Source organism: Budorcas taxicolor, chromosome 4 (genome assembly GCF_023091745.1).
Source record: "Budorcas taxicolor isolate Tak-1 chromosome 4, Takin1.1, whole genome shotgun sequence".
NCBI lineage: Eukaryota > Metazoa > Chordata > Mammalia > Artiodactyla > Bovidae > Budorcas > Budorcas taxicolor.
Window position 1 is genome coordinate 95,299,846 of NC_068913.1, and position 144,179 is coordinate 95,444,024.

The 144,179-nt window shown below is 43.8% G+C and overlaps 1 protein-coding gene across 2 annotated transcripts; it reads left to right on the top strand.

Annotated features, from left to right (window-relative positions):
* The first annotated feature begins 19,883 nt into the window (after positions 1-19,883).
* On the top strand, positions 19,884-107,366 carry NRF1 (nuclear respiratory factor 1). 2 transcript variants are annotated; one of them, XM_052638573.1, is made up of 11 exons: positions 19,884-19,984; positions 28,371-28,602; positions 36,224-36,338; positions 42,356-42,482; positions 54,443-54,583; positions 66,715-66,873; positions 67,905-68,102; positions 69,814-69,915; positions 75,227-75,384; positions 82,316-82,440; positions 106,914-107,366. In XM_052638573.1, exons 2-11 carry the CDS (start codon positions 28,380-28,382, stop codon positions 107,075-107,077), a joined length of 1,512 nt encoding a protein of 503 aa, XP_052494533.1. In that variant the 5' UTR covers positions 19,884-19,984; positions 28,371-28,379; the 3' UTR covers positions 107,078-107,366. The 2 variants fall into 2 exon arrangements, with proteins under 2 accessions (XP_052494533.1, XP_052494534.1); XM_052638574.1 differs by lacking the exons at positions 19,884-19,984; positions 28,371-28,602 and adding an exon at positions 32,011-32,070.
* Positions 107,367-144,179: the final 36,813 nt, after the last annotated feature.

Genomic DNA, 144,179 nt, shown 5'->3' on the forward strand with positions numbered 1-144,179 from the left:
ATTTAACAGTAAGAGAGGATTCAGCTAGTACAGGGGTGAGTTACTATTTGAGAGTCATTTATGTGTTCTTCTTGTCATAAGTGCCGTGTCCTGGTAAGAAACCATTTAAAATCACCAAACTGGAAACTACCAGTCACCTTTTAAGGCTGTCATAAAAATAAGATTAACTTTGTTTTATGACGTCCTTAAAAGACCAAATTCTGTTTTAAAACTAACCAAAGTAAAAAGTCTGTTTTCAGAGTTGTACGTGGAAATATAAAATAAAGTCAAATTAAAAGTAATCCATGTATTACAAATTAAAGGTAATTTATGTATTACATTTCCTGAACAGATTTAATTTTGAGCTCTGTGTGCAAGGCACCAGTGGGAATGGTTGCTAGAGATCTTTTATGGAATACAGGTTTCAGATTGTTACTTGCTTGTAAATAAACACATGAAAACCTACTTTCAGGACTCCTACTTTAAATTTTCCAGAGAATTTTCTCACTGATAAAAGATACATTTGTAACTATTATTCCTGTAGTACCATATCCCAGTTAAGTAGTTTGCAATGAAGGTTAAGTACTGCTTACTACTTTGATATGACTTCTGTAGCTACCACCTTTAAATTTTTTAAAATACTAAAGGCATAAATAAGGATGTAGAACAATATAATGAATACCATATATCTTCTATCCAGCTTAAAAAATAAAATACCTCAGATAATATTGAAGCCTCCTGGCCATTCTTTCCCCATCCTTTCCCTTTCCATCTGTGACCATTATTCTGAATTTGATGTTTATCATTCCCCTTCATTAAAAAAAAAAACAACTTTATGTGTTTTATCCATAGGAAAGATAATACTGTTTTGTATGTTTTTAAACTTACATGAGATTAATGCATGTAGTTATAGTTTACTCATTTTACATGCTGTATATTTGTTTCAGTGAAGTATAAAAGTAGTACATAATCTTTGTAAAGAGAATTTTGAATATAAAATATAAAGATGAAAATTTTGTAGCCCTGTCATCCAGAGATACCGCAGTTCCCTTTGATTACCCTGCTTCCCGCTTACAATTATGCATTTTCTGGGTACATTTTAATATGAATGGGATACAGTTTAATGGATTACATAAAACTGCAAAATAGCCACATAAGGGCTATAATCCTTTTTTAGTTGAAAAAGAAAATGAGCTTTCCATATTAGATATTCCACATAGACCAGGTGTTCCACATATACCTAGTAACTTTGCTTTCTATGTCAATTATTGATGGTATTTCTTAGTGTGGAAACACTGTATAAGTGGCATCTGGGAAGAGTTAGATAGTATTAACATCTCAAAATTTAAAACTCTGAAATTTTTGTAGTAAACTTAGCAGATAAATGACGCCTCTTTAAATATTAAGTAGTTTTCTGGTTTTATTGATTAAAATGAAAAAAAGTATTTAGGTATGCGTCTAATATATGTTCAAGATCTGTATGAGGGAAACTACAAAGCTCTAATGAAAGAAGAGCTAAAATAGATATTAATGGATAGGAAGACTCAATAGTGTTAAGATGTCAGTTCTTCCCCCCTTAATCTGTAGATTCAGTGCAGTCCCAATTAAAATCCCACCAAGTTACTTTATGGATATCAACAGACTGATTCTAAAGTTTATATGGAGAGGCAAAAGACCCAGAATAGCTAATACATTATTAAAGAAGAACCAAGTTAGAGGACCAACACTGCTTGATTTCAAGGCCCACTACGCTGCTGTTGCTGCTGCTAAGTTGCTTCAGTCGTGTCCGACTCTGTGCGACCCTATAGACGGCAGCCCACCAGGCTCCCCTGTCCCTGGGATTCTCCAGGCAAGAACACTGGAGTGGGTTGCCATTTCCTTCTCCAGTGCATGAAAGTGAAAAGTGAAAGTGAAGTCGCTCAGTTGTGTCCGACTCCTAGCGACCCCATGGACTACAGCCTACCAGGCTCCTCTGTCCATGGGATTTTCCAGGCAAGAGTACTGGGGTGGGGTGTCATTGCCATCTCCGAAGACCGACTATAAACTATAGTAATCAAGGCTATGCAGAATTGGTGAAAGAACAGACAAATAGATGGTGATACAGAATAGAGGGCCCCAAAATAGATTCCTATAAATATAGTCAACTGATCTTTGACAAAGGAGCAAAGGCAATACGATGGAGGAAAGATTGTCTCTTCAACAAATGGTGCTGGAACACCTGGATATATACCAGCCAAAAAATGAATGTAGACACAGACTTCATACTCTTTATACAAATTAACTCAGAATGCATCATAGACCTAAGTGTGAAACACAAAACTATGAAACTCATGGAAGATAACATCAGAGAAAATTTAGATGACCTTGAGTATGGTGACTTTTTACATACACCAAAGGCACAACCCATGAAAGAAAGAATTGATGACGGGTACCTCCACGCAGTTGGATATTATTTAGCACTAAGAAGAAATGAGTTAAAGCCAAGAAGAACATACGTGTGTGCTAAGTCGCTTCAGTCATGTCCGACTCTGCGACCTTATGGACTGTAGCCCGCCAGGTTCCTCTTCTGTCCATGGGATTTTCTAGGCAAAAATACTGGAATGGGTTGCCATGCCTTCCTACAGAGGATCTTCCTACCTAGGGACCCAACCCTAGTCTCTTGCATTGCAGGCAGATTCTTTACCTGCTGAACCACCAGGGAAGCCTCACTGTTAAAGTTCTTAAAGAGGACCAGACTTCTAGTTAAAGATCTATATAATCGATATAATTCTGTTTGTGTGTGCATTTGTACATGCCCCAAACTGCAGCAGAATTGTGTATCAATAGGACTATATCAGATATTATCTGGGTATGTATCCAGTTCACCTGAGACAGTCTTCCTAATACACATTTTGGACCTCATGGTTGAAAATCTTCTGGTGCAGAATCTTGGAGTTGTTTTGTTTTCCTCCTTACTTTCTGCATGCTAGTTTGTTAGGATAGGTGCAAACCCACCTCTCCAGTGCCCCCCAGTGGTTGTCTTTGCTTTGCAGGAGGATGCCTATTGATGGGAAAGCTTATTGCTTCCTAGCAACAACCAGCTCTGTCTTCACACCCCTATTAGAAGAATGATCTGTTTGCAGGAATTCTGCCTTGCCTACGTTAACTTCTTGCCTATTTGTTCTTATTGAGGTTACGTAATATTTATAATTCCTTTTAATAATTCTTTAATATTAAATGAGAGGTCACTTTCGGTAAAGCCGTTTCTTCTCTAGGTTTAGACATCTCCATTTTTTTCAACTATTCCTTATAATAATTGACTTTTTCACAGTCCCAATGTACTTTTAATTTTTAACATCTTTAAAAAGTAAAGTGCTCACAGTACAATGACAACCGGAAATGTCCAGTTATGAAATTTGGTCTTGAGGTGATAAAAATGCTTCCAAAATGACAATTTAAAAACATAATCCACCCCTCAAAAAATACGATTCCTGACTTTAGAGACAGTTGTGAATATTGAGTGGTAAGGGAAGGGAGGGTGACTTGCAGGTAGAATATCCTTTCACACCTACCTTAAAATTACTGTCCATTTTCTTCTAATCAAAGTATAAGAATAAAAATAGGTTTTCCTAAAAAAAAAGTGCCCAGCACTAAATACAAGTGTGATCAAGCTGATGCAGAAAGCACCTTTCATTATCCACAGTCTGCATATGATGCTTGTCATGATTCTTATTTCCATACTAAATTTAGTGTGAATCAGCACTCCCTTGAGTTTTTTGTTTTGTTTTTTCTATGATGATGACACAAGTCTTCATCATCCTGTGTTCTTCTGCAATGGGGTTTTTTAAGCCAAAGTTCAGAATATTATGTTTATGCTTGTTAAAATTTATCCTGTGAGATTTTACTCATTCATTTAGGCTGTTTGAGTTTTTTGGAATTTGATTTTACCCTTCAAGTGCAGACTTTCCTATTTCTTGCGTCTCTAGTTATCCACCTATTTGATTAACATATCTTTTCTGTTTCTTTTCAGTTTCCAAAACAATTGTTGCCTTTTTTTCCCCACTTGTCTTTCTCAGTGGCAGATGCCATCTTGTGTTTCTTTGATGAATCTGTATAGCTAAACATGCACCTCAAACAATAGAAAGACATACATTTGCAGAGCCCCTAGGAAACCGTAGTGTGCCTGAATCATGTTGAACATTAAGAAGCTTTATAGCTATTTTTCTTTGACATTTATTAATTTTGATTATTCATTCTTTTGGTGTTTTGAAGCCAATTCTTCTGTGTTTTCATTTTTCTCTAAACTTTTCTGTGTGCGTTTGAAAAGCTTGCAAGTCCCAAGGACTGTGGCCATCGTGCCTAGTATATAACATGACCCTGGGGCCAATCTCTAAGGCAGAGGTCTTAACAGGAGGCTGATTCTTGGGTCTTAGTTTCCCAACTGCATGATGGGAGATTTGAATAATCAGGGAGCTTTCACTTGTCCTCTGTGGAGTCCTAAGGAGCTTCAGATGGTACTGCAGGAGGTGAGGGGGATGAATACCTATGCTGTCAGCATTCCCCAGCTCCTTCTCAATAGGAAGTGTTCTACTTTTGTCTTACATTTTGAAGTTCTACTTTGGATTCTGTTTAAAGAAAGTTCTCAGAGGACATTGGGTAGTTTTGATGGTCTATATATGAGTCTCTCTGATTCCATGAGCTTAGAGGTCACCCTCAGATTTTTCATTCACTGAAGGGGGCGAGGGGCTTATCATGCTGTTTGTCTTTTCTGTCCCAGATCTGGGATTAACCCCCCACTCATCATCCCCCCATTGTAAAAGTAACCACATAAAAGGAGGAAAAAATCTGTAAAAAGTCTTCATGATTTCATTGTGCACAGCAGAAAAGCATTCTTGACAGCTTCAATGTACCTTTCTAGATTCTTTTGTTTTTCCATAATCATATCTGTAACTTTTGTTTTTCTAATGAGACTACATTCACTCTAGCAGATTTTTTACCCTGGTTTTTTGTTTTTGTTGTCCGTTTGTTTTGTTTATTTGTTTTTCCAGTTAACAGCAGTATGTTGTGGACATTTTTCTATGTCAGTGCCTATCAGTCTACTTCATCCTTTAATACTTCTGTAGTATTTCTCTGACCAGTGATCTGTAACTAAACAGTCAGAGGAATATTCCTTGTTGCACACACAACATGTGGACTCTGTTCTAAAGTATGAACCTACTTTTATTTATATCTTATTACTGGTATACTCATTTGTTTCAGCAGTTTACTCTTTATTAACTCTTTTTGGGGGTTGTGATATTTATTTTTTTCCAGCTGCTTCTCTTTCCTCGGGTTAGATTATACATCACAGCCTCAGAAGTATTATCCCAGTGAAGCTATAGATACAGATAACCCTTTTGTTTTAGGCAATAGCTTTAATTTGGTGTCCCCTTTAATAGTTACAAGACTGTTCTTAAGAACAAAATCTTGGCAGACAGAATTATACTTTTATTCCATTATATTACTACTGATGAGAAAAGCAGTTAGTTGACTTGTTTTGACCCAAGTGAGCTTAGTTCTAAGCGCCTAGGAAGGTGGGTGACAAGCAGCTTTTGGTGGTTTGACAGGCAGCTGCGGGGTGTCTATTGTGGCCAGGACTAAGCGGCTGCTACTAAATGTATATGGTAAATTACATTTGATGGTCCCTTTCCCCCTTTTGTTTCTTAGAATTTTATCAAAGATCACGTTGAGAAACTGGTAGGGAAAAATATTTATTTTTTTATTCTTATAGGATGGTTATTACTTTTTTTGTACAGCGTTCTGTCATTTTTCAAGTAACTTCTAAACAGATGCAACATTTCTGTAGTCATGGAAAAATTCTGGTGATTTTTTTTGAGCAGGAAATATAGTGTAAATGTTTTTTAAGTAGCTTATATTTCTTTAGAGACTTAGGAGAGCATTTCTCCCTCGTCTTTTAACTTTAGGCATCTCTTGTACAGGTTAAACAAATTCTAAAATGGAAATGTTATTCCCAGTTTGAAGTGGAGTCATTTTAATTTTATATTCAACCACTTTGCAAATTTTATTCTTGAAACATATGTGCTTTTTTACTTTTCTCTAACTTTATTTCCTTATCTAGGATTCTAAGATTTTAAAACTTTGATTATATGCTATTCTAGTTTTAATTTTGGAAGGAATTCAATATATAATTTGTTTTAATGGATTATGTAAATATGGAGATTTTTATTTTTGAATAGGTACTATTCACATTTAGATGTCTGACACTGAAGTGTTTATGGTAGGGACCATTATTTTGCTATTTAAAAAGGTTTGTTTATTGTTATTTATACAAAATCTCTTGAGTATTCTTCATCTTTGTCTTAAAATGTATATTATATGTTATTGTCCAATTTAGGAGGTTCTGATTTCTCATTCATTCAGTAAACAAATTTGAGTGATTATTGGGAGCCTTGAACAGTTCTAGATGCTGGGGATAACACTGAATAAAACAGAAAAATGTTTGCCCCCATGAGTTTACTTTCTAATGGGTTGAATGAAAAGATAAATATTCCAAGGGGAAAATTATGTCAGCTTAAGATTGTCCCCATATCTTTCAGACAGTTAATCCTCAAACATACCAAGGCTGCAGTGGAAACCTGGGCTGGATATATAACGGACTTTTGACTGACTATAATCATTGATTGCAATTTGACTCAACCACTAGTGGTCATATTTACTGTCTGTTCCCTTTTTTACCACTTTCATTTTCACAATTGTGTTAATTCTTAGTGAGGATCTATTTATTGTTGCTTAAAAATGATACCTTCCCTAGTGTTTTACAGTTAAAAAATATTTTCACATTTCATTTTTTAAAGTGGCTATAGCATAATAATTTTGGTTGAACCATATGAAATTGCTGAAGTTTCGGATCTTTAAAAAGCAGTTTCACATTGTTCAGTCTAATGCTGTGTTGTGTGTGTGCTTAGTCGTGTCTGACTTTGTAACCCCATGGACTGTAGCCTGGCAGCCATGTTCCTCTGTCCATGGAATTTTCCAGGCAGGAACACTGGAGTGGGTTGCCATTCCCTTCTTCAGGGGAATCTTCCTGACCCAAGATCAAACTAGCGTCTCCTGCCTCTCCTGCATTGCAGGTGGATTCTTTATCGCTGAGCCACTGGCAAAGCCCAATACTGTGTTGTACCTACCTTTAAAAACAAGATATGAACATGTTTTAGTAATCGTAAAGCACTGTTATGCACACCGACAGACTTTGAGTTTTGTTTCTATCATTTACTATTTGCTTTAGAACAATTATTTAACCTCATTGTGCCTCACTTCATCATGACAGTGATCCTAGAGCCATGAGGATTACATAATACATTATAATGTCATTATATATGTAAAAGTCCTTAGAAAAGCACCTAGCATGTAGTTAAGGGTCAATAAGTGTTAGCTGTTGTTACCATTACTACCCTATGAGGTAGGCATCATCCTTGTCAGTTTTGCAGATGATCAAACAGAAGCTCATAGAGATTTTATGATTTTATTCCAAGGTTATGCAACTAGAAATCAAAACCAGGCATTACTGATTCCGAGTTCTGGCTTCTTTTTGCCTACACTACAGCTATCAGGGAAAGAAAGAAAAGAAAAAAAAATAAGAAAGACTAGTCACATAGTAATTTGTAGAGTATATCCGTGAATCTCTCCAGCATTGTTACTTATCCTGTTTTCATAGACTGTTTTGACATCCATAAAGAAAAATATTTGACAGGAATCTGATACGATAAGTAATTGTGACCTAGTGTTATGTTGTTACCTTAGAAAGGGTAATAGTGGCACTTTTATAGCCGATTTGTCCAGAAATGAATGAACCCAAATAATAAATATTTATCTCAGTATTTTTAAGAACGCAAGTGCAGTTCTTAATTATATTCTTCCAAAAAGGAGCAAAAATAAATGTTTAAGAACATTTAAAAGCACCTAAAAGCAGTTTAAAAATAGCCTCCAGTTCACAACATGCCACTCCACAGTTTCCTGTGGGTATATAATGGACATCTCAGTTGTTCCTCTGACATTCATTCCCATCCCAGTAAATAGCTATTAAGTTCTTCTGGCTGCTCAAACCAAAAACCTTGGAATCATTTTTAGACTACTTTTACTGTACCCTGCATCCCAATTGTCAGGAAATCCTGACAGCTGTATCCTCAAAACATGCAGAATCTAACTACTTCTTATCACCTCTGATGCTGCTATCCTGGTCCAAGCCATGCTCATCTTGCAGAAACCTTATAATTGGTCTTCCTGGTTCCACCCTTTCCTCCCTTCAGTCTACTCTCAAATACCAGCCCAGAAAATCAGTTTACATCTTCACCCTTGCTCAAAACCTTCCAAAGATTTTCCATCTCATTCAGAGTAAAATCCAAAGATCTTATGTAGCCTTCAAGGTCCCACAGGCCTGAGCCTGGCTAATCTCACTGCTTCTTCTCCCCTAGCTTAGGGTGCTTCAGGTTTATGGGCCAGTTTGCTGTTCCTTGATCACACCAAACATGCTCCTGTCTCACCATCTTTGCATTTGCTGTTCTTGCTGCCTTGTATACTCTTCCCCCACGTGTTTCATGTTGTCTCCTTCACTTCCTACAGATCTGCGCTCAGATATGGTCAGAAAGGCATTTCTTGGCCTGCAGCCTCTCTCGTCCCCACCTCTCTACTCCCTAAAATATTGTGTATATATTTGTTTAGTTTATCTCCTTCTGGTAGGATGTAAAACGCAAGAAGGGGAGTACTTTTTAAAAAATTCATTGCTTTTTCCTCTGTGTCTGCATCAGTGCTTGACATGCGGTAGGTGATTTTTATGCATATGTTGATTGAATGATTTTAACTTCTTGGCAAGTCATCTCAGTTTTTCTTCCACTGCATTTGATGTTATTGACTTCTCTCACTTGCCCTCCATGACACTTGCTATCTCCTGATTCTGATTTTTTCCTTCCAGCTTCTTACTTGTCTTCACTTGTTGTTTTTTTCCTTCCTCAATATGTTCCTTTGAATAGTCTCCTTTGCTTCTTTTATCACCTAGTTTACATTAATTATTCCTGGCCAGTTTTATTCATGCTCTGTGCTTTCATTACCATCTCATTTTTGATAAGTCTCAAATGACACCTGCATCAGAGGCATCCGTGCATCACAGCTCCAGATCTGGGTATCTCTTTGGACAGTTCCTGTAAATATTGTCATGCGCTGTCTTCCCCTGCAAATCTGCTCTTTTACTCTTCTACCTTGGTTAATAAGCCACTCTTGAACCCAGGCCAGAACACTGGCGTCATCCTGGATTTAGCTTTTCTTCGCTGTTCTCATCAAGTTGTTCACTAAATCCTTTCCATTTTCACCCCCTAAGTATTTCACACATGCTCTCCATCTCCATTTTCTTAATTCAGGGCCCCACTAACCCTGCCTGATGGGCCATTGAATTAGTTACCTGACCGGTTGGACTGCCTCTAGCCTCTGCCTCTCCAGGTGATTCTTCACACGCCTGGAGGACTGTTTGCTCCTTGCCACCTTTAGTAATGCTTCATCCTGCAGTCTAGAGCCCTAAGGGTGACCAGGAGTTACTGCAGTGGGCCTTAGTGCCTTGTGGTTATTCCTAGACTGAACCGACAAATACTGTCTCTCTCAAAAGGATTTCTTAAACTTGCGTTTTCAAATAAACGACGTGATTTATGGGTTTCCCTTTGGCTCAGCTGGTAAAGAAGCCGCCTGCAATGCAGTAGATCTGGGTTTGATCCCTGGGTTGGGAAGATCCTCTGGAGAAGGGAAAGGCTACCCACTCCAGTATTCTAGCCTGGAGAATTCCATGAACTGATAGTCCATGGGGTCGCAAAGACTTGGACGTGACTGAGCGACTTCCACTTTCAAGTGATTTATAGTATACTCTTTTCATAGAAAATTTGTTCCCCCCACCCCACTCCCTGCTTCCCTCCCAGACCATCCCTCCCTTTCTTCCTTTGGTTGTTATAAATGGATCTTCGGTAATATTGAGTACCACTGAGCTATAAGATGAAGTACAAATTATTTTGCGCAGTAGATAAGGCCCCAGGCATCTGGCTTCCCCCCAGCTGAACCTCTGGTGTAAGTTCCTTGGTCCTGCTCCATATGTTACACTGTTTCCTCTGCTCTGAATACTTCCACCACAGCCTCCTTCCTGCTCCCAGTGACACTTCTCAAATAGCTACTTCTGTAACATCTTTCCTGATGGGAATAAAATCCAAACTCCTTTCCGAGGCCTATAAAGGCCTTACTTGATTTTTTCCAATCTTATCTCCCTCTGCTGTTTCCCTTTTCACCAGACTCTTCCTCTGACTGCCTCCTTACCCATTCAGGTCACAAATCAAATGTGCCTCATCAGAGACCACCCCCCTCCGCAGCCATTTTCTTATCGTATTGCCTTACTTTATCCTCTGCATAGCAGAAATTCTTATTTTTTCCTTTATGTCTTTATTGTCATGGCTCCTTCCTCTGGAATGTAAGTTCTTTGAGATGAGACTCTGCCTTCTTGCTTATCACTGTGTCTCTTTCCTAGAACCTGGTTCCCAGTAAATTAAAAAAAAATATTTTTTTTGGAGTATAGTTGATTTACAATGTTGTGTTAGTTTCAGATGTATTGCAAAGTAAACCAGTTATATATATACACATATATCCACTCTTTGTCTTTTCCCATATAGGTTGAGAAATGGAGTATTCCTGCCATATCAGTAAACAAGGATGTCACAGTCATCAGCAATTTCGACCCTCCAAATGTGAATTTCTGAGCCCTAAGGGGAACCAGGAAGCAAAATAATACCTGTGATCTGGCAGCCATGAGGCTGCAGCCACTCCCTACAGTGAGCACTGAGGAAAAACATGGGATATTGGCCCAAATAGCTGAGATGCATACGAAAGGAATGATTTCAGTGAGCCCAGACTCTTGCCTCTTCCCATACATAGAAAAGGGAAAAGTGCCAAATACCCGGTTTTCTTTACTTCACAAAAATACTTTTTGATGTTCAGACCGCCTGCCCTTTGTTTCAAACGTCTGTGTAACCTGACTCTCTGCGCCCCCCACCTGCCCCCACCTCCTTGGAGCAGTTCTCTCAGGGTTATTTGAGATGCTGTCTCCTGGGCTTGAAGTCCTAAAAATTTCCACTGAATAAAACATACCTCTCAACTTTAAGATTGTGACTGTTTTCTAAGTCGACAGGCTCATTATTGAGTAGAGTCCCCTGTGCTGTGCAGTAGATCCTTATTTATTATTTTATGTATAGAAGTGTGTGTATGTCAATCCCAGTCTCCCAGTTTATTCTCCCCCCTTACCCCTTGGTAATCATAAGTTTGTTGCCTACATCTGTAACTGTTTCTGTTTTGTAGATAAGTTCATTTGTACCCCTTTTTGTTGTTCAGTCTCTAAACTGTGTCCAACTCTTTGCGACAGGATACTGGCCCCGATAGCTGAGATACATATGAAAGGAATGATTTCAGTGAGCCCAGACTGCATGGACTGCAGCATGCCAGGCTTCCCTGCCCTCCACTGTCTCCTGGAATTGGCTCAAATTCATGTCCATTGAGTCAGTTATGCCACCCAACCATCTCATCCTCTGTCGCCCCCTTCTCCTCCTGCCCTCAGTCTTTCCCAGCATCAGGGTCTATTTCAATGAATTGGCTCTTTGCATCAGGTGGCCACAGTATGGAGCTTCAGCTTCAGCATCAGTCCTTGCAATATTCAGGGTTGATTTCTTTTAGGATTTACTGCTTTGGTCTCCTTGCTGTCCAAGGGACTCTGAAGAGTCTTCTCCAGCATCTCCTTTTTGGTTTCCACATATCAGCAATAGAGTATGATGTTTGTCTTTCTCTGCCTGACTTGCTTCTCTCAGTATGAGATTCTCTAGGTCCATCCATGCTGCTGCATGCAGCATTGTTTTATTCTTTTTTTATGGCTGAATAATATTCTGTTGCATAGATGCACCACATCTTCTTTGTCCATTTGTCTGTCGATGGGCATTTAGGTTGCTTCCATGTCCTGGGTATTGTAAATAGTGCCGCAGTGAACATTGGGGTGCATTTATCTTTTAAATTATGGTTTCCTCTAGATGTATGCCCAGGAGTGGGATTAATGGATCATATGGTAGCTCTATTTTTAATTTTTTGAGGAACCTCTATACCGGTCTCCATTCTACATTTCCACCAACAGTATAGGAGAGTTCCCTTTTTCCCATACCCTCTCTGGCATTTATTATTTGTAGGTTTTTTTTCAATGATTACCATTCTGATCGGTGTGAAGTGATACCTCATTGTAGTTTTGATTTGCACTTCTCTGATGCTTAGGGATGTTGAACACATTTTCATGTGCTTTTTAGCCGTCTATATGTCTTCTTAAATATATGTTGATTGATTGGATTATCTACCCTCTCCTTTTTATACATTGCGTTGTTGAGTCTTTGTTGCTATTAGAATTTGCAATCTCCAGTGCTGGAACGAGCGGGCATTGTAAATGGTCAAGGCAGTCCAGGAGTGGACATCTTGAAGAGATCTTGTTGGTAAGAGCATGTTCTTCTCCCTCCACTTAGTCAGTTGTTGCCAGTTTGAAATGATAATAAAAATGAGCATTTAATGGAGGTGGGGGCATTCTACCGAGTCCTTAATTATTTCATTTCATTTAATCCTGACATTAACACTATGAGGAAGGTATTAATACATTATTACCAGTTTATAAATAGAGTAACTGCTGTACATGGAGAGGCTAAGTGTAACTGCTCTAGCAAATGACAGAACTGACTCTCCAGCCCAAGCTTTAACACAGTACTGCTTACTGGCTTACGCAGATTGTACTGATTTTTTAGGAAAAGTCAGAAATCTGGAATTTTTATTCTCTCTATTTTAAAATGTTGGCAATTTGTTCACACTAAAAAAACAAAAAACAGTGCAAACCAAACAAAACAGGTATGAGGGGCTGCTTTGGTTTATATGGTTTCTCTCTGAATAGACCTGGAACTGCTTATGATCCTACCCTTACGATCCTGGTACTCCAGTGCTGGGTGGATGGTTGTAGGGACAGATGGCAACAGTCATTTCCGATTCTGCTTCATTTTCTTACTCCACGGTAAAATAAAGCAAAATAATGCCTTATGTTTCTGTAGCATATTGCAGTTACAAGGTGTTTTCATATACATTGTTTGACTTTTTAAATTTCAATTGATGCTGCCACCATCAGACTGTATGTATGTGTCCCTTAGCCTTCAGTTTCACAGTGGATCAGAGGAAGTAAAATGCAGGAAGTAAACCAGGAAGTGATGAGTGTTAGGCTCACTGCTTAGCCTGCTTTTCAGTATTAATCAGTATTGCTGTTGCCCCATTGATCTCATTATGTGTAACTCCATGTGTGAGAAAGCATGCTTTAAGTGTTATTTATTTTAAACTAATGAGATAATACAGTATCCATAAATTATATACAGTTTATGTAAAATGCATTCAGTATTGGGGTTTTGGTTTTTAGATTTTGACCCTTCTGCAAATACTGAATTTCTAGTGACTAATCTGGTTCCCATTTTTACATGTTTTTAAAAAAAAATTTCTAAATTTATATAAATAATAATTATGCAAATAATTTATATAAATAGTAGGGACTTTCATACCATTTAAAATTAAATTTAAAATATTTTTTATAAAATGGTATAATGATTACAGGCATTAAAATGTGAGCTCAGTTCTTCATTTTTTACCCCAAGAAGTAGGTCCCTTGTCCTCTTTTTTAAAACAAAACAAAACAGCAACCATTTTGTTCTCTTTCCACCTTTTGGAGGTAGGAGTGGGTAGTTAGCTAAATAAGTCATTTACTACAAATGAAGAAAAACATGAAACCAACTGACCACCCTGGTGTTGACGGAAGACAGTGGCTTTGAAAGACATTGCTTTGGCAGCTTATGAGTTACATTCATTCCTGTGGCAGGGAAGAATGCTGTCAGGCCTTCCAGTTTGTAGAAACTATTCTTTCACTAGTGGTAAAGAACCTGCCTGCCAGTGCAGGAGACATAGAGATGTGGGTTGGATCCCTGGGTTGAGAAGATCCCAGATCCGGAAGTGGGGCACAGCAGCCCACTCCAGTATTCTTGCCTGGAGAATTTCGTGGACAGAAGAGTCTGGCTTGCTACAGTCCATAGGGCTGCAAAATGTGGGACATGACTGAAGCAGCTGAGCATGCACACTAAGGCAGAGATGGTGGGCGTTGAAGGATGAGGGGACTGGAAAACCTGTTAGAGGGACTGGGATGAGTGACTGCAGATGCAGTTTGAAAAATCAATTCGATGTGCATATTTTATAATGCAAATTCACTGGCCTGTCAGTTCAGTTCAGTTCAGTTGCTCAGTCCTGTCCAACTTTTGCGACCCCATTGACTGCAGCATGCCAGGCCTCCCCTGTCCGTGACCAACTTCCAGAGTTTACTCAAACTCGTGTCCATTGATGATGCCATCCAGCCATCTCATCCTCTGTCATCCCCTTCTCCTCCCACCTTCAATCTTTCCCTGCATCAGGGTCTTTTCTAGTGAGTCAGTTATCATCAGGTGGCCAAAGTATTGGAGTTTCAGCTTCAGCATCAGTCCATCCAGTGAATATTCAGGACTGATTTCCTTTAGGATGAACTGGTTGGATCTCCTTGCAGTTCAGGGGACTCTCAAGAGTCTTCTCCAATACCACGGTTTAAAAGCATCAATTCTTTGGTGCTCAGCTTTCTTTATAGTCAAAACCATAGTTTTGACTAGATGGATCTTTGTTGGCAAAGTAATGTCTCTGCTTTTTAATATGCTGTCTAGGTTGGTCATAACTTTTCTTCCAGGGGCAACTGTCTTTTAATTTCATGGCTGCAGTCACCTGCTGCAGTTTGAAACCCCCCAAAATAAAGTCTGTCACTGTTTCCATTGTTTCCCCATCTGTTTGCCATGAAGTCATAGGACCAGATGCCATGATTTTAGTTTTCTGAATGTTGAGTTTTAAGCCAACTTTTTTTACTCTTCTCTTTGACTTTTCATCAAGAGCCTCTTTAGTTCTTCACTTTCTGCCATAAGGGTGGTGTCATCTTCATATCTGAGGTTATTGGTATTTCTCCTGGCAATCTTGATTCCAGCTTATACTTCATCCAGCCCAGCGTTTCTCATGACGTACTCTGCATATAAGTTAAATAAGCAGGGTGACAATATCCAGCCTTGACGTGCTCCTTTCCTAATGTGGAACCAGTCTGTTGTTCTATGTCCGGTTCTAACTGTTGTTTCATGACCTGCATACAGATTTCTTAGGAGGCGGGTCAGGTGGTCTGGTATTCCCATCTCTTTAGGAGTTTTCCAGTTTGTTGTAATCCACAGTCAACGGCTTTGGCATAGTCAATAAAGAAGAAGTAGATGTTTTTCTGGAACTCTCTTCCTTTTTCCATGATCTAACGGCTATTGGCAATTTGATCTCTGATTCCTCAGCCTTTTCTAAGTCCAGCTTGAACATCTGGAAGTTCACGGTTTGCGTACTGTTGAAGCCTGGCTTGGAGAATTTTGAGCATTACTTTGCTAGTGTGTGAGATGAGTGCAATTGTGCAGTCGTTTGTGCATTCTTTGGCATTGCCTTTCTTTGGGACTGGAATGAAAACTGACCTTTTCCAGTCCTGTGGCCACTGCGGAGTTTTCCAAATTTGCTGGCATCTTGAGTGCAACACTTTCACAGCATCATCTTTCAGGATTTGAAATAGCTCAACTGGAATTCCATCACCTCTACCAGCTTTGTTCATAGTGATGCTTCCTAAGGCCCACTTGACTTGTCATTCCAGGATGTCTGGCTCTAGGTGAGTGATCACACCATCGTGATTATCTGGGTCATGAAGATGTTCTTTGTGCAGTTCTTCTGTGTATGCTTGCCACCTCTTCTTAGTATCTTCTGCTTCTGTTAGGTCCATACCATTTCTGTCCTTTATTAAGCCCATCTTTGCATGAAATGTTCCCTTGGTATCTCTAAATTTCTTGAAGAGATCTCTAGTCTCATTTTCCTCAATTTTTTTGCATTGATCACTGAGGAAGGCTTTCTTGTCTCTCCTTGATATTCTTTGGAACTCTGCATTCAAATGGGTATATCTTTCCTTTTCTCCTTTGCTTTTTGCTTTCTTCTTTTCACAGCTTTTTATAAGGGCTCCTCAGGCAACCATTTTGCCTTTTTGCATTTTTTCTTGGGGATGGTCTTGATCTCTTGACTCCTGTACAATGTCACAAACCTCCATCCTTAGTTCTTCAGGTACTCTGTCAGATCTAAACCCTTGAATCTATTTCTCATTTCCACTGTATAATCATAAGGGATTTGATTTAGGTCATACCTGAATGGTCTAGTGGTTTTCCCTACTTTCTTCAATTTCAGTCTGAATTTGGCAATAAGGAGTTCATGATCTGAGCCACAGTCAGCTCCCAGTCTTGTTTTTACTGACTGTATAGAACTTCTCCATCTTTGGCTACAAAGAATATAAATCTGATATCAGTATTGACCATCTGCTAATGTCCATGTGTGGAGTCTTCTCTTGTGTTGTTGGAAGAGGGTGTTTGCTATGACCAGTGCCTTTTCTTGGCAAGACTCTATTAGCCTTTGCCCTGCTTCCTTCTGTACTCCAAGGCCAAATTTGCCTGTTACTCCAGGTATTTCTTGACTTCCTACTTTTGCATTCCAGTTCCCTATAATGAAAAGGACATCTTTTTTGGGTGTTCTAGAAAGTCTTATAGGTCTTCATAGAACTGTTCAACTTCAGCTTCTTCAACTGTTCAACTTCAGCATTACTGGTTGGGGCATAAACTTGGATTACTGTGATATTGAATGGTTTGCCTTAGAAATGAACGGAGAGCATTCTGTCGTTTTTGCGATTGCATCCAAGTACTGCATTTCGGACTCTTTTTTCGACCATGATGGCTACTCCATTTCTTCTGAGGGATTCTTGCCCACAGTTGTAGATATAATGGTCATCTGAATTAAATTCACCCATTCCAGTCCATCTTAGTTCACTGATTCCTAAAAGGTCGATGTTCACTCTTGCCATCTGTTGTTTGACCACTTCCAATTTGCCTTGATTCATGGACCTAACATTCAAGGTTCCTATGCAGTACTACTCTTTACCAGATTGGTCTTTACTTCCATCACCAGTCACATCCACAACTGGGTGTTGTTTTTTCTTTGGCTCCATCTCTTCATTCTTTCTGGAGTTATTTCTCCACTGATCTCCAGTAGCATATTGGGCACTTACTGACCTGAGGAGTTCATCTTTCAGTGTCTGATCTTTTTGCCTTTGCATACTGTTCATGGGGTTCTCCAGGCAAGAATAAGAAGTGGTTTGCCATTCCCTTCTCCAGTGGACCACGTTTTGTCAGAACTCTCCACCATGACCTGTCTGTCTTGAGTGGCCCTACACGGCATGGCTCATAGTTTCAATGAGTTAGACAAGGCTGTGGTCCATGTGATCAGATTGGTTAGTTTTCTGACCAATTGGTAAGATCCAAATCTTGGGTTGAAGATACACACAGAATAGTGTGGGATAGAGTTAACATGCCCAAGCATGTTATGGTCAGAGACTCTGCTCTGGGACAAAGTAGGGAGGTTTGAGGAACACTTGATTAGAAGGCTGGAGATGTGGGTTCAAGTTTTGATTTTGCTGCGAAGTAGAGCTGTGACTTTGGGTCTCAGCCTTTCTGCATCTCAGTCTGTAAAATGAGAATATCAGACTAGTTGGCCTCCAAGGTCTTAGGCATCTGGCTAAAAATAACTCTTTGTGAGCATCTAGGTCTGACTGGTTGTCAACATAAGAAGACATATATAGTTAGGGGATCCAAAGTGAATAATTACAGGTTTTCAGCCAATTATAATTAGGGTATTCTTCGTACTTCCTAACAAATTAAATAGCAGAGGAAAATTTATGATTGGGAAAAAAAAACATGAGTCTCCTGCCTTTTCTCTCCTTCCCACCCCATAGCCCTATGGTGCAGAGACAACCTTTAAAAATGATTTCACCGTTTGTTTTTAGCTTCTCTTAGAATTACTTCCATGAGGCTTAATAATATGTGTAAACTTCTGTTTCTTGAATTACCAACTTTAGACCATATCTGTGGACTTTTTTAGTATGAAAAATAAGAATTTAAATTACTTTTTCTATTTCCTCCTTTCTCCATCCCCCATTTTTTGATATTTATACTTTTGAAAGTATTTTATTAATTATCTTTATAGTTTCAAATTGATAGACTTATTTTTTGATCCATCAACTTTCAGTCCACCAACTCCCTGTTTTGTAGAATCGCGTTATAAGTGCCCCATGCACTAACCCTCTTTCCAGTGTTCTAGGCTCTGGGAGCCATGCTTGACTGTACATCGTTGTGGTTAGTATTTTTAGTTTGTCTGCCATCCCCAAGTATTATGCGCTTATCTTTATGTTTAGGTTACTCTTTTTACCACATTACATTTCTTGGCCTTCTTTAATAGCCATGTCCAGAATCATAACTGTATGAATACTCAAAAGTTTTATGTCTCTTAAGAGCTAAGGAAGTAATTGGGTATGTACTTAAAGACTTAACTTAGTAAACCATTCATCTACACATTTATTCAATGGATATTTATTGAATATCAGACTTGTCATCACAATTGAATTTACAATAGTGAAAAACTGGAAACAACTTCAGGGAGTTAGTAAAATCCCTGCTGTGCATTTTCATAGAGAATGCTCTTTAAACATTAAAAAAAAATGATGTTAAATGTTAATAACATAAAAAATTCTGTTCTGTAGTAAATTTTAAAATATTTCTAAAACAATATATACACTATAGCCTCACTTTTGTCTAAAAAAAAAAAAAAAAGAGCAACCATGTAAGAAATTCAGGGGAAGATGCTAGAAGCATGAATTGTTGTTCAGTCGTTTGGTGATATCTGACAATTAGGACTCATGGACTGTAGCCCGGCTGGCTCCTCTGTCTGTGGGATTTCTCAGACAAGAATACTGGCATGGGTAGCCATTTCCTTCTCTAGGGGATCTTCCCAATCCAGGGACTGAACCTGTACATCCTGCACTGGCGAGTGGATTCTTCACCCCTAAACCACCAGGGAAGCCCAGAAGCATGCATGCCAAATTGTTAATTTGGTAATGTGGCATCTCAGGTGGTGTTGATTTCTGTTTCTTTCTTTTTTTTTCTGACTTGTGTTTTTTCAGTTACCCAAAAAGAACATGTGTCACTTTCATGATAATTTTTTAAGCTAAAGATTAAAAAATTAGAGTTGCCGGTTTTTCTTGAAATAGTGTATTAAAATAATCTAGGAGTACCTGATAAGGTTCAGTAAATATTTGTGAAGTGGATGAGAGAATGGTTGATTCCAGAGGTTTCTGGATCTATAGTATTGACACTTATACATTCACAGTTTTATCCAGAAGCAAGTCCTAGTTATCTCAAAAGAAAAATCATGCATTGAAAAATCTAAGAAATGGCTTTAACTGAATGTTGGTTGTGTAATGGCAAATCCAGCAGACTCGAGGCCCACTACAGAAGCAGCCAGGCAACAATGCTATATTTCACAGTAAGCAGGATCTGAATAAAAGTGTCCTTTGTGCTTGTGAGACTGAGGGGTGGGACTTGGGGCAATTCATGTTATTTCTCTTTAATGGAAATTGAGTCAGCCTCTAATCCTGCTGTCACGTGACAGCTACTTATTTGATTTTTTGGCAATTTGGGGAGCAGCTGTGGACACATGATTTTTCTGCAAAAAGAGCCAGCTGCGTACTTACCCATTTGAAAATGCCTGAGTATACTAAGCTTCCTATCCACCATGTTTCTGACCCAGCGGTAACTTCAGCAACTCACCTCCTTTTAATTGATATTTGTAGCTGTTAATAAGCATCTGAATATTTGAGAATGCATTTTCTAATCCTTTTTATCATTGTCATCAACATTCATTAGGTACCTTCTCACTCAGGGCACTGTGACAGACACAGGGTTGTAAGCTGTAATGTGGAGACGACTTTCCTCTTTGACAGGTGGGTCAGCATTATCCTTAGAATCATTTTGTTTTCAGCAGGTTAAATTACAGTGTAAAGAAAGAATCTGGTGAAGGCAGCTGAAAGCTGTGTACCTTTGGTCCCCAGACTCCTGAGTCTGCCATCTGGGTATTCATTCCCATCCTCTTGCTTTGCCACGTGCCTTCACAAGCCGTTGCCTCAGCCTGCAGCCAGCCCCCTTCTTTCATTCTGGCACCTGACAGACTCCTGACTGAAGACTCAGTCCCGCCTTCACGATACCTACTCAGTGTCCTTGTAGTCCTCTCTTCTCAGTGCTCCCTTAGCCTTTGGTGATGATTATCACTAGAATATGATTTTTTCTTTTTTAAGGAAAAAGTTTTCATTTATTAAAAAAATATCTTTTGGGGAGCAGCCTGTGGGATCTTAGTTCCCTAACCAGGGTTTGAACGTGTGTTCCCTGCATTGGAAGCACAGAGTCTTAACCACCAGACCTCTAGGGAGGTCCTGGAAAAGTCTTTTTTAAAGGCAAAAAGCCTTCTAAGTTAATTTTATCAATTTGTACTAATTTTTTTAAGCTCTTTTAACCAAGGGTCCAAGAAATACAGTCAGGGAATTGGGTAGGCAAAATTTCTATAATGAGTAAAAGAAAGTTTTGCTTTTGATTGTGAACACCTTTAGGGTGAGGGAGCGACACAGACAGTCGCTTTTCCTGTCTTTGCAGCGTTGAATTATCACAAGGGATGGATTTGCTGGAACTATTGTATGAACCTATTTTATTAGAAAATTCTTTAACAATGATTAGAAGCAAGTCATTTCAAAACTTAAAAATAGAATGTAGAAGAATTGTACCGTTCATTGTGGCAGTCACAGCCAGTTGTAGCTATTTATATTAAAAATATTTAAAACTAATTGTCACGTTTCATGTGGTCAGTAGGCACATGTGGTTAGCTAACCACATGTGGTTGGTGACTGTTATTATTTTGGACAGTGTAAATTGAGAACATTTCCATCATTGCAGAAATTCCTGTTGGACAATACATCAGCTCTTCTATAGGTTCTAAAGCAGTACTGTCTAAGAACCTATAGAAGAATTGATGTATTTTGAAGCATTTGGTGGAGTAGATTCTCCTACTTAATACAGAAGGATGTTTATTCCAGTCGAATTTTAATTTCAAGCACAGCTTGAAATTCCCTGTGCTCTCCTTACGTTTTTCCTTGGTTGTGGCACCCTCTAGTGTTTCAGCTTTGTTTAGATCACAAACTCCCAATTTTCTCCCAATGTGAAAATAAATCCTCTAACTTTCCCTTTGAGGTTTCTATGCTTTATCTGTCTTTATGTGGAATAGTAATACTAGTCATAATAGGTTACACTTAACTGCTAAGTCGCTTCAGTCATGTCCGACTCTGTGTGACCCCATAGATGGCAGCCCACCAGGCTCCGCCATCACTGGGAATTGCCAGGCAAGAACACGAGTGGGTTGCCATTTCCTTCTCCAATGCATGAAAGTGAAAAGTGAAAGTGAAGTCGCTCAGTCGTGTCCAACTCTTAGCGACCCCATGGACTGCAGCCCACCAGGCTCCTCTGTTCATGGGATTTTCCAGGCAAGAGTACTGGAGTGGGGTGCCATTGCCTTCTCCTACACTTAACTAGCACTTATTATATACCATGTTCTATTTTAAGCCCTTTTATAAAAGTTGGTCCAAAAAACTCGTTTGGTCCTTACAATAATTCTATGAAGTAGTTTCTATTAATCTCCCCAACTGAAAGACTAAAACTACGGTGTAGAAGTCAAGTGGAACTTGTCTAAGGTGGTAGAGAGTGGCAGAGCAAGGACTTGAACTCAGTTCTCTGGCTCCAGAGTTTGTAATCTTAACCACCCTGCTGTGGAAGTGAGGATGAGCTTTCAAGCAGGAATGGGGTAGAATGGAGAGGACACTTTGCATACCCTTGGCATGCTCTTGTACTAAATTCCTTGGGCCTAGTTGTATAACAAGAAAACAAAACTCTCAATCTCTGCAAGCCACACTGGAAATTATAGTTAGTCCCTCCTATTGATTTTCGGCAAATACACATGGATCTGCCTGTGTAGTCAGCCTGCCCAGGAAGTTAGAGTGGTAGATGACGGTCACAGCTGCCACTGCTACCACATTTCCTTTTGTTTGCCCAGACTCTGGACCCAGTGTATTTACTGAATAATATAACAGATCTTTTTGTGATTGTCACTATTATTTCCATATATGCCATAAAAAGGCATTTATTATTGTGATGTTGATTTTGAGGTTTACTGGAATGTTAGACTTACTAAGTACTTTATTAAAAGAGCAGGTAAGATAGACTCATAAACAGATAAAAGTTTGTGTGTTTGTATAACTCCTCCTTCTCATCCTGTCTGTACCCCCTTCTCGCTTCTATGTCCCCTTTTTCTCTTCCTGAGGCATTTTATACTCTTAACTTAGCCTCTTTTTAGTGATTAATCAAACTCAAGATTTTGTATTCAACTTCCATCGGCATATGGAAACAAACCATAGTGGTGTCCTTATAAAAATGTCCTTCAAATCACTTCATTGATAGTATTAAAATGTCAATACATTTTATTGTATTGACTTAAATCAATATAAAATTTTGCTACTTATTGACACTTTTGAGTAATTTTCACAAAGTTACATATTTTCTTCCCTTTGTATCAGTCAGGACCTGTAAACCATGTGAGGTATTTCAGTGAATTTAATACTGGAATTGGTTACACAGGTGTTGGAAGACTAGAAGAGCAAAAGCAGACACTGAGTTAATCCAGGTAACACGGGAAGCAGGTACCCCTGCTCCCCTTGGCCTGGGGGAACAGAAGAGAAGAACCTAAGAGTTCAGAGGGGCCCCCACACAGCTGGTGATCTCACTTCCGAGTGGGATGTCACGCAGCTGGTGCTCAACCAACAGGCAGAGAGGGGCACAGCTGGAGTTGGGAGATGAGGCTATCCTTGGTCATTAGAGCAACTCGATTAGGAATGAAAACTGCAAGGCAGTCCCTTCTCTCCACTTCTTCCCATCTTAACCTGTTGTCTGTCCTTGGTAGAATCTAATATGAAGCTGATAAATAAAGTTGGCTCGAGAGCATTTCAGTACAGGAATAGAATAGAGGGCTTGGAAGTTGAGAGAAGAGATGAGTGGCTAGCAGAGTACTATAGAAGAATTAATGGAAACTGTAATTGCCTGGGTCTAGCTTTACTAATTATAATGTGCAACCAATTACCCAGAAGCATTTATTAGGATGGCTGCTATTCATAGAGACTTTAGTACCCAGGCCCTGCCTTCCATGAACTTATAATATTGGTTTCACAAAACCCTCCACTCACCCTGAAGTCATTATGAAGTTGTGTGTTAAAGCTTGTTTTTTCACATATGTATAAAAGCAGTATGTGGACTCTGGTTGTTACTAATGAATATTTACAAATTTTATCCACATTGGAATGAAAAATATTATGTGATTCCAGTCATAAATTAGGCAGTTAGCCTTACTCAAGGTAAGACAATTTCTAAACTTGAACTGTGCTGTTCTCTTGATCTGAGCATGAGAAAGGGACTTGATTTTTCTAGTGATGGTTTGGTCTAGCATGTTGAATTTTTAAAGTTTCAAAATGATCAGTTTGGAAGGCTGTATTGTGGTTATTTGGTTTTAAGGTTCATTTTTCAAAGTTATACATTCCTATGAGAAAAGTTCAAATAGAAGGATTTATAATAAAAAAAAAATCAATGGCCTTTTGCCACACTCTTTACCTGCACCTAGTCCCACTGTTCAGAGACAAGTTACTTTAACTGTTTCTGTTTATAGTTTTAACTATTTTGTTTATAGTATTATCAAACAGTATTACCTCCATAACTTTAGAAAATATACCTTTACTACTTTTTCTTGATTTATCAAGCTTGGGGCATTTTACCTCGCTGTACTTCCTTCCTCTGTTTCTGAGTAGCATTGTGATACTGAGATCTCTGCTCTTGGTCTGATTCCCTCACTGTGTAAAGATAGGATGTTCCTCTCCCAGCCATTCCCCAACCTCTCTACTCTCTCCTACCTCCTTACCTCTCTCAGCCTGATCTTTGCCTTTACATTGCCAGCGTTCATAACTTTTACATTCTACTTTGTGCTACATTTAATCTGCTGGATGTTCTAAGTATGGTTGGAGTCTGAGAATGGAAATCAAGGAGCTGCATCATGACTGCGGCTTGCTCTTTTGTTTTGTAGACCTCAGTGATGTGAGGATTGTGTGTGTGTGTGTGTGTTTTCTTCTTCCTCTGCAAGTCCTATACCACCCTTGGGCTGTTTGAAAGAGAATATCCCTAGGAAGGTCAAATGGATTCCTTTTTTCTTAAGCTCCATTTATTACTCAGAATTAAACCACATGGTACCTTGTTTCTATTTTCACTTTGACTCTCTTGTTGCAGTTGTTTTAAAGTTTTTCCTGCTGTGGTAAAATTTTGATCCATTACCCTGTGTCCCTCAAGAATCAAATTGTTGTCTTTGGCTTTAGACTTTTTTGGGAAAGGCTGTTTTGTTGAGTAAAATGTCTATCCTAGTCATGAAATTTAGATTCTGGACATGTCTATGAATTAAATTGAACCTCTCTGCTTTTCTGTCCCTGGTTTTGTCTGTGGACATGTCTTGCTCTGAGAATTCCCCCCAGGCTGTTCTTGTAGCTTTTCCTTTGATGTGATAATTCTATTGATGAGACTAAGGCTTTCTCTTACTTTTAGTTATACCTTGATTGGATTTCTCAGCCTGCTCTTCCAACTTTGGAGGTTTTTTGTTTTTTTTTTTTTAATACTCTACACTTAATCTCATTATGTGTGGATTAGACTAAATTTAACTGCCCTTGGACATTTCATCCAAATTCCAGTAGCTCCTTACATACTGTTGACTACAACTAACAGGATGCTTCTGAACAGAAAAATCTGTTTTTCTGAGTTCTCTTCCATTATCTTTAGTCCCATGCCTTCTGGTCCACAATGGCAAAAATAGGAACTCCTCTGTCTGAATTTACCCTTCTCCAATCCCTTATACACGTGTGCTCAGTCAGTAAGTCTGTCTGACTCTTTACAACCCCCTGGACTGTAGCCTCCCAGGCCCCTCTGTCCATGGGATTTCCCAGGCAAGATACTGGAGTGGGTTGCCATTTCTTCTCCAGGAGATCTTCCTGACCCAGGGATTGAACCCATGTGTTCTGCACAGGGAAGTTCCCCATTCCCTTATAGATTATATGTTAAAGAAGAGCCTTCAGATGAAGTATATGTTGCACCGCAGGTGATGATCTAGGCTAAGAAACAGGCTTTAATAAAATTGCTACCAAGTTGTGTTATTTTTGGGGGGAATGGTTTTTTTGAAAATGGAGTGTAACTGATCTGCTGAACATCACTGGTTCCAGGTGATAGACATGCCTTTTTATCTCGATATGATGTTTAGAATCACACTTACATGTTGTCTGTCCTTTCATCTTGCTTTTCATATCTATTCAGAGGCCTCACTGTCAGGTCCATTCTCTGTTTGGTGCATTCTCATGAAATTATGTTAGAGGTGTTGGTTCCCTATAATTTCTTTATGTTAATGTTTTGGAGTCTAGTATTTGAGTCGCTGAAGTTGATATAATAAAGTCTTTTTAGACGCTTGACTCAAAATCTTGTGCATGCAGTTAAGAAAGCCATGGGGCTTCCCTGGTGGCTCAGTGGTTAAGAATCTGCATGCAGTGCATGAGACTCGGGTTCATCCCTGGGTTGGGAAGATCCAGTGCAGGAGGGTGTGGCAACCCACTGTAGTACTCTTGCCTAGAGAATCCCATGGACAGAGGAGCCAGGCAGGCTGCAGTCCATAGGGTCGCACAAAGTCAGAAATGACTGAAGCAACAAAGCAGCAGCAGCAGCAAGAAAGCCATAGCCTCAGAGATGGATGTATAGCTTAAAGAAGAGGTAATTGAGGCCCAGTCCTTGAGAGACTAGTCAGGTAATGTGTCAAGAAGGATTGAATCATGAAGACATAGGAATTCTGGCATCATCATAATTAGTGTTGAGCTTTTATGTGTTCTTCACCATATCTGGAAAGTTTCCTTTAACCCCCTTCCTTTTGAGGAAAGGTACTACTTTTTTTTTCTTTATCATTAAAAAAAAAAAAAAAGGGTTGAAATTGAGGCTTAGAGGTTAAGTAACTTGTCCAGGAGTTCTGAATGTCTGGTAATAGCCTGTGCTATTTTTAAATTTTCATATTATCTAATGTTTTTATCTATTAGAAGTTCCTATCATTTCTGCTCTCCAGAGAATCTGACTTTTTGAGGATGGAAGCTAGAATGCCTCACTAAAAATGACTTAAGCAGGATGGGGTATGACAATTGGCTGCAGTATGTGTATGCCAGTCATATCTTGCTTTAGACAACCTGTTTTGCTTACTAAATTATGAAACCATTTAAAGCATCCTTTACAAGTATCCCACTCTGGTTCAAAGAAGTCTGAAATGGTCTTGCCTTTGCTTTTTACAGAGTGTCAGCAGACAGGTTAATGAGGCTGAAGGATGGCGTGGGGAAAGACCTAGAAAGAGATGAGGCTCTGGGTAGGAGTGACAAGCCTGTGAAACAGACATCCCTTTTGATTTATTCTGTAAACTGCTGTTCTGGAGAAAAGAACCGAAATCCATTATGCCAAGTGCATAGCGTACAAATCCTTTTGAAAAGGATTTAGATGCCTTCTAATCCCAAATCATTTAAAAACAATTTTGGAGTACCCAGAATTCTAAAATGCCCTAGGCAGTTTGTCTCAGACTAGAACAGTGAAATGGATGGAAAAATAGTATTTTAATGGTATCTTCCTTTCATATATTGTGTTTAATTGCATGACTTAAGTGGTGCATTAAATTGCATTTTTAGATATGTACAAATCTGGGGGTATCTCGAATCTTCAAAATTCTATCTAGTTTCTCACCATTAAGTATGATGTTAGCTGTAGATTATATTTTTTTATCAAGTTGAGAAAGATCCCCTCTATTCATAGTTTGCATTTCTTCCTTTTTAAGACTAACATTCCATTGTTTGTGTGTCCACTTTTTTTTAAGGTTCAAATTCATTTTATTTTTTAATTAGTTTTGTAAATTTATTTTTAATTGGAGGTTTGTCCACATTTTGTTACCCATTCATCTATTGGTGGATAGTTAGTTGCTTCCACCTTTTGGCCATTGTGAATAATGCGGCTGTGAACATCAGTGTACAAAAAGCCCTTTCAGACCCTCCTTTCAGTTCTCCCAGCATATATAGTACCCAGAAGTGTGGAATTGCTGAATCATATGGTAATTCTTCTGAAAGTTTTTTGAGAAACTAATATGCATAGTTTGATATAAAAGGATGTTTACTTCACTGATGTTTATGGTAGCAAAAATATGGAAGCTGCCTTCCTATATATCGTGGCTTCCCAGGTGGCTCAGATGGTAAAGAATCTTCCTGGGAGACCTGGATTTGATTCCTGGGTCAGGAAAATCCCCTGGAGAAGGGAATGGCAACCCACTCCAGTGTTCTTGCTTGGAGAATCCCATGGACAGAGGAGCCTGGCGGGTTAGTCCATGGGTCGCAAAGAGCCAGATACAACTGGGTGATTAATGCTTTCACTTTCCTATATATCAGTAGGTGATTGATTGCATAATTATGGCACATCAATACAGTGAAGTATTCTTCAGCTATATAGAAAGGTCTATGTCTATTTTGACATGTCAAAATGTCCAGATATCTTGTCACAGAATAGTATATGTATTGTCAACCTATTTTTATTTTAAATCATACATATGTATGTATGCTTCAAAAGATTGTTTAAGGATAGTGTACCTCTCTGTATGTTAGGGCAGGGGGAAGAGAACAGAGTGTAAGTGCTGTCTGTAGGAGAGCATACCTTAGTCCTATTACTGTGTCATTTCAGGGTATATAAGAAACACAGTGTTATAAGCAGAAAAACCATTTTGAATAATCACAGTTTGGGAAAAAAATGTTTAGCTCCTATATGTGTTTAAAATACAAAGGAACTGTTATTAAGTATTTTACTTACCGTTTTTATGTGCATGGTGTCAAATGCAAGTCACCAGGACCTTTTAAATATCTTTTTTATCATTATGGATAATACCAAAAAGATATTTATTGTTTTGTGACTTTAAATATAAAATTAGCACAGTGAATTTCCATCAGAATAGTTTCATGCAAGGAAAATGTTCTACCGTTTTTATGTCATACGGTAATGATGCTGCCCATTTCCTATGACTTGGTGTGGTGAGGTATATAGTAAAATGAAAGGCTTGTCGAAGTTCCTCTTCCCTTGAGGAAAGTACTTCTTAGTTTAAGTATTAACCTGTATTACACACTAAATCCTGTTCTTTACCTTTCCTTCCAATAGTGGATCTTCATGGAGGAACACGGAGTGACCCAAACTGAACACATGGCTACCATAGAAGCGCATGCAGTGGCCCAGCAAGTTCAGCAGGTCCACGTGGCCACCTACACCGAGCACAGCATGTTGAGTGCCGATGAAGACTCACCTTCTTCTCCTGAGGACACCTCGTATGACGATTCAGACATACTTAACTCCACAGCGGCTGATGAGGTAACAGCCCATCTGGCTGCTGCAGGTAATGTTTGGATTGGAATCTCTTCATTTTTGGCTTAACTCTGGTACTGTGCTTATCTGAAAGAGCCAAGGATACAGGCATTCAGATATCTTCATATTGTATCTTCATGATTTTTTTAAAGCCTTGCATTTTCAACTTGTACCTGTATTACACTGAGATTTAGGTTCTAGACTCATATACTGTTAGTGACATGAACTTTGGTTTTGCTTTTTCATCCATTCCAGTACTATTTACTTTTAACTCAACAGCTCAGTCATATTCAACTCTTTGTGACCCCTTGGACTGTAGCCCACCAGGCTACTCTGTCCGTGGGATTTCCCAGGCGAGAATACTAGAGTGGGTTTTCATTTCCTTCTCCGGGGGATCTTCCCCATCCAGGGATCCAACCTGGGTCTCTTGCATTGGAGGCAGATTCTTTACCATCTTAGCCACCAAGGAAGCCCTGCTTTTAACTCATTTAGTCCATTTACATTAAATGTAATCACTGATATATTTGGGTTTAAATTTATCATGTTTACTATATGCTTTCTCATTGTTCTTCTTGTCCTGTTTACTTTCCTTTCAATTTTTTTTGGAGTGATTGAAAGGTGTTTTTGTTTTTTATTTTTTCATTTTTTTTCTTGTTAGTTTAGAAGTTATATATACTTGTGCTATGATTTTTGTTTCACACATACTTAATATTAATTTTGCTTCTTATATCCAGCTTGCTTTATGTTGGTTTTTCTCTTTATGTTCTGGTTCTGTTTGGATGAATGCTGGATGTGTGTGTGTTTAGAAAACTATTTTTAGAATAATTTGGGATCTAGAATAATATTATTGTCATCTAGAGAGGATTTTTGTTTGCTTCTACCAGTGCCTGGGCACTAGCAATCCTGGATGATCTTAATCCAGTTTAAGGTTTTGAGATTTTCTGGGCCCCTAAATGACTTAAAGCTGGGTGATATTTTGTATCGTTCTCTTTACTGTTTACACTGTACATTTAGCACTATGTGGAAAGCTCCATGTAGACCATGTCTGGATGGATCTAATACTGTATAAGGAACACTGATTTTGAAGATACTTAGGAAAAGATGGACAGGAAATCAGTGATTAGAAATAGCCAAAGTACTACATTTTTTAAAAAAAGTATATGCTATATTTAAGTGAAAGAAGATAACTACAATGAAAATAAACTTTTGCTGTCTGTTGTTATCCACTGTATTTTTCTGAAATAGTGAATTTAAAAATAAGATTTAGTGGCAAAATACATAAAAAATATTTGTGAAATATATTTTGAAATTTTTATACTTCCCAGAAGAGGGCATCCTAACATAATGAATCCAAGTCAACTTCTTTCCTAGGAAGGAAGGTGTTTTTGAGACATAGTTTTGCTATAATATAGTACTGCATTGAACTTTAATCTAACCCTCTTATGTGGCAGATGTGGAAACTGAAGCCCAACTGATAAAAATGATTTAATCATTCAACAGTTATTGAGAAATTATTATATACTTTATATTAGTATATAGAGACACTATAAACAAGACTGTCAAGAACTTGCTCCTAAAGGACCTTACAGACCAATGACAGGAAGAGGGTACATATAACCAAGTTAAATAATTTTAGAAGCACCGAGTTCTCTGAGGAATATAATGAACTTTACTTTAAATGGGTGTTCTTCCCTGGTGGCTCAGAGGTTAAAGCGTCTGCCTGCAATGCGGGAGACCTGGGTTCGATCCCTGGGTCGGGAAGTTCCCCTGGAGAAGGAAATGGCAACCCACTCCAGTATTCTTTCCTGGAGAATCCCAAGGACGGATGAGCCTGGTGGGCTTCAGTTCACGGAGCAAAGAGTCGGACACGACCGAGCGACTTCACTTTCACTTTCACTTTACTTTAAATGGAGAGGGAAGGGTAGCTGGTTACCCTCTTTTTCTATTCCTGTTTCCTTCTCTCCCTCTGCTGAAGTAACCACTATTCTGAATTTGATTGTCTCTTGAATTTCTTTCATATTTTTTTGTGTGTATCAGTAAACAGTATTTAACATTGTTTTTGCATGTTTTTGGCTTCCCTTGTGGCTCAGCTGGTGAAGAATCCGCCTGCAATGTGGGAGACCTGGGTTCAATCCCTGGGTCAGGAAGATTCCCCTGGAGAAGGGATACCCACTCCAGAATTATGGCCTGGAGAATTCCATGGACTGTATGGTCCATGGGGTCACAGAGAGTCAGACAGAGTGACCTTCACTTTCACTTGGATGTTTTAAATTATATATAAATGGTATCACTCTGGTATTGTTTGTCTAAAAGTGTTTATTTCATTCAGTATTATTTTTCTGAGATTTATTTATGTTGATAATATGGCTAGATAATTTTCATTTTAACTGTTATTTAGTATCCATTTATTTTCTGAATGTGTCATATATTGGGGGAACACGTAGGTTGTCTATAATCTTTTACTATTTACAGTTGCTACAAATAAAAATTATTTTGTATATTTTCTTGTATATATTGTGAGAGCTCTTGGCTTTGGTTTTCAAACTTCTTTTGACAGTGTGCCACAATAATACATTGTGAACTAGAATAAATATGCACATATAATTGAAATAACGATTTTTCATGAAGTGATACTTAACTTCTGCAGGTAACACACTCTTTGATATGTTCTGAAATCTTTCACTTTATTCCATGTTATTAAAACAAACAAAAAACTACTCATAGTTTGAAAAATGCTGCTTGAGGGTATACTCAGGAGGGCAAAGATAGGCACATTTTTAACTTTACTGGGTATCCCAAATGTCTTTCCAAATACTTTTATTTGTTTGCATTCCCACCAGCAGTGTACTCAAGTGCCTATTGCTTCTCATCCTCGCCACATTTGGTATTGTCAGTTGTTTTTAGTTTTGCCAGTCTGGTGGGTATGAAATAGTATCTCAGTGTTAGTTTAATTTGCTTGTTTGAGCAAGAGGTTCCAGCCAGTGCAGGAAAATAAGATAGAGTATTATCTCAGAACTTTATTGACTATTCTTATTTTGCATATTTTCCTTTGTCCATTTTCCAATTTTTTTTAAGCACTAATCTTTTCTTGGTGAATATTTATTGTAATTATCTTCTTCTCTTAGTTGTCCACTCCCTGCCCAATTTTTTGTTATTTCTTTTTGTTCATAGCGGTTTGGATTTATATCATTGTGCAGTTACTGGTGTTTTATCCTTTTGGAGTTTTGTTTAAGCAGTTCTTCTTAACCCTGTGTTTGTAAATACTTTCCAGTAGTTTATTGTAGAAGTTACATAGTTCGTTGTTATTTTATTGATGTTTTTGTTTAACATTTAAGCCTTTAAGCTACCTGGAATTTATTTTCTTGTATAGTATGATGTATCGATCTACTTTCATTATTTTTGCATGCAGACAGTCAGTTGCTCCGACACCAGATCTTTAATCATCCATCCTTTTCCCACCTCTGTCTTTTGACACAGCAGGGTGTTTGTGAACTCTCGAGTAAGTTATGTTGATTTATTTGTCTATCTTTTCAGTCAGTTCTACACTGTCATAAGGGATTGTAGCCTTATAGTAACTATTGGTACTTGGTAGGGTGAGTGCCCCTGCCTCCTTTTTAAAATCTTCAGAAATTGTTTTGGCTGTTTTTAGCCCCTTGCATTTCCATTTTAAATTTAGAATTAGGTCTTCCCTGTTGGTCCAGAGGCTAAAGCTCTGCCCTCCCAATCCTGGGGACTCAGATTTGATCTCTGGTCAGGGAACTAGATCCCACATGCTACAACTAAGTTTGCATGCCACCACAACAAAGATCGAATGTGCCACAACCAGGACCTGGTGCAGATAAATAAATAAATAGGGCTTATTTCCTAGGAAAAAGGGAATAGGTTGTTCTTGATAGGATTTATTAGGTTAAACATTTCAAAATAAACATTGCATATAAAAAAGTATTTAAAAATAAAATATAGAATAAATAATATTCTTTATTTTTATATAAATATGGACATGAGTTTGAGCAAACTCTGGGAGTTGGTGATAGACAGGGAGGCCTGTCGTTCTGCAGTCCATGGGGTCACAAAGAGTCAGACATGAGTGAGCAACTGAACTGAAATAAAATTTAAAATAAATAAATAAAGTTTATTTTTTCAAGTTCCATATCAAAAAATGGGATTTTTATTTAAATTGCATTAATTAATTTAATTAAGCATCTTTATTCATAATGCCTAAAACTGGAACTTGCCAGTGTCTCTCAGACCATAAATTGTGGTCTGTTCATACTTTGGAGTATTGCTCAGCAATAAAAAGGAACAATCTACTGATACGCACACACACACACACACACACACACACACACACACACACACACAGAGTAACATGGATGAATCTTTAAAACACTATTCTAAGTGAAAGAAACCTGGCACAAAAGAGCATATACTGTATGATTCCATTTATTTTGAAGTGCTAGAATAGGCAAAACTAATGTAGGGTGAAACAAACAAGAATTGTGTCCTTATGGTGGAAAGTACAGGGAAGAACTGATGGGAAGGTACAGGAGAGAACTATTTGTAGTGATGATATTACATATCTTAGTAGGGGTTTGGGTTTCATAGTTGTATGCTTTTTAAAAAATTTATTGAATGATTTGTACATTTTGTTCTATGTAGATTTTATCTCAAAAGAAAAAACTTAAAAATATTGAACTCTAGCTAATGATACTTCTACTGAAGTATATAGTGGGATCATACTGTAGTTTACTTTGAAATGCATTTAAAAAAACCCAATATGGGTTGATGAATGGGTAGGAAGGTGGATAGATGCATATAGTAAAATATTAATAGTAAGTCTAGGTGGTAGATAGGTGAATGTTCACTATAAAATTCTTTCAACTTTGCTATATATTTTAAAGTTTTAAAAATATATATTTGAAACTTCTAATATAATAATAATAAAAATGTTGGACTCACAGAACTCAGTAACATAATAGCAGCCTGATTAAAAAATGGACAAAGGACTTGAGTAGACATCTTCCTAAAGAAGGCACACAAAGTAGTCAATAAGTGGGAAATGCAAATCAAAACCACGATAAGATACTGCCTCACACCTGTTAAGATGGCTGTTACCAGAAAATAAAAAAATAGAAGTATTGGCATGGATATGGAGAAATGGGAACCCTTATATGTTGTTGGTAGGAATGTAAAATGATACAGCCCCTATGGAAAACAGTATGAAGGTCCTCTGCCAAAATTAAAGATACAATTACCATATGATCCAGTTCTTCCTATGGATGTTTATTCAAAAGAATTGACATCAGGATCTCGTGGAGGTATTGGCACTGCTGTGTTCACTGAAGCATTATTCACAGTAGTCAAGATGTGGAAACAATCTAAATTTCCATTGACAGACAAATGTGTGTTAGTCAGTCAGTCGTGTCGGACTCTTTGTGACCCTATGGACTGTAGCCCACCAGGCTCCCCTGTCCATAGAATTCTCCAGGCAAGAACACTGGAGTGGGTTGCCATTCCCTTCTCCAGATGAATAGATAAAGAAAATGTGGTATGTATGTATGGAATATTATTTAGCTTTTTTTTGTTTTTAAAAGGAGGAAATCTTACCATATATGACAACGTGGATGAACCTTGAGGGCATTATGTTAAGTAACATATACCAGGTCAAAAGGATAGGTACTGCATGATTTACTTATATGAAGTATCATATTCAAACTCTTATTCTACTCTGCCGGAGAAGGCAGTGGCACCCCACTCCAGTATTCTTGCCTGGAACCTCCCATGGATGGAGGAGCCTGGTGGGCTGCAGTCCATGGGGTCGCTGAGGGTCGGACACAACTGAGTGACTTCACTTTCACTTTCACTTTCATGCATCGGAGAAGGAAATGGCAACCCACTCCAGTGTTCTTGCCTGGAGAATCCCAGGGACGGGGGAGCCTGGTGGGCTGCCGTCTATGGGGTCACACACAGTCAGACACAACTGAAGTGACTTAGCAGCAGCATTCTACTCTCCATACAGTAGAATGGTGTTTGCCAGGGGCTGGGGTGTGGAAATGGGGAGTTGCCATTAAAGAACATAAAGTTTCAGTCATCTTCAGTCAAGATGAATAGTTCTAGAGATCTGCTCTACAACATTGTGTCTATAGTTAACAGTACTATATTGTACACTTAAAGTTTGTTGAGATGGTCGATCTCATGTTGTGTCATTACCACAATTTAAAAACTTAAATGTTGGAAAAAAATGCATCAGTAATATTTTTTCTTCTACCAGCTGTTTATAATGGAAAGGAAGGTAAAAGGCAATACTTTATTTCTTGCTTATTTTGGGGCTCTTTGAGTTCAGTTCAGTTCAGTCGCTCAGTCGTGTCCGACTCTTTGCAACCCCATGAATTGCAGCATGCCAGGCCTCCTTGTCCATCACCAACTCCCAGAGTTCACCCAAACTCATGTCCATCGAGTCAGTGATGCCATCCAGCCATCTCATCCTCTGTCGTCCCCTTCTCCTCCTGTCCCCAATCCCTCCCAGCATCAGAGTGTTTTCCAATGAGTCAACTCTTCCCATGAGGTGGCCAAAGTATTGGAGTTTCAGCTTTAGCATCAGTCCTTCCAAAGAACACCCAGGACTGATCTCCTTTAGAATGGACTGGTTGGATCTCCTTGCAGTCCAAGGGACTCTCAAGAGTCGTCTTTACAAAGGTTTTATTTAAGTCAGACTGAGTATACTACTAAATAACATGTAGAGAGGCTCATCTAGAGTTTCAGGGAGGCCTGTTGTAATTGAGCCATTTATAGAACATATATGCCAGGATGAATGTGAGTACTTAAACCTGATTTTCATTTAAACCTTTTAGGGGGTTCACAAATAAAGATGGATTGTCTGTTTTAAAAAATAAAAGGAATGCCATTGATATGTTGAGATTGGTTAAATCAGAGACTAATAATTCCTTAAGGCCTACCCTTTGTTTTAGTCATTAGTTTCAGGGCAAACCAGACCAAATTTTATTAACATTTTTCCCTTAGAGTGGGACAGTTTTTATTCCTTTCCTTCTGGGATGCTTTCATCAACATGACCTTGTGGTTAACGGTTCCATTTAGGGCATAATTCTCAGAAATATAAGAAAAAATTTTCCACTTAAGATGGTATTCTTCTAGATATTCCTCTTATATGTGGTGGTGGTGGTAGGGTTGGGGTTCCAAATATGAGTGATTATCTCTGACTTTCTAAGTTGTCAGTGCCTTGTAACGGAAAGAGGGGCACAGGAATGGAAATGAAATTTGAAATCTGTAACTTTTTTTGTCTTGGCAAGCTGTTCGTCTCAACGGTGCTATTTCATCTAGCATTTTTGAGAATATTGCCTTAACAGTATGAGTATGGTGATAAAACAAAAAACATTATATAAAATTCAAGCTAGTATGTGGTGGGGAGGTGTAAGTCATTAACTTTTAAAAAATCTTCTTTGTAAGTTTTAATGGTAAATTAAAATATGATCCATGTTGAACAGGAGTGAAGTATATTGATGGTATCAGTAATATTCTATACTTACTGATAACATACTAGGAAATAAATGCTACTTTTTTGTACATCTAATTGTTTTCTGCTTGGTGCAGTTAACAGACTCTGCCTGGTCTCAGCACATATGTTATTGTTTCAGGTCCTGTGGGAATGGCTGCTGCTGCTGCTGTGGCAACAGGAAAGAAACGGAAACGTCCTCATGTGTTTGAATCTAATCCATCTATCCGGAAGAGACAGCAAACACGTTTGCTTAGGTGAGGGCTTCCTTACCCATACTGTTGCTGTTCCTCAAATACTTTATGGTATGGATGACAAAATATACCTTATTAGGTTCATCAGGGGATGTGCTGTGCTGTGCTTAGTCACTCAGCCATGTCCGACTCTGTGACCCCATGGACCGTAGCCCACCAGGCTCCTCTGTCCATGGGGATTCTCCAGGCATGAACACTGGAGTGGGTTGCCATGCCCTGCTCCAGGGGCTCTTCCTAACCCGGGATCAAACCCAGGTCTCTCGCATTGCAGGTGGATTCTTTACCGTCTCAGCCACCGGGGAAACCCAAGAATACTGGAAAGGACAGCCTACCCCTTCTCCAGGGGATCTTCCCGACCCAGGAATTGAACCCGGTTTCCTGCATTGCAGGCAGATTCTTCACAAGCTGAGCTACCAGGGAAACCCTTCATCAAGGGATACCAAATTAAATTCTTTCATGACAGAATTAGACTCTAAAGTACTCTAAACAAAACTAAATGAAACTATAACTATGATTAACAGATGTATGTTGTTGTTTGGTTGCTGGGTCTTATTAGCCTCTTTTGCAACTCCGTGAACTGCAGCCCACCAGGCTCCTCTGTCCATGGGATTTCCTTAGGCAGGAATACTGGAGTAGGTTGCCATTTCCTTCTCTAGCATATCTTCCTGACCGAGGAATTGAACCCACGTCTCCTGCACTGGAAGATTCTTTACCACTGAGCCGCCAGGGAAGCCCTAACTTCCCTGTATAGGTGTATAGAATTATATTATTTCATTCAGAGAAAATTTATTAATATATGCCTGCCATGTGCCAGGTATTGTTCTGGGCCTTGGGAACCTAACAGCTAACAAGATAAATTAAAGAGCTTATATTCTAGTGGAGGGAATAAGAAATATATGATACATCAGATGATGAAAAGTAAAAAAAAAAAAAAAAAGGCAAAGTAAAGAAAATAGAGGATTGGGAGGGATATGGTAGTTTTTATTTTTCTATAGAAATGATCTTTGTTAAGGCAACCTTTGAACAGAGACCTGAAGTAATTTTAAGGGAAACCATGTTGATATTTACAGGAAGAACTTTTGGGGCTGACGGGTAGTAAAAGCAAAGGTTCTGAAGTGGGAAGGCATGTCTTAGGCATGTTTGAGGAGCAGCTAGAGAAAGAGTGAGAAGAGATGTGGTCATAATAGTAGTGGAAAGCCATGCCATGGTGTCTTCTGGTCCAATCTAAGGGCTTTGACTCTTACCCTAAGTGACATAGGAAGTCAGTGAAGACTTTTGATTAAAACAATGATATAATCTAACATATTTTAAAAGTATCACTCAGGCTACTGTGTTGAGAATAGACTCTCAGGGTACAAGAATGAAAGCAAGGCTGAGGATAGAAGCACATAGGTAGCATTTGAAGCAGACTAGGGAATGAGTGATCCACACAGTCAAAGGCTTTGGCATAGTCAATAAAGCAGAAATAGGTGTTTTTCTGGAACTCTCTTGTTTTTTCCATGATCCAGTGGATGTTGGCAATTTGATCTCTGGTTCTTCTGCCTTTTCTAAAACCAGCCTGAACATCTGGAAGTTCACGGTTCACATATTGCTGAAGCCTGGCTTGGAGAATTTTAAGCATCATTTTACTAGCGTGTGAGATGAGTGTAATTGTGCGGTAGTTTGAGCATTCTTTGGCATTGCCTTTCTTTGGGATTGGAATGAAAACTGACCTTTTCCAGTCCTGTGGCCACTTCTGAGTTGCCAGATTTGCTATCATATTGAGTGCAGCCCTTTCACAGCATCATCTTTCAGGATTTGAAATAGCTCAACTGGAATTCCATCACCTCCACTAGCTTTGTTCGTAGTGATGCTTTCTAATGCCCATTTGAATTCACATTCCAGGATGTCTGGCTCTAGGTGAGTAGTCACACCATCGTGATTGTCTGGGTCGTGAAGCTCTTTTTTGTACTGTTCTTCTGAGTATTGTTGCCACCTCTTCTTAATATCTTCTGCTTCTGTTAGGTCCATACCATTTCTGTCCTTTATCGAGCCCGTCTTTGCATGAAATGTTCCCTTGGTATCTCTAATTTTCTTGAACAGATCTCTAGTCTTTCCCATTCTGTTGTTTTCCTCTACTTCTTTGCATTGATCGCTGAGGAAGGCTTTCTTACCTCTTCTTGCTATTCTTTGGAACTCTGCATTCAAATGGGAATATCTTTCCTTTTCTCTTTTGCTTTTCGCTTCTCTTCTTTTCACAGCTTTTTTAAGGCCTCCTCAGACAGCATTTTGCTTTTTTGCATTTCTTTTCCATGGGGATGGTCTTGATCCCTGTCTCCTGTACAATGTCACGAACCTCCATCCATAGTTCATCAGGCACTCTGTCTATCAGATCTAGTCCCTTAAATCTATTTCTCACTTCCACTGTATAATCATAAGGGATTTGATTTAGGTCATACCTGAATGGTCTAGCGGTTTTCCCTACTTTCTTCAATTTCAGTCCCAATTTGGCAATAAGGAGTTCATGATCTGAGCCACAGTCAGCTCCTGGTCTTGTTTTAGCTGACTGTATAGAGCTTCTCCATCTTTGGCTGCAAAGAATATAATCAGACTGATTTCGGTGTTGACCGTCTGGTGATGTCCATGTGTAGTCTTCTCTTATGTTGTTGGAAGAGGGTGTCTGCTATGACCAGTGCTTTCTCTTGGCAGAACTCTGTTAGCCTTTGCCCTGCTTCATTCCTCATTCCAAGGCCAAATTTGCCCGTTACTCCAGGTGTTTCTTGACTTCCTACTTTTGCATTCCAGTCCCCTATAATGAAAAGGACATCTTTTGGGGTGTTAGTTCTAGAAGATCTTGTAGGTCTTCATAGAACCGTTCAACTTCAGCTTCTTCAGCATTACTGGTTGGAGCATAGGCTTGGATTACTGTGATATTGAATGGTTTGACTTGGAAATGAACAGAGATCATTCTGTTGTTTTTGAGATTGCATCCAAGTACTGCATTTCAGACTCTTTTTTGTTGACCATGATGGCTACTCCATTTCTTTTAAGGGAGCCTCCTGAGAAACCTATATGCAGGTCAGGAAGCAACAGTTAGAACTGGACATGGAACAACAGACTGGTTCCAAATAGGAAAAGGAGTACGTCAACGCTGTATATTGTCACCCTGCTTATTTAACTTACATGCAGAGTATATCATGAGAAACGTTGAGCTGAAAGAAGCACAAGCTGGAATCAAGATTGCTGGGAGAAATGTCAATAACCTCAGATAGCAGGTCCCACCACCCTTATGGCAGAAAGTGAAGCGGAACTAAAAAGCCTCTTGATGAAAGTGAAAGAGGAGAGTGAAAAAGTTGGCTTAAAGCTCAACATTCAGAAAACTAAGATCATGGCATCTGGTCCCATCACTTCATGGCAAATAGATGGGGAAACAGTGGAAACAGTGTCAGACTTTATTTTTTTGGGCTCCAAAATCACTGCAGATGGTGATTGCATTACTCCTTGAAAGAAAATTTATGACCAACCTAGATAGCATATTCAAAAGCAGAGACATTACTTTGCCAACAAAGGTCCATCTAGTCAAGGCTATGGTTTTTCCAGTGGTCATGTATGGATGTGAGAGCTGGACTGTGAAGAAAGCTGAATGCCGAAGAATTGATGCTTTTGAACTGTGGTGTTGGAGAAGACTCTTGGGAGTCCCTTGGAGTGCAAGGAGGTCCAGCCAGTCCATCCTAAAGGAGATCAGTCCTGGGTGTTCATTGGAAGGACTGATGCTAAAGCTGAAACTCCAAAACTTTGGCCACCTCATGAGAAGAGTTTACTCAATGGAAAAGACCCTGATACTGGGAGGGATTGGGGGCAGGAGGAGAAGGGGACGACAGAGGATGAGATGGTTGGATGGCATCTCTGACTTGATGGACATGAGTTTGCATGAACTCCGGGAGATGGTGATGGACAGGGAAGCCTGGTGTGCTGAGATCATGGGGTTTCAAAGAGTCAGACATGACTGAGCGACTGAACTGAACTGAGGGAATGTGTGTGGACTGAAGCACTTTACCCCTTAGGGGTTAAAGAAAGGAAAGGAACTATCAAAGAGTTTAAGAAGCGACCAGTGAATCAAGTGCAAAAATTGTTTCAAGAAGGAGGACTTGTGATCAGTACTATCAGATGGTGCTGACAGGTTGACTAAGATGCAAATTGACCATTAAATTTAGCAACATTGAGATCATGATTGAACTTGATAATGTGTTTTCAGAGGAGTGGTAAGGATGAAAGGATTAAAGGGTCTTCAAGAGAGAATGGGGAGAGAGGAATTGGAGCCAGTGAATGTATTTTCTTATCATTTTTTTCAAGGAACGCCACTGGATTTCTTCTTTTGTATGTGGTCCTTTACTTGGCTTCCCTGGTGGCTCAGATGGTAAAGCGTCTGCCTGCAAACCGGGAGACCTAGGTTCAGTCTCTGGGTTGGGAAGATCCCCTGGAGGAGGAAATGGCAATCCACTCCAATACTCTTGCCTGGAAAATCCCATGGATAGAGAAGCCTGGTAGGCTACAGTCCTTGTGGTCACAAAGAGTCGGACACCACTGAGCAACTTCACTTCCACTTCTTTCACTTGTTTTTATTTCTTCTGAATAGTTTGTAGGTTGCAAAGAAAGATTATTACACATCTGTGGTACACGGAGGACTTCATATTTTGACAGGCTGCTCAACATGCATTCATGTATAAAAAAATTTAGTCTATAAAATGTTTCAGAAGTTTCTTCTTGTAATATTTTATATATACAAATTGTTAAGATGTTTATTGGAATGTTGAATCCAAATGGAGTACCAGCACTTGTAAATGATATGTGGACAAAAGTTAGAAAATATAGTCTATATTAAGAACATAAAATCATAAGAAACTGAATGGTAAATCCGGAAAATACTTAATGGTAGTTTTCAGCACAGAGGTTATACACCACTAGATGGGCAAAAAAATTTCCTTTCCTTTAATGATAAATCTTACTACCTTTAATGATAGTACAGGCAGGAGGAATTGAGTATATTATTTATAGAGCCATCTTTTCTAAAAGGGGCATAGACAGTGCTTTTGGAGAAAGATGGAAAACTTTCTTTTGATTTGTTGGCTTTGCTTCATTCGAATAGACATGACTCACCAGTCCCTTGACAGGGTAGACTGTGTTCACAGAAGAATTATGGGATGTAGAACTTTAAAATAATCTGCCATAATTTCCAGAAGGAAAGGACAGTGTTTCTGTTTAATCCAGTGCTGATATATTTGAAAATGGTCTTTTACTCCATCCTCATTTGTAAAATACTTCAGGACTAAGAATTATTGTTTATATCAAAATGAAAATCTGGAAATGACAACATGACAACATTTTGAAGTAATAAGATATAAATAGGCTTCCCGGGTGCCCAGTGGTAAAGAATCGGCCTCCTAATGCAGGAGACGCAAGAGATGCAGGTTCAGTCCCTGGGTCAGGGAGATTGCCTGAAGGAGGAAATGGTAGTCCACTCCAGTTTTCTTGCTGAGAGAATCCCGTGGACTGAGGAGCATGGCAGGCTGTAGTCCATAGGGTTGCAAGGAGTTGGACGTGACTGAGCATCAGAGCAAGACATAAACAATGTATATCAGTCAAAGAAATCAGAAGCAGTTCATTTTAGGCCCCTTCAGTAAGCATGGAGATGATATAGTAAAGTCTATAGGAGGAGATCTCAGTATTAATCTTTATGATTATAAGCAGCACACTTTTGGTGCTGAGATCAGGAAGTATGATACTGTCTGTATTCAACGTTGTGTCATGGCTGTGTCCTGAGGTAGCCTGGGGTAGACTCTTACGTCAGTGAGCTAGCTAGTCACGGGTCTTTAGGACAAAGGGATGTACATATTTCTGCTGAACAGGATATTAAACCTCACACACACCCTTTTTACAATTCAGGTAAAAGAAGACATACCTAATTAGAATAAATTGTCTCAAGTCAAAGGAAATCTTGTGTCTGTGTCACGTAATTCCTGTCTTTTCATTCTCTAATTCAGGAAACTTCGAGCCACACTAGATGAATATACTACTCGAGTGGGACAGCAAGCTATTGTCCTTTGTATCTCTCCCTCCAAACCCAACCCTGTCTTTAAAGTGTTCGGTGCAGCTCCTTTGGAGAATGTGGTAAGAAAACTGTGTGTGTTCTCAGATACCCTCTGCTTTCTGTGAGTTGTTGTTCACATTCTTTTGATCCTTTGTCTAGCACAATAGTTATTTTATCTTCCCTTCATCCAGGGGTGGGAATTGAGACTGGTTTTCAAACTCCATAATGCCAATCAAAGTAAAATGGGTCATTTCTGTTTCTCCTTTTCATAACAAGCTATTTTACCTCATCAGATGCAATGGAAAAAAATGTTGTTGTATTCCTTAAGAAACCAATGCAAGATTTTGTAGGAAAATTGCTGAAACAAAATGATATTTTCTCAAGATGTGAACTTCCTGAGGCAAACCTGGGAGCATTTTACTGATCACTGATATCTGAATTGATCTGAATTGATTATTTAAAATAATCCTTTTTATTTCTTCAAATAATTGATTTAATTCTTCAATGTTGAAATATAGTTGAATATTTTGATTATATCCCTATCTATAGCTAACTTTATAAAAATAGTATTTCACTCTTGGATACTTTTACTATGTGAACTGTTCTTTCTTTGGATAAAGTAACTTTAAATCATTAAAGTTAAACATTAAATCATTAATAGAATAATGATCTGTCCAGAATTAAATTGCATTTTATTTTTACTAGAATAAAATTTCTGAGCTTAAAATGAATTTATTAGATTTTCTCCCATATTGAACATAGATGTTTCAAGAGTTCAAAATTAATAATCAGTTGAGATTTTGTTTATTGTATTTTTTTTTTCCATACACAGATGTTGTGATCCTTTCTTAACATTTTTGAGTTTGTTTTGAGTTTTTCCTCAGATTCCTGAGTCCCTAGAACAGGATGCATATTAAGACCTTTCCTGAGAGGAGTGTGGTAGATGGCTTTCTAGTTCAAAATGATACCTGACTAACAAAGTAATGGAAGTGAGACCAGTTAATTCCGTTATAAACCAATATTATATTTATATTATTGTTAAAGATTTTATTTTAGATTGGAGCAGAAACAATCCAAATCAAAACCCAATTCTATTCAATTTATGTGACATACTTACAGTGACTCACAAATGTTTAAAGTAGCTGCAAATGTTACCGTCAAGAAAATGAAAAGATAGTCTACAGAATGGGAAATAAAAAAATATTGGCAAAATATATCTGATACAAATTTGTATCCAGAATATATAAGGAACCCTTATAACTCAGCAGTGACAAGACAGTTACTCCAGGAATGCCCTGGTGTTCAGTGGAGAGGACTTTGTGCTTCTACTGCAACAGGCATAGGTTCAGTCTCTGGTCAGGGAATGAAGACCCGGCAAGCCGCGCAGCATGGCCAAAAAAAGAAAAAGACGATTAACAGAATTTAAAATGGCAAAGAATCTGAATAAATATTTTTCTGAAGAAGATATAGAAATGACCTGCAAGCACATAAGCACTTGATAAATAACTGTTAATCATTAGAGAAATGAAAATCAGAACTACAAAGAGATACTTCATGCCCGCTATGATGAATGTAATTTAAAAGATGGACAATAATAAATGTTGATGGGGATGTGAAGAAATGGGAACCCCCATACATTGCAGTTAGAGATGTAAAATGATGCAGCTGATTTGAAAAACAGTTTGGTAATTTCTCAAAATAGCAAAAGAACAGTTACTATATGACCCAACAATTCTATTCCTACATTTACCCAAAAGAGCTAAGAATAAAGCTTATACACATAGTGTTCATAGCAACAAAACTTACACATAAAAACCAATGCACTATGTTCGTAGAAGCATTATTCATAATAGCCACAGAGTGGAAATAATCCATATGTTCATCCAGTGTAGTATTACTTAGCAATGAAAAGGAATAAAGTACTGATAAATGTTACAACATGGACGAACCTTGAAAGCATTGTGCTAAGTGGAAGAATCCGTTCCTAAGAGGCCACGTATTGTATGATTTCACTTATGGGCAGTATCTGGAGTAGTCAAATCTCAAGAGACAGAATGTAGGTTAGTGGTTAGGGGGGGATGGAGGAATGGCAAGTGACAGCTAGTGGGTTTGGAGTTTCTTTCATGGGGGATTATGATGATGCTTATGTGACTCTGCAAATATTTAAAAGAGTAAATTATACACTTCAAATGGGTGAATTGTATGATATGTATGGTGGGCTGAATAATGAATGGCCCCCAAAGATACACAGATACAAATCTTTATATGACATAAAGGATTTTGCAGGTGTGATTAAGTTAAAGATTTTTGAAATGGGGACATCACCTTGGATTATCCAGGTAGGCCCTAAATCTAATCACAGTGTCTTTATGTAAGAGGGAGCCGAAAGGAGATTGATATAGAAGGTGGAGATGTGTCAGTGGAAGCAAGAGGTTGGGTGCAAGGAACGGGTTAGAAGCAAAGCAGTATGTGCTCAACAGCAGCTAGGCAGGATGAGAAAATGGTACCTCCCCTAGAGCTTCCAGAACAACCAGCCCTGCCAACAACTTGGGCCCATGAAACTAACAGAATGAATTTCTGTTAATAGAAGCGATCAAGTTTGTAATACTTTGTGGCAGCCATAGGAAGCTAATATGTATGGCATATTAATTATATTTCAATAAAGCTGTGAAAATTTTTTTTGTTTTTTATATTACTTTCATCTTTTTTTTTTTTTAATATCAATGCATGATACCGGATGCTTGGGGCTGGTGAACTGGGATGTTAAAATTTTTAAAGCAAAACAATAAGCAAAGCAAATGTCAGACAAATCCCTACAAAAATAAATCATGGTTCACAGCATTAATATCAGACAAGGCCAAATTCTCAAGACAAATGAGTCTCAACTGAGGACCATAGGTCCTTTAGTATTGATAAGCAGTATAAATTTATAATGAACCTTTTATGTCTCAACATTAAAGCAAAGAATATAGATCAAAAATTAGTAATGGGAGGAAAAAAAATAGAAACCACAGTGGTAATAGGAGTCTTTAATATCTTTTCACTCAAGGAAGAAAAATATAAATAAGAATTTAGATATCTGAAGAATAGAATGTTAATATAAAAGGTAGATATATTAACATTGATACCATACTAAGGGAGAATATACCATATTTGAAAAATTACATGAATGGATTATAAGAATTGATTGTATGTTATTATTAGGTCCCAAAGTAAATCTTAATAAATTGTACAAGGTAGAAAATTACACAGGTTATATTTTTGATTAAAGAATAAAAAATTTAGAAGTTAATATAAGAAAGATTGATAGAAATTTTCAGCCACATGGAAATTTAAAAATACCTTTTACTGTAGTAGTTTTACAATGTTGTGTTAGTTTCTGCTATACAGCAAAGCCAATGACTTATATCTATACAAAAACACTTAAGAGAACAACTTAATCTGCAAACTATTTAAAAACAAATTTTAAATAGCCTTAAAAATTATGATCTAAACAGATGCTTAAAAAGATGTTTATTGCCTTGATTTTTTTTCTATATATACAAGAAAGAAAGAAAAGAAACTTCATCTGAGAAAGATGTACAGTAAGTAAACATGTAGAAGGAATTAATGATTTTGTAAACAATTGTTATTCAAGATATGGTACTATGAAAAAGTTCTATGAAGAAATGGTACTATGAACAGTTCTATGAAGACCTACAAGACCTTCTAGAACTAACACCCCAAAAGATGTCCTTTTCATTATAGGGGACTGGAATGCAAAAGTAGGAAGTCAAGAAACACCTGGAGTAACGGGCAAATTTGGCCTTGGAATGAGGAATGAAGCAGGGCAAAGGCTAACAGAGTTCTGCCAAGAGAAAGCACTGGTCATAGCAGACACCCTCTTCCAACAACATAAGAGAAGACTACACATGGACATCACCAGACGGTCAACACCGAAATCAGTCTGATTATATTCTTTGCAGCCAAAGATGGAGAAGCTCTATACAGTCAGCAAAAACAAGACCAGGAGCTGACTGTGGCTCAGATCATGAACTCCTTATTGCCAAATTGGGACTGAAATTGAAGAAAGTAGGGAAAACCGCTAGACCATTCAGGTATGACCTAAATCAAATCCCTTATGATTATACAGTGGAAGTGAGAAATAGATTTAAGGGACTAGATCTGATAGACAGAGTGCCTGATGAACTATGGATGGAGGTTCGTGACATTGTACAGGAGACAGGGATCAAGACCATCCCCATGGAAAAGAAATGCAAAAAAGCAAAATGCTGTCTGAGGAGGCCTTAAAAAAGCTGTGAAAAGAAGAGAAGCGAAAAGCAAAAGAGAAAAGGAAAGATATTCCCATTTGAATGCAGAGTTCCAAAGAATAGCAAGAAGAGGTAAGAAAGCCTTCCTCAGCGATCAATGCAAAGAAGTAGAGGAAAACAACAGAATGGGAAAGACTAGAGATCTGTTCAAGAAAATTAGAGATACCAAGGGAACATTTCATGCAAAGACGGGCTCGATAAAGGACAGAAATGGTATGGACCTAACAGAAGCAGAAGATATTAAGAAGAGGTGGCAACAATACTCAGAAGAACAGTACAAAAAAGAGCTTCACGACCCAGACAATCACGATGGTGTGACTACTCACCTAGAGCCAGACATCCTGGAATGTGAATTCAAATGGGCATTAGAAAGCATCACTACGAACAAAGCTAGTGGAGGTGATGGAATTCCAGTTGAGCTATTTCAAATCCTGAAAGATGATGCTGTGAAAGGGCTGCACTCAATATGATAGCAAATCTGGCAACTCAGAAGTGGCCACAGGACTGGAAAAGGTCAGTTTTCATTCCAATCCCAAAGAAAGGCAATGCCAAAGAATGCTCAAACTACCGCACAATTACACTCATCTCACACGCTAGTAAAATGATGCTTAAAATTCTCCAAGCCAGGCTTCAGCAATATGTGAACCGTGAACTTCCAGATGTTCAGGCTGGTTTTAGAAAAGGCAGAAGAACCAGAGATCAAATTGCCAACATCCACTGGATCATGGAAAAAACAAGAGAGTTCCAGAAAAACATCTATTTCTGCTTTACTGACTATGCCAAAGCCTTTGACTGTGTGGATCACAATAAACTGTGGAAAATTCTGAAAGAGATGGGAATACCAGACCACCTGACCTACCTCTTGAGAAACCTGTATGCAGGTCAGGAAGCAACAGTTAGAACTGGACATGGAACAACAGACTGGTTCCAAACAGGAAAAGGAGGACGTCAAGGCTGTATGTTGTCACCCTGCTTATTTAACTTATATGCAGAGTATATCATGAGAAATGCTGGACTGGAGGAAGCACAGGCTGGAATCAAGATTGCTGGGAGAAATATCAATAACCTCAGATATGCAGATGATACCACCCTTATGGCAGAAAGTGAAGAAGAACTAAAAGAGCCTCTTGATGAACGTGAAAGAGGAGAGCGAAAAAGTTGGTTTAGAGCTCAACATTCAGAAAACGAAGATCATGGCATCTGGTTCCATCGCTTCATGGCAAATAGATGGGGAAACAGTGGAAAAACAGCGTCAGACTTTATTTTTTTGGGCTCCAAAATCACTGCAGATGATGATTGCAGCCATGACATTAAAAGATGCTTACTCCTTGGAAGGAAAGTTATGACCAACCTAGACAGCCTATTGAAAAGCAGGCATTACTTTGTCAACAAAGGTCCATCTAGTCAAGGCTACGGTTTTTCCAGTGGTCACGTATGGATGTGAGAGTTGGACTATAAAGAAAGCTGAGCGGCAAAGAATTGATGCTTTTGAACTGTGGTGTTAGAGAAGACTCTTAAGAGTCTCTTGGACTGTAAGGAGATCCAGCTGGTCCATCCTAAAGGAGATCAGTCCTTAGTGTTCATTGGAAGGACTGATGCTGAAACTGAAACTCCAATACTTTGGCCACCTGATGCAAAGAGCTGACTCATTTGAAAAGACCCTGATGCAGGGAAAGATTGAGGGCAGGAGGAGAAGGGGACGACAGAGGATGAGATGGTTGGATGGCATCACCGACTCAATGAACATGGGTTTTGGTGGACTCCGGGAGTTGTTGATGGACATGAAGGCCTGGCATGCTGCGGTTCATGGGGTCGCAAAGAGTCAGACATGACTGAGCTACTGAACTGAACTATGAAAAATCTAATGAAGTAGATAAATGAGCATACTAATTGAGAAAAATGATGAGGAAAACAAATACACAGTCTTAGAAGTGAGATGAGTTATAGTTGCAGATAAAAAATAGATTGAACATTGTAAGGAAATGATATGCATTAATTCTCTTCTTTTAAATTAAAAACCTCAACCAAGTGGATAATTTAATTAAAAAATAACCAAAATATATCCAAACCAGTAAGACAATAAACACATACAAAATTGAAAAAGTAATTAAACCACATCTCTCAAAGGGATACTACACTCTTGATTATTTCCAGTGACTTTTGTTAAACCTTCAAAGTATAGAATATTCCTTAATCCTATATATATATTGGTATTCAGGGTGGTATTAAAGAATCAGAGCTCATATTTACTGTAATCAGTTATACAGTGTACTCTGTCTGCATAATCTCATATTAGTAACAGTAAAAAATTATTTGAGTTTTATAATAATGTCTAACATTTACTGAATTCTGTGTTCTAGGTTATAAGTTATAAGCACTTTTCATGTATTATCTCATTAAATAATATTAAAACTGTGGTATTTGCATTTTGTCCTCCTGCCTGAAGCCGTCATTAACCTTTCTTGTTGTGCTTTTTTCTGGAGGCTGCTGGGAACTGAAAGATTTAAATTCCATAGGGCTGTTCATCTTTGGAATATGGATTTCAGAGTCAAAATTAGCAGTTTTTTACAAGTTTGTCAAAGGAGAATTGAAAATTTTACTGGGCCCTCTAATAGATGGTGTTGAAGCTTTTCTTATGTTTTCCAGGTTTTCATTTATTTCTTCATATTACATCCTTGCCCACAATTAGAATGTAAGTTTTAGACAGGTTAATTGAATCATGCACATAGGTTGGTGTTAATGTATATAGCTAAAAAGTTCGCTTTGGTGAAAACTGTGTTTAAGTTTTGATTTTGTGAGTGATTTCCCACACTGATTTTTCCTTTATGTGGCTCAGTGTCCTTACGTGTAAAATAAAGATAATAGCAACCTCACTGAGGAGAAATAGAAATTAAAGTTTATTATCTTTCTCCTATATGTAGTCTTTATGAAGAACTGGCATGAAAGGAATTGAACCTTGAAATCTCAAAAGACTTGGATGAAATTCTTATCTCATACTTTGTATCTAATGGGAATTGGTAAATGGTAGATTTTAAAGTTGTTGGATCGTAAGAACACTCTCCGTATGACTTACTGCTATTTCACATACTTTAATGAGCTTTGTAGGAATAGGCCTAGGAATCACAGTCACAGAAGCAAGATGTAGCTCAGGGTTTGTCACAGCTTCCTTGAAATCATCCTTCTGCCTTCGTTTAATTCCACCTTCCCAGTAGATCAGTGTACTCTGGAGTTGGTCATGATTTCTTGTTCTAAGTCATTCACATATTTAGATAAGTTTTTAAAAGATGGCTTTAGGTTACCTGAAACGTGGAAGCATATTTAAAAAGTAATAAAGTAAGGGACTTCCCTGATGGTCCAGTGGTTAAGAATCCGAGCTCCAATGCAGAAGGCATGGGTTAGATCCTTGGTTGGGGAACTAAGATCCCATATGCCACATGACACAGGCAATAATAATAATAATAATATAAAAAGTAATAAAGTAAAAGCCCTGTTGCTTGTTTATTAAGTTATGCAACAAATGGTTAAGACTGTTAGATACAAAGTATGAGGTAAGAATTCCATCCAGGTCTTTTGAGATTTCAAGGTTGAAAACAAGGGACCCAAGGGGTTGGGGAAAAAGAGATCTGGACTGAGGCAGGAGAGGAAAGAGGCTGACATTGGGACTGGAGAGAGAAGAGGATGAAGCCAGCAGATGCCATGGGCCACAGCCTGTGGCCTGGCTCTGTGCCAGGTGTGCTTCAGGATCCCTGATCTGAAGGCAGCCCTGTGCTTGGGCATCTCTTTATTATATTCATCAGATGACAGTGTAGTTTTAATCACAGAGGAGCTCATAGGTAAAAAATAATTTTAAAAATCTTTTTTGAGACCTTCCTGAAGCTATTTCTTTTATCCAGAAATACAAGTATATAGAAGGATTTTGATATCTTATCTGAGATTATTCTTGCAACCTCAGTAAAGGCCCATTGACCTTATGGTTGTAGCAGCCAATTCCTAAATCCTCAACAAGCTCGTTCAGTGCCCAGAACTCTTTAAGTCTCCTATAAATACCCTAAACACTTTGTCGCTGGTAATTATGAGAATGTTTTATCTGTACAATGTATTATCTGTACATGTCTGAATATGTGAAATGTTTCATAATGTATGTTGAAAAAATAAACAAAAGGTCTGGTTCCTGTGCTCAGTGATGTCATAACAATGGTTGTGTGCAACATAGACCAACGTAAGTGACACATGATTATTTGAGTCTGTTGGCATTTAAAAGAGTAAAAGAATTAGGACAGGAACACTTGGGAAGTTTTCTCAGAGAAAGTGGGATTGGAGTTGGTCTTGAATAATGGATAGTATTTGGATTAGAAACAGTTAAAGACCCAGAGATAGAAAGTGTGTTAGTCGCTCAGTCGTGTCCAACTCTGCGACCCCATGTACTGAAACATGCCAGGCTCCTCTGTCCATGGGAATTCTCCAGGCAAGAATACTGGTGTGGATTGCCATTTCCTTCTCCACAGAGATAGAAAAGAACTTGTTGTATGCAAAAGTAGTGAGGAGGCTGGCTGGCTAAAGAGGAAGGATGGTGAGCAAAGTTGCCTAGTAGGACTCTGGCTTATACATGGGGAACTCAAGAGGGTGCTTATTCACATAATCTATAGAGGTGAGCATGCATGGCTGTAGTTGGTGGCCTTGGCAGAGAATATTGGGAAAGCAAGGAATGATCAGAGTGGTTGAAATGCAATCCTGTAAGAAGTGGGGCATTGTAGGACTATTTTTGAGAAAAAAAGATAAACGATCGGAAGTGGCTGAACATATAGGCTTTGGAGCTACTTAAAAATTAATTTGACTTTCTGCTGTATTCCTATATGATTTGGGAATGTTACTTAAGCCCGAGTTTTCTTATCTGCAAAATGGATATAATGGTAGTTTCTTTATAAAACTAGGTGAGAATTAACTGAATAATGTATGCAGTGCTTGACACATAGCAAGTATTCAATAAATGGTATTTGATTATAGCAATCTTTCAGAAATTTTAAATGGCAGCAGTATAAAGAATGAATTGGAGGAGGAGAGCTTGGCAGGCAGACCAACTGAATTTGTTGTTAAGTGGTTTTTAACTTGAATTGTGAAACCAGTTAGTTGGCAGTGACATATTGGTATGAAATGACAAAGGCTTTAGCTGTGGATTTTGGAATAGAAAGTAGAAGTTTCTAAAACAAACCTGTATTTCATCATATCTGTGATACCATGAGTTATAGGATGCGCCATTATTTATGTGCCACAAAGAAAGAAAAAACACTGATAAACTTTGACATAGCGCTTACTATCACTTAGAATTTTTATTTTATACTTATTGAAAGAGCTTTTTCAGGCTTACTTAGAGACAGCTTTTGATCATACTGCTTTTGTAAATATGTAAAAAGGGAAATGTAAGTGAAATTTCTGATTTCAGAAATTGTTTTTTAGCTATTCCTAAAACTTTTTCACATTCAGAGTCCAATTCCGAATTACTTCCTGTTTCAGAGTCATCATTGTCTGCAAGGTTGCGGGTAATATATTGTCTTCCTTACCATCAGGAGCATGGGTGATGCTGCATTTCTGTAAAAAGAGCTCTGCTACTGTCTCTGAGACTTTTTCTCAGCTGTGACAAATTTGATGCTGGTGCTTTTCGGTCTTACCGGGAAGATCACTGGGGACGTTATCAGACAACAGCCAAGGTTCACATTCCTTTCTGAAATGGTGCTAAATGGTTTGCTGATTGAAAAGGCCTGGGGATTGCAGTTGTGCCTCCATAACAACCGTGTTTGCATATGTGCAGGCCATGACTGCTGTGCCCCATACCACATGTCTATAGCAATTTTAAGAGGGATCCGAGTTTCCAAAGGAATGATAAATGGCGGGGGGTGGGGGGGATTATCTCAGGACTGATAAATTAGGTAGAATTGAAATGCTAGCTTTATAACTCTGTGAAAGTTAGTTAACTTTACTAAGCAAACTTAGAAATACTGTGGTCACAACCTGAAGTTGTAAATTACTCTGAAGGATGTTCTCCCAGCATTTTTTTTTAAAATCAAGATATAATGGATAAATTCAGCAAAATGCCTGGATCTGAATTTCTGAAATTCTACTGACCCATAAAACGGCTGAAATTGTTTGAAACTGGCTATTAATGTAATAATAGTAATAAGCTAATAATTTTTATCTTTGAATGCAAGATGTTTCTGCACAATAAAAGTTTTTTATACTATTTTCATTTACTCTTACTATGGGCATATATACATATAATGGTTTAACCTGATACATTAAAGTTCAAAGACTATAACCTAGGCTTACTCAGTTTTTCTGTGGATTGGTAGTGTAAAAACTCTACTTATGATGTAGAAACCTAGAAATCAAAAAATATATATCCTTAAAGATGTCATGGCAGCACAGCTATTTACAGTAAATACATTGGCAATAATTTTTGAAACTTTCTCTTTAGAAACCAGGATAAAACTGAATGTAGAGTAATAATGATTTTATAAGTTTGCACTATTTTTCTTTCATCACCTTTGTTGTTGATCTGTTGGAAATTTCTTTAAAAGTTGTACATTGTAGCCAGTAATTCTTACTTTTCCATATGTTTGAGGTGGAGTATGGGGATTTTTCTCTTCTAATCTTTATAATGAGATATTTATAGGGAACTATATGGTGACTAAGAGTTCAGTCCAGGATTATAACATTGTTATAACTTCTGGGTAAACCTCATATTCTCTTACCTTTTTTTCTATGATGATGGCCTGAGCCCTGAAAGCAAGTTAATTTTCTATCCCATCTTGTTACATTTTTATAACTCCATGGCTTCCTTTATTATTCCTAAAGTGTCCTCATCCCCGCTGGTGTATTTCTGGTAAGTAAGTGAACCCATTATTGGTGGTGGTAGAATCCAGTGAACTCTCTACATTCTATAGAAGAATGTATACGTGTGCAGCTTGCTACTGTTCTGTTTTTTTGAGAGACTTTCACTGATAGTGGAAACAATGGAGTCAGAGCAGCAGTATCTGGCTCAGACATGGCCTTGGCAGAGTTACAGAGGCCTCACGGTTTTAAAGGTTACCTCTGTCACCAGGGAGTCCCCGACAGAGAGGAAGAGCACTTGACCTGTGGTGCGCGCTCTGGCCCCAGGCCTTACTGATAGTGGCGCCTGTGACACCCAGTATACACTTCTTGTTGTTTTTCTCTGATGCCTCTTGTACAGTTGATCTCCTGTTTGGCAGTCTAGCTTTGTAGGAAAACAGCGGGCATAGCAAAGTTTCAAAGAGGGTGCTTAGAGTTTTAGAGACATAAATCCTCAGTGATCTTGGAAATGATTTTGGTAATTAACTGCCACAGCTGGGTTTTATCAGATGGCCTGGGAAATGCAGAATATGAATACCATTCCTGTTAGATCTGAAACAGGTAATGGGGCCAGCGTTACTGAGAAAATGTGATTTTTAACTGAGGATCGGTATTTCTAGAAAACTCTTTCCTCTGGCTTCTTTATCCCATTGTTACCTGTAATTTCATCATCTTTTCATTTAATTCTATACGATGTGATGTCTTTGGGGCCAGCGGGTATTTTTATCCACTAGTTGTAGACATGTTTGTTCTTAGGGCTCTGCAGTGGTTGAGGGAGTCCAGCCCCACCCACTCCCTGGTTGCTTGGCACCAACCCTCCCTGGTTGTTGGGCATTTTGTTTACTTCTGCCCTTAATTCCCTGCAGGTGCGTAAGTACAAGAGCATGATCCTGGAAGACCTGGAGTCCGCCCTGGCAGAGCACGCCCCTGCGCCACAGGAGGTTAACTCAGAGCTGCCGCCTCTCACTATCGATGGAATTCCAGTCTCTGTAGACAAAATGACCCAGGTAAGGGGCGGGGAGTGAGGAGGAGAAACAGGTGGCACAGGTGTGGGCGGGCCTCACATCACTTTGTTTAGTTTTGTCCTCAGTGATCCACCATCAGAGTAAAATGCAGGCTGGAGTCTGATAGTAGCAACCCTGGGAAAGAAAATGTAGGCCAGAAGAATGCCCCCAGCCGAGGGCATGGATGTGGTCTTCTCCTCCTGTTGGCAGTTTTTTCCTTTCAGTTGGGCCTTCGGGTTACCTTCAGCTGGAATTGGTTTGGACAGGAAACTGTCAGAACTTTGATGAATCACAATCAAATGGGGCAAGAGACCTGCAGTCTCTCTTGGGCTGAGCTGTTCCTCTTTCCATATAAATTCTGAATTCCACCACACTGATGCCACAGGGGCCTCCCCTCTCCAGGGAATAAGAATGGAAAACTCGGAAGGACACCCTCCTGGGTCATTGCTTCCCTTCTCTCCCTTTGAGAGGGAAAGTCAAAATGTGCTAATCCTGGTAAATCATAACCTCAAGGGTTTTGCTGAGACTGTTCCTTTTGTTTTTTTAGCTCTAAAAGTGATAGCTTGATCAAGAACAAATGCCTTTTTTTATAACATATCTTCCTACCTTTTTTCTTTTTGAATACTTATAGCTTTAAATCCAGTTGTGAGTTTTCTTATCTTTGTGTTTTTTTTTTTTTTGGCGTGGCACATGGCATCCAGGATCTCAGTTCCCTGACCAGGTATTGAACCTGCATCCCTTGCAGTGGAAGCACAGGCTCTCAATCACTGGACTGCCAGAAAAGTCCCTTCTTTCTTTATCTTGTTCAGACTTCAGCAGCATTTATCATACTCCTTCCTTCTCGGAACTTTCTTCTTTCAGTTTCTGTACCCCACACCGTCCTGAATATCCTCCTGCCATTCTGCGTACTCCCTCTCAGCTCTTCTGCTAGCTCCGCTTCCTCTTCTTACTTGACCAGTATTGTTGTGTCCCAGGGCTCTATCTGTAGTTTTTCCCCAAGTAATCTCATCCTGTCAGGTGGGCTTTATATCCCATCTGTATGCGGTCTATACCCCAGCTTATATCACTAGTAGATTTTCAGTACTAGACAGGCCCAAAACAGAACTTTGATTGCCTCCACTCCCCGCTCCAAATCTGCTTCTCCCCTAGTACCCTCGCATCAGCTAACGGCTGCACAGTCCATCTGGTTGCTCAAGTCCCTGCATAGGAGTAATCCTTGGTTTCCTGTTTCGCCCTCACTACTCACCAACCACATTTAGTTTTGCAGCAAGTCATGTCATTTCACCTCTGAACGTACTCTGAATCTGACCATTCATCTTGGTCCGCTTTGCCACCCTTGCCCAAACCTTTAGCTTCTTGCATGGACTCTTTCAATTGGTCAGTTCTGCTGATCTCCTTTCTGTTGCAGTCCATGCTCTACAGAGCCACCAGAAATTGTTTGAAAAACTTAAATCAAGTAATATCACTCTTGTGTCAGCCCTTTAATGGCTCTCCACTATTCCTAGAATTAAATTCAGACACTGCCAAGGCCTCTGAGGCCCTATATAACCAGGCCTCTACCTCATTTCTCATTCTCCGCCTTAGTCACTGTGTTCTGGCCATGCTCATCCTCCTCCTTTCTGTCAAACACCCCAAACTCTTTCTTTCACTTCTGCTGTGTCCCCTGCCTGAAACATTATTCTCCCAGACTGTTGCATGATTGACCTTACCTTATTCAAAGTCTAGCTTAAATATCACCTCCTGAGACAAGCCTTTCTTGATTATCCCATCCAATGAAGCTCTCTCTTCACCACCAAGTCACAGACTAATACAGCCCCATTTTACTGTCTTTGCAAGACTTATCACTACCTGAAACTGTCTTATTTGTTTAATTTATACTTGTGTATGATCTGTTTCTTCAGCTAGAATTGAGAGCAAGGGCTTAGTTTCTTTCCATTCTTCGCCATGGTCCAGTATAGCTACCTGGCATCAGATAATATCTGTATTCTAAATACGGTTGACACTGTGTATCCATGATTTCTGCATCTGTGGATTCAACTGGGAAAAAATTGCAGAAAGTTCCAAAAAGCAAAATTTGAATTTGCAGCACTGGTACCTATTTATACTAGGTATTAGTATAGGTATTACAGGTAATATAGAGACAGTTCAAAGTGTACAGCAGGATGTGTGTAGGTTATGTGCAGATCCTGTGCCAGTTTATGTAAGGGACTGGAGCATCCTCTAATTTTGGCTACCTGTGGTGGGCTTCTGCAACCAATGCCCCAAAGATACCAAGGGGCTGCTATAGTAATAGTATCTGTTCAGTAGATGACCTGAAGGTCAGAACACGAATGAGTCCAGTATCATGGGTAACTGGTTCGCGAGGCTCCCGAGGAGGCATTCATGCAGTGCAGACATTAATGCTGCAGCTCAAGGGGTGGCGCCATTTTTTTTAGTTGCTAGTCTAAACTAGCAACTTGGTCTGAAGTAATGCAGTATTTTATAAATATAAAGCTAAATTGTAATCTTTTGATTGTTGGAATCCTAGATCTTTCTGTGGATACTTGAAGCATCTCTAGATAATGGTTCAAAAAGGAAAACATTACCCAAACTTTTTTCCTGTCACTTCATACCTGCTATTATTAATACATTGGGCTATTCTGACTGGTTAAAGAAAACATAAGGTGAATTTTACCTGATTAATGTAAAGAATCTACTCTATCTCAGATTTAAAGTACATTTAAAGCTGACTAAGCTTCTGATTAAGAGGCTTAATTAATCAGAAGTAAGGAGTAATCATTAAGAAGAAGGAATGTACCATGTTTAAGAAACTCTTCTCCTGCCATGGGAGTGTTTTGCTTCTTTGTCACATTTGGTGTGTTTAGTGGAAATAATCTGAGATTTTTATTATATTAAATCATGGCTACTGATAATTAGGAAAGTTTGCTGATGATCATAGAAGTCAGAGCAGACAGTTTAATTATCATGTTGGGGGTAAAACATTTGAAACTATTTTTTCATTTTTGTGAAATATGTACTCAGGAGAGCTTGGTGCAGTGGTGCATCCAAGGGAAGCTGGTACCAAGTCATGAGTCAGTTTCAGAGGTGCTTGGTTGGAAGCTACATCTTCTTTATGGTTGTACATTCCCTCCCTACCCTTCTCACCACAGATGACAAGTGAAAAATAACACATGGCAAACAAAACGGATGGTGAGGAGGAGTGAGCAGAATGATGAAAAACCCAGCTCCCAGCTGAATGGAAATTTCTGAATATTCCAATCCTGGGGGTGCCCCTATTGATCCTAAAACTATTAAGGGTAGTAAAAGCAGAGTTTAGTTTCAAACCAAACCTAGATAGGCAAGGTAATGGGAATATAAAGCATCAGCAATAGAATATACATTGGTAAAATTTTTCCAGAGAGCAGGTTGGCAAAATTTTCAATGTGCGTGTCATGCCCTCCAAGTAAGCAAAGATATATGCTCATGGCATTGTTTACAAAACGAAAATCTGAGAATAATGTGACTGAATAAATTATAGTAGTGGTGTTTACCTGGAAAGAAGAGCAGCTTAGCCCAGAAGAGACTAGAGGTGAATATGCAGTGAAATATTAGCTACTAGAAATGATGATTATTTCTCTGTCACAGTAGACTAATACTATGGTATATTAAATTAAAAACTGATGATAAAATAGCATTTCTTTTATATATATATATATATATATATAATTTAAAGAGTTTAGGACTTTATTTCTGTTTGTTTGTTTCTACTAGGGGACCTAGATTTTTCCATTCAGGGAATACAGAATTAATTGATCTCATTTGTTTAAAACATAAACACAAAACTTGCGCGTGTGTGTGTGAAATTTTAAAGGTGTATACACCAATATTAACAGTGATTATCACTGTGTGGTGGCATTATGGGTGATTTTCATTGTCTTTGTCTAATAAGCGTGAATTACTTTTGTAACCATAGAAACCCAAAATTGAATTTTTTGAAGTGCAGGTTTTATGATGTTTCTGCTTTGTCCAATGATTTTTTTTTTTTTTTTAGTGTTCTGGTGAAGATGTCAACTGTTTTGTTTTTTGTTTTTTAATTCTCTCCTGTAGCTACTGTGTGTTGGAAGGCACAATACTAATTCTTTATAGGAGTATCTCATTTAATCCTTGCTGTCCAGTGTGAGAGTGTTTATGTATGTATATAATTTCTATTTTATAATCAAGGAAGAAGAGCTCAAATATGATCTGTAACCATAAAGGACAAAGTGGATACCAGTTTTGGATACCAAATTAAGTTTAAGTGTATACCAATTCTAGAGACCATGATTTCCTTGAAGTGATAAAATTCCAGATTTGTAAAAGTGCACTAGAATAGAGATGGACTTGGGTTAACCAGACAGCTCAACTAATCTTCTCTGCACTGAGTGCTATGGAGATGACTACTTTAGAAATATAATTCGATATACAACCAAAAATGAGTTCTGAATCATCCAAAGAGAGTAAATTGCATTCAGTATTGTTTCGATGTTATATGTTCCTTTATTTTGATTCTTTAAAAATTAGAAAGTTAGCATAGTTAGTTAAAGTCAGAAGATTAGTCTTTAAGTCCCAGCTCTGCTGCACAGTAGCCCTGGTTCCTAGTTTCATCTAATGAAAGTGAGAAAACATATGCATTCCATCCTTAGGGAACTGGAGGTAGAAAAAATGAGATGTTATATTGAAAAGTACTTCAGAAACTAAGGAATCACACAAAGTATTACTACTAATTAGAAATGCTAGATATATATGTTACCTATATTGAATAATCTAAACATAACATTTCTCACTCATTTTTCACTTAGAGAAACTTAATGAACCTAGAATTTTGATTTTGCTCAGCAGTGAAGTACAACAGTACAGTTCACAGGGTATTAAAGAATTGAGGCAGAAAGAGAGGAAACAACTTAGGGACTGAAGCAAGCTAGTGACAAACGAATAGAACTTAGGCTGGAGTCCATACTGCCAGTGCTTGCTTCTCCCTCTCTGTCTCTCCCCCGACTCCTGTCACTCTCTCTCTCTGTTTTTGTGTAAAACTATATTGTGATCACCACTCAGATTGAGCGTTTCAGGTCATCTACACTGAACAGTTACTGTTACAAAACAATTTCTTGATTTTCTCTGACAGTCATCAAAATTGCCTTCTACAACAGATTGAAATTAAGATACTAATAACATAGTATTTTAAATTCTGTGTGAACTGAATGCCCTGATTCTTTTAGGAATTAGCTTATTAGTTTTGGTTTTTGTTGTGTTTTGCTTATCTTTGGTAAAAGTATAATTCTGTATGAACAAATAGATTGTTTACCTGAAAAGCTTCTGTTTTTACTGTTATAAATCTATCTTGATTCTGATATTTTTGTGTTTATCCAGCAAAAACCACACAGCTCTGTAGTATTTTTAGTGAAAAAATGAAAACGTGAATTTCTAGACTCCTTTAAGAACAGTAGCTAGACTTTATCCCATTTCTGTCTGCCTCTTTGCATAAGAATTGAAGGAGGTTGAGAAAAGGCTTAGGAGAAGAAATCATTAATTTAATATAGATTCTGCAACCTCTAATTAAATCATCTTTTTCAGAGGTTTTGAAAGCCAGTTTAGCAAAATTTTCTAGGATACTTCAGATCAGAGACCAGAGGATGGCCTGATTGTGCTTTTCAAACTTCAGTGTACAAAGAAATCACCTGAGAGTCTTGTTTGTTTAAATGTGGATTATGAATCAGGGCTGGAGTGGGACCTGCGATTCTGCTTTCTACCTTCTAAGTGATGCCAGTGCTGCTGGCTCTCAGACTGTACTTTGAGTTTAAGGACTTAAATCATTTCTTACAGAGTCTTTAAGTAATAATTACGATTTTGCTGGTAGAAAATCAGTTATGTTCTTTACCACATTAGAGTTCTATAGGAGTCTTCTTGTTCTTGGGAGGTTGTTAATCTTTTTGGAATTTGTGTTAGAAAATATCTAGGCAAAGAATTATAGAATAAATACCTCTGGAGAGAACAGGCTGGAATTATTGGTTAAAATCCACTCCTTCTCACCTCTCCCTTTCTTCTCCTTCCTTGAACTTATTGCCCTCCCCTTACTCTCACTGGGGCAGTCTTTGTTGCTTTAATATCCCCTTGGAGTAATGATGCAACAGGATAGTAATTCTTCACCAGTTTTCAGGGGAATCTTCAGAAACATTCAGCACCATGTGATTACTTCTTTGAAAGAAATTATTCACAGGGATTAATAGGTTTTACTCAGAAAACATTCATCAGTTATCAAGTTAGGTTTTTTTGAGTATTATTTTGCTTTGTTTTAAAAAAGCATATATTTTCCCTTTTCTCCTCAAAGGCTAGGAAATTATGCTATGTGAAATATGCCAAACACGAAGGACAAATATTGTGTGATTCCACTTACATGAGGTATCTAGAATGGGCAAATACATAAAGATGGAAAGTAGAATAGAGGTTACCAGGGTTTGGGGGAATAGAAATGGGGAGTTATTGTTTAATAGATAGAGAGTTTCTGTTTCATGGTGAATGGGCTCTGGAAATAGCGGTGATGATTGTACAACATTGCAAATGTACTTAGTGCCACTAAACTGTATATTTTTAAATGATAAATCTCATGTATATTTTACTACAATTAAAAAAAATTTTAAATAAGAAGGGTTGGATAAGAAGTAATTAGTTCAGTGGTCCTCAAACTTGGCTGCACAGTAGAACCACCAGGGGAACTTAAAATCCTAGTGCCCAGGTCATGCCCTAGACCAATGAGACCAGAATATTTGGGGATGAGATTTAGGCTTCTGCAGTATTTAAACTCCCCAGACAGTTCCATTGTGCAGTGAACTTTGAGAACCACCGTTACGGATCACAGGTCCTAACTGCTTCTCCTACTGTCATGTCAGAGTCTGTGTGCAGAGCAGGCTTTTCTTACTGTCTAAAATGATCAAAAAGTACCAATGTGTCTGATGCTATTCCACATCTTGTAGATGTTAGGTAGGCAGGATGCGATCAAGAGAAAAGAAAAATAACAAAAACATTGGCTGTGTTCTTAAATAGAGCACAGCCTGTTTTGAGTAGAGTAAAATAATTCAGGGTATATTCAGGAATACTAAGGGAAGGGAACATGCATTTATATTCCATATTCAGGACAGAACTAGATTAGAGAAAAATAATTGTGTACTGTATGGCAAAGAATATCTAGAACAGATGACTATTTCTTTCAAATTAGTGAAAAGATAATTAGAAAAATAAAGTCTTATGAATTGTAAAGAAAAACAATCAATACACATATAAGTCTCAGCCTCACTAGTAATGATAATTAAAATAAATCATTTCTCCCATATCCAATGAGCCAAAATAAAAAAGAATAATTAAAAAATGTGAAGGCAGCTCAGGAGGCTACATGTGAACACCCCGTGCACCCCACACTCTTGAGGCAGCTGGCGGGCAAGAGCCAGGACCTGTCTCGGCCCAGCGGCTTTGGACAGTGCACAGGTGCTGGAGCTATGCTCTTCTTCCCTTTTGGAAGCAAAACAAAGGAAAAATGTGAAAAGTGAAGGGAGGTTTTGAAATAATGGGTTTTGTTCTGCCCATTTGGTGGGAATAAGATTGACAAAATCTTTTAGGAATATAGTTATGCAGTATCTGTGAAAATGTTAAATGCATACTCACAGGTGTGCTCAAAGAAGCATGTCCAAGCACTGTGTTAGTGTTACTCGCTCAGTCGTGCCCGACTCTTTGCAACTCCATGGACTACAGCCCACCAGGCTCCTCTGTCCATGAGATTTTCCAGGCAAGGATACTGGAGTGGGTTGCCGTTTCCTTCTCCAGGGGATCTTCCCAACCCAGGGATTGAACCCGCGTCTCCTGCACTGCAGGCAGATTCTTTACCAACTGAGCTACAACCTAAATGGTTATCAGTAGGAGAATGGTTAAATAAATTGGAAAAATCTGTCCTGTGGATACTAGGCAACTACTTTTTTTTTTTTAATGAGATTATTCTAGCTGTACTACCATGAGCAGATCTCTATGGCAAAATGTTGAGTAGAAAAAGTGAATTATACTAAAATATGTAAATATGTGTGTTTTTTCCATCACATAAAACTGTGCCTTTCCAGCATATATCTGTGCAAATGCATAGAATTTGACCTATAAGAAAGGATGTTCATCAAATTAATGTCTCTGGACAGGTAACTAGATTAGGGAAGGATGGATCAAAAAGGGTTTTGACCTTATCTGTGTTATTTAGATTTAGATACAGAAGAGCACAGTTAGGATAAGGTAACAGAAACTGACCAGTCTGAGACTCCTTCAAAGAGAAGGTAGAATTTTAAGAACGTTTTGATTAATGGGAGAGAGACAGTGTAATGGATTGATGTTGTATGGAGACAGAGGCAGAAGTGTTGGCTTGAGAGAGGAATGTCTTCATTGGCTGTCCCTTGAATTCTGCGATTTTATCTTTCCTTCCAAACTTGTTTTTCCTGTGTTTCCATGAAAGTGTGTTTTATGGGAAAATGAGATTAAGAGAAACCAGTGTTTCTGCTGGCCCTCCTGGGGAATGTGGGGACATAGGATTGGTGTTTCTAGTAAGGAAAAGTCACTTTCATTACCTCTATGAACAGAGGTTAGGGATACAAATAATTCCCGATAATGAGCAAGAAAATAATTTTGTTTTTATTTTCTAATGCCCTTTAAATATCCATCTGAGTATGATAGGGACTATCAACTGGAAGTTCATAATGTTAAATTAAAATAATGAAGCCACACTCTGAAAGTTCTTCGGTTTTCCTTCTCTGCTCTGTTGCTGTTTTCCTGTGGGATGTAGAAAACATTGTCTTTTAATGTGGCTTGATTTTAAGCTGTTATGTCTTTAAATATGTTGCATATTCTCCAAACTCTTCAGTAGATATGGGGTTGGCAAACATTTTATTTTGAAAGGCCTTTTCTTGGTAACTGAACCTAAGTGGACACCTGAAGCCTCAAAATTCCTCATCTCGATTACATGCAGAGCGAAGAGAGAGGGAATGAGAAGAGTAGTTGGGAATATATAAGGGTAATGTATTGTTGGACCACAAAGAAGTGTCTGAATTTACAAGTGGAAAATTTACAGCATAATAAGAAGTATTGTTTCATTTTGGCCAGATTAAAACTTTAAGAGTTAGAAAAATCTTCTTTTTAAAAACTATCTGTGGTTTCTGTATAATATTTATTTTTGATTGCCACTGGCACGATGTAACATATTTTTTCTTTGCTGAATGTGCCCTGGAAGGAGTGGTGTTTTCTATTCTCTGCTGATTTGAGGTGGGCGTACTAACCAAGCTGGACACTCGAAGCCGGTCTTGAGCCTTAAATTAGAATGAGAGGTCAGAAAAGCTTGTTGCAGCCCAATTAAAGGACAGCCAGAGAGGACAGGCTTTACCTTTGCTCATCCTGTTGATTGTCTCCCCTGCGGATTAAAGACAAACCTTCCTTAACAAGCACATTGAGTAGCTTGGGTTTCCAAAACTCTCCAGGACCAGTAATTAATCCAACTGGTAATGAGAGCACAGTGTTGAATTCTGGAAAGAAATCATTTAACTCTTTCTTTACTAGATAGCTCATTTCCGTTTATTAATATCCCTTTGTGAACACTCATTATTTGGAACAGTATAAAAATAGTGTAGTGGAAAATTGCCTTTATCACGTTATCTCTGTGCACTTAAATGCAGAAATTGTCCTTCATCCCTAAACTGTACGTACTTGAAAAGTTAACTTTTCTGGTAGGAAGTGCTTTTTGCTTTTTATTTTGATATAGAGGCAAATTTTGTACAGTTGATAGTACTTTTAAAAGTTAAGATCTGACTCTGTATTGAAATTTGTTAATTTCACTCTGGGTCCATTTTTTAACTTAATGGGATTTTTTTTTTTTTTTTTTTTTTTGGTCTGTGGAAGTCACTTTCCTTTGTGCTGCTTCTGTTTCTGCTGCCTCTCATTAGCCCCTACTGTCTTCTTCCTAGGGCTTTGAAATATTTCCCATCTAGAAATTCTAGCAAATCTTTTCAGACTTTTACGAAAACTTTCATTTTTTTTTTTGTTAATTTAGAGATATTTGGCCTTCTTGTTTCATTATCTCTTCATTCTATGGATGTAAAGAACTCTCCTTTTGAAGACTCTTAATAGAATAAAAGAAAGGGGAGACGTAAAAATCTGTGATACAAGTTTATTTTGTTTACACATCTGAGAAAGCTATTGTTTCTTTATATGAAGAAATGTAAATATTGTGAGGATTGAACCTTTTCCTTCTCTATATAACTGAGGCTAGAGAAAGACACACTCCCAGGAAGCCAGGATAAAGGGAAAAATGACTTTGAGATGCATTTTCTTAAAATAACTGAAGAAGTGACCTCATGAGCCAGCTGATAGCCTGGGTCTGCAAATGGATACATTTCTATTAGCCTGCTGCTTGATGCCACAGAGCCAAATATATAACAGAGTGTATTATATCATATCCTGCAGGCAGGAGACTGTCTGGGAGACAAGGGAGACTTAGAAAGAGAGGTGAAATAGCAGGCTTGGGACACAAATGAGCAATGTAAATACTGTCAACCAAAACTTTTTATTAGGTGAACATTACCGATTTGGGTTTGTGATTCCATATTATCTGCTAATTTCTATCATCTTTCAATTAAATAATATTTAAATGAGAAAGCTTGATGTTTAAGTAGGTTCTTCAATACAGGGTTGCTATACTCATTCTCTCATTAATACTTAAGTATTCCCATTTCTGTTTTTTTTCTTTCTCTACAAGCTATAAGTCCATGTCCTTGGGTCTGACTCATGCTAAAATTGTTCTCATTTTGGTCATAAGAGGCAATATAAGTGTGTCCTTAGATGTTGCTTATGTCTGGAGTACTATAGACCATCAGGTTCAGAAGAAAGCAGTAGGTCTGAGGGGGAAGACTATAACTTGATAAACTGATTCTCTTGCCAAAAATCATTGTTAGCAATTAAGAATATTCACAAAGTAGCCTCCCCTTCTCCCGCAGCATACACACACATTGTGGTAACCATGCCAGAAGACAAAGAATGGTAGTTGTCTCTGTGGTTTAACATCTGTTTGGTCTGGATTTGATTTGTAAAATAATCTGGATTAAATCTATAATATGTTTAAGGTCAACACATGTGCCATTATGTTACTATATGTCAGACTCACAGACATTGGACTACCTTACTAAAAACTTTGTAGAAGAGTTTTAGAGTTATTTTCCCTTTTTATTAAGTAAATCCCATTTATTTTCATATATTTTCATATAGTCAGTCGTGTTACTGAATTCTCTTATTGTTTATAGTGGTTTTTCATTTTATTCTCTAGGGAGATACACAGTCATTCTATTTACAAATAACAGTGATTTTCATCTGTTCCTCACCTCTTATTTCTCTCATTTTATTGTTCTGATTACTATCTCCAAAACAACACTTTTTTTTTTTTTTTTTTTTCTAAAAACATGTTGACTTTGTTTGACACCTTATATGCATAGATGTTCTAGAAGGGAGATGAGCTATAGCATCAATAGAACCTTAGGGGTAGAAATCAAACACAAGACTAAATATTCTTGATCTTATAGGAACAAGTGTATGACATGCAGCTTAAGGTGCACTTTATCAACATATGTATAATTCTCCATCACTCATGGAGCTCTAGTAACCTATGGGAAGCAGTCAGTTCTAACATCACAATTTGGAATTCTCTAGGACCCTCCAGGTGGAGAAGGCAATGGCACCCCACTCCAGTACTCTTGCCTGGAAAATCCCATGGACAGAGGAGCCTGGTAGGCTACAGTCCATGGCGTCGCTAAGAGTCGGACACGACCGAGCAACTTCACTTTGACTTTTCACTTTCATGCATTGGAAAAGGACATGTCAACCCACTCCAGTATTCTTGCCTAGAGAATCCCAGGGATGGGGAGCCTGGTGGGCTGGCGTCTATGGGGTCGCGCAGAGTCGGACATGACTGAAGTGACTTAGCAGCAGCAGCAGCAGCAGCAGCAGCAGGACCCTCTAGGAAGGCTATTTTATAATCTTAGAATTTGTTGGGAGACACAAACATATCCCAGATGTATTTCATGACTACTGATAACTATGCTCTTGTTTTCCAGGCCCAGCTTCGGGCATTTATCCCAGAGATGCTGAAGTACTCTACAGGTCGGGGGAAACCAGGCTGGGGCAAAGAAAGCTGCAAGCCCATCTGGTGGCCTGAAGATATCCCATGGGCAAACGTTCGGAGTGATGTGCGCACGGAAGAGCAGAAGCAGAGGGTGAGGTTTCTCTAGCCTGAGTTTCCTATTGCTTTTTCATTCTGAGTCAACCAGCTCATTTTTGTTGTTCTACTTCTTAGGCTATAAAAAATCTAAAAACGTGTGTAGTAGTCAAACCTGTCCTCGAAAAGAAGTTTAATATCCATTGATTCCCATTTATCAGTCCATCACCATAAAGACTTGGGATAGGTCTATGAATTTATATTTCTTTCTGCAGTTGCCTTTTGGACTATTGTAATTTTATAAGGTGCTTGGAAAATTAAAGAAACTCGAAGTAAAAGTATTAATCACTTTGCTTATTAAGTCACTTCAGTTGTGTCCAACTCTTTGTGACCTTATGGATGGAGCCCTCCAGGCTCTTCTGTCCATGGGATTCTCCAGGCAAGAATACTGGAGTGGGTTGCCATGCCCTCCTCCAGGGGATCTTCCCGACCCAGGGATCGAACCCATGTCTCTTAAGTCTCCTGCATTGTCAGGCAGCTTCTTTGCCACTAGTGCCACCTGGAAAGCCCCATTAATCACTTTGAAGACTCAGAAATGTCCTTATTTCTGGTTAGCAAGAATCACTGTTGAAAATACATATAGAGAGATGTGAAACTAGTCAAGTCTGATGATAATGAAACATTTTAAAAAAGAAGAAAGACTAAACCAGGTATCCTCCCTTACTTGTTCTGCATATTTGTTTTTTGGTTAGCTTTTAAATTTTACTAAGAATCTTAAATAAAATTCTTGACAAAAGAGTAACCTTCTTTTATGAGAGGTTTACAAGTTGACCTCAGGTTAGAGTAGGGTATAAAACCCAAAAGCTAATCCAGACCTTGATCAGGAAGGAAACCAGTGTGAAATCTCTGGTACTTGGTGCTGAATTTCCTTGTGTTCAGATGGGTCTGTGAGAAGTAATCCTGAAGAGAGTTACCCATCCCAGTTTGATTTGGTTTGTTTGATAGCTAACCAGCTGCTTATTCCCCAGTGGAACTAAATAACCAGCATTCTTTGTGACTTTATGTGCTTTTCTGGTCTTTTGATGACAGGTTTCATGGACCCAAGCACTACGGACCATAGTTAAAAACTGTTATAAACAGCATGGGCGGGAGGACCTTCTCTATGCTTTTGAAGATCAACAAACACAAACACAGGCCACAACCACACACAGTATAGCCCACCTGGTACCATCGCAGACCGTAGTCCAGACTTTCAGTAACCCTGATGGCACTGTCTCGCTTATCCAGGTGAGTAAACCTTACGGTGAGTAAACCAGATTGTGATTTCTGAAGCAGGGCAGGAGTTTTATCCTTTATCTCTCTTTATGTAGAGAGTTTTATCTACATAAATTCTTATATGAACTTTATATAGCGCCCTAAGATCTTACTACCTGAACTTGATTTTTTAAATAATATTTTAAATTGCATGTATTTTGCTAAATACAGAGCTATAGATAGCTTTTCTGTATATTTCCAAATCAAAGCTCTGTTCAAAAAAGGTTTTCATTTTTTGTTATTTTACTCTGTTAGTGGCCAGGAAGTAGTCCTTCTGAATTACCTCTTCTGAGGTAAAACACAATTTGTTGGTAGATGATTTCAGTTCAGTCGCTCAGTTGTGTCCGACTATGCGACCCCATGAACCACAGCTCTCCAGCCCTCCCTGTCTATTACCAACTCCCGGAGTTCACTGAAACCCACGTCCATTGAGTCGGTGATGCCATCCAACCATCTCATCCTCTGTCGTCCCCTTCTCCTCCTGCCCTCAATCTTTCCCAGCGTCAGGGTCTTTTCAAATGAGTCAGCTTTTCACATCAGATGACCAAAGTTGGAGTTTCAGCTTCAACATCAGTCCTTCCAATGAATATTCAGGACTGATTTCCTTTAGGATGGACTGGTTGGATCTCCTTGCAGTCCAAGGGACTCTTCAAGAGTCTTCTCCAACACCATCAGCATCAATTCTTTGGCACTCAGCTTTCTTTATAGTCCAACTCTCACATCCATACATGACCACAGGAAAAACCATAGCCTTGACTAGACGGATCTTTGTTGACAAAGTAATGTCTCTGCTTTTCAATAGGCTGTCTAGGTTGGTCATAACTTTCCTTCCAAGGAGTAAGTATCTTTTAATTTCATGGCTGCAATCACCATCTGCAGTGATTTTGGAGCCCCAAAAAATAAAGTCTGACACTGTTTCCCCATCTATTTGCCATGAAGTGATGGGACCAGATGCCATGATCTTCGTTTTCTGAATGTTGAGCTTTAAGCCAACTTTTTCACTCTCCTCTTTTACCTTCATCAAGAGGCTCTTTAGTTCTTCTTCACTTTCTGCCATGAGGGTGGTATCATCTGCATATCTGAGGTTATTGATATTTCTCCCGGCAGTCCTGATCCCAGCCTGTGCTTCCTCCAGCCCAGCGTTTCTCATGAAGTATTCTGCATAATAAGTTAAATAAGCAGGGTGACAACATATAGCCTTGACGTACCCCTTTTCCTATTTGGAACCAGTCTGTTGTTCCATGTCCAGTTCTAAGTGTTGCTTCCTGATCTGCATACAGGTTTCTCAAGAGGTGGGTCAGGTGGTCTGGTATTCCCATCTCTTTCAGAATTTTCCACAGTTTATTGTGATCCACACAGTCAAAGGCTTTGGCATAGTCAATAAAGCAGAAATAGACAGGGAATCTCTAAAATTCAGATTGGGGTGAGAAGAGAAAGTTGGTTAGCTGACATAAGGCACCAGTGATGAAATATGATGGCTTCTAATATTGACTTATTTGGTTGAAGTAAAACTCTGAAGCTCATGTAGTGTCTGATGTATTATTTTAGTCATTGATTTCATATTTCATTGCATATTAATCATTACCTCTGCTGAATTTGGGATTGAATGAGTCTTCACTTCTAAGCAAAGGAGAGGTTGAAGAAACCATTCATCGACACTTACTACTTCAATGTTTTTGTTTAGGTTGGTACAGGGGCAACAGTAGCCACATTGGCTGATGCTTCAGAATTGCCGACCACAGTCACTGTTGCCCAAGTGAATTATTCGGCGGTTGCTGATGGAGAGGTAAGAAAGAGGATTCGGTCTGTTTTCACTTGATGCTTGAATGTATAGGTGGAAAGAAGGGAGGGGCCAGAATATGAAGAGACTGTAAGTAGCCTAGACATCTATAGCATTGTCTTATGTAAACCTTCTAAAAATATCATTCCATGCCAGTTTTGCAAATAGCATACTCTGTGTATAACAATTGAAATTAATGGATCTTTATGATTCAGACATAACTGTCAGGAACTTAAAATTTTACATTTGCAACATAGCATTTTATATCCATTAAATATTTTTATGCTGTGAATCCCAAAGAATTTAATCTTTAGACTTTATTTTAAAAAGTTAGATTATTAAAACAAGCTGACTAAAACATTCTTTGAACGGATATATATATGTATATATATTTGTAAATCAGTAGACATGATTTATTGCATTATAAATGATCCTTTGAAAATACTTCACAAGAAAATCCTTCCTTGGGAATTCCCAGGCAGTCCAGTGGTTAGGACTCGGCACCTTCATGGCATGGCCCAGGTTCAGTCCCTGGTTGAAGAAGTAATATCCCACAAGCTGTGTGACACAGTCAAGAAAACCCTCAAAGAAGCAAAACAAAAAAAGCAAGAAAATTCTTCCACATGAAAACTGAGCTAATTATGGGATATAAACTTAAAGGTAGTTAACCTTTATTGAGCACTCAGTAAACTAAGCACATCTCAGCTCTAGGAAGTATAGGTTCTGTTATCATCTTCACTTTTTACATAATAAAAGGGAAAAGGTTAGGTGATTTGTCCAAAGGTACAGAGTAACCTAAGTGTACAAGCTGGGTAACACATTTAGAAAAATGTTGTCTAAGCTCTGAGCCATCAGTGAAGTTCAGGAAAGGGTTTGTTAAGTGATTATAGGCTTTTCCCCTAAAGGTTGTACTCCTGAAGTTTGAAAACTAGCCAACAGATGTCAAGAGCCGTATCAGAAATGAAACTAAAAATATTATCTCCCCTTTGCTCAAAACCATAGACTGTTTCCACTGAGAACAATACAAAATCACTATCATTTGTGCATCTCAGGAAAGGTAGAGAACTGCTGCATTTCCTGGCTAGTGAGGTGAAGAGAATTACAGCAGGCTTCCGCCTCTACCATGCTGCAGTTCAGGTGTTAGATGTATGGAGCTGAATTACACAGGAACCCTGCTCTCAGAGAGGGGTCTGTGTGAATGAACTGTGGTCCCTGCTGTAAGAGATGCTGCAAAGTGGTACCTTCAGAATAGAATGTTTCTGGTATCCAAGACTGGGAGGATTTGGGGCAGGAGCTGGCCTTTGGTTTCCTGGTATAGAAAGGTAAGTCAACAGGAGATTGACTCACCAAAGTATGTACTCATCATGAAAGAGAATGGACTAGCTGAGGGGGAAAGTTGTCAGTCCCCAAACACGACGACTAAAGGACAGACACTCCCTGAAGTGTGAAGGAGGTAGCGAAGACACAGGTTGGTAGGTTTGTGGGATTGGTTACTTTTTGAAGTTATTTATCATATCTCCCTACTGAACGTTCCCTGGGTACTATTTAAAGAAAGTAACTTTGAGTTTCCTAAACACTTTTGAATTTTTTGAAACCTGTTTTACAAAATAACTTCACATAATCAACGTTTTCAAAAGTTCATGGAAAATATGAAGGGAAAAAACATCTTAGTCACGTATCTATGGCTTTTCTAGCAGACTAACATCATTTTAAGTCATTTATATGGAAGTGTGTGAATGACATACACAAATAACCTGTTGGTAAATATCCAAATTCAGTCAGATTTTAAAAATTCTAACCCTTCCCATATTTCCAATAAAACAAAAAGGATATGAAGAAAAGAAACATACATTGTCTCAGAAAGTGGCAAAATGTTTTAGATGTTATGGTTTGCTTCTGTTTGCCTTCTGATTTCTCTTAGATGTTGACATGATTGTTAAGCTTAGTTTTGAGCCGTGAGCACTATGATTAGTCAGACTATCGCACAGGCTTGGAAAGGTAAGACCACATCAAGCCAACAAAGCATTGCATCAGATGACTCAGGAGAAACATCCTACTGCCTGTATTTAGCATAGTTTCTTCCCAGGAACAGAAAGTTCTTTACAGAAATAAACAGTACTTATACTTTTAGAAGTTGTAAGGTCATTTTGTTATCCTAGCCTTGCCAGTGAGAGCTCTTACATTAAGTCATACTGCATTCAACATCCAATTAGTTGCATCACTGTGATATCTGATAATAGTGGTACACAGGATTCCGTTAAAGAAGCAGCAGCAGAACTGAACTATGGACACGTGAGAGATAATGAACTTTAGACTGAATCATCAACACGTGTTAACAGTTTTGAAGTAGCATAGCTTATTTTAGGTGGGCTTTTTATGAATATCAATTTATTTGAAATATGGGCACACTGAAGAACAAGCAGAGAAATATGCATAATGGAACATGTTCTTCATCTGGCTGTTAAGTAAATGCTTTCTGAGTTCTGTGCCAGGCACTATATATACTAAAAGTAGAGGAAAATAAAGACCTTCCTTGCTCTTAAAGAGCCCACAGGTAGCTGGTGGAGAAAAACACATCAGAGAAAATGGCAATGAGATAAGGATCTAGTAGAAGCCAGCCCAGGGTGTGGTGGGACACAAGAGAAGAGGTCCTGAGCCTTGGGCTGGCTGTAGGGAGTCGTCTTCAAGCGGAGCTGTCCCAGCTCTTGTCTTACCTGATCTCAGATTGGAGGGGTGAATAGGAAGCAACGGCAAGAAGGACGGGAGTTGTGTTCCTATCAAAGGGAGCAGCGCACGCAGCACATCACAGTGTGAAAGTGGGGAAGAGCCACAGGTGGTTCATGATGGCCAGAGCGACAAGGTCGCCACAGTCTGAAAGGCCTCACTGTGGTGGCTCTGTCTCAGAAAAGCACAGAAGCTGACCATATGTCCTCTGAATATCTTTCCCTTGTAGAGTGTGTGGCCCTTTCTCTGGGACATGGTGACGCCCAGGCATAGATAACCATAGAGTGGTTCCCAAAAGATGGCGAGGGAGTGCAGCAAGAGCCCAAGCAAGCACAACCAAAGCACTGCGACTCAGAATAGGAAATTCCAGAGAAACGCTAGCACCTAAGCTGACTGATGTATTGCCTGTCGATGCTCTGAGTAGAAGTCTCTTCATCTACTTCTTCTTCCCACTTCTTCTCCACCCTTCACCACAATCCATGAATCATCTGTGCCATAAATTCAGCTTCCTTAACGTATACTGTATATGGCAACATTCTAATACCATTTCCACTACAAATAATAGCTGTAACTAAATGCATGTGTATGAAGTTGCTGCTGTGAATTGAGCCTGAGTACTTGGGAGAGCTGCACAGGGCCACACTCTGTAGCAGGGTGGGCAGAAGTATAGTGGGGCAGATCTGGAAAGAGGAAATGCTACAGGGCTGGCCAGCTTCAGCTGATTTTCAGAATAGAATCATTGGCCATCTAGAAATTGGGAATGTAATTCGTCATCTCAAATGATGTTGTTTTCTGTGATGCTCATTGGAGTAATAAGATCAAAGCGCTAATACCTTGAGAAGCAGGAGTTGTGTGAATTCCTGAGTGGGCACCTTTGCAGCTTTAAGGGGGGAAGTAGGATGTCTCTGGCTCTTAGAGCTCTGAAGGCTTGCAGCCACAACCCACTGCTCGTGAGAACTCGGGGCACACACTAAGGTAGCTCAGAGGGGTGTCCCAGTCTCTGGGGGGCCTTTGACAGACATTTAGAGAAGCACTGTGATAATCAAAGTATAGCAATAGAACCAAAGAGGGAGGCAGTTAAGTGAGCTAGCACTGGGCCCCAGTGGGAGCTCCAGTAAGAACAGCTAGCATCCTAAGACCTGAATCTGTAGAAATACTATACCTGAGCTGCTTGACTTATCACCTGCCATGTTTTAGAACTGAAATGGCTTTCATTGCCCCAGCTGCTTTTTGGGTTTTGGTGGTGATGGATGGGAGAGATACTCAACAGTATTTATTGAACAAAATGGACTGAAGTAGCTAGATTCAGGTATCCAGAACTGGGGTGGGGAGGGGAGGCGGAGGGGAATGGAATCTCTTAATGCAAAGCATTATACTGAAATCAGTCATTGTCAGCCAGGTACACGCCTGTGCCCGTCAGAAAGGACATTTGGTGCTGTCTGAAGATATTTTTGATTCTCATGACTGGGGAGGATGCTGTTAAACATCCTACAATGCACAGGACAGAACTCAAAGAGTTGTTTAACCTAAAATGTCAATAGTGCCAAGGCTGAGAAACCCTGTGCTAGATCTAAAAAAGCTGAATTTTTATCTACTCCGAATAACCAGATAGTATGGTTTTTTGTTTTGTTGTTTGTTTCGTCATAATTCCTCGCCAGTAAAAGAAAAGCAGTTTTTGCTACATTAAAAAAATTATTTATTAAATTTGGCAGTTTCCATCAAAAATAAAAATACAAAGTAGTTTGGATATATAATTCTACCTCTAGGAATTTACTGAATAAGTAGACTCACATAAACTATACAAAGTAGTATATATCATCCAGTCCTGTTTGTAATAGCAAAGCACTGGAAGCTAGTTTAAATGCCCATTGAAAAATGGCTGGTTAAATAAATCATGTGTATCTATGTAATGCTATGCAGCCATTATTATGAATCATGAACGAATGAAGCAGTTTGATACATTCCAAGTTAGAATCATTTCACAGCTGTATTGTTTGTGAAAAAAGCAGGGTACAAGAATATATGTAGCATATGCTGCAGTTTTTCTTGAGAGTGTGTGTGTGTGTCTAAATTATCAAGAGAATATCCCTGCAGAGAGATGCGGAAGAAATGGAGAAACAGGTGATAGTAGTAGCCTTTGGGCAAAGAGTCTAGAACACTGGCACTCTATCCCCTTTGGTACAGGTTGAATTTTTTTTTTAGAAGTATACTTATGGTTTATTCAAAAACTCAGATATTTTGAAAATTATTTAAAAGGACACAGTGGAAAATCTTGCTTTCTGTTTTCTATCTAACCTATTCCCACATCCTCCACACACACTGAGGAAAATATTTTCATTGGTTTCTTTTGTGTCCTTCCAGAATTTCTTTGTGCAAATGTAAGCAAATTCAAATATATATTCTAATACCCCCTTTCTAACCCAAAAAATACCATGCTAAAAACCCTGTCCTATACATTGTAAGTCATGTTAATTTATAGTATGTATGTATTTGGCTGAGTACATGGCAGTTTTTTAGAAATATGACTTTTGAAATCATAATCACCATCCTCTTGTGACTGATTTTTTAACTAGCTTGTCCTTTTCTGCCTCAGGTGGAACAAAACTGGGCCACGTTACAGGGGGGTGAGATGACCATCCAGACAACGCAAGCATCAGAGGCCACCCAGGCGGTAGCATCACTGGCAGAGGCCGCAGTGGCAGCTTCTCAGGAGATGCAACAGGGAGCTACGGTCACCATGGCACTCAACAGGTGGAGGCAGGGGTGGGCAGTAAAAGAGGAGGGCGACTCTGTCCCTGTATACAGATGTAAAGAGAAACGTCGTACCTCACTTTGTCACAACTGGCATTTGGAACTTAATACTCTTAACCCATAAGATATTGTAAAGTTGTCTTGTAATCAGCCCTCACCCACCCTATTCCCATTCCACTCCACCCCCAGCAACCAGTTCAGCCTTTCTGACTTCCTGCTGAAACCTGCTGGTCAGGGATATGGGTCCCTTTTGCTGTATCCTGTTCTGTGATCATTAACAGACCAAAAGCAACAGCAAGGTGTACCTTGTGTTTTTAAAGGGACCAAAGGATGTAATAATAAAAAAAAAAATCAAGAAGCTTTGGGATTGATTTTCCTTTTACCCTACAAAGAAACTGCTTTTTGTTATGGATATTAATCCATGTTTTAGCTGATCGGGAGCTAACTTTACTGACTTTTCAAGGAATTTGTTCTTTGCTTATCAGTGCCTTTGAAATAAAATAAGTTTTGGATTATTGGGGAAAAACGGAACCTTTTTTCTTCAGATATACTTAGGAAGGACACTGTAGGATGGAATCCTCTAGTAAGAGGTAGTTCCCAAAAAAGACATTGTGTTGTTTTCCATGTGGTTCCTTCTATTGATTGTTGACAGAAAAAAGTCATCCCCATTTTATTCTTCTTCTTGTTCATTGCTGACACAATTTTATTTTCAATTGACCCAGATACTTTAAATAATGGTTAAGAGGGTGTGCTTTGAGGCCAGATTATCTGGGTTTGAATCCCAGCTCTGTCCCTTACTAGCTGTTTGACTTGGGCAGTTTACTTGAGCTCAATGCCCAGGCTTTCCTCTGTGTAAAACGGGGGTAAAGACAGTACCCACTGTGAAAATTGAAGTGAGAGTCGGAAAAGCCAGTGCGTGTGAGAGCCTCAGATTAGTGCCCAGCATATGGTAAGGTTGCTGTTAATGTCGGGTGCAGCAGCTATTAGTCTCAAATAGTTGGTGAATTCTTGTGACATGCCAGCACTCTACTAGGTAAGGTTGCTGTTATTGTCGGGTGCAGCAGCTATTAGTCTCAAATAGTTGGTGAATTCTTGTGACATGCCAGCACTCTACTAGGTAAGATTGTATGTAACGAGTGCTCTAAGATATATTGTCTGCCATTAAAGAACTAATTGATTGGGAGATTGATTTCAGTAAACCACTTAGCAAACATATTAGTCAGTGTAATTCACTGTCCAGTTGTATAGTGTGGACTATGAATATAGGGGGAATTCAAAAGGGGATCACCTCTTTCAAAATATAAACATCAGATAAAGTTTAGATTGGCTGTGATGGACAGTAGAAAGCCTTGATAGGCTTAGGTACAGGTTTCCATGAAGCTGTATAGTACGGGAGCTGAGAGCATTTCTGAGGTCATATTGGTTCAGGTTTGAATCCTACCTCTGCCATTTAGTCGCCATACTGTCTTGAGAAATTTCACCCCTGAGCATAGGTCTCATCAAATAAGGATAATTTTCATCATGTAGAATCGTAAAGACTCATTGAAATGATGGATATAAAACTCTCATCAAACTGGCTGGCCTGTAGTTGGCATTTCAGGATTTATATTTATTATCATTTAACTTAGATTTTAAGATTCATCTATTCAGAATTGCTTATAGTAAGAAGAGATTAGAAATGGAAGTCCATTTGAGAAGAGGTAGTCCACTTGTGACTTGTCAAAGGCTTGGAAACTACTAGTAAGAGTGGAGATAAAGTGACTGGATTTTGAAGGAAGTATGGCCAGGACTTGGTGATTGAACTGAAACATACACACGCTTATCCTTCCAGAGTTACCAGTGAGTCCCTGAGTGACTTGAAACTTAGCCCATTGAACCGTATCATTTTTCACTGACATGAAAGTCTTGCTTGGTCTCCTGCGCTGTGACTCAAGCCCACTCGTGCCTTTGAGAGAAGACACATAGAGATAAACTTCCTGAAAACCATGACCAGAGTGAGACACTCCATCCTTTTGGTTTGGTAACCCCTCACTGAAGCATGGGGCCTCAACAGGCCACCACTGAAGGCCAGAAAAACTGCATGTCATTGAGCCAGCACCCTGGACGGTCCAGTGAAGTGTGAGTGTCCTGAGAACCCTGTACCTGCTGGAAAACATGAGGCACATTTCTGGCTCCCTTTAGTGTGAGGACCAGGGATTTTTTCCAAACGCAAGGAGGGTAATGGTTTCCCCTGGGGGCTTGTTAACAAACTCAGAGGCAGCTGAGGCGGCTACAGTGTTTACTCCAAAGGAAGGAGAATATGGTTCACCATGGCGTGAAGGAGGAGTAAAGAGATGTTGAAATCTGTTTGCAATCATGGCCCCAATGAGTGTTGGGGGATGGTGTGTTGCAGCCTCTGCTGGAGGTGAAGAAACCAAGCCTGGCAGTGATGACTAGATATTGCAGGCTGTTAGGGGAACATCAGGGTCTCCTAATTCCAGGAGCTGTTATCACTGTCTAATGTCAGGAGGGTTGGGCTTGAAACAGAAGCCCTTGGTGTTTGCTTCTCTGTGGGATGAGACCCATTCCCAGCCTCTCCACAGAATTTGTTGCTGGAAGTCATCTTGGTGAAAAATACACTGTGAATCTGGTCTTTGTTCCTGTGGTAACAACGATTTCATAGAGCTGCTCTCTTCCAGCCATTTCTTTCGGGTGCAGGTGGAACAGGGCTGGTTCTCTTAACAATCACCTGCACCTTTGCTGCACTGTAAGCAGCAGGTGTGGGCACAGACTAAAGAGAGAGAGGCTGGCCACGTGGAATGGCAGGTGGGGCACAAGACAGAAGGGCTCCCTCAGCTGCTAATGGGAAAGGCGGTCAGGACAGGTGCAGAGCAGGCCTTCTTTTTTCCAGCCATGCTGTAAGCAGTTTTGTATAGCAAGCTAGACTGAGGGCCCTGGGGTCACAACCTGTCGCCCACCCTGGCTTTACAATAACTTGAAAGGGGTATGGAGAAATCATCATTGAATACCCTGGAAACTTGTTAATTTTAATTAGTTTCAAAATACAGAATCAATCAGTACTTCTAGGAAGGAGATAGAGAGTCAAAATGAACAAATGAAAAGCAGAGCATCACAGCTCAAAAAAAAAAAAAACCACTGTTCACCCTGAACAGGCCAACGTGAAAGGAAGTGAAATCACCGTTTGCTTGTCGCAGTACAGTGATTCAGGTTTAAGTCATCCTAGACTTACATTCTAGGTCCTGCAGAGTCAGTACAGTCTTTGTGCATAGAGATGCATGATAAATATGGGTAGACTGAATCGATGTTTACCCTCCTATAAATGTGTGCTGTGTGGTTGACAGGGAGATGGTTTTTACTGCGTCTCTACTGTGTATGGTGCTGTGACTCAGTGCTGTGGGGAGAGAAATGCCCCAGAAAGTTAGAATTGCTGTTCTTTTCAGTGAAGAGGCTTGGCTTTAAAAAAGGAAGTGAATCCTATTTTTAAAGAACAATTTGCTCTTTGCGTTCTTTTTAAAGGAAAACATTGGCTTAGAGATGTTATTAAAACAAAGCATGGCTTTAATATATGGATTTGTGTTTATTTGTCCACTAACGTGGCATGGACAACCTAGTTCAGAAATCCTATCTGGAAATGGAGGGCAGAGAATGTGCAGCTGCCTCTTTTTCCTATAGATGAAAGTTAGACACTTGCAGATAAAAAGTTGATGGAAAAAAGGAAGATGGGGGAGATGGAAATTTCTCATTGTAATTCTGGTTTGGAAATGACTTGTTAAAAAATTGTGAAGTGGTGGCTTAGTGACATTTTGATCCTGATTCACCTTTTAAGTAAAGGTAATCTTTTTCTAGCAGCATATCATTTGATCATTTCCCATGAAGTCTAGTGTAAGTGGTTAGAGTAGATTTGGAAATAATTGTCTGCTGACCACTGGCGGCACCATTGTCTTCATGCTCCAGGTGAAAGATTCATCCGTCACTGCTTTGCCCCTGACTCCTGACGGGGCATGCAGTAAGTAACCTCACCAACATGTAGACCTGTCATCCCCATCAGACCGCTCATCCCTGGCTCCCCAGCTTGCCTTAGTCATTACTGGTTCACAGCTTTTCTCCTCACATAACATACTTTAGAAAGGTATCAAAGAAAATGACTTCAAATATTTAGATTTTCAGACATCATAAAATGGATGTGACTGGATACAGGGCCTCTTCCAGGTCAGGGCTTGGGTAGCTGTTCTCCCCCTTGGAGCCTGTGAAACCCCATACTGGAAGCGTGCACCCAAGAGTGGCAGGACAGCACCTTTGATGGTCATAGAAATAAGATTATTGTAGATTGTGATTAAAAAAAAAACTGTGGGGAACGAGCAGTTGCTGAGGTGACCTGTAAACACAGCTCCTATTTCCATATAAACAATTCTCAAAAACCAGCTTTCTTCTTCAGAGTACCACACAGTTGAAGCCTTTTCCAAAGACTACTTTCTGGCTTTCCATGAAGTCTCAGGTCAGAATGTTAAATATTTTTATCATTAATAAGTGATAGCTGAACACTGTTGAATTGTCTGGTAGTATTATCTGACACGAGTTTCTTAGAAAAATATGCAAAGTTATGAGTCTTAGGCACTAAATAATCATTTGTTTTACCATCTCTAATAAATAGTTATGATGCACCCTAAAATTAAAATCTACCTTGTAAAATGTAAAGAGTAGCCTTAGTAGTAATTCCAGGTCAAGGGTCCACTTTGCCTCTGAATTCATGTTACAGGTACTGTGGAATGACTGGCTATTGATATCAGATCTGAAATACATTTTAGCATAGGGATTGATCTTGACTTTTAAAGGGGCTGTATGGAAGCTCTGATTCTGTCCAACATTTTTGCTCAACCTCAATTCCATCCCCAGATTTTTTTATAAAGAAAGTAAAAATTTGAAATGTATAATATCTTGGACTAAGTCAGACAAAGAAGGCTGGAAATTAAAAACATCCACAGCTGAGCAACTAGGAAAGTGGGGGGAATCAGCAATTTTGCTCTTATTATTGTGAACAAATGTCAAAGAATATTTACATGAGGAAATACAAAGTTAGAAAAGCAGGCGATAAAACTGTAATACAGTATGATCTTGACTATCTGGTTAAAGTGTTTAAGATTATTAGGAAAGTAACTTGATGTTTTAAAATTTTCTTTTATACTTAATGAAATTTTTACAAGTTTCTACATGCATTTTGTTATCAGAGAAAAATAACTTTTTAAACACACATAATTTGAAAAGCAAAGCAAGTTAGCAAGAGGGGAGAGTTTTCTATTCAATGAAACTTTTTTGTCCATTGGACTTCTAGAACTTCTTCCTAAAATCCTTATAGTGTTAAAGAAGCCTTCCCCGGAAGAATGGTTATGTCAGTTGCTTTACTTGTTTGTTGAGTTTCTTAGGTGGACGTGGCACTGTTAGGTTTGGTACATGTTGCTTTGCCTGCAGTCATGACATGTTTGCATGTCGGCAGTCCACAGCCCTTTGCCCTCAAGATGACTGCCATAGTTACAGCAAAGTCTGCACCTATAGAGTGAAGCTGAATCCACTAGCTTAGGCAGTGTGTGACCCAGAACTTCGTCCACCTCTGATAAGTGACGTCACCTTCTCTCCTCCAGGCCCACTTTTGATATTCCCTCAGTACCTTTGCAAAGCGGTACCTGATACTTTCCCAGGAGAGGTGCTGAATTTATCTAGTATTTCATTGCTTGCTCTCCCTCAGCACCTGATATTTTAACATCTCTGAAGTTTGGATGGTAAACTAAAATCTTATGATTACAATTATCAGGAACTTTTTTTTTGGCCACACCACGTGGCTTGGGGATCTTAGTTCTCTGACCAGGGGAACCACCAGGGAATTCACAGGAACTTTTCTTTCTTATTGGCACATAAAACAGTAATAATACATTTTATAGTTTGTATCATCACAGAATCAGTAAAAATGAATATTTATGTATACAGTAAAGAAAAGAAAAATGGGATACAAACTGTTAGAATAGTGTGTAAAGAGATGGCTAATATCTTTCTGTTCTACAAAGTGCTTGCTTTGTAGTGAAGGAAGATTTATTTATTAAGTTTTGAGTCGAGTTTGGGCTTATAATGATAATTTAAACTTTTAAGTGTTAATTTAGTGTTGCCTACATATACATGAGGCAAAAGGAAGGGGTGAACTTTGCAAGATACCAGTCAACCATTACTCTGTATTTGGAATCATGGATGTAAATCAAGTTGTTATTATTTAATATATTTTTATGTATATTTTAATTTTTTTGTTTTATATTGGAGTATAATTGATTTGTAATGTATTAATTTCAGGTGTACAGCAAAATGATTTAGTTATACATATACCTATTCTTTTTTAGATTCTTTTCTCATATATGTTATTATAGAGTAGTGAACAGTTGTTATTTAATATTAATTGAATAAAAAACCCAGGTTTCTGACTCCTCATATTATCATCCATGCTTGGCCATAAAAGGGCAGTTTCAGATGGTCCTCCTTGTATAAGAGAAAAGAGAAAAAGAAAACCTTGTGATCGACAACCAAAATGGCTTTTGCATTGTGACTTTGTATCAGAGCTCCCACTATGACTTGCAAGCACTCAGTTGATGCTGATAACAAAGAGACTGGGAAGGAGTGCCTTCTGTCCTCAAACACCCATTTCCTAGGTTTAAAGAAAGGCCTCACTCTAGCTGTATAAGTATGAAAGACTTGGCATTTCTCTAGCTATTTACTATTATCATTTAAAAATTGCTCTGGTTCTCTCAGTAACACTGGAATCCCTTGTTTGTTGGGAGGCTCTCAAACATGGATCAGGGAACCATCCTAGGAAGGGTTGAAAGTTGGTTTGTCTTGCTGCAGCACTGTTCCTTCCTTCGCCTCACACATCCCCCTCCTGTTCCTGTACCCACAGCGAAGCTGCCGCCCATGCTGTCGCCACCCTGGCCGAGGCCACCTTGCAAGGGGGGGGACAGATCGTCCTGTCTGGGGAAACCGCAGCAGCTGTCGGAGCACTTACTGGAGTCCAAGATGCTAATGGTAAGACAGCATGAATATTTTATCGAACTTCTTCCCTGTTTCCACTGAAACCTTCATGACATGACTGACAACAAGCCCTTCAGAATGAAGTTGAACTTTGAGTTTATATTGGTAGGCAGTTGATACCTAGAAAAATTCTAGGAGCCTCTGATTTCTTTGCCTAGTAGGAGACTTTGGGTTTCCTGTAGGGGAGGAAGGAGTCAAAATAGTGGCTTCCTAACTGAATGGCTTATTTGAGAAGTAACTGTTTGCTGTGACAGGACTTGCTGAGAAGGATTTAAAATTTTTCTGTGAGGTGCATTTTATCCTTTTTCTCCCATGGTGTAGAGGAGTGTCCTTTAGTGGAGCAGAGACTCGCCTGTGGGTGAGTGCATTGTGGTAACAAAGAATGTTCTGACCATCTTGAGAAAGGTAGCACCATCTGATATCAAGGTCAGCCAGCAGGCTGTGATAAAGGCGCTTTTCTGGTTGATGCTATGGGTTCTGCTTCCTGTTCAGTGCGGCCTCACCAAAGACCTCTGGATTGAGCCAATAACATGCCACTACTCTGCCCTTCTTTCCCAGCTCTTTGATTTTCTGGATGTTGGTGCTATCCTGAATAAACAAAAGAGATAAAGTTCATAGAAATACGTTGACAGGGATTTCCAGCTCCAGGGCAGCTCTCTGAGTCCATTTCAGCAGGCTCTGGGAGTCAGTTATCAAAACTGGGCTGCCTGGGAAAGTGCCTCAGAAGTCTGGTCAACAGGAGGACCAGCCCTGCTCTGTGCGACTCTGTGCAACTGTTTATTGAGCTTTTAAAATGTACATATAATGTTTAAGTAGGACAAATTAACTACTGTATGGTTTTGGAGACCTGTGGTTTAAAGTCCTAGAAAGAGGATAGATAATAACATACTTTTATTTAGGCAGACATTTCCTTAGTGGCATGAGTGGCATCTTACAGCCATGTATATTCAGGATGAAATGAACTATAGTTGGGATTAAGGAAATCCTCCCTCTTTAGCTAGAATCCTACTCTTATTTTTTTATCTTTTTCTGTCCCACATCTGAGTCCTCATCTACCTTAAATGGAGAAGGATGGGATATCTGATTATGTCACATTCTGAATTGCAGTTGCTGTTACTCACTATACGTGCATGCATGCTAAGTCATGTCCAGCTCTTTGTGACGCTATGGACTATATCCCACCAGGCTCCTCTGTCCATGGAATTCTGCAGGCAAGAATACTGGAGTGGGTTGCCATTTCCTCTAGGGGATCTTCCTAACCCAGGGATCAAACCCACATCTCTTACATCTCCTGCATTGGCAGGCGGGCTCTTTACCACTAGTGCCGCCTGGGAACTACCCCTGTTCACTATGAAACTGCTAAAAATACTTCCCAGTGTGGATTTGATGGAAGACTTTGTTATCCCTTCAAATGGTCTTGACCTGTCTGAGCAAACAGAGACTGCTTTGTAGTTCTGCCGCCTCCCTAGGCTCACCTTTTCAGATAGAGAGTTAATAGGTAAGTGTAAGACCTCTCTGGGTCTCCCGCCAAGTAGATAGGTCTACTCAGCCATCAAACCGACCATCGAGTTGTGCCACGTCCTACTAAGATTAGGCCGTCTATGCCTCAGCAGTTCAGAAGATGAATCAAATATTGGGTATGACCCAAGTAATTCTGATGCACCTTCTTCTGTCTTCTGACATTTTTACCCAGTGTGCTGTAGGATTTACTCTGGGACTTGCAACCAAATTATTCTCATTTAACCAACTAATTTGTCTGTCTGGACTTTCAAGAGTTCTTTTCTCATCATTATTCCAGATTGTGTCATGTTGGCATTGTTTGTCACTTCTGTGATGTCAAGCTTATGGTATCTGGCAGTAGACCAAATGCATTATCAAGAATTGTTTGTTAGCAGGAAGAACCAGATAGCAGAACAAGTAGCTGTTTGATAACAGACACAACTGGGGAGAAAAAAAAATACATCCCAGATTCCAGAGTATGACTTAAATAAAAATCCTACTAGCAGATGATGCTTAAAAGAACAGTGTGGATATTGGCCTGTTCAGGCCCGAAGCAAGAATTTCAGCACTTCTAGGATGGAACTACCAGGGATGGAGGACCACTGTGTATGAAGCTTGCTAGAGCACAGTACCCAGCGCGAGACGGTCTGGGCAGTCAGTGGCATCAAGGCAGACCTGACAAAGACCTTGTACCTGAAGCCTTCTCCTTTTTCCTGGACCCTGTCCCACCCCGACACTAAAGGGACCACTCAAGCACTAACATCACTCTATTTCATTTGTGTTCTCTCATTTTAAATAGTTATAAATGAGCCCTTTGTCTTTCATGATGGTGTTTCATGATTTGGTTCAATTAAAAGGTTTTCACAGGTCCCTTTCTCTTCAAAATGTATAAGGCTGGGAAAGGGCTCTGGCTGAGTTCTTTCCTTACCTTTTTCTTTTCTTTTTAACACAGTTATCCCTTGCTTTACCCCCACAGCACACCTTAAGAGGTTGTACAATTTTAAATTGCCCATTGGTTTCCTTTCTCTTCTACCATCCTCTGTACCCTAGAACCCCCTTTGCTAATAATGGACTTCAGGACCACTTCAGATCTTTTATCTTCCTCCCTGTTTCAACAACAACAACAACAAAATGACAAAAATCTAGATGGGGAAAAAAGCAAAACAAATAACTAAAGTTCATGGTTAATCAATAAAGGTAATGGGAATCATCTGCTTCAGCTATTGTCCGTCAAGCTTCTTATCAGAGTTGCTTAGAAAGGATCAGTGTTTTCTAAAATAGTTGGCACTTTTCTAATAATATCACAGGAAAAAAGGGGAGCCGTAGCATTTTCTTGGAGGGGGATGGTTGTTTTGATCCTGATTATAAAGCTCATCTATGATCCCCCTACACAGAATGTTTCTTGAGGGTTTGTTTTTGTTTTTGTTGAGTTTTTAAAATATAGCCTCCCCCACCCCATTCATAAATTTTTAAATCTAATTAGGATCATGTTGTACTATTTTATAACTTCATTTGAAATATCTTAATCACTTTCATCTGGCTAAATGTTTTTTGAAAAGATCACTTTAATACTTGCTAATATATCATCATATTATCCATCATAATAATCAGTCCCCTATTGTTGATAATTTAGGTTATTGGTAATTTTTTACAACATAAATAACAGTGTTCATCTTGGTACAAAATCTTGCCCACACCTATGAATCTTTGCTCTCTGCATAGCTTATCCTTCCTAATACTTCTAACAGAGCTGTTTAGAACCTGCTTAGTTACTCCTCACCAACATTAGATATTGGCATAATTTACTTTGTATGTGTATACCTATTTGTTAGGCAATAAGTTGAATTTTATTTAATTTGTATTTTTTAATATTAGTGAAAGATATTTTTACTTTTTTCTCCATGTTTTTATCTACACATATATAGTTTAGTATTTGTTTGTGTTCTTCACCCATTTCTCTACTGAGGTCTTTAATATATAAGGAGTTTCTCCAAATCAGTAGGAGAAAGATATAATCCTTTTATTGTGTGTGTGTTGCAAGCTTTTCCCAGTTTATTTCACTTCTGTTACTTTCACTTTTATTTCCTTGTTTCTCTTTTACCCAAATCAGGTCAATATCTAATTACATGCCAGTTCTATGAATTCAATTTTTATTTTAAATACTATAAAATATCTTGAATTTATTTTGGTATATGGCATTACATAAGAATGTGAATCTTAGCTCCCTGACCAGGGAGCAAACCTGGGCCCAGCAGTGAACACTCAGAGTCCTAACCACTGGACCACCAAGGAATTCCCGGGTGGGTGCTGTTTAGAATGAGGGGAGCTTGTTTAGGGAGACATAGATCATGGTCAGAAGGAGATAAACTCAGGTGAAGAGTTGTTTCCTCAGAATCCTCTGCCCAAGCCCTCCTGCTGCCCTTCAGTATGTGCCCGGGCTCTTTCAGTCTCCCCACCTGTCTCTAGGGAAACAGAGACCAAGGTGGTACGGTTGGGGAATGTGGGAAAGAGCTTGAGGGGGGTGTACATTTCTGCCTGGAGCAAGTTGACTAGCCCACTGCTTCCCCTCCTGCTCACTGCAGCCTTCCGTTTGGCTCTGCCTCCAGCCCTTGATTTCATTCCCCAAAGTGTTCTTAAAGTACATCTTCTCTACTATCCAGCACCAGAGACTGTCCTGGCCGACACAGCTGCCTTCCCCATGCCCTACATGAAGAGAAGTGGGCTGGAGGGCTGGTCTTCTGAACACTGAAGCTGGTTGTTACAAGGCATTTACATTACATACAGAGGAGCAGCCCTTCTCATTTCTCTTCAGTACCACCTGCCCCTCTTTGTTCTGGCCTGGCCTGGCAACAGCCTTGCTACTGTTGACTCTTGCCCCAGATTCATCAACATAATTTCCTGCAACCAGAGGACCCCGCTCAGTCTTGCTGCCCTCTAAACAAATGTACATTCTCTATCCATTCCAACTGCCAGATCACACTAAATCAGTTTTCAAATTCTTTCAGAAAAAAACCTTGAACTTCCTTTCACACTGACCATGTCATCACTTTTTCGCCTCCTTATTTTTCTTTAGCCTTTTAAAAAATTTTTAAAAATATGCATGTGTTTTCCCAGTTGAATTTAATCTCACCATGATCACTGGGATACTTTTTTTTTTTTTTAATTGGCATTTTTAGCAAAGGGGATAAAAGAGTAGATGGATGAGGAAGGACAGTAACATAGAGTTCAGATAAGGGAGCAGGACTTTTGAGTGGGGTCCTTGCATGAGAGATTAGAACACACATTCCTATCCAGCAAGGCCTTCCAAGTGAGACAGGATGGCTGAAAGGTCCATCCTGTACTTACTATAAAGAGATCAGCCCAGCTGGACCTGCAGCAGGCAACGTGTGTGTAACTTTCTGTAGAAACCTGCTTTATGTGTATTATACAAACCTTAGGGCATGCTTAACTCGGATCTGTGGATCACGAAAAATTCTGCACAAAAGTTTTATATTTATCCGGGATCTGCAGCTTTGATCAGATGTGTAAGCAGATCAGAGAGCGCTCCCGTTTCCCGACCCCCCACCGAGATGCAGCACCTCTACCATAGAAAGTGTGGCTAGGGTCACGGAGGGTATCTGGTGTGGCACGGAGAATAAAAGGAAGGACAGGGAAGGTGGGAGGACCTTCAGGCCTAGATGGGTCCTCTGAAAGCTGTACCACTGCTGAGCTCTGTGCTCTCAGGCAAGTTCCTTAAGCCTTAGCTGTTTAGTTAGGATGATAATACTTCCATGCTCATGAGGTAGTCGAGAGCATTAAACAGAGAGATTCCTGTGAAATACATAGCATAGTGCTGGGCACATAGATACATCATTCATAAATGTGAAATTATTATTAGCTGCCAGCATCAGTTTCTTCTCAAGCATCCCCCCAAATACATTAAGTGGTTCAGAGCGCACAGTACTGTTCAGTAGACCCAGCTTTCCTGTCTATAGGACAGGTCCCAGTGCTTACCTTACACAGTTGAAGGATTTATGCTCCAGAATTGAATACTGTAAAAATGGAAATAGATGGGAGTGTTTTCTATAACCTTGAGCGAAGGAAATTGAAGGTGACGTTGTTTAATGGCTCCTGCAACCGGTTATATCACCTTCCTTGGTCCAGGGCTGCTGTTCTTTTCCAGCAGCATTTCAGCTTCCATCACAAAGGGTGACTTTTTTTCTCACTTGTATTATCACCACCACCATCATCCATTATTATTTGCAATGTGTCCTTTTGTTCCAGCTCATCTTCAAGAATAAGAGATAAAGTGCCCATGCTTATCTTGATAAACTATAAAATACATCTCTCCTTCTCCCTTTTCCTATGGTCCTCGTTTTCTGGACCCATTAATATATGGACTTGTTCCCAGAAGAGTCAGTGAAGATGGAAGTATTAATTAACTTAGGAAATATGTCAGTGTTGCAGCCTCCAAAAGATGTGGATATGCTATTCTTGTGTGCACTAAATCACTCTTTGCCTCAGTATTTTGAAGTTTAAATAAGTAAACTGTATTAAGTAAAGTTTTACTGTAAATGCATATTCAGTCACCGTAAAGCACGATAATAGCTTTAAAATAACTGTTGTTACTTTGACACTGTGAGACTGTCTGTACCTTTAACGCAAAAGTGGGGAGTTCAGTGCCTCCTAGACTGGAAGCAGTGAGCCCCTGAGCCCCAGGGTTGTGTGTGTGAGGTGAGAGCGTCACGCTGCAAGCCCCCTGAGAGCAGGAGCTGTGGATTTTCAGGCCACCATCCTGTAAAGTAAATGGCCCTCTTTTCCACTGACAGGGAGACCTGAGGGGAAGCTAAGATGTTAGGATGGTGTCAGTCAGACCAAGCCAAGGCATTGGCGTTTCTCCTAAGATGATTCATCTTCATTCTGGGAAACATGTTGGTAGATGTCATACCGGGAGAATAACTATTTCAGTTTCACTCCTTATTGACCTTATTTGCCTTTTGACAGTGTGCATTAAACATTATTATTTAGGGCCTTCATCTTTTTCTTTTCTTCATACGTTCTTTCCTTTTCTTTTTTTTTTTTTAATCAACACTCCTACTACTAGCCCTACCACTGCCACCACCTTACAGCTGACTAAGTAAGTACTCTGCATTGACCTCCCTTCACCCAGGAAGGTGGGTAGAACAGACCTTATAGCTTGTTCTGTAGAGGCAGCTACACTAGGACTCGCCCAGGGTCACTCAGCTGCTAAACGGTGAAACCAAACACAAATCTGCAGGACTCTTTGTACTGCCTCTGTGGGCTCTTTCCCCCTACTTCACTCCATTTTGCCAATCTGCTCAACCGAGAAAGTAAAGACGGTATAAAACAGATGAAAACCATCATCTTTACTGTATCTGACCAAACTGTTACTTGGTGTGGCTCACTGTATTTCAGGCTTGTTTTGAGGAATGGTCATAGCCATGCGTTGCTCTCTTTAGAAGTCAGTGTCATGATGAGTCTTAACAGAAGCAAACAAATAAATGGCATCAAAACCCAAGATCTAAAGTTATATCCTGGGAATTCCCTGGCGATCCAGTGGTTAGGACCCGACCTGTCATTGCCAGCGCCCAGACTCAATCCCTGGTCAGGGAACGAAGATCCCGCAAGCTGCATGGTGCAGCCAAAAGTTTCTTAAAATAAAATAAAGGTGTGCCTCGTACGGTAGCTACTAGCTATATGTGGCTGTTTGAATTTAAATGGAAGTTGAATAAAATTAAAAATTCAGTTATTCAGTCACACTAGCCACAAAGTGCTCAGTTAGCTATATGTGACCTGAGGTACTAATTTTTTTATTTAATTTTAATTTATTCACATTCAAATTTAAATAGCCACATGCAGCTAGTGACTACTAATGGCCACAGATACGCAACATCCCCACCACTGCTGAAAGCTCTGTTAGACAGCGCTGCTCTAAAGACCGCAGGAAAAGCACTGTGGCCTTCTGGCAGGTTGTGCCACCCTGCACAGGGGAGGGCAACAGAAATGCATCATAAGCCTTCCTTCCCAGTGACCTTCTCAGCTCAGAGACAGCAAAGCTTTGCTAAAAAAAAAAAAACCTGCCACGTGACTCCTAATCCGCAGCCAGTAAACAGCTGGGCAGAGGGTTGCAAGAAGAGCTGGCCTATTTTTGTGCATTGCAGAGTCCTGAGCAGGAAAATCTGAGACAGGAAACAGTGGCGACACCTAGACTCACTTTCTCGTCCCTTTATTCACAACCAAGGCCACTTGCCCATTTCCACTTGGATGCTCCACAAGTGCAAATTCCTCTTCTCAGCTGCAGCCATTTTCAACGCAGGTATGCTAATGGACTTATCCTGACCCTCGAAAGGATGAAGTATTCAGAGCCTTCTGGGTTAGTCTGAAAGAAGCCATTACCATTGGATGAATTCCAGATTTTACAATGAAACATGGCTGCTTCTGAGAAATGGGAACATGGAGATGTGTGATGGCGCTCTTGATTCTAGAATCCAAAGAGGGTTACAGTTCTGTCTCATGTAGGGTACTCATCCAGCCCTTTCGTAGCATAGAGGTTTGTCCTCCTTCCCCACCCGCTTCATTATGATCTGAGGTCCAAAATGCCTTCCAGAATAGCTCTCAGAGGGAAGTAGCAGTTTTTTTGACACCTCGATCTCCATCCCCCAGGATATACATTGATGGCAATGTGAGCATACAATAACTGTTTGCTACTACTACTGTTACTGTTATTAAACACTCACATTGAATGGGAAGGGATTTAGTCTTCAGAGGGTTCACTCATAACACCTCTGGGATGCATTCTTAGGATCTGGTACAGTGAGCTGGAAGAAGGAAATGAATCTCACACTAGAATCCTTGCTTCAGAAAGCCCCTGGCACTAACAGACAAAGGTTGTATCCCTGAGGCATGCTGGGGCAGACAAAACTGAGACCTGGCTCTCCAGAAGTACCGAGTCTTTTCTGTCACTCATCAGACATTGCCTATACAACTCAAGGAGTTTTTAGTTTTGGTGTTCTTCAGTACCTTTGTCTCCTGCAAAGATGCTGACCTGTGGATACATTCCAAAGGAGCAGAACTGCCTCTTGAAAGTGTCACTGTGGGGAATTCCCCGCTGGTCCAGTGGTTAGCACTCAGTGCTCTCACTGCCGAGGGCCTGGGTTCAATCCCTCACCAGGGAACTAAAATCCCACAAGCCACATGGCACAACCAAAGAAAAAGAAAGTATCATTGTGATATTCAAAGGGGATGTGTCATCTCCTCTACGCCGTCATAAACTGGGGTGGCCTCAGGGATTCATCATCTTACACAGGAAATTGCTACTAATCGAGCCCCTTCAGAGAAAGATAGGGCCTTTACAATGAAGTGACCCCTATACATTGATCTCGATTCTTAGTACTCATCTGAGCCATGCCCAGGTCCTTCAGATGCTTTGGGGTGTTTTCTGTATTGAAAGCTGAATGTCTTCAGAGTTGCCTCCTTGGGACCCCAGAGGGAATTAGCACACGTGTGAAGCCAGGTTGGTCTGTATCTGGTATTCTCAGCTTGGGGAAACGTGACAAGTTAGGGACGTTCTGGGCAGAGGACTCTCAGGTCACGGCTTCAGGGCAGAGATTGCCGAGAAGGTACCTGCCATCTGGCAGACAGACAGCACTGACCACGGCATCCTCTCCACCTCCAGTGTCCTTAAGGCCAAGTTACATGTTTCGTTATCTCATTCTCCTTCCCTTTAGGTCCCCAGATCTTTCTGAGTCTTTGTATTCGAAAGACAGATTCTGGTCTTAGATGATTCCAGCTCCTTGTAACCAAGACAGAATCTTGGTGCCTGTCATTGCAGGTAATATTCTGTAAAGGGATTTTTTTTTTTTTTTTTTTGCATACCAAATCTAGAGCCATAATTGGACAAGTTTAATTGGAGTCATTACTATTCAATATGTGGATGAAAAAGCGGTTTTAATTAAGCATGTAAAAGGGGAATTAATCACTGTTCACACAAGAACTAGATTATCATAACAGGAGAAATTCTTACCGAGTAAAGTTTTTAAGGTTCTTGGCTAAGGGTACTTTCCTCTTTTTATTTATGCTTGCATTAGGATTTTGAAGGAATGTCAGCACACTGTTACTAACTCTGATAGCCTGCACATCACAGCCACTATGGTTTTGGGGCCCTTCTGGCTCTCAGATTACCTGTGTAAATACAGGGATTCACTTCTCAGCTCTACCATTTGCTTAATAAAGAGCAAATGTGCAGAACCTAGCAGCAGCAGCAGCCTAGCAGAGCAGTAATCTGAACAGGATAAACATGCCTCCTCTTTGTGTGATGCTCTTTCCCCATCCTCCTGCCAAGAGCAGGGTATCAAGTGAAAGGAAGGTTGTGGTTGGAGTCAGTAAAGTGAATGTCTAAGTGGCACCTGCCTCATTCAGCAGGTCTGCTTTCCCGGGGCCTCCCGCTGTGCATCTGCTCCTGACAAAGCCTCTTTTCTCCTCCCTTTGGTCAGAGTTGAGAGCAAAGGCCCAGCGAGGGGACATACTGGTTTTGCTTTGTCAGCACGATTGCCTGTGACATTATAATTATACCAAATCTTCATTATTAGAAAGGCCCCAATTGAGAGATTTTCAGAGCCTAAATGGGGTTTTCGAAAGTAAAATTGATAGAAACATCTTTTCTGTTGTAAAGCTAGCAAATGGATCTGAGAATCATTGAAGGGGTTTGAGACACTGCTCTGAGCGAGACTGCAAAGCCCTGCTATCAGATTGGCTCACCAAGGCGGCCAGCAGTTCTCTGACTGTGCCCAAGCAGCCTCCCCCTGCTGCTTGTGGTGCCATAATGTAGCTCTACTGTGGCGCTCTCCAGGGCTGGCAAAGTTTCTCACCTAGGCACCCAGGAGGTAGGATATGTCAACATAAGTTGATGGGGTCGGGCAGTAAAGAAAAAAGCTATGATATAAATAAGGGAAATGCCAGGAAAATATATTTTAGGTGAATGCAGAGTGTCCAATTTCAGATTGAGTTTCCATCTAAACAAAAAGCAACTCTTACCATGTTCTGCAGTGTGTATGTAGTTGAAGCATGCTTAAGGTGTGGAGTTGGCTCACTGAAAGATTTTAGAGCCTTGCTCTGGCCCTTTATAAGTTGAAATTAATTAAAGTCAAATAAAAGTAAAGGCCCCGCTCCTCAGTTACACTGGCCACGTTTCAGGTGCTCTGCAGCCACCCTACTGCCAGAGCACAGGTACCCTGCCCACCTTCACAGAGAGCTCTCATGGGCAGGACTGTTTAGAGACTGGTCTGAACCTCCTGCAATGTCTTGACTGCTTAAGTGAGCCTTGGACTTAAGGAAAAAACCTGAACAAACTTTTTGGTCACCCCAATATTTCAGCCTTGCTGGAAGGAGAAAAGGAAACTTGCCTGATTATTTTTGGATCAGCTTCCAGCAGTGTTTCTTGACTATAATCTTTGTCTTTTCACCTTAAAATTATTTTTCCTCCAAGAATCTTGTGTCCTTTCCCCAGCCCCTCCAACTTCTCGCAAAACAGTAATAATAATGATAGTAAAAATGAATTGCAACTATGAGAAAAGACTTTAATGTTAGGAATGTCCACTTATAGCTGACCTGCTCCCTGGCCTTCCCTTCCTTCAGCTTTCACAGCCCCACTGTTTGCCTGAAGAGTTCTTATTAAACAGAGCTTCTCATTGACAAGAGGGCATGTGAACACTTGGGGGCCAAGAGTGTGTATATCGATTGTTCATTTTGTGTACAGCATGGGGCGTGGACAGTATTCCTGGGGGTTGAGCACTGAGCTGGTGGCATCTTCCATTTTCAGCAAGTCTGGGGAGTAAGGGCGGACCTTTAAGCTTGTTTCTTCCATTTGTCCGTCTCTGTTAGCTACTACATGGTGGCTTGACTCCTGGGAGAAAACCTTTATGAAATAACAATGTGTATGTGTGTTAGTCGCTCAGTCGTGTCTGACTCTGTGACCCCATGGACTGTAGCCCACCAGGCTCCTCTGCCCATGGAATTCTCCAGGCAAGAGTACTGAAGTGGATTGCTATTCCCTTCTCCAGGGCATCTTCCCAACCCAGGGATTGAACCCAGGTCTCCTGTATTGTGGGCAGATTCTCACCGTCTGAGCCACCCATACTACCTCAAGTTTAGACAATATCTCTTTTTTCAAGAACTTAAATCATTTAAATATAATGTTACTTATCCTCATAGCAGCCCTATGAAACAGAAATGGCCCTGTTGGTTTTATAAATGTAAATATAGTCAACTCTTACTTGCCATACACACAATATCTGTCATGCAGATCACTCATGACACATTTTAAATCCTTAGACAGTTTCTATAAGCAAGCCAGGGTAAAGCCTGAAGCATCTCCTCCACCCCCTGCCCAGCTGCTGCATACTTAGGAAATACAAATTAGTTTTCATGTTAGCTTAAAGAAGACATGATTAGAAAGTAAGTCTGTGACAAGAAAAGCACAGCATGAAATCAGAGTTTAGCGGGGCACTGTGGAGGAAATGACCCATCCTTCCTTTGGTTCAACTAAGAGGTGACTATAAAGATCTACCTTTATATCATGGGCATCATTAGCACTCAGTATGCTGGCACGTTTCCCAAAGGAATTTGTAAACCCCACGGGTAGATGTCAGAGACATCTCTGTACCCCAGGCACAGGTGTGCATGGGAAGCAGACTTCCTGCTGCTGCCCTTTCTGGTGGCCCTTTTTGCCCAGTGCTTTCTAAAAGTTCTGTGTCATTGTCAGGCCTCTGTATGGCAAATTGCCTGCTGCAAATGAATGCTGAACAGACCACAGGGGCTTCATCTTTGTGGAAAGAAGGAAGTGGCTGGAGGGTAGATTTAAGAGGCTACCCTTCCAGCCACTGCAGCCTGCACAGGTGGTGGCATTCTTTTATTCTACAGTCCTCATCACCTGGTCACCTAATGGTTTTGAGCCACCAGGGAAGCCCCCAAACACTGGAGTGGGTAGCTTATCTCTTCTTCAGGGGATCTTCCTAACCCAGAAATTGAACCGGGGTCAGAAGGCAATGGCAGCCCACTCCAGTACTCTTGCCTGGAAAATCCCACGGATGGAGGAGCCTGACAGGCTGCAGTCCGTGGGGTCGCTAAGAGTCAGACACGACTGAACGACTTCACTTTCACTTTCATGCATTGGAGAAGGAAATGGCAACCCACTCGTGTTCTTGCCTGGAGAATCCCAGGGACGGGGGGAGCCTGATGGGCTGCCATCTATGGGGTCTCACAGAGTTGGACACGACTGAAGCGACTTAGCTTAGCTCCTGCATTGCAGGCGGATTCTTTACTAGGTGAGCTATCAGGGAAGCCCCAGTGGTTTTAGTAACCATTAATGATTTTGTGTAGATCCATTATTTCACTAAAACTTTCAAACTAGAGATTTCTCTATAACACTAGAAAATTCCTCTGCCTTTATTAGCTGGAATTCTTTTATAAAGAACTTGTCCCCATTAACAGTTTGGTTATGCTAACTACAGTCCATAGGAAAGATGGAATAATACTCAATTTAAATGAAGTTTATGATAGATTTCTTTCTTTGTGATCGTCTGACCCCTTAACTGTTTATTTCCACCTCCAATCTGCTGTCTTCAGGTGTCTGACTGTGTCTAAAGCAAATTTTGCTGAGGCGCTCAGTCATGTCTGACTCTGCGACCCCATGGACTATAGCCCACTAGGCTCCTTTGTTCATGAAATTCTCCAGACAGGAATATTGAAGTAGGTAGCCATTCTCTTCTCCAGGGGATCTCTCTGACTGAGGGATCGAGCCTGGGTCTCCTGCATTGCAAGTGGATTCTTCACCATCTGAGCCATCAGGGAAACCCCCAAATGATGCGCTAAGATTGGGCTAAGTGAGGCATTGAAAAATCAGGAGAGCACCTTCGGCAGATTTTTTGCCTCAGTCTGTCCCTGTTCAGATGGAGGAGGCAAGGGCTGGGTGGTAGGCACAGGGGGTGGGAGTCCTTACACTAGTCTCTCCTTTTGTGCCTATTTGAAATTTTCTATAATAAAAATTTTGAAAGTAATAACAGAAAAATAAATCTCCATTCTTAACTCTAGGTAAGAAGACCTATTGGTCTCCTGATTGGTCCATTTCTACACCTGACTATTGCAAACTCTTGGTAAACAGCTTGGTGACTTTCTCCTGAGGTTTCTGTCAGATGGGCTGCATTTAATATTTAAAAATACCAACTCTTTACAAGGTTTGTTCACACCTTGTCTACTACACAGACTTTTGGAGATTTGGAGTGTTTCCCCTATCCCCTTCCAATGATCTCTGGAACTCTACTAGATTGCTCCTGCCCTGCTCCGTACATCTCTGATCAGACATCCTCCTGAGCACCTACGTGTCCTGCAAGTTTTAAACACTTTTCTCTCCTGCCATTTTTGGTTTAAAGCCCTCTTGGTCAGAACAGCATGGATTGGAGTCAGCTTGTTCAGTCTTACGTTGGGATTTCAGTCTCCAGGATGTAGCCCACGGTGATTCTGAACACTAAAGGACAAAACCCTGATTTCGTTCATGTTCCTGGGGACTCTAGTAATTTTAAGAGGGAATGGTAAAATTATATCTCCAAATTATGTTTTGAAATACATTCACTAATAAATAGAAGTGAATTCACTCTTAATATTTGGCTTGTGGGATACAGGCAAGACAGTTGTCTTGTGGCCTGCAAAATCAAGATTAAGGACACAGTGAAACTGCCCTACCCAGAAAAAGCCACTGCTATGGAAGTTATTCCAGAAAGTGGTTTTTCCAAGAGCAGGTTGAGATTGTCTGGTCAGAGGAGAGAAAATCTTGGGTGCTGAGAAGTGCCTATTACACCAGGGTACCTCTGAGTCTGCTATTGGCTTCATGAGAATATTCAGTACTTGCCAGAAGTAATACATATTTTAATCCATAAATCCCTCAAATGCCCTCAAAAGCCATGGACTTTAAAAACACGGAAAAGGAAGATTAAATGTCCCGGAAGCAGCTAATATAGCAGAAACAGAACCACTGAGAGAGAAATGCTTTTTCTATTTCTCCCTTGTCTTACTATTGTGAGGGTTACCTGGCTCTCCTTTTCATTTGACATCATTGCTCTTTTCATGACCTTCATCTTCTTGTCATCTGTCCTCTTCCCGTGTGGTCCTTGTTTGTGTTTCTCAGCCTCTTTATCTGCCTGCTGCTGCCTACTAGCTTCTTCACCTGGTTCTCCGTCATGTTCTCCCATCTCTATGTCAGGACACACCATGCCTGTGTTTCTTCACATAGTAGTGGCTTTCCTTAGATGTCAGGCACTGATGTAACTTCTTTCTAGGCCTGGAGATAAGATTTTTTAAAGGACTTCGCTCCTTCCTGTCCTCCCTAAAGACACTTATAGATATTTTTGATGGCTCTTTAAAAACTGCAGAAGTAACTTAGGTAATAACAATAGATGATTTCACTTTCTTATTTATTCCTCTCCTTTCCAGTCAGTCACAGGCACCCCATTTAAGCCAGCATTTTCCTAATACATACAGTTCACTTTCTTATGCATAAACCACAGAAAGCATTACATTGCGAATTTTTCCTTTCCTCCTTTAAGAATTATTGCTCTTTCACCAACTGTTACGTTTACTTGATAACTTTATTTGTTTAGCTACTTTTCTCTCACAACCATCAATGTTTTTCCCCAAACTAAAAGATATTTCTATGACCAACTAGAAAGGCCTTTGGACTGAAAGGTTCAGTTACAGCAAACAACAATTCCCAAAGGTTTCCCAGATTGTGAGAGCAAATGAAAGGCCCATTCTTCCTCAGGCTGTCTGTCCCGCTCTGTCTTGTCGTGGCGTGGGGTGGGGGAGGGCAGTCTGTGGTTCTGGGTGACCCTGACTAGGCTTGCAACTCTGAGCTCTGCTGGGCTCCAGCGTGTGCTATTAGTTTTGGGGTTTAGAAGTTTATCAGCATGGTGATATCATATCATACTGTCCCTGATCATATAGTTAACAGTCTTAATATTGATAAGTGGTTTAGCCTAGGTTGTGTCTTTACTGCTATACCGAATCGGCAGCTGTTTCATATATGTCATCATGTGGTTCCAGGGCCTGTGCTGACCATCGCTGCATTCAGAAAGGAAGCAGCCCACCAGTCCATCTGCCCTGATTTCATGGCTTTTATCTCTAATCTTTGCATCTTTGAAGGCCTTTGGCGAGTGATGTGCTTCCTGGCAGGAGCAAATCGCAGCTGAAAGGAGATCTGCACTGTCTCTGCTTTCCTTTCTGCTTCCTGAGAGCTGTAGTCTAACATCTGTGACCCCAGCCAGACTTCATCAGACCTCTCATTCTAAGTCATCTGGGAAAGCAGCTGACATTTAGTGTTCACCTACTGTGTGCCAGGCACTGTGCCAGACTCTACCCACATCAGCACATCTAGTTCTCAAAAACCCTGAGAATATTAGTAATTACCATTTTATGTAGGAGGAAAGTGGGACTTCATAAGCCTGAAAGTGGCAGAGCCAGGATTCTTTCTGACTGGGAAGCTAATGGAAATAAAAGCACCTGTTCTACCTTCACATCAAATGCACCTGAACTGCCATACAGCATTCGGCTGCTGCCTTAAGAGTGTTGTGGGGAGAATGGTACTCATTCCAAAGCGGAGTAAAAGGCTTCGGGCCACAGAGACCAAAGCTAAGGGGAATGTAATCAATTTTCTGAAAATCATGAAGAACGTGATCAACTGTCATATTCAGGTATTAACGTCTACTGTGTTCAAGTTGTTCACTGTTCAAGAACATCATCCTGCCAAGATCTAAGTAAGCAGTGTTTGTATAGAGAAAAACAGTAACTATTTGGGAACAGGTTAGCACAGATCTGGTGCCAAATGAGTGGTGAAGCAATAAAATCCCCGGAAGGAGAGAACCTGGTGGGCTGTTCTGTCTGGAGGAACCCCTGAAAGACGGGGAAAGAACAGGACGTAGGTTGGCAGGGGTAATTCTAGGCAGAGAGACCTGCCTGAGTAAATACATGTGGTGGCTAAGGTATACTGAGGAGACAGGTACAGTTGTGATGAAGGCATAAGGTAGAGTCTTTGTGGGAAAGGCTGATACAGTCCCTCATCTATTAGCTATTTGGACTTTATTTTCCCTTAGTAGGGAGCCACTAAAAAGGCGGGGGGAGTTGGAGTAGCTGTTGTCAAACAATATCTCAAGATTTAGCTAACTGTGATGTATAGACTTATTCATCAGATCTGAAAATGCTGCTGCTGCTACTAAGTCGCTTCAGTCGTGTCCGACTCTGTGCTACCCCATAGACGGCAGCCCACCAGGCTCCCCCATCCCTGGGGTTCTCCAGGCTGGAATGGGTTGCCATTTCCTTCTCCAGTGCATGAAAGTGAAAAGTGAAAGTGAGGTCACACAGTCGTGTCCGACTCTTAGCGACCCCATGAACTGCAGCCTACCGGGCTCCTCCGTCCATGGGATTTTCCAGGCAAGAGTACTGGAATGGGGTGCCATAAATGAATTCCCGTCAGTAAATAAATTCCAGTTATATGCATATATGTGTGTGAGAGAAAGAGATTCATCACGTGGTAGGTAAGTGGTGGAACTCATTACCTCAGAAGAGGTCAGGAATAGAGTAGATCAGCTCATGAATGATGAATCCAGAGTGTGCAGGGCAGTGACTCTAACGTTCAGTTATTGTCGCTGGCGCCCATGGTCTACCGCAAAGCCTCCCCTCGTGACACGTTCAGAGACAGACCACTGCAGAACCCGTTTTGCAGAAAACAAGGAAAAGCAAATATCTTAATTTTCAGAATGTGTGTCCCAATGTCCATCGTGTGGAAGTTTTAGACGATCCCTCTGGCTTCTGTCTGGGGAGCAGAGAGTGCATTGGAGCCAGGGCTGACGCAGGGCAATCTGAAGGGAAGCTAACACGTAGTCCAGGCGAGAGAGGATAGGAGTTCACCCAGGGGATCAGCAGCCGATGTGGCTGTGTTCTGGGTTTATGTTTGAAACGGGAGAATTTGCTGATGAATTGTGTGAGAAGTCAGAGATGGCCTGACTTCCAAGTTCTGGGCCTGAGCAACTAAAAGAATGTAATTGCTGTTTGTTAAGATGGGAGGAGTGTATTTGACCATTTGGGCTCAAGAATGATACCCAACTGGTAGAAAAATAGAGCAGGGTCAGGTCTCCTCTTTTCTGTTCTGGGGCCAGCAGTTCCTCCAGGATTTGGGGGCTGACTGCTATTGGACTTCCCTGGTGGCTCAGATGATAAAGTGTCCGTCTACAGTGCGGGAGACCTGGGTTCGATCCCTGGGTCAGGAAAAATCCTGGAGAAGGAAATGGCAACCCACTCCAGTACTCTTGCCTAGAAAATCCGACGGACGGAGGAGCCTGGTGTCCATGGGGTCGCAAAGAGTTGGACACGACTGAGCAGCTTCACTTTTACTTGCTATTGGCCAAGGAAACCCTTGCACTGGGGCCTGAAGTTCCCAAGGCTCTTTTGGCCTCTTTTCTCATTTTTGCCAATTCTGTAAACCTTACCAAGAAGCCTGAGAGGAGAGGCAACAGTGAGCCCAAAAGGGACTGTCCTCTCCCTTCCAGGTCCCTGCTGGCTGTAGTGGTCAATGGTAAAGGCTTGCCGGTTCCTGCAGAGACTCCCAGCGCCTTGCCTTACCACCGGCTCGGCCACTCAGTCTCCCTCAGTCCATGTTTTGTTTTGTTTAAATAAACTTTTTATCCGTATGCTTTGGAATTTAAAGAAAGGGTGGGATTGGATTTTCTAAACTGAAGAACTCTACGGTTTCCTACAGCTTTGAAAGATGAGGTACTAGAGATTGGGGTACTAAAAGCTCCAGGTTTTTATAAGTGTGTGCTTTTATGGTAAGTCCATGGTTCTGCCAACAGGACTTGCCTATCATTTGTGAAAGGGAAGAATACCTGCCCTGCCTGCTGCTCCAGAGTCTCAGCAGGAAGCTAGTGCTGTACAGTGGGGGTGAGAAGACTTTGAAAAGCACTGTACAAATGCTAGGAGAGCTTTCTTACTAGGGTTGTGCAGGGTCTCTGTGAAAAACAAAAAGGAGAACTTCACGTCCCTAATGTAGAATGGGAAAGGTTTCCTGTTGCTTAATCAATTGAAATGACCCAGAATACAAACTGAGATTAACATACACCTTCTAGATTAGGGCTAATCAGGGGCAGGCTGAGCAGATGCAGGGACAATCCTGGCCTGATTACTGAACCTCAGCATTTTAATCATCTCTCTTGCAAGGGCAGCCGGCCGATTTAGCGCGCGCTGGGTTTCCAAGCCTCTAGCCCCCTCCCCCTTTCTTTGCCATGGACATAAAGGCTGCTAGGTCAGAGACACTGAGACGATTTAATCTAACCTCATGTCAAAGTGGCTGTATGTGAGATTCTAAAGTCCTCACAGCGGGATGGTAATGCACGCATTTAAGGTAGAGGCGGGCTGAAACTGTGTGTAGAGAAGGCATTCGAGGTTATGAAATACCCTGTATATGGGATCTCTTCAAGGAGCTTTTTAGATATGAAGTCGCTGTCACTAGTCATTCAGTCTCGAGACGGCTTTGTGTGGGAGTCATCACCCAGTTGTTAAAGGCCAAATTTACTCCTTCCCAAGCTGTGAAGTACAGAATATGAAATCTTTTAAAATGGTTTTATTTGGATGAGCTTTGAATGTAGTTGTTTCTGTATTGCTTTTCCTGGAAACTTCCTAATCACCTGAAGGCTCACCCACGTCAGTCATTCTGTCCCGGGGTGGTGGGGGAAGGTAGACACCTGTGCAGTCTCAGAAGGAAGGTTTCATTCAACTGTGTAGAAAACACCTGTTCATTGCTAGGGACTTAAATACGAAGATTCCGTCTCTCCCTTAAGGAATTTACAGTTTCCTTGGAGATAAGACAAGTAACCAGTGATAAAGTATATGACCATCACCTCCTCCATGGAGACCAGGGCAAAGTGCTGTGGGCCCTTGAGAGAAGGGGAGCTCAGACAGGAGGAGGAGAGACTGCAGCTGAGAGCTGAAGGAAGAATAGAAGCCCATTCAAGGAACAAGCCAAGGACAGTCATTCCAGGCAGAAGTCAGAAAGTGTGCACACCATGGAGGCAGGTGTGGAAAGAGCCTCAATCAAGTCGTTCACCTTCCTGGAATGTACAGTGGGTGGGGATCACCAGGCTGAACTAACTGAGCAACAGGGGCTGATGTGAAGGGCTGCAATACCTCCAAAGGGATTTGGACTTTATATTCCACTGGCCATTGGAAACCAGTGAAGAATTATAAAAGAGGGGAACAAAATCAGTTTCTGTTCAAAAGATTATTCTGGTTATAGCAGTGTCAGCCAGTTTGAATTTCTGCATTTGAGCCCCTTTCCATTTTATTTTAGGGCAAATCTTCCATGATACTAAAAAATGTTTCAACAACAGTGTGGGACATGGACCTACATCATAGGTAACCCAAACACATCATAAACCAGTAAGAAAGAGATTTAATTCTAACAATTCTTCCAGTTTCTCTCCATCCCAGCACTGACCCAGGACAGTTGCTCGTAGTCAGGAAGAAGGTCCCACTCATAGTATTCAGTGTATTCGTAAAGTCTGTAACTTGTCTAGAGCTTTTGGAACTGAATCAGTCTCAGAAGCAAGAACAGTGAAATAAGACTGATCTTTGCTCCTGGTTTTGGTTGCTTTTTGCTAGCAGTACTCTTGCCTGGAGAATCCCATGGACAGACGAGCCTGGTGGGCTGCAGACCATGGGGTCGCGAAGAGTCGGACACGACTGAGCAACTTCACTTTCACGCATTGGAGAAGGAAATGGCAACCCACTCCAGTGTTCTTGCCTGGAGAATCCTAGGGACGGGGGAGCCTGGTGGGCTGCCGTCTCTGGGGTCGCACAGAGTTGGACACGACTGAAGCGACTTAGCAGCAGCAGCAGCAGCAGCAGCAGCATGAGGGTTCTTTGGAGGTGTCCTGGTTTTGCCACAGGGCGTTTGGCAAAAAACGTTACTTCATTAACTGTCTGTTTTGACCAGAAGAGAGGATGAAAGTGATGATGAAGATCCACTAGGATGATGGAAGGGGGTCTCGGTCTTCACATATTCACATATACTCAGGCCCATTCCTGCAGTCTAGATACCAGGGACTAGAGCCCAGCCACACGCTGGTTAGGGCCTGCAATAAAATCCCTTGACCTGCTGCCCTTGAGGCTGTGCTGATGCCAGTATTTGGCATACCTTGTACCTCATACTAAACATGAACCAGAGCCAGGCCTGGCCTTGAAGGAGCGCTCAATCTAGGGCTCAGTCTAGGTTGATGGGGAAGACCTATCTACATGCATTAACCGGACCTAGCCAGATTATATCCTACTGTCCAGTGCTTACTGAGAATCCCAAGGAGGCTGCTCTCAGTATTGACTAGAGCTGGGATAGGCTTCCAAGAGGGGGGTTTTAAAGGGGAAGGTGTGGGCAGTAAGGGAATTCCAGGTAGCAAACAGCTTGAGCAAAGGCCCAGAGAAAGGAAGGTTACCAGTGTGTTGGAGAATTGAGAATAGTCCAGGGTGATGCCCAGAGCACAGGGAATGAGGGAAGTAAGGCTGGACAAATCACAAGAGTCCTGAATGCCAGGCCCAACATTTGAACTTTACTGTCGGCTTTGGGAACCTTTTAACTAGCGTCAGGGAATTTGAAAAGTTTGAGCTTGGGGAATGACATGTTATAAAAAGATAACTTGGGTGGCAGAAAGGAGTGAATGGAAAAAGGAATTGACTAGAGAGATGTGAAAGCCATTTGCAGAGGTCTAGGTGAAAAACATTGAACCCAACAGCCTTCTGAAGCTGATGTATGGGCTGGCCCTCTCCTTCCCCTTTCAGGCCCCAGCATGGCAGTGTGAGGACTGTGGGCCATGCCTTCTATTCTCATTAACACATAGCAGGGTAAGCCTGGAATCCTAAAAACATTGACTTTGTTACTGAAACCCTGAACAAACAGATATATACAAGCCTTGAAGTGAAGTGGCTCAGTCGTGTCCAACTCTTTGTGACCCCATGGACTGTAGCCCTTCAGGCTCCTCTGTCCATGGGATTCTCCAGGCCAGAATACTGGAGTGGGTAGCCATTCCCTTCTCCAGGGAATCTTCTCAACACAAAGATCAAACCCAGGTCTTCCGCATTGGTCTGAGCCACCAGGGAAGCATCAACAAATACTTATTTCCAAACTGTCAACAGTTATCCCTGGAAAACAATTAGATAGAATTTAACATTGTAAAATTGACATGTTATTTTATGTTTGATTTTTTTTTTTTGCATTAGGAAATATTCTGATAAAACACCCCTTTTTACAATTTTTATTTTCATCAAAGTGATACACAGTTTTAAATGACAAAAAGAACTAAAAGGCCTTAAAAAAGAAAAAAAATACATATATATATATGTACGCCAGAGGCAACACTCCATGTTCTTTTTTCTGGTATGTATGTGTATTATTCTTAATAATAGTCATATTATTTCTTGAGTTGAGACATTATCACAATTTTCAATAACTCAATTTCTATGTTTATATTGTTATAAACATAAAATTTTTATAAAGGTAAAACTTGTTCACTGCCACGACGAGTGGGTATGGTTAATCCTTGCTTTTTTTTCTTCTACTTTTTAAGGAGTAATCACCGGTTCTACCCAATTCTGGAAGACCCCTCGAGGTACTCTATCCCACAAGCTCATGCCACATCCCCTGTGTCCTCCAGACGTACTGCACAGCCCCCGTCCTGGGCCCTCCTCCTGTCCCCAAGCTCCCTACAGTGGGTTCTCTGTCTCCTGGACCCCACAGCCACTTATTTCTTAAGTTTTCCTGTCTCATTTCTTTGGGGAACAACCTTCAGAGTGTCCAAAGAAAGTGTGCACAGGTAGCCGGCTTTTACAGCCCTTACAAGTCTGAGGAGGTGTTTATTCTGTCCCCACACTTAATTGGTGTGGGTGTCATTTCATGGGCTGGGGAGAGAATTCTAGGCTGAAAGCATTTTCTCTCAGGTTTGAAGCCACTGCTCCATCATCATCTAGCCTCCAGGCTTGCTTTTGAGAAATCCAATAATGATTTCCAGTTCTTTGTATGTGACTTTTTTTTTTTTTAACCCTTTCTCAAATCCTTTGGGATCTCTGCTTTACCCTTAGTGTTCTGAAATTTTACAAAGCTGTGTCTTAGCATCTGGATCTTTTTTCTTCTGTTCTGCTGGGTATCTAATGGGCCTTTTCAATCTGAAACTCATGGTTTTCAGTTCTAGAGATTTACTTGCAATGTGTCTGATAATTTCCTACCTTGTGTTTTTTCTAGTCCCTAGAAATCTCTTTTTGCAGAGATTGGATCTCTTAAGGTTTCCTACTTTCTGTCTTTTAATCTCTTCTGCTCTCTGGAAGATTTCCTTGACTTTACCGTCTCCTCTTTCTGTGGAATGTATTTCATCTATTTGATTTCTTTAACAAATTTTCTCTCATTTTAATAAAAGTATCCGTTTGTATGATACAAATCTTTTCTGTCTCTGAAGATATTAGAGTTAGGGCCGTTTGTTTTTGTTTCTGCTCCCCACGTTGTCTGTCGCCTCTTGTTCCTTGAGAGTGAGGCACTGAAACACAGCTGGCTGGGCTGTGCAGGGCAGAGCTGGGCGGCCTGCAGGCCTCAGGGTGGTAAGTATCAGGACTGCAGGCCTGATACTTTCATTGTCTCCACACCCCCGGCCCCTCCCCTCCCCACCCACCAGATACCTCATAGATCTTCTCTGCGGCTTCTCCAGGTCAGCTTCTCAATACAGTGGATGAACTTCAGGTGTCTGCTCAACAAAGGCCTGGGTGTTGGGATTGGTAGGACCTACTGGTCCAGTCAGTTGAATACAGACTGTCAGCTAACGCCTATCTTTCGCTGCTTCCCCTCGTTCTGCAGTAGCTGAGCCTCCATGCCCTGAGAACTCCAGGACACAGGACGCGCAGCTTCCCCTTCTTTAATGTCAGAGCCGCTTTATGTATGCTCTGCGTCTCCCAGAAATATACTGGGTTGGCCCAGAAGTTTCTGTTTTCCCTAAGATGCTATTTAAAAACCCAAATCAACTTTTTTGGCCAACCCAATATATTGCCATCTCTTATTCATAGTTCTTTTTTTCTCCTTCACTATAATTTTTGTTTTATGAGGACGAAGACTTTTATATGTGCGTATATTCTGTCTTATTTAGTTGGAAATTCTTTTTTTTTAATGTCATATAAAATTGTCAGTTTTCCTTTCTTTGGAAGGACTGCCCTTTTCTGAAATTATTCACTTCCTCCTCTCTTTCTACTAAACACTTCTTTTTACTGTGAAATAATAGTGACATTAGGAGGTAGTTGGGATTTTTTTTTTTAAGTTGACCCCAGAATATATTTAAAATTCCTACTGGTCTATGAAATCTAAAATCAGAAAATTAACGACCTAGGCTTTAGAAAAAAAAAAAAAAAGCTGACCCAGAAGAGAGGGACAATGGCCAGAAGGCAGGCTAAGTTTAAGGGAGAAGTTTTTTCAAGCTGAGAGAAACTTGAGCATAGGCAGAAAGAGGGTTGAAGTCAGTGTAGCAGAATATCCAAGAACGTGAATGGTGGTCCCTCCTAGAGAGGAGGGCAGTCAGAAGAGACAGGCTTGTTGGGAGGAGAATTCGTCCCTGAGGGGTCTGTGCAAGCCCCCTAAAGTTGGAGAGAGGCAGGCAGGCGGGGTCATCTCTTGGCACATTGGGGAGGCCCTGTTCTGAGGCATGTTTCTGTACCTTCTCCACATTCTCTTTCCTGATAGTCTGTTTTAAAGAATTAAAATGGGGTGGGGAAAGGGATGTCTTTGTGCCTGGACAGTGGGTATGCAGTTACCTGCGGCTGCAGACAGTGAGGGCTGGAGCTGATTGCCCTGTCCAGCCAGCATCTGGGAACCTATGCCCAGCACTGACGGTCTCCCCTTGTCTCCCCAGGACTGGTCCAGATCCCTGTGAGCATGTACCAGACTGTGGTGACCAGCCTCGCCCAGGGTAACGGGCCGGTGCAGGTGGCCATGGCCCCTGTGACCACCAGGATATCGGACAGCGCAGTCACCATGGACGGCCAGGCTGTGGAGGTGGTGACGTTGGAACAGTGACATGCAGCCATGCCATGGCATCATTTTCTAGTCTACTTCAAAATTTTTTACACGTTTGCAGAGGTGCAATCAAATGGAATTAAGTCTCTCGACTTTGGAAGAAAAGTTTTGTTAACCTTTTTTTTAAAAAGGAAGAAAGGCAGTGGATTTTGGAATTGCATTTTTTAAAAAGCACCACTCTTGATTTTCTGGGATTGGTGGAAACAGATACTGCGTTGTCAACTTCACAGTCCCGAAAAAGCCAAATTGTGGCAGGACTTCTTTCTGCGGAAACGTGTGTATACTTCGGTGTGTGTATGTGTGAGTGTGAATATATGTATATGTGTACATATGGATATACACATTTACATATATATATAAAGTATATATATATATGTGTATATATATATATATATATATATATATAAAAGAAACCCGCATGGAATTATCTGTATGAAATCAAGGTGAGCTGTGGAAAAATAATTCACCCAGTTTAGTGGGTGTAGGGTACGTGGCCAGACAGCCACCTGGTTTTGTTCATACCAGGGTCATGCGTTGAGCTACTGACAAACTCAGGCAGAGGTGACCACGCCCTTCACCAAAGCTGCCTCCCAGTGGCCACCCAGAACTCTCCCTGCTGGGCTCACCTGAGAACGGAGGTTCCGGATTGGGGTGAGGTCCAGAAACTGTGCTTGCAAGATCAAGGGGCCACGTGGTCTGGCAGCTGAGACGCTCCTCGGGCTGGCCCAGATGCTGACCTTGCCATAGGCAAATGAAATGTCTTTCAAGCCCCCAGGCAGGACTGAGAGGGTTTTCTTCAGCCTCCCATCTCCTCCCCTCCCCAGGAAACCTTCTCGATCTCACGACTATTAACCCGTCGCTTTGGTTTTAAGGTCAGTCCTCGATTGGTCATGTACATGAACTGAAGGTGACAGAAGTATTAAGGGTTTGAGGAGTGCGTGCGTGTGCTTGTGGGTGTGTGCATTGTGGAGAGAGAATGAGGGGGTGAGAGGAGTTGGAAGGGGAAAGGAAGGAGGGAGAGAAAAATCTTTTAAAGACCAGGGTGCACCGATGGGAGCAACTTTTTCCCTTCCTGTGACTTCCTGTAGCTTAACAGAGGAGATGAGAACTGACAGGGGCTCCTGGCGTGAGAAGGCTGGCCACCAGACTGAGGAGCATTGGAGAGAAAAGGGCTGAGGGTGCTTCCTAAAGTTGGAGAGATCAGGCCCGATCTCAGAAGGGACCTTGCAGCTGTCCCAAGGTGCATCGTGCTAGGCCCAGGCCCCACAGCTTCCTTCTCACGGCTGTTAATTGGTCTGGGTGTTCTTTGTAACAAAATTCTGTGATTTCTCAGCCACAAGCCCTGAGTCTCCAGGGGTTAAATTCACCTGACTTTTTGACAGGCCAAATCTCTGCTCCTTGAGTACAGGGACGACTCTTCCTCGCTCCTCCGGGGCGCCCCCACCCACCCCTGCCACTCCCGTGTGTGACTGTATTTAATGTGTTTTTTTTTAACGCGACATTAAAAAGATTCTTCACATCTTGCTCAGCCTTTGAGAAAAGTTTCAGATTCTTGTATTTGCTTGTTTTATATAAAACTATCCAGTGTTCTTTGTATTTTTTTTTTCCTGTACGTAATGGGGGGAGGGAAGGGAAATTTACATAAAACAGTCCTAGTTCTACAATTTGTTATTTTTTTAATTATCATTTCTTATCATCGTTGTGAAACTGTCCAGGGGCTTTAAAGTCCGTGTTCCCTTGTGGTGAAATACCCTCCTGATAGTTTGAGAAATTGCCAAGAAGAAGAAGAAAAGCAGAACCCCAGTAGCAGAGCATGGATTCTGTGTCGTTTTCCATTCTGTCTATTACTGCCTCATTCAATAAATAGTTAACAGTGTGGCAACAGGAAGTGGACTGTTCATCTGTGGAGGAGCACTTAGCCTCTTAGGAGCTCTCTTTGGGGCTGGCTTATTCCGCTTTGGAAAAGGAATAGGTGCTTCTATTCAAGCTCAGTGATCTTTGAACCGTGTTCCTTGGTGTTGCAGAGCCCTATAAGGGGAGTGTGGGAGTGGAAGGGGATGGTTCCTGCCTGTCTTCCCTCACCAGAACGGCTCTGTTGAATCAGTTTTACAAAATGCTGTCCAGGGGGGTTATGGCGGGAGGCATCTAGTTTAAAAATTCCTAAAGATGGTTTGAAAACCTCTTCTCTGGAGTTCCTTTTTTAGGGGTTAATTGCATTCCACATTAAAATCAGGGTGGGTGGCGGTACTTGTCCATCTGTGTCCTCCCCACGTGAGTGTTGCTCAGTATTGCAGTGGATTTTCCTTCTTGAAGTGGGGGCCCCTGCCTTTGTTCCCTTAAGGCCTCCCTCCTTGGCTTCTCTCGCAGCTCACTACTTTAAAGTGGCAGCTGTCATTCTTCTCCCCATACCTCCTGCCACACCCCCAGCTTCAGGCCCTTCCTAAACCTCCCAGTGGTTTTGCACTCCCACGCTTGTGCCCACTGCTTTCCTCAGCTCAATATGATGCTCTCCTTGCCACCTCCATCACCCCTTTCTTTCCTTTTGTTCGGTGTTTGGGTCTGTTTCCTGGTAATAATGATTACAATAGTTGAATGCAGGAGGCCAGACATGTTTTCCTTGCTGACTGACAGTGGCTCAATAAAGCCAGTGCCACCGTTCTCCCTTCTTACCCAAATGGCACATCATCATCTATTGTCACCAGACAGGGTGAGCCAGAGAAAGGATTGGTGGCAGCCAGATCAAGCAGACATCATTGCCATTGGGCACCCTGCAACAGGTGGTTGTCTAGAGTACCGCTGTGGGGATGGTGTCTCTGCATAGGCAACAGTAATTCTGTTTGCCTGGCAAGACCCAGACGCTGCCTGTTCAGCATGTGTTGAAACTCTCTTTGGTGGGGCTGATGGAAAACTTCACTTCCGTCACTGCCCAAATCACCAGCAGGCTGCTGACTCAGCTGCCTACAGGGCCCCTGCAGGTGGAATCAGTGAGTAAAGGGGAAGGCGTTCCATTGTGAGAGGGGAAGGAGTGATGGGATGGGCACAGTGGAGAGCGTTTCTAAAGAGAGTGGCCCCTCCTGAGTGCTAGTGGACTGTCTCCAAGCAGGAGGAACATGGGCCCTGCAGTCCTGTCTTCTGAATTTTCCAGAGAAACTGAGGAGTCCAGATTTGTGCATGAATCTCCCGATTTCAACAACAAATTAAAAGTCTTTTACATAGTCTGCCGGCAAAAGAAAACCCACCTGTAGACCAGCTCTGGCCCCAGGCATCAGTTTTACTTTAGTGAATGCCTACCATGTGCCAGGTGAATGAAGCATAGCAGTTGCCCAAGAAACAGGATGAGATGAGGTGTTTTTGTGTGACCAGACTGCGGCAGCCCAGTGTGATAAGGTGCCATCTGGACAGAGTGATGTGGCAGCAGGGGTTCTGTTATCTCATTTTATCTGCTCAAGGGTCCTCTGCAATAAGTAGTTTATCATCTAGGCTCCAGACAAGGATCTGGTGCTCACCGAAACCAAGACCCCAGGCTCGGAATTCTTGGCTTTAAGTCCTGCATCTGAGAAGATCCATTGGCAATGCTGGTGACCAGTGGAGCCACCTGAACTGAGATGAGTGAGCCGAGGAGAACCAGAAGGGCAGGGAAGAGAAGGGGTTGCTCACCCTGTAAGAGGAGCCCCAGCCGCCAGTGAGCCCTGGGCCTCACTCAGACCCAGACAAGGCTCATTTCTTGCCACTTGTCATGTCGAAGAGGGCCTGTTTCTGCATTTACCTTCCTTCCCATCTGCTGCTGTTCCTCTTCTCTCCTCTATCAGCACCCCTCCCAGCCCCCTGCAAAGCATCAGCTGTGGATGGAGTAACTCTGGGCCTGTGGTATGTCCTTTTGGTATCGGGAGGAATGTCAAAGCTTATCTGGAGCAGAGGCTTCGTGGGCTGAGGAAGACAAGCCCACAGTTCCCCTTGCACCTCCATCTCAGTGGGCTGTGGGCCACCCAGGTCATCAGGCCAGGCCAGCCTGTGGCCTCTGCACAGCTTGTGCTCAGATGCCAGCTTCAAGGACACCCATTAGTACATCCCATCTGGCCTCTGCTGTTTGCTACAGGTTGGCAGCTGTTGGAGAAGATCCACCCGGGACAGTGGAGACAGCTCAGAGGGAGGAGGAGCACAGAGCGGGGAGATAACGGCGTTAGGCCTGGACTCTGAAATAGCTGGAGACAGAGCGGGGAGATGACGGCGTTAGGACTGGACTCTGAAATAGCTGGAGAATTCTGCTCCCACTGCTGCTGGGCCCCTGAATGAGTCCCCAACCCACTCTGAATTTGAGTTTCTCCCTCCTGAAAAACCAGTGGGTTGTTAGTGGATGTTTGTTGAGTACTGGAGTGTATTTCTGCAGAGTTGGAGATGGGGAGGCAAAGGTACCAGGATAATACTCATTTGCAGAGCAGGGCCAGGACCCCCAAAACCCAGGTCTTACCCAGAGCCACCTTGTAAGGCAAGGGCAGGCCTGCGCCCTAGCCCTGTACAAAGGTCTTCCTAGCTCTGGTTTATGAGAACCATGGCCTGTCTGCAGTTAAGAGTGTTTATGTGGTAGCAGTTAGAATAGTGAGCACTTTTACCGCTCTTACTGTGTGCCTTGTTCTAAGAGATTTACGTATACAGTAAGTTATTTATTAGTCTTTGCAAAAGTTCTGTTACTATCCCTACTTTACAGATGAGCAAACTGAACCACAAAGAGGTTAAGAGGTAGCTTATTTAATACTTGGGGAGGGGAGCTAGAAATATTCCCCAAACTTAATGGCGCTTGTCAATAAAATTGTTGGTGTAACTTTACTGGGTCTCAACTCAAATTTCTTCTGAATTTATTTACCCTTTAAGAAACTAATAATGATCAGTTATTAAATGGCTGCTCTGCACAAGACACTATGCAAAATACTTTACACCTTTATTTCTAATCCTTTCCACAACCTCAGATGGAGGTTAGATTCTACTTTATAGGTGTGGGAGCTAAGACTTGGCCAATCCCGAGAACTAGTAAATGGAGAGCTGGGGGTCAGACTACTGAGCCTGCCTCCAGAAGCTCAGCTCTTTGTGCCAACCTCTCGGGGGACAGGTGACATAAAATGAGCTGCACATCTGGATTCCCATGTTTTATATACATAATTTATGGCTGTGCTGGGTCTTCACTGTCATGCAGGCTTTTCTCTAGTTGCAGCAAGAGGGGGCAGTGTACAGCTGGCCAACTCCAGCGGCAGTGTACAGGCTTTTCATTGCAGTGGCGTCTCTTGTTGATGAGCATGGGCTCTGACACGCGGGCCTTCAGTAGTTGTGGCACGTGGTCTCGCGGCTCCCAGGCCCTAGAGCACAGGCTCAGTAGTTGTGGCGCACTGGCCCAGTTGCTCCGCGGGATCTTCCAGGATCAGGGATTGAACCCATATGTCCTACATTGGCAGGCGGATTGTTTACTACGAGCCACTAGGGAAGCCCCTAGATTCTCAGTTTCAAGTAACCTCCATATTGTAAAGTAAAATAAAGTAAAAATAAATAAATAAATAAATAAAATAGTTGGGAAAAAAATAAAGTAACCTCCAGCTGAGTCCTGAGCTCAGCCCACATGCAGCCTCTCCCAGTGGTCAGTGTGTTCTGAGCAGGAACTAAGGACCATGCCTGGTCCTTAACCCAAGTGTGCCATACCAGGCACATCCTTGCAGTGGCTGGGCTTTTTCGTCACATGCACACACCCATGCATGCACGCACACACACCCAAACATACATAGGAACTTGTATACAGGCAAGCAACCAGTACATCCCACTGAATGAGAGACCTTAGTTTCCCAGGGGTTCCTTATTTAATCAGAAAAAACAGAACCCCAAAAACATCCATTCCCACATTCTCATTACTTCCAAATAGTTCTGCAAAAATCCAATGTTAACTTTGTTAAATGTAAAAATAATGTTTGATGTAAAAATGTTGATTTTATTGCTAAGAAAAATCAGCCCTGTGAGATTGTCCCAAGGGTGAAGAGTAGTGAAGTTACTGGTGCTCGAACACATTGTTGAGTATGAACAGTCACGTTAAGGGGTTTTTTTGTCTGCACTGCATGGCATGCAGATCATAGTTCCCAGACCAGAAATCAAACCTGTGCCCCCTGCAGCAGAAGCTCAGAATCCTAACCAGAGGACCACCAGGGATGTCCCACATTATACTTTCTTTTAAAAACCCCAGGGGACACTTCCCTGGCATCTGAGTGGTTAAGGCTCCAAGCTTCTACTGCAGTGAGCACAGGTTCAACCTCTGATCAGGGAACTAAGATTCCACATGCCAGGAAGTGTGGCCAGAAAATTAAAAAACTAAGTTAAAATTTTTTAAACAAAAGCCCCCAGGGCCCAAAGGCAGAGATCAGTTGATGTTAAAACCCAGGAAGCTCTGGGCAAGGAAGCCAGGCCAAATCTTGGCAAAGCTGGGTTGTGATGTCTTCAGTTAAGCCTAAACCTCAACCAGTCTTTCGGCTCCCCCGGCCCTTGTGTGCAAGAGACTTCTAAAGCTGCGAGGGACATGAGCTGCCACCCATCATTTAGGCCATGAAGGTTAAGCTTACAGGCACAGAGAAGCCCAGGGCCCTGTGACTGGTGGCATTGTACACAGACTTCTGACTCGGTGTAAGTCATCCATACCCCCGCGGCCCTCTACTCCCTGAGTGCCTCCTCTGGCTTTCCCATTCAGACTCTCAAAACCTGAAATATTTTTCTAGTTCCCTTACCAGAACTATTTTTATATAGAGCTTTTTCTTTTTTTAATTCACAAGAGTAAAATTAAGAGAGACGAAAGACAGAATAGGATTCTTTATCCTAATCCACAGTTCTCATCGGTACAAAACACTGGTTAAACTATGGACAACAGGCGTTTCTGGAGATCCTATATCACCAACAGTGTGGAGTCGCTTGCCTCTCCCAATGAAGTGGCTGAGTCGGGTTTCACTCCTGTTCCGCAAATAAGCCAACGGAGCTGGCTTGGTCTAGGCCGAGCATCCTGAGTGTGAGTCCTGGCCTCAGTGTCCCGTCCATGCCCCGGCATTGCCCGGGCCACCTGCACAGACTGAATGAGATGGCACTAAAAGCTCCTGGGGTACACTGGTGATCAAAACCGTTTTGGATGTGAACAGCAGAAATCCGGAGGTGCCGGTGTCCTCGGAACCCAAGCTTGCATTCCCCAACCGGGAGGGGTGGTGTCGGGGAGGACACAGCTGATTGGCCCGCTGGAGTCACGTGTATCTCCGGACTAATCAGCCTTGGGGCGGGGTAGGCTGGCCGTCCCATAGGTAGAGCAGCCCTTGCAGGGGCTGGGATATGGATCCACCGCATGGCAGTTGCCATCCTTTCCACCGAAGCTGCGTCAACCAGAAAAAGGTGAAGCTGGGATCCCAGCAGCTTCGCCACTGCCCTACATTGCCTCTACAAAGATCCTCCTGAGTCTGTGAATGTCTTAAGTCAGAAAATTAGGAGTCATTGGGTAATCAATAGTGTGCCCCATCTCCCTGCTCCCACTACCCCCAATAACCTCAAGGTTTTTAAAAAAGTTTTAATGATACATGATTTACATTCTATTAAGTGCACTCACTTTAAAGTGCATAAGTCAAGGGGCTTTAGTGTATTTACAATGTCTAACCACTACACAACATTTTCGAATTTCACATTTTCATCATCCCCATAAGAAAGGGTTTTTTTTTTAACATTTTTCTCGAAAAATAATTTGACGCAGGTTATATAAAGGATGTGCGCAATGAAGGAACTCACGACCAAATAAAAGGAGGTCACACGTTTGCCAACTGTGGGGTCAACATAGTGATATGATGAAGGTTCCCGTTTCGCTCCCAGTGAAGGGGTTCCTGTAACTAGAAGAAAGGAACAAGTCATCAGTTATTCAAAAGAAAGCACTAAAAAAAAATTTTTTTTAAGTTTAATGGTAACTACATTCAGCATCTTCCACGTTTTTTAAAGCATTGAGCATTACTTTAAAGTAATGCTCTGCCATAAGTATTGGCTGAAGCTTGATCTTCAGGATCAACCTTCCAGGAATGGAAGTCTCCCCCTGCACTGGCTCCAGTGGGGCTTCTCAGGGTGAGAGATTGGCTAGAAAACGAGGCCACAGGCTTGGGGAGGGCAGTGGAGGCCACAAGGAAGACTCCTTCCCAGCCTGGGCACTCAGCCCAGCTCCATCAACAGAGACACTTCAGGAGGGTCTTATGTGTGTGCTTTCAATTTTGAAATTATTCTGGGAGAGGCTGTAGGTAATTATTTGCAGATCGCTAGGAAAAGGGAGGAGGAGAGACCAGCATGATGAGCAGCTGACCACTGTGAGTCACTTGAAATGGTGCAGCTGGAGGCTGCTCGGGGGTCACCCATTCCCTTGTCACTGGGAAACACAGCTGAGGACATTCAACCCCTAGGTTCTCTAGAGAACCACCAATCATAGGAGCCTCTCTCCTCCACCAGGGCTTCTTGTTTAGTCACTGAGTTGTGTCCGACTCTTTTACAACCCCATGGACTGTATGGCCCATCAGGCTCCTCTGTTCATGGGATTTCCCAGGTAAGAATACTGGAGTGGGTTGCCATTTCTTTCTCCAGGGAATCTTCCCAACCCAGGGAGCAAAGCTGAGGCTCCTGCATTGGCAGGTGGATTCTTTAGCACTGAGCCACCAGGGCTTACTAAGAGGCAAGACCAGCCCACCTGCCTCCAAGCACCACTCCAGCTGATCCATCCCCAATTTGTGTAAGACCTGCAGGGAACTGGAGAGGCGCTATTGGGGTCCTTGGAATTGAGGAAAGTACTTATAACTAACAGGATTTCTGCAAAACCAGGCTCCACCCCCCATTCTAGAGGCTCTGGACCACACCCTCATCCCCAAATACTGCAGGTCCTGCCTTCCCTCCGAGCGCGGAAGAGGGTGAAGTTGAAGTCAGTATTGAGACTGAAGCTTCACGTGGTCTGGGCCTAATGATGCACCATATCTACAAAGCTATGGAATTCACTCAAAACCTCATTAAGGAATTAGAAGGGAGAGTCAACAGAACAAGGCAAAGGCAGTGACTGCGGAAAGTAAAACCCACCTTGTGTTTAAACTCACCAAGGCAAGATACCTTTGGTTACATAAAAGACACCTCAGACTTGTGGGTTCATCAGTGGCAATGAAGGGTTCTGTTTCCACACAAGGGGGTGCTTCTTCGGGCATCTCACCTCCCCTGATAATCTTCACAGGAAGTTGTCCTTGTTCTCCTAGTCCCAAAGGCTTCCAGCCCCCGCCCCTCCCCCATGTCACCTTCCCAGGAGCGCTGAGGAGGCAGAAGCCTGGCTCCCAGAAGAGAGAGACCTCCAGGGCAGGGCAGATAACATCAGGGGGTGGGGAGCACACACATTAGACCCTCCAGAAGTGTCTCTGTTAATAGAGCTCAGCTGGGGGCCCAGGCTGAGAAGAGGGAGGCTTCACTGCTGCCTCCATCACCCTCCCCAAGCCAACTGTCTCCCTTTCTGATGGGCCTCTTACCCCGAGAAGCCCCCGTGGAGCCAGTGCAGGGGGTGACTGCCAGTCCTGGAAGGTTCAGGTCAGCCATCGGCCAACACTTAGGGCAGAGCTTTGAGAACCCTTATATGAGACTAATCCACCATCAAAAACCCACAGCCCACCAGCCCTTCCACTGCAGCAACTGGCTTTCCAGTGTCTGGTGTTTGAGAAGAGACATATCCGCCATGCATGCAAAACTCGAGCGTTAATTTGCAGTTTGTTCACCATAACAGCACTTACAAACATTTAAAAAGCTGTGTGTGATGGGCTTCCCTGGAGGTCCAGCGGTTAATAATCTGGCTTGAAATGCGGGGCCTTGGGTTCAATCCCTGGTCAGGGAACTAAGATACCACAAGCTACAGGGCAACTAAGCCCAAATGCCTTAACTAAAGAGTCCGTGCGCCACAACAATCCCATATGATGCAATGAAGGCCCAGCATGCTGCAACCAAGACCCGATGCAGCCAAATAAATAAATATTAAAAACAAAACTGTGAGCTAACGCCTAGATTGTGGTCAAGGAGCTTAAGGAGATGCAAGAGACCCCCTTCCCACCATGGCTAAGGAACCAGCCCAAGTCTAAACCTGACATGTCACAGTCATCTGGTCTAGCCCCCATCTAAGGTCCCATTCCCCGCAGCACCCCAACACCTGGGTGTAACATCTCCAGAGATGGAGAGTTAATCCATCTTAAGTCACAGCCTGACCTACCCGTCAGGAAGTTCTGTGAGACAAACAGAATCTGCTTCTCTGTAAAGTCTTTCCATTGTGTCTGGGGCCACAAAGAACTGTGAAGGTCTCCATGCCTTCAAATACTTGAAAACAGCTTTCACATTCCCACTCTTTTTCATGGCTAAAATCTCCAGTTCCAACATTTCCTAGAGAGTGGTGAGCTGTTTCTAATTACAAAGTGGACTAGATGTCCTGAATGACCCTCCCAGGGAAAACCAAAAGAGCTGCATTTAAAAAATATTTTTAAAAACACATCTTTAAATATATTACTGAGCTTGCAATAATCAATCCACAAATGGGAACCTTGCTCCCTGGACTGTCATTGGTCTGGTCCAGCTCACTGCAGGTGCTCTGAAGACGGCACCAGAGCCTGACTGAGGCACAGATACAGTCTATCCACACCCACCCATCCCCATCCCCCATCCCACCCCCCTAACACCACCCACCCCCATGACCTGATGCTGTCCCTCCTTCAGTGTCGTTCCAGGTGAATATGTAGTTAACCGGAGTCATCAGCTCTTCCTTCCACCCCGCATTTCATTACAGCCTGGTTTCCTCCATTCTTGCCCTTGTCCAACTGATTTTTCTTCTAATCGTAGGATTTTACACTTCTCCTTCTCAGATGTCAACTTGGTGCTTCTCACCTATCACTCTGTCCTGGGATCTCTCAACCTCGGCTCTCTTGACATTTGGGTCAATCATTCTGTCATGGGGAGCGATCCTGTGCGTTGTAGGGTGTTGACCAACATCCCTGGCCTCCACACACTAGATGCTGGTAAACAACTCCCACTCCAGTTGAAATCAAGTGTCTCCATATTGTCCAGTGTTGCCCAAAGGGGCAAGAATGCCCCCACAAGACCACTGTTCTGGCTGTCCTAGATGTATCAACCACATGCTCCGACTGTAGCCTATGGCAAATGACTGTGGTGGGAGCAGGATTGTGTCCTCCAGCCTGAGCAGAGGGGCGAGCCCAGGGTTCCTCAGCCTGACTCTTCTGGCATCTCGTGGCTACAGCTTGGTCCTCCTGGAGCTGGCTGTTGCCCGAGTCCCTCTCCACGTGATCCTCTTCTCTAAGGCTCAATCTAGGTGCTACCTTTACTCAGAGCCCTGCCATGGGGACCATGCCTTCCTCTCTGGGCCCAGTGCCTCCTACCATCTCCACGGCACAGACCTGCCCTCCATCCACATAGCTATTCATACCTGTCCTGCCACCCCAGCTGAGCTGTGTGTGCTGAAACAGGCCCTGTCTACACTGGCCGCCGGGCCTCCATCGGTGAGCCCAGCCCTTTGCATCAGGGTCCAACAGGGATATGGGTTGGCTCAAGGGAGCACCTCCCTTTGACCTAAGGGGCCGAGGGGCTACATGCACCATGAGTGTTCCTTCCAGTCCTGGGGAACTTGGGATCTGGGGATGAACAGGATCCTGGAGGTGCGAGCAGAGCCATGCAGAGTGTGGAAGCTGGAACCTGATACCCTGTCGCATTCCAGGGCCTCCCCATTACACCCTCTGTTACACACCTTGCTGGCCCTGGCATGAAGGTAGGAGTGAGACCCTGCCGGGTCCCCAAATAGCTTTCAGCGGATGGAGAAGCAGACCTGCCAGCAGGTGCTTTCAATGAGGAGCCAGGACTGGGAGAGAGGTGTGTCCTGGGTGTTCAGGTAGCTGCCAGACCATAGATTCATGAGCACGGATAAAGGCGGGGGCAAGACCCCCCATGTGGGTTCTCCTAGCAGAACACAAAGAGATGTCAGGAGCAGTGACAAGGGGCCAGCCTGCTGAGGCAGGCCAGGTCACACGAGGCCTCATAAACCATGTAAGGAGCTTGGGTTTATCCTGGGGTTGGGGAGGGGGGTGCCACGGGTCAGATTAGCACCGAGGACAATCCGGGGGCCAGGCTGAGAGGTAGCTGTGGAGATGGTGCCCAGGTGCCCCCTATCAGACCTGTCTCTGGTCTCATCACCCCAGCAACCATGGCCCCTGGAGAGGGCAGGGCCTCCGCAGTGGTTGAAGGGGCCACAGCCTGGGCAGCTCCTTTCCTGCGTGCAGAGCGGCGTTCACAGCCTCGGGAGGCAGATGGCCAGGGCTCTGCTTCCCTGGATGAGGTCAAGGTGCTTCGTCATCCGTCCTGATCCTGGCTGGCCCACGGCTGTGAGGATTAATTGAAATCACGAAAATACACATTGCAAGTTGCTCAAAGATCGGTAGCTTTCTCCTTGACTATATCTGTCCAAAGTTCCCCATCCCCACTCCTGATTTCCTCAGCTGTCCCCAAGACCCCAGATCATCTCATTCCTGTCTGCCCCTCCAGGCCTCAAAAAGCCAGCCTGGAGCAGGGAAGAGGCCTGGGGTGCTTGATGCGGACGGCCTGACCTCCTGCCCCACCCACCTCCTCGGCTTTGACGATAATTCATTCTCATCGGGCGTTTCCCCAGTGCTCACCCTGGAGCACCACACAGGGGCCCCGCCAAGCGCAGTCCAGGCTGCCCCTCGCCACTCACAGGCTTAGGAACTAAGCCCTCCAAGGCAGGAGACCCATGTTCCCTCACGCATCTACCCAGGCTGTGTTTCTGGTTCTCACTCCAGTCCAGCCCCACAGCCTCCATCCATCCAGACCACCATTTCCTCCTCGAACCAATGCCCGGACCACTGCCCCCACTAGGGACCTGTGCCCGTGTCTCCTCTCTCCATTCCTTTTCCACCTACTGCAGGTGGTCTTGCCAAATCACTCACCTGATCGCATCACTTCTCTGCCTTCCATGGCTCCCACTGCCCCTAGGTTCAAGGGCAAAATATAGCCCCTAAGGCCCTCAACAATGGCCTCTCGCCTTCCAGCCTGGCGTAGTCCCCAAGGAAATCTGGGCTTTCTCCAACAGGCTCCGTTCCTCCTCCTCGTCCTCATCCAAGTCCCATGTCACTCAGCCCCCAGGGCTCCCTCGTCCAGCAAGTGCCCCTCGCACCCTGCATGCTGCCTACTCCAGCTACACAGTGTGGCATGCCGTGAGTGCTTAAGAAATGTCCAGCACGAGGCAGAAACCCACACTCTCCCTGTGCCTGGCTGTAATTTATCAGGTTTTCTAAACTCCTGTGAGTGATGGTCCCCTTCTCTTTCTTAAGAGCTTGGGCTCAGACGCTCTCCTCTGGGGTACACATCTTCAACAGCCTACACCTCCCCCACCCCGCCCAGACTTCCTCACTTAGCCCATCTCATGCTGAAAGGCTGCAGCTACATGGACCAGGGCAAGACTGGAGTGGGCTGCCCGCCCCTGCCCGCCATCAGCCCCGGTGCCTGGAACCACTGACCACCTTGAGGGCAGGAGGTGGGGAAGGACAGCTAGAGCTACAGGGGACAGGGTTTTCCCAGAAATCGGGGGCTGAGCAGCTCTGGGGGCTTGGGAGCAGAGGGAAGGATTTTGCATCTGTATTTGTACAGTTCAGTGAGTCAGAATACATGTGTGTGAGCACATGTGTACACACACACACACACACATACACACGGAGCTCTAGCCCCACTGCCCCTGAGCCTTCTGCAGGGGCAGGAAGTTCCCCAACGGCCTGCCCCCAACTACTCTCCCACCTCCCCTGACCCAAGCCAGGTTCTTGACCCCAGGGTCTGTCTGAAGGAGCTCCCGCTGCAGCCTGGGCCCTGGGAAGGTGGGTGCCATCTGTCAGCAGACCCTGAGGCACACCCGCCATCCACCCAGTGGAGAGCTGCAGCTGGAAGCAGGGCTTCAGCCCAGGGGCCACCAGTTTCCAAGGGACCTGTTCCCCTATTTATGCAAATGGCTTAAACATCATATCTCTGGGGCCTTTGTCCCACCCTCCCGTCCACCACTGTGTCAGGAAGGATGCCTGGGGACAGACGGCCAGTCCTCTCTCTGCCCTCAACAGCCTAAGGGAGAGACCTGCTCTCAGTGAGACAGGGAAGGGGGCCCTCCCCCGGGGCCTCAGAGCCCACCCTGAACGGAGGGCCTCCAGGTAAAGCGTGAGGAGGCTCCCCACCTAGAAGAGGCAGGTGAGGGCAGCAGTCCCCCAGTGTCCCTCCTTCCTAAGCCCTGCAGCCCGCCCACTCCCTCACCTCAGCCTGGACCCCAGCCCTCTCAGTGGCACTGAGGGCCCCGGAGAATGGCTTGCCGGCTGATTCAGAGACCTGTGACCTAGGGGGGCGCAGGGAGACGCTGAGCTCACTTCCAGCTGCGCCGCCCTCTGCCACTGACTGGTGGTCCGAGGGCCCCTCCTCCTCCGCAGCGGGGCAGCAGGTCTGGGTGGAGCATGGACCCTCCCTCGGCGGCCTGCGGCGGAGCTGCTGGCCGAGCCCTCACACCATAGTTGGCAAGTCTAGAACCACCGGATCCCATTACCTCACCAGTGTGAGTTCTACCATTGCCAAAAATGGTGGGAGGCAGGCGGCGGCGGCAGACCTGGGACCCCGCGAGCTGGGGGAGGAGACAGGGACAGTTAGCGTGGTTCACGGAGGGCTGGCGGGAGGCACCCTCCCCACGACTAGGATGAGGTCACTGTGGTGTCCTTCCTGGTGGCGGCCCTGGGGTAGAAGCCCTCCTCAGGCCCTCCCTCTCCTCAAGACCCCTGTGCACGGCAGAAGGGAGACAGGGGGGAGGGGAGTGCAGCGATCAGGACTAGCCCAGGCCCCGAGGCTATGTCCACCCACTCTCGGGGAGACCCCACAGACAGGGCACCCCAGCTCCAGGCCACCAGCTGGTGGTTCAGTGGGAGATAGGTGTGCTAAGGAGGACAGAGGGGTTTGGGATCTGGGGCGCCTCTCTAAACCTCTGCGCGGGCTCGAAAGAAGAGACAGGTGAAGTGGCAGTGCTTTGCTGTTTACCAGGCACTCCATGTCACGGTCCCCTTTGATCAGGGAAGACCCCTCCCATGACAGTCCCTAGAGCTTAACAGTCACCAGCTGGCGCTCCACTCCACAGGTAGGAAGGTACATTCTGTACATAATGCTCTTCCCTGTATGTGTCTGTGTTAGTGCCTCAGTCGTGTCCGACTCTTTGTGACCCCGTGGACTGTAGCCCGCCAGGCTCCTCTGTCCATGGAATTTTCCAGGCAAGAGTACTGGAGTGGATAGCCATTCCCTTCTCCAGGGGATCTTCCCAACACAGGGATCGAACCCTGGTCTCCTGCACTGCAGGCAGATTCTTTACTGACTGAGCCAGCAGGGAAGCAAAATACTCTTCCCTATCATCAAGCCCCAAAGACGCAAATCAGTCCACATGTGGGGTCTCTTCCCTAAGGACGGTCAGTGAACACCTGAGCAGGGCCTTCCCCCACCTCCGACTGGGCTCAGGTAGCTACTGGGCCCTTGACATCACTCATCTTGGCCGGTCAGTGGCAGGGATCGCCAAACCAGAACCAGCTTATCCTGTCCACACAGAATTCCTCAACCAAGGAATCCACATACACCCACACCCGCCCCACCACTCCATACACTCCTGGAGGGTTAGTGCAATCTGGTTCCCTAAGGTAGCACCTCCTCAGGCCTCCAGGTAACTTACCCCAAGGACAGCATGCACCTGAGTACCACATCCCCCAGATGTGGGCAGGCCCTTTCCTACAGAGCATGGAAGCGTCTTGGGTCCTCAAGTCTTCAATCAGCAGGGTGGCCCAACCTTCCATGGCTGGAAGGATCTATTTGCCCTACAGGCCCCCTGGGCAGTAAGTGGGCCCATTTCCAAACCAGAAGCCCAGGCTGGAGAAGCAGCTGTTTGGGAAACTGATCCCATCCCACAGGGCTGGGGGCCTGAGCAGGGGCAGGGAGACAGCAGCCACCGTCACTGGGAAGAAGAGAGGTGCAAACAGAGCCAGGCCTTCCACTGCACCCCAGTGGGGTGGGGTGGCTGCAGCCCGGGGCAGGGCCAGCGGGCCTGGGCCTGGTTACTGGGAGAGGAGGCCCCACGGAGGGAAGTCTGCGTGGTGGTGATGGTGACGGCACTGAGGCCTGTGGGGGCACCAGCACAGAGTGGGCTCTGGGTCCAAGAGCATTCCCAGGGACCAGCAACTTGGCCAGGAAGCCCCCGAGGCCCCCACCATCGTGTGTGCGTGTGTGCGTGTGTATGTGTGTGTGTTGGGCAAGGTCGGGCCCTTTCCACCTTCATCGGCCACGCCCGCAGGCTGCTGGGCGCCTGGGGAGGGGGGTCTTCTCTGCCTCCGGCGCACTAGCACCGCAGCCCCACCAGCAATCAATGGAGCCAGATCACATTTCGCAGAGCCGGGCCGGGACTGGGATAATGGCGGGGATTGAATAAGCAAATGGAGTGTGGGGGAGGGGCGGGGAGTCTGGAAAATCCGCTTCACACCGCCCCTCCAGGGAGCTGCCATCTCCAGCTGCCCCAGCGCCCCCCTCCCCGGCCCGCCATCCCCGGCTCCCCGGACAAGGGGCCCTGCACTGGGAGGCTGACACCCGGGGAGTAGCTGCTCTTGAAAAAAACACCAAAATGGAGAGCAAAGTCCTTCCCAGAGACCTTCCCACTCCGACAAGAAAATGCTTTCAGCTGCAGCGGCAGAGACTTAAGTCAGGCTGCAGGAGTTCCTAGGGGACACAGGGCATTAGGATGGGTTAAACACCTCCCAAACTGAGAGATGCCTGCTGAATGGGTAGAGCCCTTCTTCCTCTGGGAAACACGCAGAGGATTCAGGCCCCCGTTGTAATGGGTGGTGAGGAACAAAGGTGAGAGCAGTTGGGGAGGCAAAATGGGGGCGGGGGCCTTCCCCTCCACACCCCAAACTTGGGGAGGAGCGCTGGCTGCAGAGGCCCTATCCTGGGGTCCCCACTCTTGTGGGTGAACTCATCTCTCCAAGCCAGGAGGAGCTGGGGCCTCAACTGGGACTGAAACTAACTGGGGCCTGAAGTCTTCCCCAGGGGAATCCCTGAGCTGGGCCCCCAGAGGCGGGGCTGGGGGGCATGGAGGCTGGCTGGAGGCACAGAACCGGCCCCTCCCCACTCCCAACCGGCCGGGCTCAGCAGAGGCGCCCACCTGGGCAGGTGTGCTGGTGGCGGTGGGGTGCAAGAAGCAGAGCCACAGGAAGAAGCGCAGCGCAGCTGGCGACCACCCAGGGTCTGAGGGCCCACCGCAAAGGGCTGCCCTCCGGAAGTCCCAGGGACACGCCATCACACCAGCCGCCTTCCAGCCCCACCCCACCCCGGCCAGCCAGGGGTCAGCCCCTTGTCGCCGCCCCTCAAGGGCTCGTCCTGGAGCCCTTGAGTTCTGGAGGGGAAGGGCTGCAGCAGGTTGGCCATCTTAGGCCTGGAGCAGACACAGGAGGTCGAGGGCACAGGGCGGCCAGCCCTGTGGGGGCTGGGCCATCAGAGGGGACAGCCAGCTGCAGGGCAGCAGCTGACCCGGGCAGAAGTCCTCCCCCTCCTGTCCTGAAACGAGCAAAAATGCCACTTTTCTCTTCGGGGGCTTGGAAGACCTTTTGCCTAGGGACACGATCGCCACACCCAGGAGGGACTAGGAGGGGGCTCCTCCCAGGTAGGGAACCAGCAGAGAAATGGCCTGACCCATCCAAGGTGGTCCCTAGTTCCTGGGAAGGAGGGTTTGGGAGCAGCCCATGGGATCCAGCCATCCTCCACTGACTGACCATCTCAACCACACAACTCCAACCCCTCCATCACCACACCACCACCTCACTTCTTGGCTCAGAAACCAAAAAGGGCTCTAACTGGTACACACTAAGTCTTTGCCTGAGGCTCGCCCTTCAGGGACAAGCAGCTCCATCAGGGACAGGGCCAGTGACTTCGGGTCTGACAGCTCCGGGCTGGTCAGTATCCCAGGTCAGCTGATGGAGTTCTTGCTGACCACTGTCCCCAGCTGTGTCCAGGCCTCTCAGCCTCATTCTCTGCTGTCTGGGGTACCCTTGGGAAGCCAGGCCTACAGATTCAGAGCTGAAGTGCCTCCAAGCCCTGGGGGACAGGGGGGAGCCCACAGCACAAAACCCATCAATGAGGCTGACCCCACACACGTTGTGGCTGAAGTGCCAGTCAGGCCCAGCTGCAACTCATGGAATGGGCTCTTCAGCTGGGCCTTTTCTCTCCAAGCCGCCTACTCTGTGTACCACGTGACTTCCCTACAGGGCTGGGATGGAGATCAATGAGAGGACTTACGTAACGTCGCCTGATACACCAACGACAGCAAAGGTTCAAAAATGAGAGCCCCAATCCAGGGAGCCACATTCCAGCATGTGGAGTGTGAAGGGGACCATCCACCTCCACCCCAGAACCTTCCAGCCGCAAGGCCTGAACCACACCCCGGGACTCTAAGCTCACCAAGTACCCTGCTCATGGTGCCATCCAGACAACCCACTCCCTGGCAGGCTCTCCCCTCAGGGACGACAGCTCTCCCCGCCACCTCCGCACACACCCAGCCTGACCTCAAGGACACCCCCTTCCAGGGGCTGCTCCCCTCAGTTCCTGCAGCAGCAGGCCAGGCCCTGTGCTGCCAAGCAAGGTCCCACCCCAAGGAGGTGCTGGGAGCCAAGCCAGCACCCATGGCACCACCTTTGTGACCCATGGCACCGCCCAGCCTGGCCCACAGATGGTGACCACCCCCCACCCCCCACGGCTGTGGGCAGCCCCATCTGCTGGCCCAGCTCAGATTGCCGGGCTTCCAGCTCTGCTGTGGCCCTAGGCAGTGTAAGGCGATCCGGCTGCCCATGGGCGGCCGCGGCCCTCACGGCAGCTGAGCCAGATGGGCTAGGGAGCCCGTGAGGAGAATGGGGACCTGGACACAAGACGCAGGGGTGGGGGGGAGGTGAACGGCTGCGGCATCCTGCTTTTCCCATATTGGCACTGCACATGATTGCTCAGAGCGGAGAGACACAAGCAAAAATGTGCTAGTGCCAAAGTCGGCCAAGCAGATGGTAGTGGCGCGGACCCGGGGTGGGGGACCCGCTGGAGGGACGTGGTACCTCAAGCATTGCTGCGGCGCCTGGAAGCAGCCCGTTTCCGACGTCCAGGCCCACTGGAGGTGGGGGGTGTGGCAAGGGAGGGTGAGGTGCTCCTGAGACACTCGAGGATCTGTCTCTGCTCTGTTTATGGCCCTTCGGTAATTCACTGACCGAGACTGTTCACAGTGAATTCTACCAGTGCCATACACAGAACAGGAGTCACGCTCTCTGGCCTCCAACCTGCAGACAGACTCCCACTCCAAGGCCCAGCCTCCCACCCTCTAGTCGGCCGCCCCCTCGTCCCACCCAGCACCTTCACAAGTTCCACAAGCCATGTCTCAACCCAAGATGACCTCTGAGCTGAGGAGAGGCGCCCAGCTCCTGGCTTTGAAGAGGGTGCGGGGAGCGGGGGGCAGTATCCAGATCAAGGTGTTTCCTATCTTAGTCTGAAAGCTGTCCGCAGTCCCTCTCCTTTCCCCCAGCCCACATCCAGCTCAGCTGCCGGAGCCTCCTCTCTGCCCATTATGCCAGGCCCCAAACGAACAATGACCAGCAGGACACCCAGGGGGCCTCTCCTGGCCTCTGAGCGGTTACCAGCAGTCCTGTTCCAAGATGCCTCAGTCTCCTCCATCCTCCATTCCCAGCCTGCCCCAAGGTGGCCAGAGGAGCCCCAGGGAGCCAACCAAACCGGCCACTCTCATCCCAAACCTGACCAGACTGTGAACTGTACAGGCTGGCCATCTCTGCTGCTGGCCCGCAGCAGGGACCCAGGCAGGAAAAAGCCAGGACAGGAGGGGCGGGGGGCCAGGAGACCCAAGGCCAGGGGGCAGCATGCATAGAGCTGGAGGCATGGCTGCTCTCTAGCAAGGGGAGCGGCTTCTGGCTGGCTCCGAGGGAAACGCAGAGGAAAGCAGGAGGCAGGGAGGCAAGGGAGGGGCTGAGAAGGTTGCATCAGTGGTTGCCAGAGCGGCTGCCTCGAGAGAAGTCGCGGTGGCAGCTCCTGCCTCTGATGCCAGGCTCCCTGGGGAAGAGAAGGAATGAGGGTTGGTCCCAGAGGAGCCAATGCTCGTGGCAGAGGGCTGGGAGCTCTGCAGAACGGTTAATTCTGGCCTACTCCGGGCCAGCCTGGAGCGGAGGGCAGGGCGGCCCCCTGGAAGCGTCAGAGAGAGTCGTCCGGTCCAGAAATTATGAAAACCTCTTGATGATGCTTCTCCCAGGGACCTCAGGGCTGCTGGCACCTACACCAAATCCTCACCAATTCTGCCCTTGTCACTTGTGCCTAGGGGAGCCCAAATCACCACTCTACGCTCTGTGCTCCACTTTCCCCACCTCCCAGGGACGCCGCACCCTGCTAGAACACAGGCCCCTGCTGGGCTCTGATCTTCCAGAACCAAGCCAGCCTGGTGGGAAGGAGGTTTCTGGAAGTCCCTCTCTGGCAGTCTGCCTCAGTTTCCCCCATAAAACTCCAAACCCTGCAGAAGGAAAGAAGAGACGATGATGGTGGTTGGAGAAGGGAGTTGTTGGGAGCCTTGTTAGCCAAGACAGTGGCTCTAGGGGAGGTAGTTTTCAAGGGCTCTCCGGGTGTAACCAGCAGGCTCACCCAAGGGGCTGTTGAGATGTAGATGGATGGGCACACCCACAAATCTGCATGCTAATAGGAACCCGGGCCCCTCCACAGCGGGGGATGAAGATCCTCCCTGAGAAGTGTCTGGGAGCTCTTTCCCAAAGCCTCTCCTCCAAGCGAGGAGAAGCCTTACTTGGCGTCCTTCAACAGAACCCTGAATTCCCTTTCCCTTCTTGTCTCTGGGGAGCAACACTGGGCACTAGCCTGGCCCCAGGCAACCAAGGAGCAGGCTGGGGTCTAAGGAGAGGACTGTAATTATGGATTCCCCTCTGCCCTGCCCTGCCCTGGAAATACAAGTGACCATAGGTAAGAGTGCAGGGTCTCCAGGTTCTTAGGTGCTCTCCTGACTAATGTGGCTTCTCTGCGGAGACACTCAGTCTCTGTTCTCACCTTTGCCACTGCTTAGGGAGAGAATGCAGAGAACGGCTAACAAGGCCAAATCCCCTTCCAGCCTCCCTTGCTCGATGCAGAGCTGGGCGCGGCCCCTCCCCTGCGCCCGCCTCAGCCTGGCTAACGGGAATGCGGCAGGCCCTGGTGCCGCAGTGCCGGGGTGGGGCCGCGACTGCCACCCCAGCTAGGGTCAAGCCCCACGGCCCTGCGGCACATCTCCAGTTTCAACTCCGGGGAGCTCGGCCCGGAGCCCTGGGAAAGCAGGGTCTGCCTGCTCTGCGGAAATGGGGGACAAGGGGAGCTGGGAGGGTCAGTTCAGTTCAGTCCCTCAGTCGTGTCCAACTCTGCGACCCCATGAGTTGCAGCACACCAGGCCTCCCTGTCCATCACCAACTCCTGGAGTTCACTCAAACTCACGTCCATCACTGGGAGGGTAGTAACCAACAAAAACCTCATTTGAAATGTTCAAGAGGGAAAACCGAGGCTTGTGGTTTAAGAGGAGTCCTCAAGCAACCTCCCTCTACCCTCCCTGGGCAGACGGGGTTGGGGGAGGGGACCCAGCCCCGACTTTGAAATCCAAAGGCACAGAAATCCACCTGGGGCGTGGGAAGATGAAGATAAGGTCCCCAAGGAGGCTGGTCCCCGTCTCCCACCTTGGCCGTGAGTGAGCTCCTGGCAAAGAAAGAAGCCCCCAGAACTGGTGCAGGTCCGACCTGCAGGCCAAGTGGGTGGGCCTGTGCCGCCCGCAGTGCCACCAAAGTGCTTTAAATGCTTGAGGGTCTCATGTGTCCTACAAGGTCTCTACTGGCAAACCCTTCCTCGGTGGTCGCAGCCCCACCATCCTGCACTGTGCTGGGGCAGCCTTGACACTTTGGTCTGTCCCCTCCCTCAGCGCAGATGCCTTGAAACACAGAGCAGATCTCCCGTTCTCCTCCAGCGCTATGGGCTTCCGAGAGGTCAAGAGGGTGAACCCTTCCAGATCCCAGTCTTTGACCATCCGAAAGCCCGGAGGCTCTCCACTTCTACACGACGATTTTGGAGTCCTGGATCCCAGTTGTGCCCCCCGCTTCCGGCAGGGATGGGACGAATGTCCCCGAGGTCCAAGGGGTGGTTGGGACTCTCAGATAGGCCCAGGGCACGGTACCTGTCATTGTTTCTCCCCAGAGGTCCTAGGGGAGGGGCCAAAGCTGCTTCCCTCGCTGCCCTGGATGCCAGAGCACCCACCATTAACACAGAGGCAGAAGCTGTGTGAGCTCTCTAGCTCCATTAACACGGTTCGCAGAGGAAAAAGGCATAAACGAAATTCTCACAAGTGAGACTGGTACCCCAGAAATTTTTCTTTTTTTACTTAAGACCGAATCCAGAGGTTCCCCATTCACTCCCAGTAGCCAGCACCAGGACTTCCAGTATTGGAAGGTAGGTCCTGAGCAATAAAGAGACCAGCAGAGGAGGCTGCGGCTCAGCAGCCAGGATTTGAACCAAGAGCCAACCTCAAGGGGAATTCGCTGGCCAGTATGGCTGAGAGCTGGGCGTGGGGCCTCAGCCTTCCTTTGGTGAGCTCGGCCCCCTGTCAGGATAGATTTCTTTCTCGGCTGGAAGAACTGCCCACTCTGCCCGTTGGGCCCGCTGCGGGCGGGGCAGAGGGTGATGCACACCCGGTTGAGTGAGCCCAGTGACCCAGCCAGAGAACCAGGGGCATAACGCAGACATGCGCCACCTGGCCCCCAGGAGAAAATCAGGCTTTTAATCCTCAAGAGCTTTGCGAAGCCGGGCAGAATATAGAGAGGCTCGGTCCTCACCTAACTGATGGGGGTGATGGTGGGGGTGGGGAGGTTGATTAGGGCACCGCCGGCTTCCAGTTTCCTAATCGCCCTGAGCCAGTATTAGCACTCCCAGCCCCTGGCGGGTACGTCTATGCACACTGTACGGATGCCAGAACTGGGGGATGGGAAAGTGAATGGCTCGGCCTGGAGGGGGCCGCGGAATGGGGACGATCCCCGACTCCGGGGCGGCACCCTCCCAACCCAATTCCTAGGATGCGCTGCGGGTGAGGCCAGGAGACGCGCCGTCCAGCCGCCCACCCAGGGCAGAGCTCAGGGGCCTCGGTGGCTGGCTAGCGCAAGCAGGGATGGGAGAAGGGGCGAGGGGGAAGAGTGTCTCAGCCGCGTGCTCCGAGCCTCCCAGGATGGGTGGCAACGACACAGAAGGGAGCCAGAGGTCCAAGAACGGATTGCCCCCTAACACTGGGCGGGGCCGCCCCGAGGCCACCAAAGCGGTAACGACTTGCAGTGATGCCCAGAAAAGAGGCTGAAGAAACCAGCTCTCAGGGCAGGAACCCCCTCCCGGCGCCGGTTTGCAGCCCTCCTCCCAGCCTTGCGCTTCCACCCGAGCCCACCAGGGCGGCGAAACGCCGACGCGACCCCCGCTCGATTCCCCAGGGAGGTGCGTGGGCCACCGCGGGTAAGCACCTCGCTAAACCCCAGCCGCACTCAAGCCGTGCTGCCGCCCCGACTGCGGGGCACAGCCCTGGGCGCACGGCAGGGTCCGCTGGGGGACCCCGGGACCACGGGGCCTCGTGGGCGACTCCGCTGGAAGGCGCGTGAGAGCCAGGAGGCCGCACTGCAGCGTCATTCCCGAAGGCCGACCTGCGCGGCCACCTGCCCGCAACTCTGATCTAGCACCGCTCGCCCCGGGGCGCCCGAGTCCACCTTCTCTTCCCGGCCCGCCGCTGGCCCCACCTGGCCCCGCCCCGGACACTCACCTGCGCCGGCTCCGGGCTGGGCTCGCCGCCGCCTCCTAGCTCCGAGAGGAGTCCACACCGGAGAAACAAGACAAAAAGGACACCCTGGTTCGGAGCGGGCCGATGGACGGAACCCAAGGAGCTCCCGGGCCGCCCCGAAGGCGGCGCCCCGAACCTCCAGAGCGCGACGCTGGAGGAGGCGGCGCCCGAGCGCGGAGCCCGGCGGGGGAACAAAGAGGAGCCGGGATGGGGCCGCGCGCTTCCTGGGTGTCGGGTGACAGGTCTGCGGGGGGAAGGCCCCGGCCGGGCCACCTGAGGAGGAGCAGCCTCCGCGCGGCTGGCGGGGTAGGGTAGGAGAGGCAAGGGGGCCCCGGAGCCCGGGAAAACCGTGCGCAGGGGGCCCTGGACGGCGCGGCCTGAGAGAAGCTCACGGGCTCCAGTGCAGAGGTGCAGGGGCTACACCGAGTGCAGGGATAATGACTCTGGGAGGTTCACGGCCCCCTGAGCCCCGCCCGCCCCCTGCGCCACGCCATTGGCTCAGGTGCCGAGAGGCGGGGGAGGGGCAGGGGGCGGGCCGGGGATGATTCACCTTGAATGTGGCTCCGGTTGGTGCACAGCGCAGGGCACGCCCGACCAGGACTGCGGAGACGCTGGGAGCCCCGCCAGCTCGCCCAGCTCGGCCGGCTCTGGACCCAAGGGGTCTGGCCGCCCGCCCTCGCTCCTTGCATCCTGCCTTCAGGCCAAGGTGCAGCTGGCCGAGATGCGCCCCAACGCCCGGCCACCCCATCGCCCTCGGAGCTGGGAGATGGCCGAGGCGTGCGTAGGGTAGCAAGCTTGGAAATCCGATCCTGGACTGGGGGAAGGGAAGTGCGTTTGGAGCTGAGACGCACTGAGGGGCCACTGGACGGATCTCCGCAGTCTCCCCCACAGAAAGGTGCGCAAGCCTGAGTTGTCTCAGCGGACCCGCCGGGAGCGCAGGGCTGGAGTGGGTACGAGGGGCTTACGCCACATCCTCACCCACTTACAGGCGGGCACCTCCGCGGCCCCACAGGTGTCTGGCCACTGCCGCCGCCGCGAACAAAGGCTGCCTGTCCCAGAAGGGGGAGGGGGAGGGGAGCCGCCCCCAGACTCGTTCCCACCCCTCTTCTTCCCCCCCGCCCCCTTTGCGGCAATGGCTCCCCCAGGAAGGGGCGGGGCAGGCCAAGGCTGGGGCGCGGACGCGGATTAGATCGTTTTCAGCGGTCCTTCGCTCAGGTAGCACCCGGAGCATTCTGAGGGGCGGGGCAGGGGCTAGGAGACTCCCAGGCTGTCAGCGTTTGAGGTGACCTCTTCCTCCTTCCCCAGCATCCTAACACCCGAACGCCCCCAACCCTTGCTGTTCTGGGCTCCCTTTCCTGCCTCAGCCCCTTCTGGCTGCCGCAGACGGCAACCGCAGGACAAAACCAGATTAAAATAAAACGTTAATCCGTCTTCCTCCGTTTTAGCCCCTAGTTCTCCTGATCGAACCCCGTCTGTCTGGTGGTTGAGAAGCGACCCTCCCCGCCCCCGCGCAAAAGGATGTGCCTAGCCGAATCCCTACCAATTCTAAACGTCTCTTGTATTAAGATTGAAGATAGCACCAGGCCCTAGGCTCGAAAGAAGGGCGTAAGCAGTGGTGGGAGGCGGGGATGGGGTGGAGGTCTACGGTCCTCCGCACCCCCGCCCCTGCGGAGCCGGGAGGGGCCGAGAAGGCGGGTGAGGTTACCAACCCATCAATAGGTCCGACTCCTGGGCGGGGCCTGCTCAGGCCCCGGGAGTCGCCGCCAGAGGAGGAGGCAATACCCTCAACCCCAGGCAGGCTGGCTTGGCGAGTCGCAGGGCTTCGCTACAGCCAGAGATGGAGCTTCAGTGAGTCAGGGCCGGGCCTGGGGAGCAAGGCACAGGGACCAACAAGCCAAAGCGGGGGAGGGGACTGGCTCCACATTAAGCCCTCCCCAGCCCGCACACATTCCCTCACCCAGCCAGGTAGTCTTGAGCTTCCCTGAGTCCCCATCTGCGCCCTACCTGGTCCTCAAGGACTGTAGGATGCTGGTGGTAAGCGCACGGTGTGCCCGGGACCACAAAGAGGTAGCGCAGACCCCGCCGGCTTCGAGTGGCCCCCGCGGCCTGTGGCGCCCCCCTTTATAGAGCGCGCCCCGCCCCCCGTGCGCGGCGCGCCCCGCCGGGGCCATTCACCTGCTGTTGAGAACCGGACACCGCGCGGCGCAAAGCGAGCCACCCGGCCGCGCAGTCCGGCCGTCGGGGCTGCCGGGGCGGGGGCGCAGCCGAGACAGATCCAGTTTCCCTTTTCTTAAATGCGCGGCTGAAAGTCGAGACGGCCCTGGCCTCGGGAGCCATCGTTGGTTTCTCCCCCTCGTGGCTCTTCGAGCACCCCGACGCCCCCAGCCCCACTCCGGGAGGGGCAGCGAAACTGCACCCGCAAGGACTCATACATATTTTAGGGAGTAAAGCCCGGCCGGTAACCCGAGCTGGACCCCGATGGTGAGGGGGCGGCCCCTGGGGACCCGATACCCCGGATCCCTTTCGGCTCTGGGCGACCTCAGGTCCTCTCTTTGTTGCCCTGTCCCGCACACCCCATTCCTGCTTCTTGCCTTCCCTCAGCAGGTTCCCCCGTCTTGTTCGGCCCGCGGCAATGTCCTCCAGCTAGAGACCCTTTCGTCTTTGCCGCAGACATCATCCGACTCAGCCTGAAGCTGGGCATCCGCGACGTGTAGTTTTGAATTCCTCGACCCTCGGGTCAGGCTCGGGAAGGACCCCAGAATCTTTAGCAAGGACTGCTTTACTTACTTCACCGTGGAGGACTCGGCTCCCTTAGCTCCGACCCGGGGCACGGCCGCTTTCTCTCGGAGTCTCGACTTTCGTCTCCGGCCATCTCAGTTCTTTCCTGACCCTCACCCCACTCTGCTTCCCTAATAATCCCCAACCTCGCCCTCTCCATGGCAGTTCCCCGTTGTGATGGAGATGCCTGGCTAAGAGATCATCCATCCCGCCTTGGCCTCACGCTCTCTTCCCACTCTACCAGGCAGGGCTACGGGAGGTGGGGGAGGCAGGCGTCGGAACCCCACCTAGACCCTCCCGGACCGGGGCAGTTCTGTCACTGTGACTGGCCTGGCTCCGACTGGCCGCGGCCCGTTACGGACCCTGGCTCTCCGCCCCAAGACGTGGGTAACTAGCATCCCCCAGTGAGACCCAGCCCCGGCTTCAAGTCCTTCTGCGCTCTAGTTACCAGGTGGGCGTTTTTCGGTGATTCATTTCACTGCCTAGAGCCTCAGTTTCCCCGTTTGCAAAATGGGTCGAGTCCACCTCTCCGGTAGGATTAAAAGAATGCTCGCGTAGGCTCGCCGGTATTTCGTGACCCGTGTATCTCTACAAATTACAGACTCCCAGTGTTATCACTGTAGCGGACCCAGCATCCCCGCCTGGGAGATGCCTTCCGGGTGCCTCACCCCGCAGCCGCACCCCAAGCTCCCGGTGCCGCTCCGGGAGATCTCGCCACCACCACCCACTCCTTGTCAGGACCTTGCTGGGGGCTCCAGTCCTCTGGGGCAGGGGCGCAGAGCTGTCTTTCGATCTTGGCCCAGGCCCAGCCCTTGGGGCTTTGTTCTAAAATCTTAGATGTGATGTGCTTCGTCGACTCGCGCAGGGATGTTCGAAACCCAGTTAATCCCCCGACATTTTTCGAAAAGCAGTGTGTTTGTGTTTCTGCGTTTTTCCTTCGGGCAGTGCAGCCATCTCTGTAAGGTTCGCAAAGGGCAGCGAACCCCGGAGATTCAGCTCCGACTGGAGTGTGGGGCCGGAGGCAGAGAGCGAATGAGAGGATGGAGAAAGAATGAGAAAAACAAAATGAAAGGTGATCTTGTCTTAGGAATCTGCCTAGCTTTTTTTAAAAGTGAGGGGGAAAAAATATACAGTGGTTATATAGCCTGGAGAATATTCTGAATGTTAAGTGAAAAACGCAAAGGACACATAGGTTTCTGTTTGTGGAAAAATACAAATGAGGGAGTATCTAGGTATCATTTATTTTATGCGCAGAAATTCTCTGCCGGGAAACCCAAGACCTAGCAAATAGGGGTGGTTTCCATGTAGGAGAACTGGGGGCCAGAGGGCAGGGGGCTTTCAGCTGTATGTCCTTCTGGGTTATTTGAAGCCTATGTGTTTATCACATGCTTGTATTACATTTTCAATTTAAAAAGCAACTTCAGGAATCGGTTTTATAAAAATCTGATTTGAGATGTTGAAGCCTGGAGTAGTCAATCACAGAGTGAGAGAGCTGAGCCCCAGAGATGATGAGCTGGGTTAGGAGAGCGCAGGGGTTGGGTGGAGGGGGCGCCTTGGGATTCTCTGCTCAGGGGAGACACAGGTCCAGAACTCCTGCTGAGAGTAAGGGCAGAGGGAAGCTAGAGGGCACGGCCTGTGCAGTTTTGCAGCATTCCTTCTCCTACCTTCCCATCAGCTGGCACCTGGCTGACTTGGGCCCCCACCGCGCTGAGGCTTGAGTGCCCACCCCAGAGTTGTCTTTGACTGGAGTCAGCGGAGGCAGCTGCTGGCGGGCATAGGGGACCAATCTCTGGGTGGGAGCTCAGCCCCTGTGGCTGAGAACAGCCTCCATTTCATCTTACCTGAAATAAACTGAGAACACCTGCCACATGTTCTTTTGAAGGATACAAGGAGAAAATTGGTTCATAGCCCTGGAGAGCAGCCCTGTGGGCCAGAGCTAGGCCAGGGTTCCTCTGGGTCTAGAAACCTAGCTTCCCACCCCAACCTGAAGCTAGGGGATGGCTGCAGGGATCCAGGGCTTGGGAACTCCGAGGTTCTAAGCAGAGATTGTATCTGCAGTTGGTGGGGGAGGGGTCCCAAAGCCTTCAGATTATCCAAAGGTTGGTGACCCAGATATGGTTTTGGCCAAGGGCTATGTTTCACTTCCTGTGTCCAAAGCGGAATTTAGCTGAATAATTTGGCCCCCAAATCAGGCAAAGACTTTTATTTCTGTTTTAGGATGCTTCGGAAAGTGAGGATTTAATAGTCTCAAATTAGAATAATCTCCATTTTTAACCATTTAACAAATATGTATTTGCTAGGCTCCTGCCTGACATTTCTGAGCCTCAGTTTCTTCATTGGTCAATTGGGAGCTTGCCCAAGTCAGAGAACTGTTGTTGTCGTTCAGTCTCTAAGTCGTGTGGGACTCTTTACGACCACATGGACTGCAGCACGCCAAGCTTCCATGTGCTTCACTCTCTCCTTGACTTTGCTCAAACTCATGTCCATTGAGTCGGTGATGCCATTCAACCATCTCATCCTCTGTCGCCCCATTGGAGAAATCGAATAACGAAATGTTTCTGCAAGCGGTTTGGAAGCTGCAAACTATTTCTTCGGGGAACACTTCTTTTCAGTCTTCCCAGATTCGAGGGGGTTAAGTTGTCCGCCTTTCTTGGTTGAGAACCCGCACCTCCAAGTGGTCTTTTCCCGGTGCGCTGGCAGCTGTGGCGGGCGCGAGGCGTTCCGTTCCGGGCGTGGTGTCTCCGTCGCGCACCGCCCCTGCCCCCAAGCCCCGTCCCCGGTGCCCTGTGCCTGCGGTGCGCGCATCCCTGCAGAAGCTTCCTGGATTCCCTGCAGCCCACCCGCCCCCGCATCTTCGCAGACATTCGCTGGTGGCGCTAGGGTCCATCTGGCTTGCCGAGCGTCCCCTCCAACCTCCTCAGGGCTACAGAGATTGTCTGACCCAATCCCTCAGCTTTTTTCACGGAGGGATCGGAGGTGCAGCTAGGCCCCCAGTTTGGACCAGAGCGGCGACTAGAGCACGGTTCCCTGGATGCCAGCCTGGGGCTTTTTCCTCTGCTGAGTTGGGCGCATCCAGAGAGAACTCCTAGAGAAGAGTGCTTGGTAAAGAAAAATTACCGAGGTACCCCCTATGGTGCCCCACCTCCACAGGAGCTCCCAGCCTCAGAAACACCCAGGTTCCCTAGGTGGGCTTGGGCATCTAGCCAAGAGTGGGGGGCTGAGGGGACTTGAGGAGACCTTCGAATATGCTGAGATTTTCCTGAGGACAAACCTGAGGGGTGAGTGAGAAGCAAGTGCTGGGATGCCTGCAGGAGGGTGATCTCCATGTGTTTGGCTACCAGCCAAGATCCCCTCCTGTGAAGTGTGATACAGGGTAAGGGGGGTGGGGTGGGAGGGAGTGGTTGTGACTTGGCAGATCAGGAATTCCTGAATCTCTGATTCTCCTGGATTCTGGTCTTCACAAAGCTCTTCCAAGAACCAGAGTCCAGAATTGGCTCCCGCCCTGTGGGAACCAGTTCAAACGGATGCTCCTGAGACTGAGGGCAGCTGAGGGAGGGATGGGCCAAAGCAGTGGGGTGCAGCTTATACAGTAATTGGGAGCCCTGTCCTGTAAGTTGTGTGGTCCCTACGTAGGAAGCGGCTTTGACCTGAGTCAAGGCAGCAGAACAAGGACCACAGCCTGTCTCAGGCTCCCTCTCCACCACACCACAGCCACCTGCTCTCCTTCACCCCTTTAGCAGCAATGACCCGGGTCATCTCCAGAGAGGTGGAAACTGCTCAGTGTGACTTCTGGGGGCTTTTTCTCTTCCTGTTTTCCCATGTCATGGCCTTTGGACAAGTCTATTCCCCCTTTAGTTTGCAGTTTCCTCATCTGTAAAGGAAACCTTGGAGTTATATCTGCTTTTCTAAAGGTGATCTATAAATGCTGTGCCTTCACGCCTTTAACCCTGAGTTTTTCTTGTACTAGACACATGGAGGAAGTATGCTGTAGCCATAGAAACAGAGGCAGATGAGCAGGGCTGGGACCAGAAGAACCCTACTGTGCTAGCTATGAAGCTCCCACTGTGTGCTACATGGTGTGGGGCAGCAGGAGGGGATGTTTGGGATGTCACATAGATTAACACACAGTGGGCTTCCTTGGTGGCTCAGTGGTAAAGAATCCACCTGCCAATGCAGGAGACGCGGGTTCAATCCTTGGTCTGGGAAGATCCCACATGCTGAGGGGCAACTAAGCTCGTGTGCCACAGCTACCGATGCTGTGCTCTACAACCTGGGAGCCACAACTACTGAGCCCACATGCCAGAACTGCTGAAGCCCGCAGGCTCAAGAGCCTGTGTTTCCTAACAGGAGAAGCCACTGCAATAAGAAGCTCATGCACCACAACTGGAAACTAGCTCTCACTCATCACAGCTAGAGAAAACGCCCGTGCAGCAGTGAAGACCCAGCAGAGCCCAAATAAATACATTAGTTTAAAAAAAGTTAGCACGTGGTACCCCAGGAGCTGAATCAAGCCCTGAAATTCTAGATCATAAAACAGACTGTTTGGGCATTCAAGGAGCTCACAGTCTCTTTGAGACGAGAGGATGAATGCTTGGTAATACTCCAACTTCCACTTCAGAGAAACTGAAGTTAGCCTAGAACTCTCCTTCTGGCAGAGACTGGGCAGAGTGAGGTAGCCCAAGATCAAAGAGCCAAGAGGCTTAGCAAATACTTTCCAACAACGATCCTCTTTCTTTCTTATTGACCTGCAGAGCCCTGTGGGTATGAGCTCCGAAGCCCATAGCAGTGACAAGAGGTGTGTGTGAGCCAGAGCTGGAAAGCTGGGAGCCTGCCTCCTATTATACACCCCCAGAGTGTTGGGGATATTCTTTCCCTTTAGACCCACCCTGGACCCCAAACCTTGGGCTCTCTTCTATTCTCTGCTTTGGAATTGGGAAGCTGCCCCCACTGGCTGCCTGGACTCACTTCATTGGGTCCCCATCACGTGGCCAAGCCTCAGCCTTAGGCCACCTGCTAGCTGATGGGGTCTCTTTAAAGAATTGATTTCCACCCGTCCCTGAAGTGTTTCCTCCGCACTAAATCTCCTGTCACCCAGGCTCTCTACCCCATGAATGATTTAGCACCTCCGAGGGGCCAGCGCGATCTTCCTGTGTGCTCGGAGGCCTGCAGCTGTGACATCACCATCCCGCTGGTGATGGATGGTCTTTTCTGCACTAATGGGGAAGAGAGTGCACAGAGCCGTCTGGGAGGGGGCCGGGCTGTGGAAGTAAGTACCCATCTGGCTCCACAGACTTCTGGTTTAAGGGGTCTTACTGATGGACCAGCCAGCTAATTGCCCTCCAAGGTACCTAGAGAAAGGGTCTGAGTCTATCGCTCTGTCCCCAGCCCAGAGGGACCCAGGCTCATTTAAGAATGAGGTTTGTCTTTCGAATTCCTGAAGTGTTTCAGAGAAAGGAATCATGTATACCCAGTACCCTCTTCCCACCCTGGTTTTACAGGACACACACACACAAACTTTCATACACACATGCACCTGCATGAGTGAACACATGTGTTCACTTTCTCAAGAACTCTCTCAGGAAGTTCATCACCATATCTCACCTAAATCTTTCATGCTACCAACGAAGGCCATTTTTCTCTGACTCCATCTGGAACCGACAGAGAACATCTGGTCACTATCTGCCATATGCTAACCCTTTAAGCACACATGGTGAATAATGACATGGTCCTGGTCCCTCCCTGTCCTCATCCCACCCCCTATCATTTTCCCTCTAAGCTTCAATGACCCTAGTTCTCTCCATTCCACCAGGCTTTGGGGGAAAGGACACAAGTTTAGTCAGTGAGCTCCACAGGTTAGCGACTTCTTCAGGCAGAGGGTAGGTGGCAAGGATGGCCACTGAATGGGACAGAGACCTCTGCCCACTCTTTTCATCCTTGACTCCAGCAGGCCCTGGGTTATCCTGGAGGAGATGTCACGTGCGATACATCTTCCTGCTTTAAAATCACTTGCCCAGGACTTCCCTGATGCAGGGGGTCCAGTTTCCATCCCTGGTCAGGGAACTAGATCCCACATGCTGCAGTGAAGAGGGAAGATCGTGTGCAGCCAAATATCTAAATAAATATAAATTTTAAAAAAAATCACTTCCTCATCAGCCTATCCTATAAACGGTCATCAGGTGAGGAGCACTAATTGATAAGATTGATCCCCGGGCAGGCAGCCTGTGAACCCATCAGTATCACCCATGTGTCTGCAAGGACAAGGACCTAAAGCAGTGGGACTCAGAGTGGATAAGTTTGGGGGTTTTGATTTGGGGTTTTTTTTGACAACTTTGTTGAGGTACAGTTTTCACACAACAAAATTAATCAATTGAAGCAAACAATCCAATGAACTTTGACAAGTATATGAGCCCACATAACCACCCCCACAGTCAGGATCCAGGACATCCATCACTCCTAAAAGTTCACTCAGGCCTCTTTGACTTTAACCTCCTTCCCCTACCTCCCGCCGCCTACCCCCAACCCCTGACTCCTACTAATCTGCTGTCTATCACTGTAGTTTTGTCTTTTCTAGAATTTCACCTAAATGCAATTATATGATATGTAATCTTTCGAATCTGGCCGGTTTCACTTAGCATAATGCCTCTGAGTTTCATCCATGTTGTTATTTGTATTACTAGTTCACTCCTCTTTATTGCTGAGTCATATCCCATTGTCTGGACGTACCACAGTGTGTTCATCCATTCACCTGCTGGTCAATATTTGGGTTATTTCCAATTTGAGGCTATCGAGAATACTATGTTACTGTGAACATTCATGCACAAGTCTCTTTATGGGCATGTTTCCATCAGAGAGTGTGCTGGTAAGTGTTTAACAACTAGGGACTTCCCTAGTGGTCCCATGGTGGAGAATCTGCCTTCCAATGCAAGTTCGATCACTGGTCAGGAAACTAAGATTCCACATGCATGGGGAGACTAAGCCTGCCTGCCACGGCTAGAGAGAAGCCCCACATGCTGTAACTAAGACCTGATGCAACCAAATAAATATATAAATATTAAAAAATGTTTTAACAGCCAGCTCTTTGAAATGGGGGGAAGCCCTGATTTGTAGCCTCTGCTGGTTTCTGGGGTATAAATGCTCCCATCATAGCAATTTGAAACCATCAACATGCTATCACTGATTGAGAGTTCCTGTTGCTCCATACCCTTGCCGACCCTTGATTGGCCAGTCTTTTTAATTTTAGCCTTCCAGAGGGTGTGAAGTTATATCTCCTTTTGGTTTCAAATTGCATTTCCTTGATAACTAATGATGTCAAGCATCTTTTTCATGCCCTTATTTGCCTGGATGAGTAAGTTTCGAGGTGGCTGGGAACAAGGGTCTGGCTCTGTGGTTTTCTTCCCTGACCGAGGATTGAACCATGCCCCTGGCATTAGAAATGTGGAACCTTAACAGTAGAAACAGTGTCAAACTTTATTTTGGGGGGGGAGGCTCCCAAATCACTGTAGATGGTGACTGCAGCCATGAAATTAAAAGACGCTTACTCCTTGGAAGAAAAATTTGACCAACCTAGATAGTATATTCAAAAGCAGAGACATTACTTTGCCGACTAAGGTCCGTCTAGTCAAGGCTATGGTTTTTCCTGTGTTCATGTAAGGATGTGAGAGTTGGACTGTGAAGAAGGCTGAGCGCCGAAGAATTGATGAGTTTGAACTGTGGTGTTGGAGAAGACTCTTGAGGGTCCCTTGGACTGCAAGGAGATCCAACCAGTCCATTCTGAAGGAGATCAGCCCTGGGATTTCTTTGGAAGGAATGATGCTAAAGCTGAAGCTCCAGTACTTTGGCCACCTCATGAGAAGAGTTGACTCATTGGAAAAGACTCTGATGCTGGGAGAGATTGGGGGCAGGAGAAGGGGACGACCCAGGATGAGATGGCTGGATGGCATCACGGACTCGATGGACGTGAGTCTGAGTGAACTCCGGGAGATGGTGATGGACAGGGAGGCCTGGCGTGCTGTGATTCACGGGGTCGCAAAGAGTCGGACATGACTGAGCGACTGAACTGAACTGAACTGAACCATTGGACTGCCAGGGAAGTCCCTGTTGTGTTAATTCCTGCTATACAGCCAAATGATTCAGTAATACCTAAATATATATAGGTTCCTTTTCATATTCTTTCCCCTTATTGCTTAAGCATAGGATATTGAATATAGTTCCCAGTGCTATATAGCAGGACCTGTTCCTTATCCATTCTCTGTATACTAGTTCACATTAGCCAACCCCAAACTCCCAATCCATCCCTCCCTTCCACCGCCCCCCAGCCCCCCGCCCCCGTCTCCATTGGCAACCACAAGTCTGTTGTCTATGCTGAGGAAATGTTCTGAATAAAGTACCACAGTGAAGGACTCCAACACTTTGGAGCCTCCAGGGAAACCTGGGGCACCCGGGCCAGTGATTGACTGAGATCAGATAGATCATGGCTTATAAAATTCTCCCCTCAGATCTCAGTGGGAAGATCTGAGGTTTGCTGAGAGTGCGCATTTTCCAAGCTCACTAAGAGGGCAAATGAAGGCTCAGCCCTGGGTTTTCTCACTCCCAGCCCCGACAATGGCACTTGGCTGTTTACTAAGAGCTGTCACACACTTGATCTCATCGGATTCTCAGGACAATCTTGTTCCACCGGTGAGGACACTGAGGCTCTGGGAGACTGGGTGGTTTGCTCACATCCCACAGGTAGTGAGCTGCAGCGCTGAGACCTGAACCCTAGACTTTTGGCTGTTGGGATCCCAGGAGTCAGGTCTACTGACTCCACCCCACTCAGGTCTACTGGAGGCTGTAGTAGAAGCTTACTCAGGCCATCTGCCTAGGTTTCAGCCAGCCCCAAGCTAGCTCTGGCTGAGTCACATTCATAGAATTTTTCTCTTAACATGGTGGCTTTGACCTTGCCTCAAAGACCCCTGGACACCTTGCTTCAGGTTGCCTTCAATCTAAAGGTTAGAAAACCAAGAAATTCCTCCTGAAGACTTTTGTCACATTTGGTGAAACTTGTATTTTCCACATGAAATTCTAAATACAAAATGCCTTGTGACCACACAGGCTATGTGTCCCTGTGTGTACTTCCTACCTGTAAGCTCAGGACCACCCCCACCCCCAGTTCCCTGCCAACTGTCTCAGAGCTCAGGTGTTAATGGTACCTGTCTGGCACATAGTAGGCACCTGTTAAGTGTTTGTTGAATATATAAATGGCATTTGTTAACAAACATGGTTTCTTTTTCTGGTCTGTAATTTATTAAAAGAAATCTAGGAGATGGGAAATTACATTTATTGGGTATGTGCTTTACCCTTCTCCTTGTAGCTGTGTGAGGTTAGTGGTATTACGCCCACTTTATGGATGAGAAAACTGTGGCTTGAGAGGTTCAGTACTCTGGCCACTCAGCCAGGATGGGGTGCGGCCAGGACTCCAGCCAAGTCTGTCTGAGTGCCACGCTGACCCTCTGTCCAGGTATGTGGGGAGACTGAGTGTGGATGTTCCTGGAGAAGCCTCTGGCTTCCAGCAGCCAGGGAGGCAGCCCCACATCCTGAGCTCCAGACCTACAGGTCTTGGCCCCATCTGGCCAGTGAGGGTAGATGCTGGTCACAAAACAAGAAGTTTCACGAAGGTGGAGAACAGATGTATGGATACCAAGGGGGAAAGGGTGGGTGGTGGGAGGAACTGGGAGACTGGGATTGACACATACACACTACTGATATTGTGTATAAACTGGACAACTAACGAGAACTTACTGTATAAGCACAGAGACTGCTTACTGCACTGTGGTGACATAAATGGGATGGAAATCCCCCCCAAAAGGGGATATGTGTATATGTAAGGGCTTCCCAGGTGGTGCTAGTGGTAAAGAACCCATTCGCTAATGCAGGAGACATAAGAGAGTCAGGTTCAATCTCTGGATCGAGAAGATCCCCTGGAGGAGGGCATGGGAAACCACTCCAGTATTCTTGCCTGGAGAATTCCACGGACAGAGGAGCCTGGCGGGCTACAGCCCATAGGTTTGCAAAGAGCTGGACACGACTGAAGAAACTCCGCATGCACACATGTATATGTACGGCTGCTTCACTCTCTTGCTGTACAGTAGGGACTAACACAACACTGTAAAGCAACTATACGCAATAAAAATCAATTTAAAAAAATTACGCGTTTCCAACTTTCTTCTGGAGCTGCCGACTTCGGGCGTTGCCCATAACCGAGGAGAATGTCACCCCGTGTCAAAGTATAAAGTCCAGGAGACTTTCCACCCATTTGAAATCGGAGAGGCCAGCCCCACTGTTCCAGCCCGTGCAGGCATTGGT

What these genes read in the sequence shown, in the direction of transcription:
- NRF1 (XM_052638573.1), top strand. Translation starts at nt 28,380, where the DNA reads ATGGAGGAACACGGAGTGACCCAAACTGAACACATGGCTACCATAGAA. An exon ending in CGGAAGAGCAGAAGCAGAGG is followed by an intron (nt 66,874 to 67,904) that starts GTGAGGTTTCTC and finishes TTTTGATGACAG; the next exon opens with GTTTCATGGACCCAAGCACT. An exon ending in GCACTGTCTCGCTTATCCAG is followed by an intron (nt 68,103 to 69,813) that starts GTGAGTAAACCT and finishes GTTTTTGTTTAG; the next exon opens with GTTGGTACAGGGGCAACAGT.